Below are 143,193 nucleotides of genomic sequence, written 5' to 3' on the forward strand. Positions count from 1 at the left end.
TGTCTTGTCTGCCCCAAATTCACAACAAAAGTCTCATCCAGAGGCACTTGCTGAATCATGCGTCAAATGCAGTGCATTTCAATGATATGTTCATCAAGTATCTTTTACTTACATACTTGTGTTTTTGCATGTCTAAGGGCATATTGTAACCAGTGTTATACTGGGTTGCACTCCTTCGAGGTCTGTGGATAAGTTTTAGCACAGAAAGCAAGTTTCTTTCAAGAGATCCCTACTTGTAGCAGTCAGTGGAGTGTTTCACTTTTTGAAGTATACATAACTGTTTAAAGTAAGGTAAAATTCATTTGTATATACTGTATAGGATGTTAAGTAAATATTTGTCTCTCATGTACTGTATGATTTTTAAGACAAATTACTCTCGCTTTTTAGAAAAGATCATCTGCAGATGCAGTCTGCCCTGCAGAAATGGAGGCCATTTTCACTGTCCATTTTGTGGAACTGCAATGATCTGGAAAGACACCATTATGCCCCATCTTATACAGTGCAACAATAAATGTGATATGGCCCAACTCACCTCGGCTCTATCCTCTCAACCGCCCTCACCAGAGACCCACCCCATACTGTTTTATCATCAATGAGTGTGGAACATTCATACACAATCCCACCTTCTGTGTCAGTCGTCAAAATTGACATTCCTACACACAAACAGCATCCCCGAAGACCCCAGATCTATCGCAATCAACCCCAGCTCCAACCTCAGAGGATCCCATTGCTCCTAAGGAAGAAGTAACTGGGGATGTGACACCAACTCATGTGAGGGGCCAGCACTGCCCAGTGGTTTTGTAAAAGAGGAATTTGTTTTTACATAGCCAAAGAAAACATGGCCAAGTAAAGGACACAACATCACAATCTCACTTACAAAGTACATCCGTTGACCAAAGTAATGGCCTCTATGCCGCAAGAAAAACTTCCAGAGGATTGAGTGTTCCAGTGCATGTGCAATGCAAGACATGGGGACAGCAACATGTGATGAGATGTGAGATGGATGTTTGTTTTTCTACTTTGGAATATTTGGCGATGGAACACAATAAAATGTTTGTCACAAAAAAGTCCAAGTCCAGTTATTAATGTTGCCATTATGATAGTGTAATGTTGTGTTTAACGGTATTCCAGAAATAAAATAGATTTAATAGAATACTGACAATCTGACAATAGGAAAGTCTAATTATTACAGTCATTTAATAGTTATACATGAAATGGCACGGAACAAGACATATTCCAGGTCCCGCATGGGCCTTCTACAGCCGCTCCCGATCCCCTCCAGACCGTGGTCCGAAATATCCATCGACATCGTCACAGGGCTCCCGGCCTCTCAAGGTAATACCGCTGTCTTCACAGTTGTCGACAGATTCTCCAAGATGGCTCGATTCATCACATTGCCTAAGTTACCCTCTGCCAAAGAGACGGCGGAGGTCATGATGACTCAGGTTTTCCAAGTCCACGGGTTCCCTAAGGTCATCGTTTCGGACCGGGGGCCCCAGTTTGTGTCCCAGTTCTGGAGGGAGTTCTGCAGACTCATCGGGGTCAAAGCCAGCCTGACTTCGGGATATCACCCAGAAGCCAATGGCCAGACCGAACGCCTCAACCAACAGCTGGAAACCGGCCTCCGGTGCGTGGTTTCTCAGAACCCCTCTACATGGAGCAAACACCTGGTCTTGGTAGAGTATGCTCATAATTCATTGCCCACATCAGCCACCGGTCTTTCGCCATTTCACCGTGCTCTCGGCTATCAGCCCCCGCATTTTCAAGATAATGAGCTGGAACTGTCCGTCCCCTCCGCCCATGCCATGGTCCGACATTGCCGCCGCATCTGGGCAGCTGCCTGCCAGGTACTAATCAGACAGGGGGACCGAGTGAAGAAGGCGCAGACCGCAAGCGACGGCCTGCTCCCGACTACCGGCCAAAGGGTGTGGCTGTCCACTAAGGACTTGTACCTCAAGGTCCTCTCCAAAAAACTGGCACCGCGGTTTGTTGGCCCGTTCCCAGTCACCAGACATGTCGGTCCAGCAGTGGTCCAGCTTCATCTGCCCCGGTCTCTCCGCGTTCATCCCACCTTCCACGTCAGCCAGGTGAACCCAGCCAAGGAGAGTTCCTTGGTCCCAGCCGCCGCTCCTCCACCACCGCCGGAGGTGATCGACGGAGGCCCGGTGTACAAGATCAAGCAGCTGTTGGCAGTATGCAACCGGGGCCGGGGCAGACCGTTCCTGGTAGACTGGGAGGGCTACGGGCCGGAGGAAAGACAATGGGTCCCGTCGCGCCACATCCTAGATCACACCCTCATCGATGACTTTTACAGGAACCATCCTGAACAGGCTGGGCCGTCAGGTGCCAGCCCTAGAGAGAGGGGTACTGTCACACCGCGGTGAGGGGTGTCCTGTTTTGGGTTTTTTGTCTTGTGAAATTCATGTTTTATTTTGAAAAGTAACTCTCCTCTCGTTTCAGGTCACTTGCCCTTCCTCCTGTGTCACCGGTCTGGTCTCTCCCCTGATCCCTGATTGTTTCCACCTGTGTCATCCCTCCTCATGTGTATATAGTCTTTGTCTTCCCCGTCCTCGTTGCCAGAGTATTTCGTTAGTCCTGTCAAGTACCTCCAGCCCTGATCCATAGCCTTGCCACAATGTCTTCGTCACGTTTGTATTCTGCTTTCTTTTGTACCTCTGAAGACAAGTGATCTTATTTTGATCAAGTTTTTTGGTCAGCGTGTTTTTGTTTGAGTGCAGTTAATCTCATAGCCTTGTTGTTTTTCCTCCCTGTGGAGCGATCTTTTGTTTGTACCTTTTGTAATTTAGTTTAGTGTAGTATAAGTTTGTAGCCTTTTGCCATTGTTCCTCTTTAAGAGTGATTGTCATTTTGTAACTTTCATAGTGTGGATTGAACGGGCAGGAGACAGGCAGGAGAGTAATGGTGAACCGCTCCTCAAGCGTGCCTGTCAGGTCGCACTCAGGGATCGACACTTTTTGCCTGCCATGACGGCGACGCACAGGAGATGCAGCAGTTAACGTGAGTAGTTCAAAAACCTTCTTTTTCATGAACTCTGTGTACACAAACCATGTTCTCAATGCTCTTGTTCACGAGTAGAGACCCTGGTGATGCTACGAGCAAAGTTTCATGTTGTGTCGAGCCTTCTTATTGTTCTAAAAATAGCAATTTTGATGCTAGTGTATCATGCCCCTAGCTCTCCCGTTCAAAATTAACGTGCCCAAAACCCGAAACTACGGTAAATCTTAAAAGTGCCTCTTTCGTCATAATTATGCTTTTACACGAAGGTTTGACTCATATTCAATCCCAAATAAAGCCTTGGTTGATTTTTGGCGAGAGTTTCGCTTTAACTTGCATGTCGTCTCATCTGTACTTCTGATTATAATGTTGATTCCAGTAACATTTATATGGACACACATGACAGTATCCACCTGGTCCCAATGCACAACAGAGTTTTTTGTTATTTTCATCATTTGTATAGCAACAATTCTCGTGTATAAGTATAATTACATAGTGAACATATGATCAACTCTTGATATTTACAGTCATTTCATGAATTGTATTATATCATAACTTATCCACTGCTTAGTCTAACACTCTGATGATGATTGATTCATGTAGATGATTTGGTTCTTTGTCAAAGTAAAGACTGCTTTGAAAGGTTATTTTCTTTCATTTAATTGGTGTGCTGATGATATAACTGAGATATACACGTTGTTACGGCACCCGCCATCATTTTCTGTAGTGTGTGTTTTTCTTTCATCCAGAGTGAGTGCTCCTGTCCTCTCCGAAGATCGTGTTGCTCCCGCACTCCCATTGGCTCCACATTCCTGGTGTGGCAGTGAGGAATTGGCACATACAGGGTGCGGGTACTACAAAAGCCGATGCTGCCCGACGATGCAGGTGGATCGTGCTTGCGAACGCATCTATCTAGCTGAGAGAACCTGTGAAATTGTAGTACTGTGGAAAATTAGTGATCAGTGTGCGACTGACTTAGAGTGTGTTTGTTCATCTGAGTACAAGACTGTTTGTGAGTGTGCGTGTGCTCTTGGTAAAACCAGAGCAAGTGTGTTTGTGCTTAGGGAAGCAGTCGGGGTGAGCTGCCTTTTTCTTTGATTCTGTTTTATCCTGTTTTGTTATTAGTCTTGTAGTTAGGTTCCGCACTTGTCTTTTTGTTTTTGTTTTCTGTAGGGATTAGTAAATTTCGTGCTCCAGATTTTAGATCGGTGTTTTGTTTGTTATTTTAGGCCAGGGCTCACCCTGAAGCCACGCTTCATCACTTGTATATATGTTGGGCTCGGCTCCCTAGACCGAGCGTAATACGCGTGTATATGACAGACACATATACGTATCACAAAAAACTGTATTAAACATGCCAATTAAATCAGTTCCATAAAATTGTAACACCAATTGAGGTAAAAAATCTTGAATAAGTAGTTTAAATTTGTTTAAATTTGTTTAGTTTTTCACAAGGTGTTTAAAGGGCTCGTTACCTGGAGAGGTGATCAGATGACCTCAGAGAAAAATGAGCAAAGTCCAAAACTTTGGTTGGAATGTACAAAATACACTCCAGTTTTATTCAAGTTTTTACATTTTCTTTTTCGAATGATCACAAAATTACAAGCAAAAAGCAGCAATATACAAAATAAGATGAAAAGATAATCAAGAAAACTAGGACAACACGAATGACACAACTCCTTCTTCTTGTCACAAAATACAGTTCTTAGTGAACTATGAATTAACTTCTCTGAATTGTAAAGCTCAGCATCAGCTGTGACCTCCTCTGTTTTCTATTTAGAAGGGTGAAATGTCAGCAAGGTGAAAAAACCAAAGATGCTTTCAGTTCGAGCAAACAGGCCACAGTTTCTCTTCTCAGCATGGGCTGTAAAATGGACCTCTGGTCATATTCATCATTCAGCAGAAGCCTCCTTATTACTACAGGACAAGAACACGTCATTCATCAACATCAAACAGAAACATTATTCACATCAAATATGTTTTTAAATCTCAAAGAAAATCAAACTTAGCAAGAAGCAGATATAACTGGGTAACACTTTATAAGAAGGTACTTGGAATAATCATCAACTGATGAGTCCTTAATAGATGCTTATGAACATGAGAGTATATGAGTGTTGATAAGAGCATCTTTAACATGATTATAGTTAGAAGATAAAACAGTCATAAGACAATACAAACTCAAATGAAGAAAAATATACTTTGACAAGATTTCTATCTCATGACTAAATTTTCTTTTTCATATTTCTCTTGAGATTTCAGGTCTCAGTCTTATTTCGGCTGTAGCTATTAAACAGGATTTGTCTTGCTGTGATCAATATGACTAACAATTCTATATCACTCTCATTTTTATATACATCTCAGAATGGGTCTTCGTCCCAATGACATTCTCATGGTTGACATCGGATATTGATTTTGTCCTGGACTTCAGATTCATTCGTCATTGTCAAGCTTTTGTTTTCTATCTTATTCAAAGCAACAAAGAACTTGTTCATGCGTCTTGTTCCCATGTTCCAAAACATCTGACCAAAGTCTTCATCTTCATCCTCCTCCCTCATGCTGCCTCCTTCAGATGATTTATTGTCTGCAAACAATGCTGAATTAAATTAAATTATTGAATTTAATGTGAAGTGGCAGCCCATCTTCTGATTTAAGACATGGAACAACTGGAGCTTTGATCATCTCTGGAACCGTCTGCGAATGGTTAACATTGGGTATTGATTTTCGTCCTGGACTTCAGATTCTTCACAGTCAAGGAGTTTCTCTCCTCTGCCTATTTTAGCCAATGTCTCTGCTCTGTCTCTGATAGTCATCAGACTCTGAACTCGTTGCTTCCAGCCTGGTTTGCCCTCAGATTTCTCTCCCTCAATAAGCATGTCGATGTACTCTGGAGTGGAGAGTGGATCTGGCTTCAGTGCGATCTCTTTAAGTCTGTTTAAACACTCAGTAGAGCTCTCCACCAGTTTCTCCACCTCAGCCTGCACACGATCATATTCAGCCTTCAGTGTTACAATCATTGCTTCAACAGGTTTCTTGGCGTCTTTGGCTTGTTTGTACATTTCTTGGAGCTCTTTGATTGTTCGTTTTTCTTTAACCCCTGTATAATCCCATTTGTACTTCTGATTGAAATGTACACCCAAAATAAATTTGCTTGCACACTGATTACAGTTTCCATCTGATCCCATTGCAGCACAGCATGCTGTATCAGCATCATTGGGTATTCCACAGGGAAAGTGGCAGGTGTAATGACCCTGCTGACAGTTGGTGATGTAAAATCCAGGATGTGAAATATTTACTTTAACAGGCTTTTTGACAGTGACCTCAAACTCAAAGTTCTCATTCCTGCTGATCTCTGCCTCGTGCTTCTTCAGTTTCTCACTTGACTCTTTTATCTCCACAAGCTTGGCTAATCCAAATTTAACCTTCTCAACTGAATTTTCTAGCCTCTCTCTTTCTCTGAGGACCTCTTTAGTTAATGTCAAACTTCTGGTTTCAATCACATTCAAAGCAACAAAGAACTTGTTCATGCTTCTTGTTCCCATGTTCCAAACCATCTGATCAAAGCCTCCATCTTCATCCCTCATGCTGCCTCCTTCAGATGACTTGTTGTCTGTAAAAAATGCTGAATTATTGAATTTAAAGTGAACTGGCAGCCCGTCTTCTGTTGTAGGACATGGAACACCTGAAGCTTTGATCGCCTCTAGAACTGGCGGATGCTGGCCATCTGCAAATGTCACCAGAACTCTGATGTTTTCTGCCACATCTTTGCCAAAGATTGAGAGCACAGAGTCAAACACATATTTCTGTGATGGTGTGAGTCGAGCTAAAGAAGCCTGAGCTACAAAACACACAGCATCAATTTCACTGACACCTCGTTTAGAAGAGAAGAGATTATGCAGCTGTTCTGTGATCTCCTTGTCTCTCTCTATGCCTCTTGTATCTCCAAATCCTGGAGTGTCAATAATGGTCAGTGAATAGTCTATTTTAAACCCCTGCTGATAGTTGATTTTGTACACAGTGACGTCAGAAGTCTGGCTTTCAGCTTGTGATTTTGATGGATCCTCATCAACTAGCTTAAACCGATATGAATCCTCCCATTCAACACCTAGAATGTAATTGATCATCCCATTGATGAGATTTGATTTTCCAGCACCAGTTGCCCCGGGAACCATGATGGTGCGATTGTGTTTAGTGGACTCATTCCCAAAACTGAAACACCTGCCCCCCGTGACACTCATCATTTCTTCTACCAGTGGAACTTTATAAACAGGGAGTGGACCTGATTGATTTTCTAGCAGTTTGCTGTTTCCTTTAACAACATCTGCAAGTCGTTTTCCAGCTGAAGTTTTAATGGAACCACTGACTTCATAGGCTGGTCCAACACCTACTGAGGTCACTGCTCTGCATCTGAACTTGTACTCTGTGTTTGGACTCAGATCGCTCACTGTGACTTCTTCAGCTTCTGCTGCCGTCTTTTCTATCCATCCATCCTGTCCACTGACACAGTACTCAACAGAGTAGGAGGTGATGTTCTCTGCTCCAAACTTTGCTGGAGAAATCTTCAGTGTCACACTGTTGTGGTTTATGTCTGTGACTGTTAATGTTTCAGGCCTTGACGGAGGCTCAAAGTTCTTAGTGACAGAGAAGCCGTCTTTATAAAGGTAGATGCTTGAACCTTTCTGTGTCTCATCTGTTAAACCAACTGCCAAGAACTTAATGTTCTTGTTCTCCTTGTTGGCCTCTGCGAAGTCACTGAAGAGTTTTGCTTTACTCCTCATTTTATCTGCTACTTCTTTTGAGCCGAACCATTGTTCCTTCACTACATCATGAGTACAAGACCCTTGAGCTTCGTCTGTTTTGGGTGTTTGTTTTAAGTAGTTTGATAAAGTGGAGCGGTACGGTTCATCACTACCCAGTGAGGTGAAAACAAAACACACAGTATGATCTGCACTGAGACTTTCATTGTACAGGTCTGTTTCAGATGAGACAATCTTAGTATTCTTCATCATGTTGGTGAAAAACTTTAAGGTGTGAATTTCTCTCTCTTTACAGTCCATCCACTTGTTCAGGTCTTTGCTGTTGAAAGGAGAAGAATGTCTCTTCATTAGGATCTCTGCGAGCACAGCCTCTTCTTCTCCTCCTCCTCGGATTGATGGAAATTTTGTTGCCAAGGTTTGTTGGAATTCCAGCTTGAACTCAGAGCACATCTCTTTAAAGGTTTTAATCTTTGTGCCAATCTGTGGGAACTGCTGTGCAGTGGCAGTTTTCAGTGCATCATTGTACCTCATCTCTAGCTCACTCAAGTCCTCCAGGACTCTCTGTGATTTTTGCTGGAATTTCTCCCAGCTAACTGATATCTTCCTTGACTTTGGTTCAACTTGAGGTTTCCCAGGAGGGCTGCAAGGTAAAGTTTTAATGGAACCTCTGACTTCATAAGCTGGTCCAACACCTACTGAGGTCACTGCTCTGCATTTGAACTTGTACTCTGTGTTTGGACTCAGATCGCTCACTGTGACTTCTTCAGCTCCTGCTGCCGTCTTTTCTTTCCATCCATCCTGTCCACTGACACAGTACTCAACAGAGTAGGAGGTGATGTTCTCTGCTCCAAACTTTACCGGAGAAATCTTCAGCGTCACACTGTTGTGGTTTGTGTCTCTGACTGTAAATGTTTCAGGCTTTGAAGGAGGCTCAAAGTTCTCAGTGACAGAGAAGCCGTCTTCATAGAGTACGATGCTTGAACCTTCCTGTGTCTCATCTGTTGAACCAACTGCCAAGAACTTAATGTTCTTGTTCTCCTTGTTGGCCTCTGCAAAGTCACTGAAGCGTTTAGCTTTTCTTCTCATTTTATCTGTTGCTTCTTTTGAGGTGTACCATTGTTCCTTCAATACATCATGAGTAAGAGACCCCTCAGGATCATCTGTTTTGGGTGTTTTTTTAAAGTAGTTTGAAAAAGTTGAGAGGTACTTTTCAACACTTCCTGGTAAGGGGAAAACAAAACACACAGCATGATCTGCACTGAGAATTTCCTTATGAAGGTCTGTTGGAGATGAGACAATCTTAGTGTTTTTCATGTTGCTGGTCAGAGAGTTTAAGATGCATGTTTCTGTGTCTATAGAGTCCAACCACTGCTTCAGGTTTTTACTGTTGAAAGGAGAAGAATGTATCTTCATCAGGATCTCTTTGAGCACAGCTTCCTCTTCTTCTTCTCCTCTCCGGATCACTAGAAGTTTCTTGGCCAAGTTTTGTTGGAATTCCTTCTCGAACTTAGAGCACATGTCTTTAAATGTTTGAATGTTTTTGCCAATTCCTGGACCCTGCTGTGCAGCGGTTCTCAGTGCATCATTACACCTCATTTGCGCCTCCCTCAGGTCCTCCAGGACAGCCTGCATTTCTTCTACGAACACAGGACTTTCCTGTGCAAGTTTTGCAGCAGAAGAATCTAAACTTGTCAGTGGCATCAGCCAGACCTTCACCGGTACGGCGTTTTCTCCGTAGGCTCCCAGCAATTTTGGCAGACTTTGGTAGACTTGTATTGCATCCTGAAAGGACACAGGAGTTTTATCAAGTAAGAAGTCTCCGTGGAAGTTGCAGGAGAATTCATCAGCTCTTTGTTTGTCTTTATCCTCTATATTCAGGGAACCTTCACCAGCAAAAAAGGGAATCGTTTTGAGGATCCCCGTCAGTTTGCCCTCATATTGTTGTTGACTTTCATCATTGGACACCTCACGATCAAAGACTAAGAAGGCTTTAGCTCCATAAAGGATACCTGTGACTACATGGGTTGCTAAACCTTTTTCAAATACATCACGATGCTTTATGTTGCATTTTCCAAGATGATCCATCGACAGTTCCTGGAACTTTGTGTAAGCTTCATATTCCAGTGTAACTCTGGCCTGGTTTTTGTAAGTCTTATAATCATGCAGGTATTTAGCAGATCCTCCAACAGATATGAGTCCACAGAATAAACTCGCCTTCACAGATCCTTCGATATTTAGAGCTGAACATTTCTCCTGAATTGATTCAGATGCATCTATTTTAACACCATTGTAGTTTTGTGGTTTTTCTCCAACATGTTTTACCAGATCATTATGGTCCCATAATGTCATGCCTGCAGACAAAAAGGGAAAAAAAGCATTTTCTTAAGAATCCCCCTTCACCAACACAACCAAATTAAAACATGCTCTGTTTGTTTAATATAGCCGAGTGTATAAGTTCTTTTATGAAAATTAATTAGATAACGCGCCACGTTACAACAAAAAAGTAATGTGAGTACTTTAACAGATTACTTTGTAACAAGCTACCTTCAACACTGAACATAGCCGCTAACTGTTGCTAACTGTAGCTGTTATTAGCTAGTAAGCTCAGGTAACCAAACAATCCTATAGATTTTGCTCCAACTGGGGGCTTGGGACATTGGAGGCTAGCTGGTTAGCATGCTAACTTAAAAAGATATCACTGCAACCTCATACAGAGATTAAAATTATCACTAATTCTCATCCTGTTGAAAATTGTAGTTTCTTCATATTGTTTTATAAGCCAGTTCTGACACATCCAACACACCTTTTAACTTATTGATACACATTGAAATGACATAACTTTTATAATTCCAGAATTGCTAGCTAGTCGATGTACCCAGACAGACTTAAAACTGTCCTGATGACTGATATAAAAAGACTCTGGCAGCTTAAAGTGGTCACGATGAAGTTAGTTCGCTGTTATCAGAGGATATTAAGATGAACAGGGCGGACAATATCCAATGTTGAGCTAATGAGTACATTCATATTGCCAAAACCTTCATGTTTTTCTGCTCACATATCATTTAGTCATTAATGTTAAGCTCACTAATTTATAATCATTCATAATTTGGATTCATTACTCTCTGATGTTTAAGTTTGTTGTTAAAAGTTACTGTGTAGATTTGGGGAGGAAACTCTAATCAGAAGAGAAAAATCGATATTGTAGCTGTCGCAGCAAAATGTGCTCTCGACAGATCTAAATGTCTTTATTGCCTTTGTTTTTGTTTCCCTTTTTATATTGTGAATGGTATTTTTGAAAATCTATATTGATTCCTTTATTTGTGGTGACACCTACTGGCCAAGCCTGTGAATAGGACAGGGGTATGCTGTGTTTCACGCTCAATTACCAATTAGAGAGAAAGATGGTGTGTTCTGTTGGAAGCTACATGCAGTAAAGAGTTGGTACTGAAGAGTAGCAGTGCAACATTAATTTAAATTTAATTAAAGGATGGTAACCACTTCTAAGTTTTTGGTCAGAAGGCGCACACAGTATGTGGTTGTATTTTATTCTATTTTAATAATATTTTGTATTTGTAATATTCATTTTATTTCAGATTTTCGCGGCGTTTGCCAATTAAAGGGAGAAAATAAATACTGCTCAAACTTTAGTCGGAGCTATCTGTACCAAAAAGAAAAACTTTGGGAGCATTTATAGATACTATTTGTTTTCATGACTGAACAAACTGAATAACCAAACTGTTGTCAAAGGACAAAAGGGTTTCACATGGTTTTTACTGGACTCTTCCAAGTTGCTGCCTACCTCCAGACAGAAACACAACAAATGTCCTCGTTAATCGGGAGCAAAGTTCACTGTGCAGCCACAGTTGATGCAACATTTCTGACTGTGTTGATTGCTGATGAATTCATTAGTGAAACGTTTGCTTCCTTACCAGGGATGAATTTGTCATAGCGACAGTCATACAGCATCCCGAGGCTGAAGGGCCGACCAAGCGCCGGCATCTCTATCGTCCCGCTGGCTTCGGAGTCCATCGCTCAGTCTGAACTAAGAGAACAGACGACAGCATTAGTTTAATAAATTATTACACCCACTCGCTTTAAATCATGCTTTATACTTAAATGTTTAACCTAATTCATACTTTTAAATCAAACTAATGCTTTTAACACATTTTAACTACTTTAAAGATTGAAATATGTTACAAAATTGATATTTATATTTGGTCTAGACTCAAATCAAATCATCTTTTTCTAAATCAGATGATCTATATGAGTTTAAACAATGAAAGGGAATAAAAGATAAATCCTAAGATGTGTCAGACCTCAAAAGACCAGTACCACTATATGAATATTGAAAACACAATCATTTAAGCCTTGTGCATTTAAATAGTAAATAAACACAAACATTTTAAGCTCTCATTTTACTAAATTAAAGTTATTTTATTTGTTAATGTGATTAAATTAAAGTTTTCTCACCACTGGCGTCTCTGAGGTCTCCATGCGGTGATGCCACCAAACACTGTCTGAGTGACAAGTGTGACACACCTATCTGATCAGTAGTTTTTGTGTAATCCTGCTGACAAACCAACAAACCAAGAAACAGTCACAGTAGAAACAGAACCTCTCTGGCAAAGTTAAAGCATCGACTCACAACATGTTTCTGTGCAACAGGATGTTTAAAATAAGAAAACACACGTTTTAACTGTGTTAATCAGACTGTGTTCTGAACTGATCAGAGTTCAGTTAAAGTTAAACTTGTCTGAGATCGACCACAAACACACGAAGAGTCAAACTGAGCTGCAGTTAAAATGTTCAGCAGCACATCGACAGAGAGAAAACACAGAAGAGATCAGTGTGTTCAGCAACTTACCGCTCAGACGGTCTGTGATCAAGACGGGAGGGCGAGCTGCTCTGCTTCCTCTGGAGCTGCTTTATAAGTACAATGTACACACACACACACACACACACACACACACACACACACACACAGACAGACTGGGCATGGCTTCAGTCCGTCACTGTGTTCACCGTCTCTCCTCAGTGAGAGAGTAAATATCAGGAACCTTCAGATGGAGTCGATCAGCTTCTTGTGGTTTAAAGCTCTGATGTTTCAGCTCAACACAACATGTTGCATCTTCTCACTTTTCACCCGATGTCTCTGAACTCTGACGCTTTTTAAATGTTTTTATTCTTTTATTAAAAGGCAGAGAACATGAGAGGCATACTGTTGTTAATGACTCTCTAATATTTTATATATCACATATATAAGGCTTTACAATGTCTACCATATCAACACAATAAGCAATTATATATAATTAAAATGGCAAATGTATATTTAATTACACTTTAGTTAGTAGTTATTTCACTGTTAACAAGCAATGAGATACTTAAAATACTATAAACTATTTATTAGTGACTGTTGGAAAGTTGCAGTTAATGTTCATAATACTTCAATGTAAATGTTAATAACTACTGTGTAGTTCATTTATGAACATTATTTGATACTGTCAGAGAGTTTGAACTGAGGTTGTTTACCTTTAGGATTGTTTGATAGTTATCATAAAGTGTTTATAAGACTAGTGCTAGAAATGTGAACCAAATATGTATTTCCAAGCTTCTGGGCATGAAGAACTCATATATGCGACTGATAGCACTCTAAGGGGTCAACATCATTGAGTGCAGTGAAGGTTACTGGGAATGTGAGTTTCTTAAGGCGAGACACTATGGGTGAATAGGTTAAAAAAATTAAATAATAGATATCAACATGAAACTTTCTCAGCTGATTACTCATGTTAAGCCAAGAAAAAAATGTGTATTGCAAGGTTTTTGTATTTTAATGTTTAAATATGCAAATGAGGCCTTATCTCATTAAAAATGCGCCAATTTGCATACATTTAAAAAAAACAAAATCAGATTGTGTAATAATGCCAGGCTCAAAATATTTTTTTCATTTTGTTGTCATATTAGATGGGAAAATAATTACATAGGGGTTTATGGACATCTACTTCTGTTATCCTGTAAATCAGAATATACAGTCAATAGCCCTAGTTCCGTTACGTTACGTTTTCTTTTCCGCTTTTTCCGTGAGGGTCGCGATTAGGAATAATCGTTTTCCGTGATAAAATCAGGGTTTTCGTATAAATGAGAGACCAAACCACGAGGAAATATCTGTGTTTTCCCTTTGTGTAAACAGGATCTTATTTTCCCACAGTTCTGCGGTACAGGGTGGGGCATGGTGTGGTTTCAGAAGTTCCGGCACTTGGGAACCTAAAAGGTTGTGTGCTGATCTCTCTCTCTATCACACTTTCTCCTTTGACTGTCCAACAGTACAGAGCGATAAACAGCAGACTAGTAGTACATCATTGGTGTCCAACTGACACAAAGGACAAAGATGCCAATTCCTTTGTGATTTAGGGTTTCTTGGGCATAGGACATTTGTCTAAATCTACTAGCACATGGCGTGTAGCCATGATTACTACCTCAACACTACAGGCTACAACACACACCTCACACTCTAGCTAACCGTAACACACAACCTGTCACACCTGTAACACACACGTAACACAGCTGGCACACAGCTAACACTCCAAGAAAGAAAGGGTAGCAGATGATTTTTAGTTGAGGTTGGCAAATGTATTTTAAATGGGCTTCAAGAAAAGATTCAATGGCACAATTGTACTACTAAGTCTGCTGTTTACAGGCTACAACACATAACTCACACTCTAGCCCTAACACACACATAACATACATACTGTGGGAAAATAACATCCTGTTTACACGAAGGGAAAATGCAGATATTTCTACGTGTTTTGGCCTCTCCTTTACACGAAAACCCTGATTTTATCACGGAAAATGATTATTTCCAAGAACTATGGCTATTGGCAGTATTTACAGGATAACAAAGTGGATGTCCATAAACCCCTATGTAATTATTTTTCCATCTAATATGACAACGAAATGTAAAAAGTATTTTTTGCCAAGCTTTATCACACAATCTGATTTCGTTTTTTTAAAATGTATGCAAATTAGCGCATTTTTAACTAGATAAGGTCTCATTTGCATATTTAAACATTAAAATCAAAAAACTTGCAATACATGTTTTTTCTAAGCTTAACATGAGTAATCAACTGAGAAAGTTTCATGGTGATATCTATTTTTTTTTTTAACCTATTCACCTGTAGTGTCTCACCTTAAGAAACTCACATTCTTAGTAACCCTCACTGCACTTAATGATGTTGACCTCTTAGAGTCCTATCAATGGCATAAATGAGTTCCTCATGCCCAGAAGCTTGGAAATACATATTTGGTTTACATTTCTATCACATTTAGATCCTAAGATACACACATTTACAATTTTGTGCATGAAAATGACATATTACAGAGGTCAATGACCTCTAGCTGACCTCAGGGGTCATATTGAGAATGCCTCCACATCTTAAATTAAACCTTAGGTCATCAAGAACAAACCCTGAAAGTTTCATGCTTCTTTCACAAAAAGCAAGATTGTCCATATTTTAAGAGCTTAACAGCCCCACTAAGACGGCTGAATTAGAAGAAGCACAAAGATCTGATAAACAGGGTTGTGAGTTAGAGTCTCTCTAACTCAGCGGGGCGCCTGCTGTCTGCTTCCTTAGTTAGAAACTCCAACAAAAAAGTTGATTTCTTCTTTACATCAAAACTGTTGTGTCTTTCATCAGCAGCTGCTTTGATTGGCCCTCACCGAGCATTCTCAAGTTACTTGTGGAGGCGTGCGTGTGTGTGTGTGTGTGTGTGTGTGTGTGTGTCTGTGTGTGTGTGTGTGTATGTACATTGTACTTATAAAGCAGCTCCAGAGGAAGCAGAGCAGCTCGCCCTCCCGTCGCGATCACAGGCCGTCTGAGCGGTAAGTTGCTGAACACACTGATCTCTTCTGTGTTTTCTCTCTGTCGATGTGCTGCTGAACATTTTAACTGCAGCTCAGTTTGACTCTTTGTGTGTTCGTGTTTAACTTTAACTGAACTCTGATCAGTTCAGAACACAGTATGATTAACAGTTAAAAATGTGTGTTTTTCTTATTTTAAACATCCTGTTGCACAGAAACATCATGTGAGTCGATTCTTTAACTTTGTCAGAGAGGTTCTGTTTCTACTCTGACTGTTTGTTGGTTTGTCAGCAGGATTATACAAAAACTACTGAGCAGATATGTGTTAAATCTCAGATGGAGGACGAGTCTCAGTCCAGACTAGACTTCATTAACTTCTGCTGCAGATCAGATAAAGGAACGATCCAGGAGCTTTATTTCTCACTTCCTTTAACATTGTGATATTGGCAGTTTTTCAACATATCTGTTAATTTCTCAGGGAACAATGCGTGATTCTGGATAAAACACTTTATGAAAAAATAAAAAAATAAATCACGGCTATTTAGGTGGCTGGTATCAATGACAGAAATCAATCTGATGCAGATAGAAGGGATTCTTGCGGTGGTATGCACTCTACTCTGTATCATTCTAGTTGTGGCTTTTAGACGTGATTTGAAAACCAGCCTTAATTTTTAATTACATTATTTCTTCTGATTTGTTTGTGGTTCAGGTGGTTGATGACCGGCAGTGCTTGTCTTTGTGCTGAAACAGTGACATTCATTTACACTTCTTCTTTCTGCACTTCAAGACCTTCAGACCCGCCAACACGACCAGCTGTAAGTAAGAAAATAAAAGTTACACATCATGAACAGAGTTGAGTTTATTTTAACAGCAGAACAGAATATTCACAGTAGGTAAATGTTGTCACGATACAGGAATTTCTATATTTGGTACAATACCTTGAAATTAGAGATATTAGATTAGATTAATTTTTATGATACAAAAAAAAAAGTATTTTTGTTGCCTCAACTGGCTCATATTTCATTCAATCATCAGATTTTGTCCATGCCATATTTAGATGAGCCCAAATAAACTCATGTGGTCGTGTTTTCAATATCAATCACTGTTATCCGTAATTGGTGGCCTGACGCACTTCCTGAGTCTGACTTGAAACTCTTTGTTTGACTGAATAAACTGAATAAACAAACTGACCTTAAAGGACAACACACTTTATACTGTTTGTCAGGCCTGGGCAAAAAGGAGGACTCAGATGCAGACAGCAAATGGTTTAGGCAGGCTTTTATTCTGCAATTCAGTTGTTTCTTCTTAGAAAGAGTGACAACAAAACAGGCTATGAAAACTGACCTCGTCTGCTCAGATGGGGAACAAACAACATGAACAAACAAACAGAAGACACTCCTGAAGGAGGAAAAACAAAAGGCAAAATCTACACTGACCTGAAAATATCTAATATCTATAAAACGTTAACCAAAGGAAGATCACTCACAGGGAGGAAAAAGCAAACGGCTATACACTTAAACTATGCTGCACAGAGCTATGAAAAACTACAAATCAAAGCGCTCCAAAAGGGAGGAAACAAGAAAACTATGAAACAGGAACTAGCAAGCAATAAAACAGTAAGCTGACCAAAAACTTTACAAATGAGAATCACTTTTCTTCAGAGGTATACAAACAAAACAGAAATCAAGCGTGGCAATACTTATCAACGACTTGGCAAGGCTATGGAAAACAAGGCTGGAGGTATACGACGAGCCAAAATACTCTGGCGATGAGACAAGGGAAGACACAGACTATATATACACCAGGGAAGGGAGCACAGGTGGAAACAATCAGGGATTAGGGGAGACGTCAGACCGGTGACACAAGAGGAAGGGCAAGTGACCTGAAACGAGAGGAGAGTTACTTTTTAAAATGAAACATGAAATTCACAAGACAAAAAACCCAAGACAGGACACCCCTCATCGCGGTGTGACCCTGCCACCTTGAAAACAGCTTGTTTATTCAGTTAGGGAAAAAGTTTGTGTTATAACCTTAATAAATCTGAGTTTGAATTTCCTCTAAAAACTACATCGTGCAACTTTAAATTGCTTCTATATAAGGTAGGGTAACGGTCGACTTGCTGTTGTCGTTTCAAATTTTCAAAATCAATTTGTTTTGATATTTCAATATTTTGGACACCATCAGTGTGAAACCATGCAGGTGAGTTTGAGGACGTGGCAGGATTATGAGGACAGCGTAGTACATCTAATTATACCATCAGATATCATCTCTTTTTGATTTTGCTTACAGTCACAATATTATGATAATAATTCAGAGTACAATCAGTTCCATGTTAACTAAAACATGTAAATCATATCTGATTCTTGTTGTGAATCAATTTAGTAAGGCTTATCATTTTTGGACTATTATTGTAAATGCATGTCGATCGGCCAGCTCCCTCTTAAAGGACCTTTGTGCCATGCAGCAGAGACATGTAATGGAATTTAACTGAGAATACAAACTGTACAGAAAAGGGGAATAAAGGGACAGGAAAAATAATTATAGTAGGTTTTACCTCACTAGCAAGGCAACACAGCCTTTCTATTATTATTATTATTATTATTAGGCCCCAAGCAGGTCAACGACCAGCAAGGACCTATTGAAATCGTAAGGATTATTATCATACTTATTCTTATTTGTCTTTGTCTGAAACAATCGCATTTTTGGAGGTCTGACCATAGCACAAAACACGTACAAATTGGTGAACCTGTCAGAAGTGGTGAAAAATTTCAAATTCTAAGGGCCAACTAAACTTCTGTCACACAGCCTTCGGTAGGTGGCACTTCAAAAAATGTACATGTTTTTTGGCCCTAAGTCTCATATATTTTGTTGCACATTCATAAAACTTACATACACGCATTCCCTGAATTGAGTCGGATTATATAGGCCACGCCCATTTCCGCCTGTAATTTTTTGGGGGGGCAAAATCGTGTAATATGCAAAACCTACTTTTGCAACCTTCTCAAAGTCTGTTTGACCGACGAGCTCAAAAATTTGCACGTAACATCTCTGGACTGTCCCTGACAGAACGGTGTGCAAAGACAGTCCTGAATAATTTGACGAAAATTGTAAAAACTGACAATGCTAAATATCTCCACATTGCTGAGTCCAATTATCATGACACTTAGGTTGGTACTTTAACACATTACCTTTAGGCTCTGTGCAATTTTTTTTTTTCAAAAATGACATATAATATAATGGCTATAATCAGGGCAAATGTGTTTTAGCCGATAACTCCCAAAAACTATCTTGCATATTCGAAAAATTAATACCCACACTTTCCCTGAATTGAGCTGAGTCGGCTGATATAGGCCACGCCCATTTCCATTGATATTTTTTCCTGCAAAATCGCGAAATCACCTGTTTTGAGGGTGAATCATTATTTTGAGTCTATAATTGGCACAAGTGTTTTGAATTCTCTGTTTTACCAGGATTGGGTGGGTCTGGCCCCCCCTGTTCCCCGCAGTGATTTATGTGTATGCCTTATTGCTGCCAAACACTAGTCCTGTTTATTCATCTATTTGTTTATTTATTTTTATTTGTTTATTTATGTATTTATTTTTTCATTAGTATCACAATTATTATTTATTTATTTTATCTATTATTTTATACATTTATTTACTTGTTTATTTATTTATTCTCTTTCTCTCATCTTTTACCAACTCATTTTTTTTTTTTTTTGCTTTTCTTTGCCTTGTAAATCGTATCCATCTGTGGGGGCTAGGTGCCGGAAGGGTGGGGATGAGGGGGGGAACCGGTTCTGTGGTACATTTCTATCTGTAATTACCATTGTATGGAAAACTATTGGGTTTTTTTATTACGTAAAACTCAATAAACAGATTGTTAAAAACAAAAAAACAAAAAAACAAAAAAAAAACAGAAGGAGAAACATGAACTAACATGCCTTCATCTGTTTATTTCAGGCCAGGCTGAGTTATGGGCTCCGCAGACAGCTACACGATAGAGGTGGCGGCACTCGGCCGACCTTTCAGCCTCGGGATGCTGTACAACTGCCGCAGGGATCTACTCATTCCTGGTAAGGAGGCAGCTGTCGAATACTGAATTAATCAGAACTGGAAAACAACTAAATCTTTCGTGGCTAGATCTTCAGCAAAAATGGTTCAGCACAAATTTGCATCGTAGTTTTCATTGACTTTGTGTAGCTGAGGCGGTCTGCAAATCCAGACTACACTGCATTGTGTTCTGGTCTGCAATGAGACGCTGGACACTGAACTCACATATAATCCTGTTTGAATCCAGAGACAGCTCTACATTGCATCCTATCATGTAAGGGCTGAAATGCCCAAAATTCAACAATAATCTCATTTCAATGCAACATTCTGCTGGGAAATCTTTGGCCCTGACGTTCATATGGATGACACTGGACGTGGACCACCCACTCAGACAATGTTGTAGACTAAGAACACCCCACAATGGGACCAGCACATTACTGTAGAAACTGTTCAGGAATGGCCAGAGTAATGTGATGATTAACTCAGGCCATTGTTTCACCTCCAAAGTGTCCAGCTTTCAATACAGTGTTCTATTCATGGGACATCACTCAACAAGTCTGATCCATGGAGGCCCCACCTCGAAGCCTACAGACCTGCCACCTACGCCCCTGGTGCCAGAAACGTTAGGAGATGCCCCAGAGGTTCTGTGCCCATGCCTTGACGGGTCAGAGCCAAGTCTTATCCACAGTCAGACTTGGCTCGCTCATTTAGATTGGGATCTGGGGAGTTTGGAGGTCAATGAAGGAGGTCGATGAAGGGTTCGCTCTATGTCATGTTCCTTGGGCAAGTCCTGCTGGGTGTACACTGCTATCAGGGAGTGCTGGTGCCTTGAGGGGGATACTTGACCTGCAACTTTGTTTGGATCTGTGGTGTGTGTTAAGTATCATCCACATGAATGCCAGGACCACAGTTTCTCCAGAAGAAAATTGCATTGTAAAGAGAAGCTCATTATAATTCACTCTCAGTGGTTTTATTGTTAGGGCTGTGAAACAAAGTAGTTGATGACATGGTCTGTGGATATGAAGTACTACAGTCACTTTTACGAGTCAAGTATTCAGTAGCAGGTTTCAGGATTGAGACTGAGATAAGTGCTCATGCTTTTAAATTAGACGTGGGATTTAAAGAGTTGTTTTGTTTTTCATGGTATTCAATAAAACAATTTAATTGCTCTTATTCACTATTAAAGAAGCTGAGAGTTTGTTCCTCTCCTCTTTTTTGCAGGTATGACTTTGTGGGATCATGATGATCTGGTACGGTATATAAGAGAAAGGCGACAGCACTACAGCGCTTTCGAGATTGTTGCATCTGAATCTATTGATGACAAAACCTCGGCACTAGATGTAAGTGCATCCCTCAAGGCAAGTTTCCTTGCTGGAACTGTTGAAGTTGGAGGAGCGGCCAAATATCTAAATCATGATAAGAAATCTAAAAAAGAGGCCACAGTAACACTGAAGTATGAAGCAACCACAAAGTTCGAGCAACTATCAATGGATCACCTGGGGGCAAAAAATGTGAAGTATCTGGATGATTTCAAGGAATGGAAAGCAACACACGTAGTCACAGGTATCCTTTATGGAGCAAAAGCCTTCTTTGTCTTTAACAGCGATGTGTCTAGTGATGAAAATTGTCAAAAAGTTGAGGGCATGTTGAAAGTGATGGTCAAGAAAATTCCCAGCATTAGTATAGGTGGTGAGGGCTCCCTGAAAATGAAGACGGAAGAAAAAGAATCAGTTGAGAAATTCTCCTGCAATTTCCATGGAGATTTTTTACTTGATAAAACTCCCTCATCCTTTCAGGATGCAGTAAAAGTCTACCAAAGTCTGACAAAATTGCTGGGAGCCAACGGAGAAAACGCCGTACCAGTGAAGGTTTGGCTGCTGCCACTGATTCAGTTGCATACTTCTGCACCAACAGTTGTGCGTGAAGTAAGTCCTATGTTCATAGAAGAAATGCAGGCTGTCCTGGAAAACCTGAAGGAGGTGGAAATGAGGTGCAATGATGCACTGAAAACCGCTGCACAGCAGTTCTCAGAAATTGGCAGAAAGATTAAAACCTTTAAAGACATGTGCTCTGGGTTCAAGCTGGAATTCCAACAAAAATTGGCAAAGAAACTTCCAGCGATCCGAGGAGGAGGAGAAGAAGAGAACAATGTGTTCAAAGAGATCCTTAAGAAGATACATTCTTCTCCTTTCAACAGCAAAGACCTGAACGAGTGGATGGAGTGTAAAGAGAGAGAAATTTACACCTTGAACTCTTTCACAAGTGTGATGAAAAACACAAAGATCATCCCATCTCAATCAGATGTGAACAAGGAAATTCTCAGTGCTGATCATGCTGTGTGTTTTTTTTTCACATCACTGGGAAGTCATGAACCGTACCTCTCAGCTTTATCAAAGCACTTAGGACAAACACCTAAACCAGAAGAAACTCGAGAGTCTGGTACTCATGATGTAGAGAAGGAACAATGGAATGCCTCAAAAGAAGTAACAGATGAAATGATGAGTAAAGCAAAAGTCTCCAGTGATTTTGCAGAGACCAGCAATGAGAACAACCCACACAAACCAGACAATCCTAAAGTGTTTCGTACTGGTGATGTAGAGAGGGAAAAATGGTATGCCTCAAAAAAAGTCACAGATGCAATGAGACACAAAGCAAAGCTCTTTGGTGACTTTGCAGAGGCCAACAAGGAGAACAAACACATTAAGTTCTTGGCAGCTGGTTCAACAGACGAGACACAGGAAGGTTCAAGCATCGTACTCTATGAAAACGGCTTTCCTGTCACTGAGAACTTTGAGCCTCCTTCAAAGCCTGAAACATTAACAGTCGGAGACATAAACCACAACAGTGTGACGCTGAAGATTTCTCCAGCAAAGTTTGGCGCAGAGAACATCACCTCCTACTCTGTTGAGTACTGTGTCAGTGGACAGGATGGATGGATAGAAAAAACGATAGCAGAAGATGAAGAAGTCACAGTGAGCGATCTGAGTCCAAACACAGAGTACAAGTTCAGATGCAGAGCAGTGACCTCAGTAGGTGTTGGACCAACCAATGAAGTCAGTGGTTCCATTAAAACTTCACCGTGCAGCAGTCCTGGAGAACCTCAAGATGAACCAGACGTAAGTGAGAGACCAGAACCTGATATACCCGAAGAAAAAGCGTTGACAATGACTGGCAGTGGTTCCGATAAAACTTCTCCATGCAGCACTCCTGGAGAACCTCAAGATGAACCAGACGTAAGTGAGAGACCAGAACCTGATATACCTGAAGAAGAAGTGTTGCCGAAGACTGCCGATGGGTCCGGCGTTCAAGACAATGCGTCAGATAAGGAAGAGTTCAGCGAGGAAGAGTCAGGAGACTGAAGAGACGATCATTTCAGGACTTCCATCACACTCAGAATATGTTGTCATGGAGATCATTATAACTGTCTGGTGTTGGTCCAGCCAATGAAGTCAGGGTTTGCCTCCCTCCTCTTGGATTTAGAGCTTAATATATTAAATGCATCACAACAAAAAACAAAAAAAACAACAAAAAAAAGATCATGGAAGGGAATAATGTGGTTACCAACAAATTTTAACCAGTACCTCCAAAATCCATTTGATTCTTGGATGTATTGGTGGTTTATTAGCCACCATGATCTAACAGTGGAAGAAGAAAAGTTATTCGAGGGTGATTTTGTCTAATTTGGTGGCAGTATACCGGTTTTCAGTCTTTGTATTAAGCCAGGTGAAAAAGGAATTCAGAAATGTAATTAAAACCCATATATTTTATTCAGTAATTATGTGTGGTTAGCGAATTTGCTTACAATATGTACTTTATTATCATTTCACTAGCAAGGACCACACCGTCAACGAGATGCGTTTAAGGATTTATTAGTGACAAAGGAAAACGAAGTGTCGAAGATCTTGGTTCTTTTGTGTTCTTCGAGTGCGTTGTGGGGATTCTTGTAGAGAATCCGCCGCCGCTCCCGGGCAGCGACGGACCCCCTCATGGACCTACGAAGGAGAGGAGAGAAAGAAGAAACAGACAGAGAGAAATGGGGTGGGGGGGGAGGGGTGCAGAATACGAGAGCGAAGCAGATGAGAGGGTCAGGTGGTTATTTATAGAAATGCTGAAGTTGGCGCTGTTGAGGTGTGGTCCTGCTCCTGAAACTTCGCCAATTAAGCTTCAATTCACTAGCAAGGACCACACCGTCAACGAGATGCGTTTAAGGATTTATTAGTGACAAAGGAAAACGAAGTGTCGAAGATCTTGGTTCTTTTGTGTTCTTCGAGTGCGTTGTGGGGATTCTTGTAGAGAATCCGCCGCCGCTCCCGGGCAGCGACGGACCCCCAAAAACCTCCAATTACTTGAGAAGAGATTGAGCGGATCTGAGATCTTTGAGATCTGAACAGATGTAACGGTGGTACGTTTGGGAGGACCAGCGGCCTATGAGATGTATGAAGTGTTCTGGGAAGCCATTACGGGAGGCTGAAGTGGCAGCTCCGATTCTGAAGGAGTGCCCAGAGTAGTTGTCGGGCAAAATACCAGACAATGAGAGCATCCGGCGAAAGTGATGGTGGAACCAGAATCGAGTAGCCACTTGGCTGGATTCGGAGATGAAAAGAGGATCTGTCGTTGTTGTGATATTTACGGAATTGCAAGAAATTTGCGAGGGTTTCGAAGGGATTCAGTGGTGATTGGACCTTGAAGAAGAAGACGGGTGTAGGCGGACCAAATTGATTGGTTTTGGTTTGCTTTAAGTGGAACACCATAGTGTCGTCTGAAAAGCGAGACAAGTCAGAAATGCAAGCATGACGGCTTGAGTCGAAGTGAATGGTTGAGGAGGTGAATTCGGAGCATCTGAGGAAGCCAAAAGGCAAGCAAGAACATGGCTTCCGGGGTTTGGGCGACTTGAGGAGTGCCGTACCCGGAACGGATTGTGTGGAGGCAGATTAACGGCAAGTTGGCATTAAGAGGAAGACGGCGAGGGCGAGGGCTTAACGAACTGTTAACGAACAGCCGGTTATTGTCTTGGAAAGAAGCTGATACCGCTAAGGTAAGCTTGGTGGTGCGTGATTTGTCATGAGGAATGGGCGTAAGTACTGAAAGAAGTCGTGGTGATGAGATCGAATGACGGAAAGGTTGTGTTGTATTGGTCGTGAAAGTAATGGAAGCTTTCCAAGCTGTCCAGTAGGAAGAGAGGGTCGAGGGTGATAGGCTGTTGATGGTGGAGCTCTGGTAGTCGCTTATCAGGGGTATAAGCGCAGGATTTACGAGTTGAATGTCGACGCCCAACTGGCGTAGGGAAGGTATCTGCGTGAGGTGCCAAGCTTCTGAACTTCTGGCATTCATTAGCGAGCTTCGGGGGCGATTCTGCCACAAGCCATCTTCCTTTGTAGAAACCCCCAAAACCGACCTAAGGAGCAGCATCGCTGTACAGATGGATGTCATGTGGGTTAGTTGGTTGGTCATCGTAAAAGAAAGTGATTCCGTTCCAATTGGTGATAGGTTTGAGTCACGGACAGATTTCAGCAAGGCTCGAGCTATCCAGGGAGATGGAGGTCAAGAGTGATGGGACGGAAGGGACAGAAGTTGACGTTTGGTGCGGCGCTGGGCGCAGAAGAAGGTTCGGCTGAGCTTTACGACCGGGAATGAAGTCTAAAACTTGTTAGTGTCAAGAATGATTCCGAGAAACTCAAGGGATGTGGAGGGGCCCTCTGTTTTCTCTGCGACGATGGGACCCCGAGGTTGGAGAAGACTGAAGTCAGGGTAAGCAGGCCGGAAGCGGGTGGCGATGTGGTGGGGGGAAATTGTTAGACTGGATCCAGCTGAGGGCTTCAGGTGGGGTGTCGAAGAGTTAAGGCTGCTTTGCGACCAAAGGTGAGCCTAACGGCGAAGTAATATATACCACGCCAATGGATGCTGAAGAAACGGCAGAAGTCGGGGTGAATAGGGAGGACTTTAAGAGCACTGGTCTGTTCCTGGACCTTCCTTAACTTCCTTAGCGAGCGTGCGGTCAACTGAATCTGGCTCGGTTATGGTCGACTGAAGATTTTCGATTTCAAAAGAGATAGATGATTGTGTGGAGTCCGGGGTGAAGACCTTCTTCAAGTCCTTTATGAGAAACTAGCTTTGGCGAGGTAGGTTGAACGGGCATTCGGGGTGGGCGTGGCCCCCGCTGCAGAAGGAGTAAACGTGGAGGAAGCGGCACTGGGACACGGTGCATCCGGTACTGTTGAAGCCGTTGCAAATCGAACAACCTCCTAGGTGCATGACGGGCCTGCCTTTCTTATATACGCCGTTGATTATGGGAAGATGACAGAAGGGGTAGATGACATCTGTTCTGGAGGTATGGGTGCTGGTGGAGCTGCCTGACAACAGGCGAGAGAAGGCTGAAGCTCTCGTTTGGTTTTTTGTGCGGCCCAGTGTGGGTAGCTGTGTATAAAGTGAAATTAGTGGTTGCCTGTTGAGGGGGAAGAACGGGTGCCGGCATCCCGGTGCTGACGACCCCAGCCGACATGAGCTGCTGGGACTGATGGAGCTGGGAGATGGAAGCTCCCTGCATCCCGGCATAGGGTGCTGGCACCTGGTGCCAGGAGTTGAAGCGAGGTGCTGTGGTTGCTGGAATTAGACGGCAGAGGGCACTGGCATCTTGGTGCCAGGAGACTTGGTTGAAGCGAGGTGCTGTTGTTGATGGAAACAGGAAGCAGAGGGCGCTGGCATCCTGGTGCCAGGAGCCCTGGTTGAAGCAATCTGCTGTGGTTGCTGGAAATAGGCACCAGAGGGCGCTGGCATCTCGGTGCCAGGAGCCCCGGTTGAAGCGAGCTGCTGTGGTTGCTGGAAATAGGCACCAGAGGGCACTGGCATCTCGGTGCCAGGAGCCCCAGTTGAAGCGAGCTGCTGTGGTTGCTTGAAACGGGAAGCAGGGGGTTCTGACATCTCGGTGCCGGGAGCCCCGGTTGATCAAGCTGCTGTGGTTGCTTGAAACGGGAAGCAGGGGGTGCTGTCATCTCGGTGCCGGGAGCCCCGGTTGATCAAGCTGCTGTGGTTGCTTGAAACAAGAAGCAGGGGGCGCTGGCATCTCGGTGCCAGGAGCCCCGGTTGAAGCGAGCTGCTGTGGTTGCTGGAAACAGGAAGCAGAGGGCTCTGGCATCTCGGTGCCAGGATGAGAATCAGAATCAGAATCCTTTAATGTTCCGCAGACGGGGGAATTTGTTTCTCGCAGCAGCAGAATATTACGAGAACAGAGCAATAGCAAAATAGATAATAGAATAGACACTATAATTAAAAAGGGAAAGAAAATGGAATCGAATCGACGTATATACATATTTACATGATGTAGTGTAAGAATGGACAGTAATTTTTAATATACAGACCGGAGCGGTTGAAGCGAGCTGCTGTGGTTGCTGGAAACGGGAAGCAGACGGCGCTGACATCTCGGTGCCAGGAGCTCAAGTTGAAGCGAGCTGCTGTGGTTGCTAGCAGTGGGCGGTAGGGGGCACTGGCATCTCGGTGCCAGGAGCCCCGGTTGAAGCGCGCTGCTGTGGTTGTTGGAAAAAAGCAGCGGGGGGCGCTGGCATCCCAGTGCCAGGAGCCCCCCCAAAGGTTAGCTGCGGTGATGGCTGGAACTGGATGGCGGTGGGCACTGTGGAGTTTGCCCTTGAGGTTGTAGGTTGCTGTAGCTGATGATGATAATCCTGATAGAAGTTGGAGGGTCCTAGAATGCATCTGGGCGCTCCCTCTGGAGTGTAGTGATGCGAGAAGTGGTGGCGGAAACTCTGGAGTTGTTTGATCTGGCAGAGGATCTCTGTCTCTGCTTTTGCTGCTGCTCTTTGTTTTCTTTGGGCTGTGTTATTTGATTGTACTGTCCCTTTAACAAGAGCGTAGACGTCACTGTCTGTAGGGCTGTGCGTGATGACGTCACCTGGAAGCGATCTGGTGTCGATGATGAAAATCCTGATGGGGATTGGAAGGTCCTGAAATCCATCTGGGCACTCCCTTTGGAGTGGAGTGATGACGAGAAGTGGTAGCAGAAACTCTAGAGTCATTTGATCTGGCTGAGGATCTCTGTCTCCACTTTTGCTGCTGCACTTTCTGTTGTCTATGAGCTTTCTGCTGTCTTTGGGCTGTAGTATTTAATTGTACTGTCCCTTTTAACAGGAGCGTCGACGTCGCGGTGTGTTGCGTGCGCGTGATGACGTCACCCGGAAGAGAGCTGGTGTTGACGGAAGAAGCACACATGCGTGTGGAGAAAGTTTGGCTTTATAGTCCATTCGGTGAAACAGAATTCATTTGTCGTTTAAAGTTTTCTGGGGAGTGGCTACTGTCCAATCGGTGACTGTAGAAGATGAAAGCCGGTCGGGGGAACTCACCAGAGCGTGGAGACGTTGAGACCGGCGAGTTGTTCGGCCGGTGTTGGCGGAACGATGGCGGGAGGCTTCGCTTCTTGGAGGTGAAGGAGTCGGCGAACCATGGCGAACTGCAGCGACGGTGACTTTCTGTTCCGGAATTTCCTCGTCCTCTCTTTGCTGCGGAAGGAGGTGGGCTGGGAGACACGGGAGAGTCGTTGGACGTGCTATGATAATCTTGGATGTTGAGGAGAGATGAACCAGGCGGGATGCGAACCATGGATGAGACGAAGTTAGTGCTCTTCGGACTCGCTCGCGCCCTAGCCGGCTGTAGGGCCACTGGAATCAGGGTCTCGGGAACGGAGGTGACGGGAAAGTTGTCGGCTTCAGATGAATGGTGATCCTGATCTCGTCTGAAAGATCATCCCACGGGGATAGTGATACGAAGTCCATGATGAGGTGAGTAGAGCCTGATGTTGCTCGTACAAAAGTTTGGATGTGCTCGGGCGAGGCGATGTCGCGTGATCTCGTTTCTGGGTGCGAGAGCGCAGAATACGAGAGCGAAGCAGATGAGAGGGTCAGGTGGTTATTTATAGAAATGCTGAAGTTGGCGCTGTTGAGGTGTGGTCCTGCTCCTGAAACTTCGCCAATTAAGCTTCAATTAATTATGTGATTGCTACAGTAAAGCTGCTTGGAGTAAAAAAAAAGGATTATTGTGCAGTGGGTTCCATGGAAAAAGCTAAGTTAATTGATATAGACCACTGTCATTAGATTTTTTGCCAAACACCTTTCTTGCGTCAGTTTGCACTTATTTCATCCATCTTCACCAGATTTGGCAAATGCCATATTTAGATGAGCCAAAACAAAACTTGCATATTTAGTTTTTGTCTGTAATAGGCCGTCAAACTTTGAGGATATGGCCTGGTGCACTTTCTGAATCTGGCTGAAACAAAATTTGGGAATCTTGCACGTGCAGCAAGTCCAACCGCACTGTGTGGAAAATTTCATATAATTCTATAACCAGGAACAATATAATATAAATCTTCAATTCTGTTGCTTTTAAAGGAGCACGATGTAGTTTCGTGCACAAATGTTAATGAGAGGAGAAAGATCTTTATTGACTGATCGGTCCTTATTTTCCTCTGAGAACAGCTTGTTTAATGAGGAATATACACATTTCTGAGTTTGTGTTTTTACCTTATATATTATATATCGTTTCTCCACAACTACATTGTGAAACTTGGTACACGAGTTATCCATGAATGTATGTGCATGATATTAAAACATGTTACCAATGGCACCACCTTGTGGCCATTGATTAAAAAAAAAAAAAAAAAAACAAACAAAAAAAAAACACCATCTCTGTAAAACATGATTTGATTGACACCAACTTTGGGTGGTACCATCAGTCATTCACCTCTCAGTGGCGCTAGATCACAAATCCAATTCGATCGACGCTCTCTTAATGCAGAATTTTAAAAAACATTTTTGTAAGCCTTGATCACTGCAAGCGACGCCAGCAAATGTAGCAATCACACACATTTTCTTCAAAAAATGCAAGGATTCAAAGGATGAAGGTTTTTTATGTTTTCCTTCACAAATGCTGTGACTACATGTCTGTTCAGAGATAGACACTTTATTTGTGGAAAACACTTCATATTATTTTTGGGTAGCAATCGGACCCTCACCTGGTAGTGTACCCACCATATTGGGACCCACTGACACTGTGGGGACATAATAGATTTTATAGTCAATTTTTCTTTTTGAGATGTGGTTTTATGGTTTAGATTAGAGCTTTGAGTACAAATCTTTATTTTGGAAGAAAAAAACTGAACTGATTCATGTAGCCGACTACTACACTGGTTTATGTTTGTTTGAAACTTGCAATAAATGATTATTCAGTTTTTGTATTTGTTCTCATGCAATCATTTACTCTGAATGCATGTTTAATTATATGTGCACTGTGTTATAACTTTCTGAGTGTTGAAATGTATAATCGGACAAATGTAATGATTTCAGATACTTATATAAAAATGTCTCACTGATTTTCTCGTATTGCATTTCATTTATTTGAGTACTTGTTCAACAATGTAATGAACTTTAAATGATAAGGTTATTATTCATTTAAATTGTGAAAGAGATGAAGAGAATGTATAACTCTTGTTTGACCAGTCACATCAAAACAAATTGCATTTATGAGTCTTCATCATCACTGGTTTTAATATGTTTATAAGTCATATTCAGTTCAAAGTTTGTGTTCTAATTTTTTCTTAACTAAATAAATGTGATGAAAATGAATTCCATTTTCTTAACTGACTGTCATTTTATATCCTTGGTTTGATAAATTACAACACTTTCACAAAAGTGTTCCCTCTCACATTAATAAAACATTTGTTGGCTGCGTTTTACCAAATCATTCTGGATCCAGGTATCTGATGTCAGTTTCTTAATTTGATCATTTGGTAACATGATACTTGCAGGAAATGTTTTATTTATGCTTGTTTATTTATATTCTCAACCTCTATATTTCAGCTTCATCGAATTATCGCCAAATGTTTAAAAATTGTGTTTAATTTACAATTATATGTGTGTATATGTTCCTTCTATCGCTCAACAATTAGTGACGAGACAGACAGAAAATAACCTGCTTTAATAATGACATGATAAAAGTGAAGTCCATGGGGTTTTGAGAAGAAAATGAGCAAAACAAGTGGCTCCTTAGCATTGTTTAAATATCTAAAAGATATTTGTTATTATATTCAAATATAATATAGAACCGTTTATTCGTAAACAGTATGATTTAGGGGATGAATTTCATTCTTAAACTTGCTTATCTGGGATTTTTGGTGTTTAAACTTGTACATTAGTATGAAATATCACCTTCGTACCATGTTCGTTGAAAAGAGTTTCCTCAACTTAAATCCAAATTAAGATGCTTGATCGAGCATTAATAAGAGTTGTTGTGTTGGCTCTTAACCAACATAAAAGTCAGAAGTTGGAGGGTTTTCTTTTTGCACATTGAGAGGGAAAAAGCCAGAATAAGCGGTTCTTCAGCAGTTTAAAAATATTTATATATAAAAGCATATTAGTTATCATATCATGTCGAACTGTTTTTAGTCAAACAGTCTTTGATTTAGGGGATGAAGTTCACTTGTTTATCTCGGTTTTCATAAAACCATAAGAAGTTTTGGTATTTAAACATTTTACATTTAATTACACTAAATATTAATGTTAGAAAATCCCCGTCATGTGTTTTAGCTACAACTAACACCAACACTCATTTTCAGTTAACTTCAGGAGGAAAATATGAATACAATAAAACACCATAACAATAAAAATATGCAGCACTACATGGCAGCAACCTGAATAAAATTTTATCAAGTTAACATCTTTTATTATTTACACAGAATATTCAACTCAGGGGACTTTGAACATAAAGTTTTCTGAAGATAATTTTCACTTGAATATGTGTTTTAAAGGTAACCATACATTACCATTAATTAATCAACTCATGTTCTTGTTGAAAAAAGGTCTCTTGAGATTATGTGTTGCGGTTTCTCACATACAGATTATCCATCCATTTGACACATATAACTTAATAAAGTATCAATGAATGAACAATTGCAATTCCATAACATTTTTTTTTTTTCGTTTCGTTTTCTTCTGCTTTATCCATGCGGGTCGCGGGTTGTTACCGCTTTTATACCACCTTTTTTTTTTTTCAAGGTGGAGCGGGGGTACTGGGGCCAAATCCAGTGACTCTATGGGCGAAGGCCAGGGTACTCCCTGGATGAGTCGCCAGCGATGAGCAATTCCATAACATGGAAAAGGGAAAAAACTGTGTCCACTTTGCCACTCGTCGATACAAGCACCCAAAAGAACCAGATGTTTAAAACTAAATCTGTTGATAATATAACAACACTATGGTTAAGGTCTAGTGAGGTTTTGGTTGAAATGAATGCAAGTTCATAGTTTTGTGATGTTTGGGATTGATTGAAGCCACAGTAAAAGAAACAATAACTATCCAGCAGTCTACTCTGTTAACGTCCAACATTTTGTTGATCCATCTACTCCAACCTGCTCGGATTGTGGACTCAGCGGCTGCATGAAGCATCATCTGACTTCCTTCTTTGTTCCTGGTGATTAAGAGTCATAATGCCCTCTACTGTAGAGGCTTTGTCACATGAATGTAAACGTGAAACATCTCCTGAAACATCTGATGCTGCTGTTTGACCGACTTGAACAGTCTTCAAGTTTCCAAAGATCACCAGAGGCTTGCTGTCCATCCAGCTTAGGCCACAGACCTGGACTGGTCAACTGTTTCATGTGGTCTGGTTTATAAAGCAGCTCAGTTGTCTCTCTGCGTTTTGATGCTGTTTCCGTTTGTTGCTCCAACAAGATTTGAATGCACCACAAACAAAATGTATGTTCCTCCGTAAAATCCCTGATGAGCAGAACTTCAGGGCTCCAGCTCTCCAGATGTGTCGTGACCTTTTAATGTTTGAGATCCTCGGCTCGTCAGTCGGAAGAGTCGGCGCTCGGCACCATGTGGATCGGCTCACAGAGCTCCACCTCCTCACGGCTGATGTGGATTTGAATGTCCCAATCAGATTTCTGCAACAGGAGATGAATTTTCTTTAGAGGTTTCATCACACATTTAAACAACCTCATTTTTCAGATTCTCATTTGATCTATTGTTTTTATATCTATTGATGTCTTAGACTGACCAGTGGGTGGGGCAGTGGCTCCTTATGAAAATATGTTTGACAGGCATCTGGACGACAGTGAACGATGGACCAGAACACAGCAAACAAGAGGCCCGCCATGGTGATGACAGTCAGAGTCACAGTGGTCGGCTTCTTCCAGGCAGCGTCCGGAACTGCAGCACAATCATGAGTCATTTCTTTCTACTACTCCCTAACATAGGGCACGGTTTGTTATTACAGAGGCCTCCCCAAAACTCAGATTATAACTCAAAGCCTGACTGTGAGGATTTTTTCGTGATGTGACAAAAACCAAAAATGTGAGGTGACAACATTTCTAAAAGGTGACAAAAAACTTCTGGAAAGTTTGGGCAATTATTGAAATAGGGAATATTTTGGAAAGAGTAACGACCAAGAGGGGTTGTTTTTTTTGTTTTTTTTTGGAAGTTACAACATTTTCGAATCAGAATTCTTTTTATTGCTAAGTAAGTTTTCACAAAGGAGGAATTTGCTGTGGTCTGTAGGTACAAAACAACAAACAATACAGACAAAACTATTGAAAGCTATAATAATAACAATATACATAAAAGTAGAGATGAAAAATATAGAATAGACAAAAACACACAAATAAAGAGAACTGGATTCCTTTTATGAAGACAGGACACTATTATAAAGTAAAAAAGAAAAACAAAAGTGATTAAAAGTCATTTTGGAAGCTGGAATTATGTAGTAGAGAATATTCTGAAAAGCAGAAAGAACAAAATTCAACTTTTTGAGAGCTGGTATTCTTGGGGGTGAGAACAATTTTGTCAGGACATATTTTATGTCAATAGAAGTTCTTACAAATACAAAAATAAGGTGTATAAGTGTGTGTGTGTGAGTGTGTGTGTGTGTGTTTGCTGTACCTGTGATGGACACACACTGGATGGCAGTGCTGCTGCTGTGGAGCTGTGAGTTCAGGACCGTCTGAGCTCTGACGCAGTACTCTGCTCCTTCCTGCAGGGCGGCAACGGGAAGCATCGTCTGCTCAGCTGGCAACATGTAGATAGAGGGCTGAAGGAGTCAGACAGAAGGAGGGAGGGGATACACAGGTGTGACAACATGTTTTCCTACATTTGTGTGCAGGAAGGAGGGATGATTGGAATTACAGTACATGTGTGGAGGGGAGAACTGGAAAAAGACAACAAGTTAAGAATAAAGGAAAGAAAGAGAAGGAAGAAGCTAGACAATAAGTAAGGAGGGCAGCAGCAGGATAATGAAAAGAGAGTTAGAAACCTGGATGAACAGAACAAAAGAAGGAAATAAAGATGTGAAGTAAATTCTGACCTGCTGCTCGTCACCTTTCCTCCACACCGTCACGCTGATGACAGCAGGATGAGGAAGCTTGTTGAACGACACCTGGAGGACGTCGCCCACCGCCGTCACCAACATCTCTGGCACTGTCAGCACCGCTGCAAGCACAAGAGTCAGAAAGTCAGTCATTCATTCACCTGTAAAGATGCATTAAAGCGCAAATTCTGAGTCATTTACCGACGGGAGGAGAGCTCAGAGATTACTCAGTAACTTCTGGAATTAAAAAGTGGATTTATCTTCACTCCTGTGCAGTGATCCGGAGGTGACCTCCATTGCTGGTTGTTTATTTTCTGTAATGTTGACTGTTGGCTGGGGCTGGAGGGCAAATTTACTTTATTTCATGAACATAATGTTACAGAGAGGAGACAGAGAACCAGAGTCTCTGCTGAGTGCTGACTGTAGTCAGTTGTTGACCTGAATTCAAACACATCCCTCGGCTTGTAAAGTGAAGTAATGTAAATAACCGAAAACAATCCTGTTAGTGTCTTACTGTCTCTGCGGTTGAAAGGTGGGCTGAGGTCAGTCCAGGGTGACAGCGTGGAGCCACACTGCGCTCTGACGTGGACGTTGTAGTCAGAGTCGGAGCCCAGGTCCAAGGTCAGGTCACAGCGAGTGTGACGAGTCTGCTGGCACTCAGGAGCGTCCACCCAGCTGCCATGCAAGACCGACAGCTCAAACTCCCTGAAGGAGAAAAAACACACAAGCCGTGTTTCAGTCAACATATTTTTATGCATATTTTGAAGCATGGCGGTGTAAAAGATTGATGTAAATAACAACAAAAAACAACTTCAGTTTTGTAGAAATACATTTTTTACGAGAGCTTGCGTTGTTTTTTTTCCTATTTGAGGCAAATAGTTGATGCACTCTTGTGAGATTAAAGGCAAATATCCAGCACAGAGTGTGAGTTGATAAATGATATAAATGGAAAGTGGTGAAGCAGCTGATCGACTGAACTGCCTTCGACAGTGAACGCTGCTCAAACCAGACAATACAAGTGTTAGTAAGACTTCAAAACAGCCGCAGGAATATTACTGAGAACTAATTAGAGCTTGTTCTGTGTGACTGACAGCTGATGTGATGCAGACTGAATGTTAAGACAAAGAACTGGAGCAGCTCTGACGTTCATCATCACAGACACACCTGCTCATTAGTCAGACAGGTGTGCCTTTAATTACTTTGTTATTAGCCAGTCAGATGAGTCAGTCCCACAATAACCTGCAGGCAGCTGCATGTTTCATATGTTTCACCTGTCAGACAGCTGCTCTGACATAACGCGGCTGAGCAAACCTTTTATTATTGTCAACAAAGTTTATTGTTTTACTTTCACTATAAATATTGTGATTAAAGCTGGCACGATAAACAGGAAAACACAATTCATAATGTCTTTGGTGAGCATCATTAGAGACTGTTTCTCTAAGAAGTTCCTCGTAGTCACTTTGATATTAAACTAATTATATTTAGATTTACAGCTGTCAACTAAAGCTCAAGATTTCACTTTATAAACTTGGACTCTGTGAGAAAACACTTATAGACTTAGACACAGATATCGTTGGACTCTGAAAGTCTGTCTGCACTGACAGATTTTACAGATTTGCAACCTAAAAACCAACAACATGTTGTTCTGTCTCTCAACACTGTCCAACTGTCTGTTGACCTCTCAGGTATCAGTTTATAAAAAGAAAGGTTCAGTCATTCCGTGTAAAAGTGAAAGGTGACTCACCCCTGGAACTGAACGGAGTAAAGGACTGTAGTGTTGCAGGGCGCCTGCAGTGGGCGCCACTTCAGCACATGTCTCATGTCAACAGACTCCATGGAGACTCCGCTGGGAGCCGACAGCATCCGAACATCTGGAGACACAATGTTTGAAATCAGATCTATAGATACGTAGACACAGCGGGGAGGATGAGGAGGCAGCAGGGATTATCCTGACGGGTTAAATCAGTTTTCTCATCAGAACAAAACAGGAATTAAAGTTCTGTGATTGAATGCTTCCTGCTGAGATGCACTATGGGAGTTGTAGTTACTTGCAGACATGAGGCTGGGATTTTTAGGATTCTTTTTAGGGCCAGTTGTCTGCTCTGTTGTCAGCAACATGTGCACCCTAACATTTGTACTAATCAATGTTAATGAGGAGAGAAAGATCTTTAACCATCTTAACAAACTGAAAAAACAAACTCTCTTTGTTTTCAGGACTGAATAAACAAACTGACCTTAAAATAAAACACAATTCCTTGTTGTGCTTTGTTTATATGTGGCGGACCCTGCCACCTTTCTAGCGTCAGACCTTATTTTCCTCTGAGAGCAGCTAGTTTATTAAGTTATGAAAAAAAAGTTTGTACTGTCACCTAATTAATATTCTAAAGTATGAAAAAAATCTGAGTTTGATTATGAAATGACCTGATCACAGGTCACACCCGAAGGTATTCTAACTCCCCATCATTACAGGATAATAATCTTTATTCACACAAAGGTCATTCTCACGATAATTATCACAATTAACACTGACATGAACAACTCCATTATCACTGTGTAATTATAGCGAAGGTTGATTTAAACTAAAAATGTTACCCGAACACAATTTCGTGAAAACAAAACAGCTCTAAATGAAAATCATCCCAAATTTACACTTTCTTATCCTGTATTTCTGCAGATGAATCAGATTAATTCATCGGACTGAAAAGATTCATGTTCAGGTGGCGTAAGTGCACTTATGCAGGTCTGCCCACGTAAAGTCTATGTGTGGGAAACACTGGACATTTTAAACATGAATCCTTTAACCCGACATGATAACAAGATGTTACCTCATCTGAAGTTATATCTCTGCAGACCAGGATGAATCGTCTGCATAGTCGCCCTCAACAACCCTGATCGTTGGATCGGACCGGTCCAATACAAAACCTGTATCTGTATCAGCTGGGAGTGAAAGAGAACTCACAGTTTGGGAAGTCCAGCAGAACCATCATCGTCGTCACCAACAGATTCACTGTGCTTCTCAGCCTCATGACAAGAGTGTTCCTCTCCAGGACAAAAGGACAAAGAGACCCGGTCACATCAGGTCCACCATGTCCACATCCGGCCACCGACCTGCATGTAAACTGAACCGGACTACAACATATAATCCAGAGTAGCGTCCAGAAATCCCTTTAAAAAAAAAACTGAGATTCTCCTTTTTGTTTCTCATGCAGCGCTCATCTCTCGATCCTTTAGCTCATCCAAGAGGAGAATCGAAGCTTTAAATCTGCTGTGAACGTCACATTAAAGCCCCGTTTAATCCAGAGCTTGAAACTTCTCTTAGAGTTTATTCCGCCCTCTAAACTTTGGCGTGTGAGAAAGCAGAAGCCATGTGAGTTCTGCTGCAGTCAGAGAAAAGCTGGTGTGTCCGGATGCTGCGGTTGGATTCTGGGCCGCAGAGCTGGTTTGACTTGTTTGTCGGCTTGATCGCTGACAGCTGAAATTTACAGCTGAAAGTGAACTCACCAGATGAGCTGCGAGGACAGTGACGGGATTGTAGAGCTGCTGTTGGTATGTGAGGCTGGTTCTTCTTCACAGCCTGATACAAATCAAGTCATTACTGTTCCTGCTACATTGTCTCAAATACAGTATGAACATAGATCCATCTATCTATATATCAGCAGCATGTTGTTTCTGCGTTTGAGAAATTGTGCATCATGTGGCACCATCAGCGACATCAAACATAAAACACGACGGAGAAGGAATCAGAAACACGTCCATCTACATGTTGAAAGAGTTTTACACAAATTTGCCTCGTTGGATAAACAGATACAGCATGAAATTTCAACGGAAGTCGTCACAATAACACATTTATTTAAACAGAATGAGAGATGAATAGAGACAATTACCTGAATTAATAAAAAGTGACATTTTAACAAAACAAATTCTGGTTTATTTTCACGTTCTGCATAATGTAGTGGAGGTGTGTGAGCTGAGGTGTGAAGGTTTACCTCCTTCCATCAAGGCAACTAATAACATTCATACAACTATAACAACTGATAACATTGGGACAAATCACAATGCAGAGATGAAATGGAGCCTGCGATTGCTGCAACACTATTTTCCACCACAGGGCGGCCGCGCTGCTGCAGCAACTGTCCATCTTACGTCACATTAACATTTTATGATACTATTATGTTAATTTTAATCCTCATGCAACTTGTTAAAAAAAAAGAATAAAAATGACTCAGACCACATTTAGTACACAAAATGTTCCAGGTGAAAAACTGACGTGAAAATACAAAACATTACTATTATTATTATTTTTATAATTATCATATTATTTATATTCATTCATTTTCAGAATTTTAACCCTTTAAATACAGTTTGTTTACATGATGCAACTGTTTTCTATTAATAAAAACGCAAAAAATGTTATTTTCTTTATACTTGATATACAGTTTTTGTGTTGTTTGTATGAAATGTGTCTTTCATCAGTTGCATGAGGAGTTTAGATTCAGTATTATGAGGCAGAGCCGCCTATAGGCCACAAAGAGAACAGCATGTATTTGGCTTCTACTCCCACAAACTCCACCTCTCTTCAGTTATGGAGAAAATAAATATTTCTAAATATCAAAACTCTGAGTTTTAATTTCTTCTCTGAAACTTTTTTTCTTTTAAATATGACCTGTATGCCTCATTACTGTTCAACCCTGATGGGTGGATTTCTCCTTAAACTACTTAAACATCCACATGTGTTGTGAAAAGTGAGATATTTGACTGATGAAAGCATTTTGACCTGTTGTGCTTCATCTCTTTTATTTCTTTCCTGATCTTCATGTTGTGCTCTTGTCTCACAGTGTTTCTGCTTCAGGACAGAAAGTGTGTGAAGCGTTGGACTTTGGACTTTCATGGCGATCAAACATTAACGGTCTCTGACCATAAAGCTATAAAACACTGACCCACTCTCACAACCTGCTACCTGCCTCGTCTCTGTAGCTGCTTGTTTCTGAGCCTGAAACCAGCAGACACAGAAAACATCTGCCAAAAAAAACATCTGCCACAGCGAACGTCGTGGAGCATTTATTTATTTTGAATGAAACATTTGAAACATTTTAAAACATTCTTGAGCGACCGACATGAATTTTACAGGATGAAACCAACACACATCAACAGATCTGAACTGATAAAAGAGACGACGTCATCGCTCTCCTCGCTCATTTGACTCTGACTTCCTTATTTGGACAAGAAAATGTTTAGTGTCCCTGTACTTCCTGCGGTGGAGTCTGATTTCCTCTTTCTCCATGTTTGTACACATCTATCTGTTTCACCAGAGGAAACATGTGAGAGGTGATCAGACGAAGAGAAAGGACGGCGGTGACGCTGCTGAGGTTTCAGTTCCCTCCATAAGATGATTTTTAATGTGGAGCAGCAGAATAAAAGATGTCGAGGCTTCACTGCAATAAATGTTTATCTCAGTATCGGAGTAATAACCACTGCTGCTTATTTAAGTTTCTAATTTAGCTCCGATCCATTTAATTCTGTTCAGTTCTGACTTATGTCAGTGTGATCATGTGACAAACAAATCTTACAATCAATCAGCTTACTACTAAATTTATCGACAACTGGATCGATCATCGATTAATTGTTTTTTTAAAGGGGCACTACGTAGTTTTGTAGAAGAAATTCAAACTCTGAATTTTAATATTTATAATATCAATATTAAGTAGTAACACAAAGGTTTTGTTTCCATAACTAAATATACAATCTGTTCTCAGAGGAAAATAAGGTCCCAGAACACTGTTTGAAGCTATAAAGATGGCAGGGTCCGCCACATATAAGCACACTATGAAAATAGTAAAAAACAGTATGAAATTGTGTTGTCCTTTTTATTCTTTTAAGCCTCTTCTATTTTAGCATATTGTCCTTTTTCTTAACCCTGTTTCAATGTTTTGTTTCTTGATGTCTTCCAACTTGTCTTTAATGTATTTAAATGTAACTTTGAATGTATTTTAATGTTATTCTGTGCCGTTGTACTTTAGTTGCCTCGTGTCTGAACTGTGCTGTCAAATAAACTTGACTTAAAGGTCAGTTTGTTCATTCAGTCATGAAAATCAGTCTGATTCTTGATTATTTTCCCTAAAACTACAAATTGTTCCTTTCAGTAACTTTTAAAGAAAAAGGAAAACATGTTTCTAATTCTCTGACATAAGTATCAAACACACACTACAGAGTATCAATAATCAGAGTCACATCAGCGTTATCTAATATCACCATGACAACAAAAACCGCCTGAGTCACCCGACAACACTGTGCATCAACAATCCCTCTGAATTAAAAGACAAAACACGTCCTCTGTCCTTTTATTGATCTGTTTCTGTTGCAAAGTTAATCAGTTTTAAGATGCAACAACAAGCTTTGGTGATGAAAATATCGTGGTTTCAGTTAAAATAAGTTCTTTGGCCCAGTCAGCAGGAGAAAATGTCAACAGTCGGCGCTCGTCTGATATCATCATTTCAGGAACGATACTGACACGATTATTGGAAATCAAGGAGACTGAAACAAAAAGAATGAAAATCGTTGAGTCAATATATCACCATAAACCACCGTAAAGTCCAATTTACTCAAGTTCTGTACTTCAGTTCAATGTTCAGGTACTTTACTCGAGTATTTCTGTTCTCTGTTACTTTTAACTTCCTCTCCACCACATTTATTAATAACTTAAGTTACTTTGAAGATTCAGATTACTTAGCGTTTAGAGGATATTAATTGTGACGTGTGACCAATCAGATAGCGTTGTGGGCGGGACTTTGTATGAGAGGAAGCTGCATCAGAGCCAAAGCAGCACATTTTCAAATGTATTTATTTTATTGGCAGTCTGACAGAAAAATCACAGACGCTGATAATCAGAAAAACGCTGAATAGAAGCAAGTTGATTGTTGAGAACCAATGATTGGTCATTTAGAACATTTCCATGTTTATACGTGCTTTAACTTTGTTGAATTAAACATTACAATGCAGCTGCTACCTGACTTTATCTAGAAGTGTATTTTCATTTAAAATGATTAATAATAATTTGTTACCGCACAGATTTTGCTGTTAAATTCACACTTTTCATGCGGTGGGAGATGCTTCTTGGGTGCTTGACATCTTTCATTGTCTATCGTCAGAAAACTTACATTTTAATCTTAGATGGATGATCTGGATGTAAAATCATCCTAAAACAGAATAATGATACATAATGAAAAAGATAATACAGTTGATGGAGAGGCAGGTAACCTAGTGGGCTTCTCTGGAGCCTCCAAGTAAATAATGTTATCATTTTACAAAACACGACATACAGAAAATGATATGATGGCACATTCTGCACATGGAGGATTTTAGTGTAAACAAACGCTTCACTCTCTGTGTTGTGTATTTATCATGAGAGGTCACAGAGTTTAGAATCCAGACGTAAAATGAAGACTCACAGCTGGTCCAGTGTCCAAACCACAGATACGTGGATGTTTGTACTTGTTTATGTGAAGTCATGTTCACATTACAGTTTATTTACTGGCGGTCACATCAGGAGGTGGAGGGTCGATACAGACCAGAAGGCACCGGATCCCTTAAAGGAGACGTGGGGGACATTTTTTTAGCCGTGTTTGTGGCGACCAAAGCCGGATATTTTAATCCAAACCATGATGTTTACCTAATCCTAACCTGAACCTGATCAGAGAATAAGCACAGTGTTGTGATAAGAGAGAGATATAAAACTCAACCTAAACGGACGTAAAGTTGAACATCCAGCGTGAACTTATCTGTACTTCTGCAGACTTAGCTAACATGTATTCTGGCTGTGTGGACGGTTCAAGGTTATTTGAGGTGTGGCTGGACACTCACTGTCATCATCATCATCATCATCATCATCATCATCAATACTGAGTAGGAGGCGGTGGGGAACTACAGGGAGCGGCTCCCAGTAGTTTATGGCCCCTGTCAGAGTGTAAAGTCCTCCTGTTCGAGCCACAGACATCAGATTAACAAGAATAACTGAAGGAGAGACACCAGAGCCTCCGACTGACTGACTGCACCCACTGAGGCTTCACCGACGACGACCCGGCCTTGTGACCCTGCGCTTCTTACGCTGGTTGGATTTCTTTGTGTCACTTTAAGAGTTCTCTGTAAACGCTGCCATCATGTCGACGGCTTTGGAAACGACGGGGTTCATCATGAGCCTGATCAGCTGGCTGGTCACCGGAGCGTCGCTGGTTAACGACTACTGGAAGATTTCCACCATCTCCGGCAGCGTCATCGTCTCCCTGAGGCAGTTTGAGAACCTGTGGCACTCCTGCGCTGAAAACAGCGCCGGCATCGCCGAGTGTAGGGACTTTGAATCGATGCTCGCCCTCCCAGGTAAGACGAGAACACTGAACCTGAGTTTTAAAACCTAATGTACAATGTCAAAGTGAGAAAGTTGATTGTTGCGTCTGGTGACGGGAATGAGACTCAAAGATCAACTTTCATACAAGATTTATAAGACGTTTAGATTTCTTGAGGAAACAAACATTTCATAATTTTTAAATAAAGCAAACATAATCAAGTCGTAAATAATCTCAGATTGAATAAAAAATAGATTTGATCACGTTTCTAGACTTCGACAAGTGCCAATTCAATGATCAGGCAAGAAACATGAAATAAGAGAAGAATCATCCAATCGTGCTCCTTAAACTGTCAAATCAAACGACCTTTTATTAGATTATAAAACGTATGTTACTTATTCAGAAGCGTTTTCATTGATCGTAGGTAAAACAGAATCTTAGGAGAAGAAAGATTGAGGTCAAGTTCGTCATATAATCATATAATGAGGTCATAAATCTGAAGGACGTTAACGATCTACCAGGTTTCGGCTTCTGAGCGCAAAAATACAATTTAAAAAAAGAAAATTAGGTTGTTTTTTTTAACCTCACTGGTTGTTCAGTGGAGCTTCTAATTCTCATAAAACTTCAGTCTCATATAAAAGATTAAAAACATTTTATGCTCATCAGATCGTTTGCAGAGGAAACAGCCCAGCGTGCCGTGTGGCAGCGTTTCACATCCACTCGACCAAAGGTTGTTGACTCCAACAGACAAGAAGTTTCCCGCCTAAAATTTGAAAATCCGTCTCTGTTAACCTCCGACAAAGACAACACAACTATATCACCATGTTTAACTGTGATTTAAATAGTGAAGTTTGGTAAATTCAACGTTTTTCTTCTCACATGATGCGTCACACTGTCAGATTATCTTTTGGGCGCCATTTTGAGTCTGTTCCTGTCTGATCACTGACAATAAAATGGAGGGAAACGCCTGCAGAGACCAAACAGAGGAAGTGTCGCCTCGTCGCTTCAGTTTGGCTTTAATCAGGTTTTACTGTGATAAGATGTAAATAAATATGTTAGAAGTTATCTTTGGTTGTTTCTTGTTCTCACATTTGAGTTTAGGGATTTAATTTGAAGACTAAGATTTACTGATGCTGATGGCAGGAAGAGATGAAAAAGTGCAGAAAAGTCAAGTTACACTTTTCAAATAATACTTATGATAAAGAATAACACATATGAGAGGTAGAGGAAATATCTGACATTTTGAATTAGCAGGATTTTAAATCTGATCACTGATAAGAAATGAATCAGTGAGTAGAATGTACAATGCCTGCAAAATGTAGTTTAGTGGAAGTATATCAAAATACTCGAGTACTTGAGGTGAAGTTTCGTAGCTAGCATTCTGCTAAACAACTGAAGTAGATGGAGACTTGATTTAAAATGTTAAAAACAACAATAAAAACAACATGAAATGTCTCCGTGCAGCTCGTCTGCTGTGATCCAGGTCTGCAGGAGCCCCGAGGTCACAAACTCATCTGAGAAAACGTTATTTAAACTCTTTTTAAGACGCAATCTTCACTAAAGCAACGAAGATACAGCAAAGATTTCAGCATCACGTCTAAATAATGTATGTATGTAAGTCTTCTTACGTTTTAAAACAAGTTCAGCTACAGAGATGTTTTGTGACTCTCCATCACAGCGGAGGAGGAGGAGGAGGTGACTGGATTTACAGTTTTGGGCGAACTGTTCCTTTAAGTCAAATCACAAATCAAATACAATCAATCAAAAACAACTTGTCGATCATTTAACTAAATCCTAGCAGACAGATTTTGGGAGCTTTTGTGGATATTTTTGAGTTTGCAAAGATTGAACGTCTGAAGCTTTTTGGGTTTTGAAACTAAAGGAGTGTTTAACCTGATGCACTCGAACGGAGACGTGTAAATTAATTTAAATAAGTTTTATGTAACGAAGCCGATCAGGCGGTTTGAGCCTCGACTGATTCATCGTTCTGCTCCCGGCTGAAACTCTGTGAGGCTCGTAAACAGGCGTGGCAGGTTTTTATGATCATTACAGGTCATCTTAGTCAATAAGTGACTGTAGAAGTACAGCTGGGTAATGTAACACACACACACACACACACACACACGCACACACACACACACACACGCACGCACACACACACACGCACGCACGCACGCACGCACGCACACACACACACACACACACACACACACACACTACTTACTTCCTGTTCCTCCCTTTTATTTTTCTGTTTTCAACATATTCCACATCACAGCAGCTGCAAGACGAGTGAGATGGATTTTATAGGATTAGATTAGATAATAAAAGGTATAAAAATGGATGTTTGATACATTTAATTGATTCTGTAGCAAAATCCAGCGTCTTTGGAAACTTACGTGAGATACTGATTATATGTGGCTCAACTTTGACCTTAATTTAGCTTGTAAAGGACATTTTTTATTTAACTTTTTTGGTGTTCTTCCATCGTTTTCACTTCCATATCTTCAGGATAGAAAAAGCAAATAAAACAGTCACATCACAATTGTTTTGACAGATTTTTACATGTGATTGGATGTAAAATGTTAAGTTTTGCGTCACAATTTTCACTTTCACTGAAAACTAAACTGTGTTTGTGTTTCGAACATTGCACTTTGGTTAATTTGCACTCCTGCTCATATTTCTATTAATCATGCAGTCCTACAAACAACTGGTGCACGTTGTGATCATCAGTCTCGTCTCTAACCGTCCTGCAGAAGATCAACATGCAGAGACTCTGACGTCTCTGTAACGAGGAGAAGCTTCTCTCTGATGTTCACTGACGTTGTGGTGAATCCGTCTCTTCCTCTGTGCAGGTCACGTGCAGGCGTGTCGCGCCCTGATGATCATCTCTCTGCTGCTCGGCCTCGGCTCCATCATCGTGGCTATGCTCGGACTCAAGTGCATCAAGATCGGCTCAGCCACCGAACAGTCCAAGGCCAAGATCGCCGTCACCGGAGGAATCCTCAGCGTCCTCGCTGGTCAGTCAACAAAACATGTGTAGAACATTCTAAAACATATTTTCTCTTCAGAGTAGTAAATCGAAATAGTGAAAAAAAAAGAAGTTAATCAACATCAACGTAGTGCGTAAACTTTCAGCTTTGTAGAGTCGTGTTGTACTTCTATAAGCTTCATGTTGCTGCACTTACGTCATCGTCTTTTATATCGTATACTATATAAATTAAACATAGATCATATTTGTGTATTTGGCCAGAAACTGACTGGACTGAATGATAAAGACATTAGATTTCATATTGTCCAGTCGTTACAGGCGTGTGTGAAAGTATAAGACTACGAGGTCTTTGATAGAAATCACGCTCGTTGTCCTGAAAGTGTTATTTGACGCTGACTCTGGTCGTGTTGTGTTCACCTTTAACAGAACATTAATAATGTAACAGAGGTTTTTGCAGAAAGTATCTTTAAGTTGTAGAAATTAAACTGTGTGACTCATTCAACCTTTACTGACACGAGATGATCCTCCTGTGGTGCTGCTGTTCTGTTTGGACGAGCTGATTTTGAGTCCTGTGTGAAGCGTTTTGGTGTTTTGTATGAGAGATTAATTATAATTAACCTGTAATATGTGTGTGTGTGTGTGCTGCAGGTCTGTGCTGCATGGTCGCAGTTTCCTGGTACGCCTACAGAGTCGTGCAGGACTTCTACGACCCGTTCTACGGAGGCATGAAGTGAGTTGACGCTTCATTACACTTCATGAAAGGACCGACAGCGTAAACAGAGATGGAGCTTTGAGAAAGGAGAAGAAGAGTAAACAGAATAAACACGGGAGATATTTCACAAACATGACTTTTCTCAGACGAGAATTGATCTCTTTGTGTGTTATTGATTAATCTACTGAATATAAAATATGTTTATTTTACTTAAACTATTACTAAAAGGTATTTGTTGTATCAGGGACAGTATGAGGACAGTTTTACCCAGAAAGACCTGATTATCTTTATGTCTCTCGGTTCTTCTCCTCCTTCAGTTCTTCAGAGAGAACTTTAAAATCTACAATCAATGACTCTTTTATTGTGTGTGTGTTGTTTTTGTTGTCTGACTGTGTGTTGTGTGTCTGCAGGTTTGAGCTGGGCACCGGTCTGTTCTTGGGATGGGGAGCAGCCAGTCTGAACATCCTGGGTGGAGCTTTACTCTGCTCCGCCTGTAAAAAAGTGTCACCTGGAGCCAAGAGAGGGTACAAGCGACACGCCTCACCTGAGATTTCACAACCGATACATCACGTAGTTCAAAGCTCAAATGTTTCACGTATTGTTCATCGATAACTGCGGGTGATTCTCTCTTAAAGTCCGAGTCTGACTTCTTCTTCTTCTCTCTTGTCTTGCAGTTACCCACAGGGGAAGGTCTACACGGCTACAGCCAAGTCAGATCCAGACGCCCGAGCTTACGTCTAAACGCGCGTGTCGTCACGTCCGAACACTCTGAAGGACATTCTTAAGGCTCGCTGTCATTTACCAGACCGGACCTCAACCCGGTCCTGAATGTAAATGCATGTAAACTACTTTAACAAAACTATAACCCCAAAAATAAGTTTTTTTTGTTTTGAGGGGACCAGATGTTTGTTCCAGATGTGACTGTGATGATATCAAACACACACACACACACACACACACACACACACACACACACACACACACGTACTGTAAACACCGTGTCCACGTCTGAAGACCTGCAGACGCTTTTTTTTTCTGTCCTTTTGAAATATTTGCTTATTTTTTTAGAGCTTTTGAGTGAAATCTTAATTCTGAATCTTGTGAATCTCTAAAGATGATTTGTAGGTGATTGTTGATGATTGTGTAATTCTGTCAGCAGTTTATAAGAATCTGAATAAAGTTTGTTTTACACGACAGACGACTTTTCTGATTGTTTTCTGTTTCGGACTGGTTGACTGTCAGCTCCTGGTTTTCACGTGTATATTTGAGGGAACTGCGACTGAACACAAACATGGACGACACTGTAACCTTTCTGTACAGCTCGTACACACAGTTAGTCAGACAGTACATGTAGAGATGTGTTTGTTAATGTATCTGTCAACAACAACAACTCAACCTGTGAAGCCTCTCAAACTGGTGCAGCTGCTGTTTATCCCAGTAGAACCATCATGATGGATCACAGACCCACATCCTTCTAACATAAACTGCAAATCAGATCTCTTGAAAGTCCTTTTGTGTCTCTTTGTATTCATTGTGAGTCTAATCGTGCACGTTGTTCATCTCTTTGTAGTTCTATTGTGTCTCTCTGTAGTTGTCTGGTGCTGACCCGTGAGGCCCGTGGGTCTCTTTCTGACATGTCTTTATGAATTGCGGCCATATATAATAATAAACACTTTGAAATGTATTTATGTCTGGTTTCAAATCAATATTAGTGTTAATTTCAGTAACATGAAGCAGATTAAAATGAAGGTTCTGTGTAAACTCTGCCTAAAATTAGGAGATGTCATAAGTTCACTCCTGCACGTGCATGTTGTATGTTGTGTGTGTGTGTGTGTGTATTTGTGTGTGTGTGCATGTGTGTGTGTGTGTGTGTGTGTGTGTGTGTGTGTGTGTGTAATCCCCTGTGTAATAATGATGATTAATGCGCTGCAGGGCAGTAATCCACCTCTGTCTGTTTACCTGCTGACAGGCAGAACTGTGGATTAAAGCTCCACAGCATCACTCTGTCTATGTATAGACACACACACACACACACACACACACACACACACACACACACACACACTGTAGACTGGATCAAACCTGCTGCTCAACCTTCAGGCTCCCTCTGGACGAACTCTGGATGTCAAAAGTCTGAAAACATCTTCGCTGTTTCTCCTGGTGACACGTTCCTGCAAACCAAAATGTAAATGTGGGGGTTAAACTGAAACCCAGAGGTCGATAATAACAAAGACTGCAGTGGTACTTTACTGTTCAAATTGTTGTGAGGAGGTAAACATGCTTCTTTTACATCCTCTGGTGGAAGAACTGACACCAGACCAGTGGAGGCATCAGGTTAAACACTCTGAAGTTACTCTAACATGACTTTATTCATACTCCATGTTGCATCAAACTGATAAAATCAGCTGAAAGTCTTTTAATCCTTTATTTCTTCTAAAATAAATGTTTAAAACTTCTAATTAATATTATTTTCAGAGATCTACAGACAAACAAAACAAGTGATGAGAGAGAAGAAAAGAGAAATGACCTCACATGTCCACATGTTCTTTGAACTGTTGGTTGTTTACATCAGAAACGACCAATCAGAGAAGCTTTGAAACAACATCGTTCAGATTAAAATATGCGTAAAGGTGTTGGATTAATCTGTGTGTACGTAGAGAATCAGTGCAGAATATTTAATATTCTTATTTATTGATGAATGTGGTGGTTTATTCCCCTCACTGCACCGTCTCCATCCTCCATGTCTCCCTCTCTCTCTATAATCTGGCCTGTTGTGCTGACGGAGGGGGAACCAGCTTCAATCCTCTCAGTCGGCTCATTCACAGGAAGTCTGCGTCCGTCCGTCCGTCCGTTTGTCTGGACGTTGCGGTCCAGCTCTCAGTACTGAGGGTTGGTCAAAGTTCACAGCCGGGTCAGCTGATTGGCCGAGGGGGGCGAGGGAGGCTGTGACGGACAGCAGGTGTTTACTTATAGAGCCTCGTCCGTCTCCTCCTCCAATCCAACCTCACACCTCCACCTCTACTGCTGCAACACAGGTGAGTCCGGTTCTGACAGAACATCTCCTCTCTCACATATTTTACATGTTTGTTTCAGTTCTGTGATTTGTTTAATTAAATGTCATCCACACTGACATGTTTAATCACTTAAAAATTCAATACATCACTAAAAATGTGTTTAACTGGGACATCTCCCGTGCTGATTGATTTGTGATATTCAGGAGGTTGTGAGGAAGATGTTTCTCATGAAGGAGAGTTGTGCTGTTGTGTTGGACCATCAGCTGTGACCGGCAGGTTCAGAGTCAGTTCAGAGGAGGCAGACTTTGTTTATTGTGTGACTGAAGTTCATCTCTTGTTTTAATGTCCCGTCTATGAGGATTTAAGGGACGTGCTTTTTATTCAGATCTCCTCTGTTCAGGCTGATTCCTTTTGGTTGGACTTTTTTATGTTGTTGCAGATTTTCTCTGGAGCGGAAAAAGAATATTTTCTGCAAAATAATTTGTAATTTTGTAATTAAATGAACTGTTTGGCGGCTGCAACTGTCCTGTTAGTGTCTTGTAATCACAGGAAGGTTGGACACTGTATGTGCATGACATGGACATAATAATTGATCAAATCAATCAGTGAAATCAGGATTTCTGGAGCTCAATAACAAACAGAACGACTCATCCAAATGTCTTTTCATATGTTCTTCATACTGTAAAGCTGCTGATAAATCTGATACTGAGCTGAGAATCAAATTGATTAGACCATAAAATAAATAAGATATGTAGAGATGTACGGTAAAGATATGTAAGATCTGTTGATATGAAGGCAGAAGTGAAACATGAACAACTTTAATGACTTTTTACAGCAAGACTTTTGTTTTTTTTAGTGCAAACCTTCCAACTTTACTTGTTGTGAGAGTTATAGCCAAATCTTTAGAGTCCTGAAGGATCTCAGGAAGTTAGTTTGAACAGTTCTCAGCTGCCGAGGTGTGAAACTCGTCTGAGAGGCTTTTAAAAGGATTAAGGAGCTTCAGTGTGTAACAGTGCAATTTGTATTTGTGCCAGTAGAGGCGCCAAAACTCCACCAAAGTACAGGTGTCGTCATCTTCTTCTGTAATAATTCTGCTTCCGCTCCAGTTCACCTGCAAAGAAAGCTGGTTTGGATTTTTGGTGCTCACAGAAGGAAAATAACAAAAATCAAATGGCAGCAAATATTTCCAAAATCAGCTGCTTTCAGTGCTTTTTCTTGTTAAAATGTGCAAAATGTCTGTTTTCTGCTGGTTTTGGGCTGATTTAAAAAGCATCAGACAGGATGTAAAGTTTGAATGTGTATCTTTTAATTTTAGTTAAAGTATTTAATAACCACACCATAGAGCTACATGAAGAAACTAATGAGTAAATTCAGTTTGAAAATACAATAAAAAACATTAATTTTCAGTCTGAGAGCTTGTGTGATGCTGTTGTGTGATGATGTTAATGTGTGAGGACGTCACTCTGTGGTGAAAAAGACAAAAACGCTCAGATGATTTTAGATTCTGTTTAAGATCCCTTTAGACAAAGTAATGAGGGGATTGTATGAGGTCTGTTGGTCTTACGAGCAAGCTATTTTTAAATCCATTTTGAATCAATTATGTTTTTAAAAGGTGTTTCAGACATCATTAGGCATCTCACAAACTGGTATTGACATGATTTCCCAGCATCCTCGGTGAAGATGACAGCCATCCTCTCCTGTCTCTGTTTCCCTCCCAGGTGCTGCTGACTCGTCACCCTCAATCTGCTTCAACATGAGTCCAAAAAATGTCGTTTTCAAGAAGATTTGCAAGGACAAGTCGGTAAGTGAAGAGTCTCAGATGATACAACATCACCCACACACCTTCCTACTTTTAATAACTGCAGGAGTCCACAGCAGAACCAGATTACCTTACGTAACATAAAAAATACAAAAAAATCAAGAACACATATTATCCTCTCACCTGTCGTGCTGTTCGTACATGTAGACAGTAGAGATGTCAGCCTCCTCTCAGTATAATAGAAGCTGATGGCACTCGGCCAATGGGTCTAAAAGCGATGACATCAGCGATGACAGGAGGAGTCGGACTGTCAAAGATTTCTACTGAGCACAGATCAGCTGAACAAAAGAGAATTTACTTTGGACGGTTGTCAACAAAGAGATACAAAGATCCCTTTGAATCATGTCATGAATCACACACACGATGTTTGTCAGTTTAAAGGTTAATAAGCTGCTGATACACAGGAGCAGCTCTACAATGTTTATGTAAGCAGATGACATCACTAACGACGCTGTCAGCTGTGACGTCACTAACGACACTGTCTCCTGGGATATTTTCATAATGACATATTTTCAGTCTGATGTTTCCTTACTTTGATGACAAAATCAAAAAATTATCTTAATTTAAAATAATAATTAAAATATAAACTTTCAAACATCGGTTGTGTGATTCATTAAATCACACTTAAGACGGTATCGATACTCTTCATTCAATACCAGACAAACATTTTACCAAATAAGGTCACGTGATGTAAACAAGAAGGGGCGGGGCTTCCGCTCCGTCACATTGACCTTTGACCCCGTCCACCCGTCAGTAAACGTTACTGTTGCTTTGCTACAAAAATGGAGGAAGATATCGAGCAGAGAACAAACACAGACCGAACAAAACATCCGAGGAGCAGTTTGTGGAAGTATTTTGTGCTCGACGGAGATTAAATGGCGGCTGTCTTTACTCCTCACCTACAACAAACCCGCGGAGTCACCTGCTAGCTCACCTGCTAGCTAAACGGCTATTTTAACAGTTAGCTTAACGGCTATTTTAACAGTTAGCTTAACGGCTATTTTAACAGTTAGCTTAACGGCCGCTTTAACGGCTAACCGAGGGGAGGAACCGCGTACGAGCGGAGCACCGCCTGGTGCATAACAACGTCTGACTGCATATTATTTGGACCCTTCAGCTTCAGGCAGAAGCTCATCCGTGATAAAAGGTATGATACAGCTGTAAAAATCTATCATACATTGCAGTAAGAATGGGACCAGTGTGGTGTAAGACCGGCTGTAAAGTTTAAAAAGTAGTGAAAGTGAAAATAATAATAAACTAAAAACCGAGTTTACTAGGTGCTTTGATTAATAAGCAAAGGCAGGAAACTCAGGAAGATAATATTACAGAATATACAGTTGTACCAAACACAAGAAGCCGAGTAAGAGTTAAAACAAGAAGGCACAACAGAACATTTGAGAACACAAAAAGTCAACATGATTAGCTACAAGTAAAAGGAATAAAGGTGATAAAACGGGTAAAATCATAGAAAAAGTAAGAGGAATGTAGATATAATGATGCAATATTAATGTTCCAGTTCAAGAGGTTCTAATCAAGTCAGCCAGTTTAGCCACCAGACCATTTTAGCCATAGACCAGCAACAAAACACAACATAAGCCGGTCCAGCATATGTTGTGTTTTGTCGCTGGTCTATGCTGGCTTTTCCAGCAGGGCATCATCAGCAATACCAGCTGATAAAAACACACATGGAGGTATTTCTCATGCAAACACTGAATCCTGCCTACAGAAGTCACACAGTACAGTGTGTCTCACTGATTCAATGCAAGTGCTGAGAAACAGTATAATCTACAACTGATGACATCACGAGGAAGCCATCTTTTTTTCAGGTTTTGTAGAAAGAATGCCGGTTCTGAAGTGTCTCAAGTTCTGATGGTGAGAGGAAACACACTTGGAGCAGAGTTAAACACAACACCGGAGAATTCTCCATCGAGTGAATGCTCGTCCACTCACTCTAGTTTTAGCTCGTTGTCTAATAACTTTCCCTCTTCACCTTCTTTGCCTCCTCCATTTGTGAGGTTTTTTACTTTTCTTTTTATATTTTTGAAAATCTCTCAACTTTTCACAAAGGCTATAATGAAGAAGAAGATCGTAAGCTATGTGCTGCTTAAACAACGTGTCATTTATTGTTGCTCGAGATACATCAGTTATTAGAAGTTTGATGCCGAGAACTTTTCTCCACTGTAAAGAAAACAGACTTCTTCTCTTAAAATACTGACTGAAGAAAAGCAGATATGATCAGGTATATGTCCCTCAGTTGTCTGCAGGTCTTCCCTCAGACATGTCAGTGTGTTGATGAATACTGAAGCAGGTAACAACTTCAGACACAGCGGATCAGTAAATGTTTGTCCTTTAGTGTTATGATTTTTCCGTCTCACTGCGTTTAATTCTGTAGAACAGTTCAGCCTCTCAGCTGACTGATCCTCACCAGGTCGCCACGGCAACGTGAGCTGAACAGAGCCACGTGCATGACGGACAGCTTCATGTCAGATTATAGTGTTCAAGTTTAATAACCAGACGTCTCACCACAGAAGAGGGTTTTACATCTCTGTCAAAGACTGATGTTCTGTGACATGACTCAACAACACCTGAAAGATTCTGGTGAACAGACGAGCAATACATTTGTTTCAGATATATTATATAATACGTTTTTATTATGATGAGTCGTGGATGTTTTTGTCAGTGATTTGCTGATTTTGTTGTGCTGCTTGATAGTCTGAAGATTTGATGGATGCTGTACTGGTTTTTCTGTTTTAATCCGGTGTTTGGAGATGTGAACAGCGCCCCCTGCTGGTCCTGGCCTGTATGAATTTATGGATTTGTGTGATATGTATGAGACGGTCATCATCATACAATCAAAATATCATTAGTCTCTGTCGAAGATGAGTGCTGACACTAAAACAAAGCATTTCAGTTTTCAAAGTGAAAAACGATTAGAGATGCAAGATACATATTTATCTGGCTAATAAATATTATTTGTAGTATCAGCAGTGTATTGATTATGTAATGATGTTTGGAATTATAGCTGCTGATTATACAAACCCAAGAACAACATCTGCACACTCTGATACAGTAGTTGGCGGTATGCACCTTTCATTAAAGTCGTTGTCTGATCCACCAATAAACAAAGAGTTGAAGAAGAAGAGAGAAGAAGTTTTAACACTCACTACACCTGAGCCTTTCTTCTGTTCAAGTTATAAACTTATTCTTCAGATACAATCATGTAAAATTATCGGTATTTTTGCCATCAGCAAATAGTTTGTTTGTTTTTAAAGGTTTTATATGCAGCGACAGAATTCACTGAGTGCTTCAATCACTTTGAATACAACAATGCAGAGAGGCCCTGTGTTAAAGTGGTTTTAATGTAGATTTGATGGATTCGATGGCTCCATGACTCAGATGTTTGTAGTGTTTGTGTCAGAATCTGGTTCTCCTGGTGGAAAATTAATATATATTAACATTTTAACAATTTACTATTACATGATCCTACTTCACTTTTTCAAATGTTTTAAATACCAACAAGTCTTTTAAAATTTCTTTAAACAAATCAAAATGACGGCTCTGTGTGCCGTCAGAGATCCTGATACAACTGCTCATCAGTGAATCTGTTCTCCTGCTGCAGGTTGGAGTGTACATGGGGAAAAGAGACTTTGTCGACCGCGTTGACTCCGTGGACCCAGTGGGTGAGTCCTCCACCAGATTATATCCAGAGTCAGAACTGTTTATCATCTCCCTGAAGCATCAATCCATTTTGGAATATTGGAATTGCCTCTGGTCTCCTCCTGTTGTTTGGTTAAAAGAATGAATGGTCTTTTTATTCTGTAGAACATCTGCAGAAAGCTGTTGGACTCATTTTAATGATTGTGGTTAGAAAGAGGGTTGAAGTTTATTTGATCACCTGAAGAGCTTTTACTTTTTGTCACCACTAGATGGCGTCGTCATCATCGATCCTGAGGCTCTGCAGGGGAGGAAAGGTCAGCGCCCACACACACTTTACATTTACAGGATGTAGATCAAGAATTAAGGAAATGTATGGAAATTGTATTTTTGATACTTGCAAACATTTAATTTCAGATACTTTTAAGACTATTCCTCAGGTGCTATTTGTATAGGTGACTTTCACTTTTAACAAACGAATATTTCAACAAAATCTCTTTAACTTTTGGCCATTTCACAACACTGATGCCAACAAAATAATATTGATGAAGTGTGCAGAATGAGTAAAATAATGTGCAAAACACAAAAATCAAAGAAATAAGTGACTAACAGTCGCCTGAACATATAAGTGGTCTGAACCTCCTGATCATTCATCACTGTGTCCTTCCAGTTTTCGTCACTCTGTCCTGCACCTTCCGGTACGGCAGAGACGACATGGATGTGATGGGAATCGCCTTCCGCAGGGAACTGTACCTGTCGACCCGTCAGGTGTACCCACCTCTGCAGGACCGCGAGAAGGGAGTCCACACCAGGGTACAGGCCAAACTGCTGCGCAAGCTGGGAGACAACGCCTACCCCTTCTTCTTTGAGGTGAGACGAGACCGACAGAGGTAACAGAGTACAAATACCTTGTTAAGCGAGCTGCTGTCTGTCAGTGAGCCGTCACTGTCCTCTTTTAATGCCATTCTCTGTCATAAAGTTGCGTTACGCCATGAAAAAATGTTTTAATCGTATAGGATTAACACTACAAGGTGAAAAATATAATATTCAGTGTGCTCCATTGTCTTGAACAGCATTTTAATTTTAGGAGATCACAGGGAGACAGGGACGTTTACCTGTAGCTGAAATTACAAAAACTCATTTGTACTCAGTTTTACTGGGTTGTTGCTCTCCTGATGGTTTTCAGTTTGATTTCTGTCATCAGATTGGTTAGTTGCAGTGGGAACGGGGAAGTATTTGGAGAAGGATTTCTTTTGTTGCCAGAGATAAAAGTTCTAAATTTACTGTGAAAAAAACCTAAATTTTCTGAGATTAAAGTGCTGAACTTTGTAAAGAATCAGAAATTTACAAGAACAATTTAGAGATTCTGTAACTATGTTATCGTAAGCATCCAGACTGTCAAGAGACCTTGAATCTGGCCTATTCAGCACACTGACAGGCCTTTTGATGATGATGTGGCTAAAATCACAAGTATTTCCAATTTAGAGTACAGTTTGATCAGGATGTTAACTGCAGGCATGCTACATGTAAGAGGCGATAAAGAAAAGTTGAACCATGAGAAGCTTGATGACTTTGTTTCAGATGCTATTTAAATAACAGGAGCAGCAGCTAGTTCACAGTATTTCATAGTTCAACTGTTTCTATGTAAATGAAAGAATAACCCAATAAAGCGGTCTGTAACAAAGACTGATTCATTGACTGCAGTGTTGATTTGTTGTTACAGTTCCCTGACAACCTGCCTTGCTCAGTGGCCCTTCAGCCAGCGGCCCATGATGTCGGCAAGGTAAGAACCTGACGGAGGAATCAAAGTGATGAAGTGAACAGTCACAGGATGGTGACACCTCTTCTCTCTTCTTCTTCTGCAGCAATGTGCCGTGGAGTTTGAGATCCAAGCGTTCAGCGCTGAGAGCCAGGATGCTAAAATACGCAAACGGTGAGTCTCAGCGTGAAGCTTGAGGTGTTCACCGTCAACTACATTTACCTTTAAACAGACGCAGAACTGTAGCTGAGTGGAAGAAAATAAGTCTTTTGAGATTTCAGTTCTTTATTTGATTATTTGCTCTGTCCAGGAGCATGGTGAAGCTGATGCTCAGGAAGGTCCAGTACGCTCCAGAAGGCGAGGGAGTGGCGCCCTCTGTTGAAACCACCAGGGACTTCGTCATGTCGGACAAACCGCTTCATGTCAAGGCCAGTCTGGACAAAGAGGTGAGATGCTGCACAAACACTCAAAACACAACATGATTTTGACATTTTCTTCCAGCGCACACAAAAACATTCAGCAGCTGTAGGAAGGAGAGGACGAGTTTTCAATATCAGCATCCAAAGTCTAAAAACTCACCGGATCAGAAAACTCATCACACACCTGCATCTCAGATGAAGAAATTAATCTATGAGTTCTGAATTATGATAATGAAACATGCTGCATTTTATATTCCTTTGATAAGCACGTTAAAGCGGAAACTTTTTTTTATCTCCCACCTTCTTGTGTTTACCTGCGTATCACTGCTGGGCAGCAGGAGCAACATGGCTACTGGTTGTATTAATAAGTCGAAATCCTTTATTTTTGTGGTTGAATGGAGCCTGCTGTCAGACTGAATATCACAGTGATTGTGAGCTTTATAGGGAACCAATCAATATGTGGATGGTGCCATTTTTCTACAGACTTTACTCTGATGAGTGGAACAGAAACGTCTGTTTAAGTTGATATTTATAAAAAGATGACATGTTTTCTCTGACTTTCTCCAGATTTACTACCACGGTGAGACCATCAAAGTGCACGTCAACGTCAAAAACGACTCCAACAAAAACATCAAGAACATCATCCTCTCCGGTAAGCACGATACTTCCTGACGGAGGAGGAAGACTGAGGAGTATCTCAATGTTTGTTGCATGTCAAATGAAATGTTTCTCCGTGTCTCCTCAGTGGATCAGGTCTCCACAGTGGTGCTGTACTCCAATGACGCCTACGTCAAAGCTGTGGCCATTGAGGAACAAGGGTGTGTGATTTCTTCTGATTTGCTGAATCACAGAACTCACTTTTCACTGTAGCCTGATTCACAGGATGCAGACAGTTTGTATCCGTCTACCACTGGCCGATGATTCCACATTCTCCTCTCTTGTGAGATTTCCCTGTTACTGATTTGAAAATCCTCGTAGCTAGAAGAAGAAACCAGTGTCGGACCAGCAACCTTATCAGAAATTAATTCAATTAGAAATCCAAAAACATGGACAGGAGAGTGTTTGAATTGAAGATGCAGGGACACAAACTTTCCTCAGGTATAATACCTGAACAGAAGCTCCCCCTGCTGGAGCCTGCTGGTAACTACGACTGATGGTGCCGTTCTGGCACTTTGAACAGAAAAACATGAGAAAACACTAAAGTACTGTGAACTGCTGTAACTGGCAACTACGATGTAGCATAAAGGGCTCATATATCAGAACGAGGCCATTGGATGTGACTCCATCCGTGACACAAAGGGCAGATTAATGCAGACTATAACACACTACTCGCCAAAACAAAGACGCTACAGTCACGTTACAAAACCTGCTGACACACAGTAGATGTGTCTTGTGTTCAGTGTGCGCTGAGAGATTAAAACTGCAAGAAATCCTTTGACGAAGTTAACAATGTTGATTTAACTGTGGAGTTTTTCTGTAATAGAATCATTGATACTATTGATTTTATTGTTAATTCGACTGATGTTTGGTGTGTGTGTGTGTGTGTGTGTGTGTCTGTGTGTGTGTCTGATGTCTCAGGGACTCGGTGGCTCCTGGAGGGACCCTGGACAAGGTCTACAAGCTGCTGCCTCTGCTGGCCAACAACAGGGAGAGGCGAGGCATCGCTCTGGACGGCAAACTGAAGCACGAAGACACCAATCTGGCCTCATCAAGCATGTGAGCAGACAGTAGGACACTAAGACAGCTCGCTCAGATTAAAGAGGATCTCTTAGAACATCTCTTTCTTTTCTTTCAGTATCAAGGAGGGTGTGCTGAAGGAAGTGATGGGGATCATGGTTTCATACAGGGTCATGGTGAAGCTGATCGTTGGAGGGTCAGTCACATGTCTGTCTGTCTGTGGTGACGAGGTTACAGTGATTTATCAGCTGACTCCGCATCAGCATTACGGAGGTTTACACTGAGTTTCTAAATTCGTTTTTATCTGCCTGCACACAAAATTACTGTTTGTCTTCTGTCTCGGTACCGTTGTAGTGTCATATTCAGAGAAAAATCTCTTTAAATCCTCTGAACACTACCTGCTGAGCAGCAAACAGCAGACACACAGCTGGAGACGAGCTGGTGAACATTGTTATTTAGTAGCTAAAGAGAAAGATACGTACCTCAGGGCCACACTGCTGCATGTGGTTATATTAACTAAAAATGTCTTCTGTTCATAAATGGCAAAGAAACTGGTAATTACAGGAACTTTAACCCAATCTCCAGAGTAAATGTTTGCTATGAACATTTCTGCAAAACCACAGATAAGTTAAAACTGAACATTTATTTTCTTTGAATGTTTCAACTTTAGGATGTTTTTTTATCTCTGTGTTGTCACCACGCTGTGCTTGTGGTCTGATCTGGGTTAGGCACAAAGAACAGTTGGTTTGGCTCAGAATACCTGTGTTGGCCATCATGATTACAGATGGAGATGGTTTAGTTTCATGTTTGAGTCAGTTTGAGTCGCCACAAAAAAAGGCTGAATGCCACCACTTTCCTATCCAACATCTAAAGGAGGCGTACCTGTAGTTTTTGGAGCTGCTAAAATGATGATCCTGGTGTTCAGGCTGCTGACCTGCGCAGGAAAACGAGACCATCAGCGAGAAGATTGGCTGTTCTTAGATATAATATTCTTAAAGCCCGTCACCGGTTTACAACTTATAAAAGAAAACTATTTAGAACTATTTTAACCATTTTGTCAGAAACATATTTTTAAAAGTACGTTGCGACAGGCAGAAGCGGTGGTACGACAGAATCAACAAGCACAACCTCCCTGCAGCTGCTTTAACTCAGATCTTTTTTATAATTTATTCATCTTATTATGTAAACAATTGCTGTCGTTTTATTTTGAGCCCCGATTTTGTTTGACTTGTCCTAATTTTCATCTTTGTCTTTGTCTGCCACGCTGTCAGGATGATGGGATCAAGGTGGGTTCTACTTTTTATCACTTTACCATCATTACTCTGTTCAGTTTGACTGTACACAGTGTGTCTTTATAATATATTTAAGTGTCATTCCATTATATTTGTGAAGAAATGATGACAGAATATTTCTTTCAGCAGCCGGTATTAAAATGTTTGAATAGTCGTTTATACTGAAGTGACTGAATAGAAAACCAACATGGCTGCCACAGCTCTGCTTTTGCAATTTATCCCTAATTTAATGCTTTTCTTGAATAGAAACTTAGTGATTTTTACTTTCACACTGACTAATCCATCAGATAATGAAGTATAATAATTTTAAACCTTTAAAAAGCTTTTAGTATTCTGTCCTTTTCTGTTCAGGATGATGCGTAGTTGATCACATGTAGTTGACGTGACTGCAGCCGTGTGTTTTGTGAATTCATCCGTTCAACACGGCTGCAGTGAGAAACGTTGGATTCTGTTTGTGTTGCAGTGAGGTCGGCCTGGAGGTTCCCTTCAAACTGATGCATCCTAAACCTGACGCAGGTGAGGCGACACGTCACTCTGTTTGTGTTAATGCAGACCAACATGGTTTTCTCTAAAATAAGTATATAATGATGCTTTTGTTCAAATATGGGTCATTTCATACCAACGCATCGCCGCCATTCCAGTTCGTGTGGTGGATTTTATGTAAGCTCCTGCAGCTGTACTACAGATACTTGAAACAAAATAAAACCATTACAAGCTAAAGTGCTAATTTCCTGAACCCAATGAAAAACAGGCTCAGTGGGTATCAAACAGATAGAAAACCTTAAAGGCAACACAGAACAAATATCTTTTTTTTCTATTTTGAAAGTATTATTTATTGCTGTTGGCGTAACAATGTCTTTTTTGTTTTGTCGTATATGTAAAATAAATGTTGAAGGTCCAGTTGGCAGCAAAGTAGATTTTTGAGTCCCTTTCACGAAACGTCAAATACTGAAGCTTTGCGATGGCAGCAGATCCGACCTACAACCCCAAAAAAGTGTCATGAAAACAAATCTTTTTCTCCTTCAGTATCACGGAGGGTGATATTACTTTGCTTCAATGAATCAGTCTGATCAAGAAACATGAATCTACCTGAGTTGTCGTTTAGTGTCTTTAAAAAGTGCTCTAACGATTTATTTAATGAGCTGTGTCGCACCGTCTTTTCTGCAGGGCTCCAAAATAACTTGTCGATGTGACAGACTGACATTAACACTACACAGATTCAACATTTGGTTCAACAAAGTGAAAACTAGAGGAGACATTAATGTTTTAAAACTATTTATTGTTGACTGTAAACATTCACCAACAACTCTATAATGAGTACATGTTGTAAATGATCCTTACATGTTCAAATTTCCACCCAGTCAGGTGTAAAATGAGACGTATGTGAGGGTGAGAATAAACAGACAGTCACTAACCTGATCAAACAATTCACGAGTGAAAAAAGGGACAGCTCTGATTTCTGGGTGAGCTGGCGTGGAATGACCCACATATAAACAAAAGGTGAATGAAAGTTGATCGACTGAATCTAAACTTTCTGGTTCTTCCTGTCTTTTCTTTGTTGCTGCCAACAGTGAAGGAGGGGTAAGATGGTTTCTCAATCACAATATAAAATAGTTTGAATGTTTACTGACAGTTTTTTATTGTCAAAGAAGCATCTGGAGTTTAGAATGAATGAGTGAACAGTGAGCAGAGATCAGTGAGCTTCACGACGAGCCTCACAGTGTTCTCTGTCCGGTGTTGCTTTTGTTTCGATGATTCAGGAACAAGCTCCTGTTCCAGGATCTTTTATCACCTCATCAGCTCTTTTATAGGCTGTCATTCCTCTATTAGCTCCTGTTTATATCCTGTGTGTCCACCGGCAGTGTCACCTAACCCCCGTCGTCTTTTCTGTTTCTTCATGTCGTCCTATCCTGTTCATTATATGTGTCTGTTTACATAAAAAGTCCTGTTTTCAGTTGAATCTTGAATCTGTAAGCTGGCAGTTCTGCTTCAACGTTGCTGTTGTGTGTGTGTGTGTGTGTGTGTGTGTGTGTGTGTTGTCTGTAGTGAGGTGGAGGAGGAGATGGAGTTCCAGGAGTTCAAGCGCTCTTACCTGAAAGGGATGAACGACGACGAGGAAGAAGAAGGAAACGTGTCGGGTGGTGAAGACATGGCGCCCAAAGAGAAATAGGCGAGAGAGTCGGTGGCTGGGAGCAAAGACAGCCGGGAGTTTGAGTCGCCTCAGAGTTTGTGCTTGAAAAAGTTGAGACTTAAAGGACCATGTCTCTGATTTTCTATGTTTTGGTACCATTTAGATGTTCTTCAGTTAAGTAAAAACTAAAGGACAGTAACAGCTCTCATATTCCCTCAGACTAATGTTTTTATCTCCAACTCCTCCTGTCCTTGTTTTTTTAATTTCTTGTGTGATAAAACTTACCAGACTGACTCCTGACTCCAGGATGTAATGTTAGCTGTTAACGCTTCTGCAAACCACAGACACACCGGATGTTGTCATGCCAGTGGATGTTTTTAAGGACAGCCAGAGACATTTCCAGCCATTTTGGTGGCGGCGCGTCGTTTTTTTTTACAGGAGACAATCTCCATCTGCAGTCGTGGCAAAATGGTGGTATGGATGGTATTTTAAGCCAAACCACGATGTTTTCCTAATTCTAACCAAGTCTCCTTTGTGCCTGAACCTGACCAGATCATAAGTTTAGAGTTGTGACAAGACATAAATAGAAATTTCAACCTAAGCAAACACAGAGTTTGCAACCTAAAGAAGCGTCCGGGTTCAACTTATCTGTGGTTTTGCAGAAATGTAGATGGATAACATTTCCTCGGGTGATTGGGTTGAGACTTCCAGCAGGGTTGGTGACAGTGTGGATGAAGCTGTCGAACCAAAACTGAGCTGAAAGCAACCAAGCAGCACTGCACAGCTGAGGGCTTGCATGACTAAACTTCTGTCAACTAAGCGCCTTGGTAGTAGTTTGTTCACAGCGTTTGGCCACAGCCAGTCGCAGTCATCGTTGGTTTGATTGAGCGATATCTGTTACACATCAAAACCCTTTTTCTCCACTTCACGTTGGCCTCTTCACTGTTTGCTCGTGTCCGCGTGGTCGTCTGTTCGCATCCCAACATTTATGATGATGTCACAGGTATTTTCCCATATTTAATACTGCAGCTGCATCTGATTCATTCAGATGATTTATTTAACTAACATGCAAAACCACTGATATGGTCCTTCAGTAGAGTAAGTGATGAATCCTTGTAAAGCAATATGTAAGAATATATTTTTGTGCTTTTTCAGTAATGCAGCTGTTAGCTGACTCTTAACTGCATCATAGATGTGACTTTTCTACAAGCAGAGCAAGTGGATCGGAGCTGGAAGATTTATTGTATTGTGCCGAAAACGATTGAATAAACTGCTGCTGATGAGTTCAGATTTCATGTAGAGAGCTAAACTTAATTTGGCTTGTAAAGAAGATGTGCTGCTCTGTGCGACTGCAGTTTGAACTGTGTGACAATAAACGCTGATTGATTAATTAATTCTTGAATGCTCTTTCTTGGTGTCAGGTTGTTTCTGAGGCTCGAGGTCCTGGCTCCGTTTTGGGGGAAAGTTAAAGATATCTTAAACCAAAAACAAAACTAGGAGTGAAAAACCTCTCAGAGAACTACAATAAAAACTAAACTCATGACATTCCTTGAGCTTCACAGCAAAACAGTGTTGTTCTCCTGAACAACTGAAGTAGCTGGAGATTTGTTTTAAAACATGAAATACAACCAAAATACATCACATGGCTCCGTACAGCTCATTGATCCCAAGTGTATTCATAAGAAATGTATAAACTCCCTTGAAGCTTATTTTTTAGCTTCACCGCTACAGTAAAAGATTTCGGCTTATAAAGGTGCAGCCAACAACAGTTTTTTGATTAAACACCAAAATTATTAAATGTTTGATTTGGTATAATTGATGGAAAATATGGAGGTGACTGACGGAGAATCTAACCTACGGCAATCGTGAACTTTGACTTTTATTGCTGCTGAACTAACAAGGAACTTCATTGCTGTCCCTGTTTGAGCAAAGGCATCCAAACATATTGAATCTCTAATGCAGAATGTGTTATTCTTCTTGATCTTGAATTATTGATTATGATTTATGAAAAAACACAAGCCTCAGGAGATAAGTTTTAATTTCAGACAAGGCCTGCAGACAGATGTGACTCATGAAAAACACCTGAGTGAGAGCTGAAGATGTTTTATTCTTCTTTTGTTCAGCGTCTGATCACCATCTCTCCAGACACTGTTGATTGATTGATTTCCGTGCAAATTCACGCATTTTTATTGATTTTATGTTTTCAGATATTTTGTCATATGATGCAACAACCTCAAATCTTAACAAATCATGTTGAATTACATAAGTGCAGTCTTGTTTGTGACTTTCAAAGACACGTTAACTCCTTTTAAGGAGAATTTCACTGTTAGCTTAACCTCATCAAACCATCACATTCTTGGCTTTCTAACCAGTCCAGGATCAACTCCTCATCTTCAGCCCTCCTGGTTCCTCCTTCTTGGTTCCTCCGTCGTGGTTCCTCTTGGTTCCTTCCTTATGTTCACCTGCTCCTTCACTGTTTTAAACATCGTCTACTGATTGCTCGTCCATCTCGACAAGCTTGTTCTGATTGTAATGTAATGCACAGTGTTGACTTAACATATTTACATTTTCTAGCAAAAATAGAATTACTGCCGGGGTAGTTGGTGGTAGTTTGGCGTGCAATTTGGGAACATAGTCAACTGCTTATTTTTAGTGGGTTAAATCCTGGATATACATGCTTATTTTTGTGTAGAAATGGTTTACAAGGGATCGTGGCGATACAGGACAGGAGCAGGTTCGACTATCTTTGGGCTGTAAAGCTGTTTCATAAGAGTGAACTAAATTAATATTTATATATTGCCTGAACTTCTTTCCATCCACACAAGAATCAACTGAAGTGTTTCTGTGTGAGAAATTATCCAACGAGAAGACAGTAGCTTCTCTGAATCTGCAGTAAAGTTAGTCAAACCTCAGGCATCGTCACTTTTATCAGAAATAAAATGACTGAAATAAAATATTGGAGGCCTTGTGATCAAAGCAGCCACTTTGACTGCAGTTTAATATAATTATTTTTTCTCTTAGACATCATCAACATCTGCAAATACAAAATGATAAAAGCTCTAAAACTAAGCAGCAGCAAGCTGATCTCCAGGATTAAAAATAAATGGACTCTGAGGATGCAAAGTGCTTTTTTAACATTCACTGTGAGAGCAAAATCTGAAGTCTACATACGGCGGAAAAGTCTGCGGCCAAATCTGACTGCTGCAATCTACACATTTATTCAGTGTATCAAGTGCATGATCATGCATTTGTCAAGCTGGCTCGTAGAAGCCTACATGCGTTTTTTATATTTCAGTGAATTGAATCATAACAGTGAATTTATCTCTGCATTTAAAGGGGGGGTATCGTAATCTTTTTTCATTATAGTTTCTCCAAGTTGATTTGGTTTGACAGTATCAGTAGAGCATCTCACAGACGTTACTACACAAGACCAGCCGCGCTCTGCCTGTAAAACTGTTACCTCACACAGTAGTGGTGTCTGCCGTCTTTCTGTCTTTCTGATCAGCGGCCTACGAGTCGCAGCCATGCCGGCAAACACATCTACCCCTTTGGCCTTTGTCCTGGTCTTCTGCTGCTCCTCTCATTGCCACTCATCCTCCAGAGCTGCTCTTTACTGCCAGAGTGTCTCTGGGTTCGTAAGGTAGAGCGGACAGGCCGGCTCTACCCACCGCTGCTCCACCACCGAGCCTGTTTGCTCTGCAGACGAGCCCAGAAACACTGCAGCTGCAATAAAGCAGTCGGCGTGACCATCGGGGGAACTACAGCTCACAAGTGTTTTACCTACTAACCACGAGAATCACACAAGCACAACCCATTAACACCAGAGTGTGATAATGAGCGCTGATGGAAGGGAAGCTCAACAAGAAAGAGCTTCTGCCAGTATGGCAGGATTAATGTTTGTGTGACTGTATTTGTGAGTTTTTCATAGGTATGTTAACATAAATAATCTGTGCCTTGATTAAGTGGTTAAATTCAAATTAAAGAGGTTAAATTCGACCCTTTGACAGGTCAGTAATTATTAATATCAACTCTGCCCATTACTTTCTGCCAGACTCGACCACCATGTTTAGAAAGACCCAAATTCAAATCGATGGAGATTGAATACTGAATATGATCACTTGCTTCCCATCAGGGGAGTCCTGATTGCTTGTTAAAAAAGATAAAAGTAGGGCGAGTGATGTTTTTAATCAGATACCAACAGCTGCTACGTGACTTGCTAAGTACCATAGTAACGTCTGTGGGAAAACTTTTACCTCAAAAATGGACAATTCTGCTTTTCTAGAATACCCCTCCTTTAAAGCCTACAGTTATAAATACACAGAGTGTTTGATTGGGTGTGTGTGAATGCTTTGTCTATAGCAGTGCGACTGGCTGACTGAAGCGTACTATGGTGAGGGGGTGGGCTCATCCCAGGTATAGTCTCCTGTATAATCTGGCTCTGATAGAGGGCCATTTCGGATGAATGGGAGCATGTCACAGGAGTCCGGCGTCAGAAGATACCCAGAGAATGAGCTGGTGCTCTCACGGCTGGTGAACATGCCGTTGGTGTAGGTGTCCTTCACCTGCAGCCACACCCGGTCTCCCATCGTCAGATGCAGGGCGACAGTCTGACTGGTGGTGGAGTGCGAGGTCGCTTCTGTAACTTTCACAACCGGGCGGAAGTTGGCGAAAAGACCAACCTTAAGAACTTTCTCAGCGACTGCCAGGTTAAAGGAGAAGACGTAGGTGCCGTTGACGGGGGCTGTGTAGATGCCTCTGAATGGGTTAAAGTGCCCCTGCATGTTGTTCAGGACATGACTGAAAGGTACAGGGTACATGGGATTTGGAAATGACTCGTTGATGCATGCAGAGAATGACGACTGTATGGCCGAGGAGCAGGGCCCGCGCTGCCCCATCATACCCATATCACCCTTGTCACCTTTTGGCCCCATGGACCCTATATCACCCTTGGCACCAGTGTCACCTTTCTCCCCCATAGTCCCCATTTCTCCTTTTGCTCCATCCATTCCATCTGCGCCATCTGTGCACTCACACACTCCCTCGTCACCTTTATCACCCTTTATGCCGCTCATCCCGGGGTCGCCGGGTCTACCCATGACACCTAGATCACCCTTAACACCTTTGGATCCCATGACTCCCATGACCCCAGGCAGGCCCCGGGCTCCGGCTGGTCCAGGGGGGCCTTGTATACCTGGTGGACCCTGCACACTCTCGCAGGAGGCAGGACATATGCCAGTTTCTCCTTGGGGACCCTGTGGGCCCAAGGGGCCGTCCATTCCTCGGTCCCCCTTCTCTCCTGGAAAAACACACAAGGAATATTTGCTTTACATTTTGATACCAAGTCAAGTCTAAAAGCACGAAACCCTCAAACATCTTAACCTCTGGATTGTCTTTTGAATGACCTCACTTGCAAATATTACAAAATAAAGAGTGTGTAGCCTTATTTCTCTGCAGTGATCCCCACATTTTTCTTGATTTTGGAGAATTCTGAAGCTGCAGAAACTGAATCTGTGTCTCCAAAACCAACAGCAAATACACCAACAACAGAGCAAGATGTTGTATCGTCTCCACAGTGTGGACTCACCATACTGGCTTTCCATCCTTTTTGTTTAATAGCTTGATATAAATTGTATCAGTGCATGAATGAGCAGAGTGATGGTAAGTTACTTGCAACAGTTTTGTTGCTACAAGGTGCTGATTCGCTGTTTAAACAGGTGACATGCATGACTTTCTACAAACAGGCAAATCTTGTGATCTCAGCAGACCTTTGAAACCTCGCTCGCCCTTCATCCCTGTGAAACCAAGAGCTCCAGGCTGCCCTTTGGCCCCGTCGTCTCCCTTCTGACCTGCAACACACAGAGACAGGTATTACTACAAAATAAAACAATAAGAAGCAGATGCACCGAGTCAGAAGAACCAAAATAAGAGACGTATTTAAAAACATTCGACTCGATTGTTCAACATAAACACATGAACAATGCACAGCTGACATTTACACATTTATACATTTTTCTGTCTTTGGCGCCATCTGGTGGCGGAATATCTTTCTACGCCCCCAAAATTTTGCTGAGGTGAGAACAAGCAGCTTGAAGAAGATCTACCTGTAGGTGTTCAGGCCAAGCTGAAACAACAACACTGAGGTTTTGTAAGGTTTGTCATCACCAGCGCAGCGACAGAGTTCCTGATGCCTTACTCACCCTTCATCCCCACACGGCCTGTGAATCCTAAACGACCTTTCATCCCCGTCATCCCTCTGATCCCAGGACTTCCAGGTACACCTGAGCAAAGATCAGAGTCAGGTCAGTGTACACAAACATTTATCATAAATCATCTCTTTTTTATTCCCCATGTGACCCGATTTAACTCTGTTACAGTCAGATACAGTACAGGTACAAAAAAGAATCCTGCAACTCATGCAAGAGATTTGGATTGTACTTTGTAGGTGAACTGTTCCTTTAATAATCTATGGCAAACTGTGCCTGACATGAAAGGAAGCTTTTGTTTAAGGAATAAACAAGATGTATTCTTTTCCAAAAAAGGAAAAAATAAAGATTTGGCCTCTTTAAAGTGCAGTTGTTTACCTCCCACATCAGACGAAACCAACAGAAGCTGGTTTCTGGCTCTGAGTCAGATCCAAACAGGTCATTTAAAGTGATCTACCTACCTGGAGGGCCCATGTCTCCACGGTCTCCTTTAGGACCCATGGTGCCCTTGCAGTGCGTACAGAGGCAGAAAAAAGGGATCTGGTCTAGAGGCATCCCAGAGGTCAACATCCTGTCACAGAATTCTGGGTCAGGCATGGGGGGCATCCCTGGACCGCTGGCCCCAAGAATCCGCATCTTGTGGTCAGTCATGTTGTCACTGGGAGGAGGCCACATGGGCATACCGCTGCCCTCGGCCATCTGCATCCTGTAGTCAGTCATGTTGTCACTGGGAGGAGGCCACATGGGCAGACCGCTGCGGGTCCTCGGTGACATCTCCGCTGACTCGTCTGAGTCAGGGGATTCCTTTGAGTTTGAGTTAGAGGTAGAATGAAAGTCGCCTCCAAAGAAATCATATGGCAGCCTGGCTGAGCAGAGGGAGGAGAGGACGAAGAGTCCCAGCAGCCTCGATAACATCTGGAGGAAGAGGAGGATGATGGGAGCCGAAAGGAGGCAGGTAAGATAATTACAGCGAGAAAAATCAGCATCTTTACTTGTATCAAGTTGACATTACATAAATATGAGCTTTCATGTCAGGAGGTCGAGGCGAAGGTGTCTGCGTCACAAGAGAAGGCGTCCTAACGTTTGTAAGTGTTGCAAGCACTGGATATTTTTAATGATTCAATGTTTTGTAAACAAGGTATTTTTACCCAATACTTGATGTTTTCGTAATCCAACAAACAAGATTGTTTTTGCCAAAACGTAACAGAGCAGAAGCACAGCGTGGTCACTTTATAAATCTGAGAAACACTTCAACACTTGTCACTGTGTCATAATCAGATAACATTCAGGCGAGATTTGAGATACTTTGATTCACATTTACAACTTGACTGAATGTTTTTTCTCCTGTGTTTATGACTCGTGATCGAGTGGTGGAGAATGTCTGAAAATTCCTCTTGAATCTTTTCTCCTGTTGGTTCCAAAAAAAAACGTATTTCTACGTCTGATCTAAATAATCTTCTCCTGTGTTTATGTTTTGTGATCTGGTGATTATTTTTTTGTAATCTTTCAAAGTTCTGTATATTTTTGCCATCTATGAAAAAAACAAATACTTTTTGTGAACCTGAGTACAACATTCTTTGAAAAATTTAACTTGGTTTCACAGATAAAACATTTTTAATTCATTAGTGAACAAAGAAAATCATGATTAAAAAAAAATAATTACTTAGGAACCACCTGGAAAAATATTCAGTAGGATTCTTATTTTCCTCACATGAAAAAAAAAACGTTTTGAAACAGATGGAAAAAAGAAATATTATTCTGCATAAGTTCTTTCTTCCCACTTGATCACAATTCATAAACACATTTTCTCACTAAAGAATTTAACATGTTCATTTTTATTTGTGAAACCGAGTAAAAACCAAAACACAAAAAAATTTTTTTTACTTTGTTCCTCCAAAATATCTGTGAAACTGATAGCTGGGAAAAATGTACAGAACTTAAAACAATTATCCTGACAAATTCTTTTTTTTTTTTAAATTGCCTTTTACTTTTTATTTTATTTTCATTCTTCAAATATCAGCAAAATGAAGGAAACACAAGTATTAAATTTAAAGATATTTCAGGAGGACAGCGAGTGGTTAATAAAGATGTCTGACACTTCAACAGCTCGTCTTGTTCTTCCTGCTGTGGCGACGTCAGACCTCACACACACACACACACACACGGACGGACGGACGCGTTACAGCTTTTCAACATCTGGTTGAAATCTAGTCGAGCCATCAGACTTCAGTCCTGAATGTTTCTTGGATCGATTCGTTGTTGGGAAGCCATCTGAGCTGCATTAGATGCATTGAGTGACTCAGTGAAATCAAAGATGTATTAAAGCTATAATTTGATCGAAACCCAAACATCAAAATAAGTGACTGAAAGCTGCACCAACATTCATGAACAGTTTTCGCAACACGAGCACATCACGCCTCGAGACCCTGAGCTCCAAAACCTTCAGCCTGAAGAAAAAACAACCCCAAACCTCTGTGCTGTGCAACAAAACAAAAGGATTCGGGCTTTTAAAAGCAGATAAAAAACGCTTTTCTCTAATTGTACCTCATCTAATCACAGATGAGCTCATGAGTAACATTTCAAAACTGAAAAACAAATTATGAGATTTTTGTTTAAGTGAAACATTTTGTGAATTTGTTTTCTGCCTCTTTGCAGAAATTGTTCAAACAACCACAAATTCAAACATGTTTTTAAAAAAAAACAACTGAAATATATTCCAGCCTGAGCGGCTCCCAGATTTAAAGAATAAAATCCTGTGAGGTGTTTGACTCACCGCTCCGTCTGAGATGTGCAGCATCGTCTTGAGGAAGAACTTGTGGGTCGATGAGCAGGATGGAGGAGGCTTTGATCCATTTATAAACCTCGCCCGAAACAAAACTTCTTTCAGCCTCCGTCTCACCTGCCGGACCCGCAGACAAAGGCTGAGGATGGAGGGGGAGGCGGGGAGGGGAGGGGAGGGAGGCCCGTCTTCATTGTCCTGCCGAGGAGGAACTGGGCCTTCTGCCTGCGCCGTGACCTGCTTCACCATGAAACAGCAAAAACATATTGAGAGCAGAAAGAAGAGACGCCTCTCTGTTTATCTCTCCATCGTTCTCCACCCTCCTCTTTCTCCTGTCATCCTTTCAGAGAGAAGCTTTCCACCTTTATCTTCTCACTTCTTTATCCGTCGTCCGTCTGTAAACCTCTGGAATATTCTGCGCGACCCAGAATAAACGTTGATGATGTACATTTGTTCAAACACTGGTTCAGTTTTATGTTCTGGTCCAGGTTAGGAAGAGATCATGGGTTGGACTGAAACACCGGCTCTGTCTCTAAATGTCCCGATGAATAAGATCACCAGACGTTCTGTCCTTTATCCAGAGTGTTCAGTGTTCAGCAGCTCTGAAGCAGCAACACTTCAGACTTCAGCCTCTGAAGAGGAATTTAGAGAATTCTGTTGTAGGAAAACTTTTATCTTCTTCAGTTTATCTTCGTCTACATGACATCGAGCCTTTTTATCGAGCTCTCTCAGACTCTTTCTTGTCTTTCTTCCTTTCCGTCTCTTCTTTCCTTATTTCTTTGTAGAATATTATTTAATAGCTGCGTTTACATGGACCCTAATGTTCCACTAATAACAGGAAAAATCTGAATGAAAATGCCTCGTTAACGAAGCGAGAGGCTTCAGGGCAGACGGACCCACTTCTGATGAAACACTTGTGGGGATGTAAACACATCTGATCACTTTAAAGACTTTTAAGTGTCTCCTGTCAGAATGATTTGGATCTGATCGAAGAATAAGAATGAGGGATGGACCGGTTAGCGGGTTCTGTTGGACTGTTGATAAAATAAAGTAATTTAGAAATGTGCTGCTTTGGCTCTGATGCAGCTTCATGTCACAATGAACATCCTCTAAACAATATGAAAAGGAACTAAAGTTGTCTAATAAATGTAGTGGAGAGGAAGTCGAAAGTATCAGAAAATGGAAATACTGAAGAACAGAACGTGAGTAAATTGTACTTTGGTTTATTTCTTTACTGATTGTTTGATTAATATCCGTCCTAAATATAGTTTCAGTCTCCTTGATTTCTAATAATCTGTGTCAGTATCGGCCCTGAATAAGCCACATTGGTCAGCCCCTGATAGAAAATATAAACAGGTGGTATTTAGGAAGAATCCTTGATAACTGAGCAGCAACCAGCCTCGTTCTGTCTCGTCAGTGACTTGTTCTGTGAAGCTGAAGTGATGTGAAGTCTGTCAGGCACTGAGTTCACGTTTCTTCATCTTTAAACAAACAGCTCGTTTGGCACGAGAAGCTGCTCGACAGTACAGTAACTCAACACTGGACGCTCCGCACAATGAGCAGCCTACTTTAACAGCAGAGGACAATGACTCAGTTCTGTAACCACCTCGTGAGATTATCTGGATATTAATCAGACTAATTACAGACACGAGAAGAAACAAATGGAGACAAGTGAAGACTTCAACATCCGCTCGTCCTCGTGTACTCTTTACATCAGTGTGAAGTATTTTTCGTTGGGGAATTTGAGGACTTTCTTCACCTCTGTCTCTCCTCCGTCTCGCTCTTTTCTTTCACTGCTTCCATCTTTTTGTTTGTCACTTTCGGTGTTGATGAGCGATGAGATAAGAAGCTGAGGCGGTAAACAGATCTCCATCAGAGGACCTGCTGCAGACACCAGGTGGGAACAATTCAACTGAAACTAAAAGTGGACTCAAAGACAACAACAGCTCGTCAGGTCGTCTAATTAATAGAAGAGACAACATCTGGTTGTCGGTCATGAGAAAAAGTTCCAGGAAGGAACTAAAAACACACATCGGAGGTTTTTCTGGTCTTCTGGTGGTCACATTTATGTTTCCATACAGATTCCATTTGGTTGATTAATTAAGAAGCAGCTTCTCTAATTACTGCGTTTTATATCAACTCAGCTCAAAGCTTTAAGTTCTGATCTGATTATCTCACATTTTATAGAGTAATTCACATTTTGATTAAGACAATAACACTCAGATTATAAGAGAATGATCGTAAGTTGCAGCCCTGAAGTGAATCTTCATGTTTTATTTTCATGCTTTTGAAGATAAAATGTTCGAGCTGCAGCGTCACGTGTCTCCTTTAATCCATTACATGTTCTTCAGGCTAAAGATTGAGAGAATGTGTTGTTTTAAGAACAGGTAGGACTAATTTTGATGTAACCTTTAAATCTTGATCTTTAAATCTTAGCAGGTAAATTCTGCCTGATGATGCCTGAAAATGTGTTTTGATCAGAATATTTATTTTTCAGTTTGTCATCATCAAAAATGTTCTGCACCTTCCAGAAACATCGACTGTGCATCAAAACCTGCATCGGACAAACTCAACAAAGACCAACGATCCTGTTTGTGACAAACTGTTCCTGGGAAGTTCTCGGACCACCGCCACAAGAGAGACCCGCTAGGGAGCGCCGCGCCCTCCATGGGCACTTCTCCAGAACACCTCGTAGCTGAATCGCCCCTGGAATCAGAGACGGCTGCTTTATGCTCCGGCTTTTATTCTGAAAAATCAAAACAGCTGAAAACACAAAGGAAAACCGAGCCAAGGGAACCAGGCTGCGGCACAAGAGAAGACAAAGAGATGAAAAGTTAACCTTGATAAGTGTCCTGGTTTCCACAGCCGGCGGCGCTCAGCGACACCCCGGAGGCCGTCCCAGGTTTCACACCTGTACCTGTCGACTGTAAACAACCTGTTTGAAGGCTCTGACTGTGTTTACAGAGGAGCTGACGGGCCGGCTGAGGTCAGCTGCTCACTGCAGAGATACAACACACTGTCCCGTATGTTGCCCTGAGGAGAGAGGATCATGTGACCGCTGTGACACACATATGATATATAAACAGTCAGTGTGTCGATGTGTTCACAGCTCAGCCACACGTGTCTGGTTCTGTATCTCACCTGTGCTGATGGCTGCTGAGAACGCCGATCAATACGTCTGCTGTCTGTTTTTACAGTAAATATGCTGAAGCACAAAACTCCACACCAGCTGTTTCATGGCCGCTTTAAAGGACCAGAACTAGATAACTTCACCGCTCCACTCAGACCTGATGACAACAATCCGTAGGAGTTTGAACACTGAATTATTTACTTATTTTTCTTGCCTACTGCCTACTTTTATGGAAAAATAAACCCCTGGATGTCTGTATCTTCCCTTATTACCTGGAACACACAACAAGTCCTCATCATCACTCTTAAACGGTCCAAGTTCATGTTTAATAACAATTGTCTCGCTCATATTTGCACCTGGCCGAGGGGTTTTAGAGTCCCGTCATCTTGTGACAGCGGTGAAGCTCGGTGAAGGCAGCTCATCAGTGAGATGCAGACATGGAGGTCGTCGTCGCTGAAGGCGCTTCACAGAGCTTCTGTCTGTAGGACGAGCTCAGACTTTGGTGGAACGGGCCTTGGATCTGTGGTGGAGGTGAGTGGGTGGAGGTTAAAGGGGAGGTGTTTTCTGTGTGTGTGTGTGTGTGTGTGTGTGTGTTGACAGTGCTGGCAGACGGTGTTCAGCTGCAGACTGTGGACTCTCAGTAAACACTTGCAGTTAGTTATTAACACACCAGAAACAGATCAAACCATCGTCTCTGTCCGCAGCTTCCATTCTTCACACGTAAGTACAAAAACTCTCCGTCTCTGAAATCCAACCGTTCTTTGGTTTCTCGGTTTCGGCGATGACGTGATGGTTTTGATGGCGGTGGTCTCGGCTTCTCTGTGGGCTCTGCAGCCCCTGTTGGTGGGGTCAAAGGTCACGGGGGTTCAAACAGGGATCGTCTCCTGCTGTGTGTGTGTGTGTGTGTGTGGAGGCGTGTGTGTTTTCAGCTGCAGAGGATCAATACGGTCGAAATGTTTCACAGAAGCTGCAGAGTGATTATTTCAAACGTTGACTGAGAACAGATTTGACACGTTTTGTCTTCGGTCTCGTCTCCAGCTGCTCCAGAGTTCATCTTCTGATCCCGCGCTCGTTCGGTGAGTCACATTCAGCGTCATTTCGATGTGGATTATGAATATTAATGTTTGTGTCAGCGTCTCTGAAACACCGTGTGTCTGCTCACGTCTCATTGGCTGCAGGTTTGACCGAGGTCATGTCCCGCCTCGTCCTCTGTGTGTCCGTCATCGTCACTCTGTGGTCGGTGTCGGTGCTCAGTCTGTCCGGTGGGTGTGCTGAACACACAAACTTATTGGGCTGTGACTGTGTTTTTCCCTCAGCTGGTTTGTAGAAGAAGCAGCCATCGGCGGAGATGATGGAGCAGATTGTGAGCTCTAGTTTCCCCGGTAAACACCACGACCACGGTCATGCCCAGAGACCCTCTCACAGCTCTGGAGGATCAGGACAGAGGGTGAATAGGTCGGCGTGTTTCCTGGGGAGACTACAGCTCATAAACTGCTGTTACAGAACCACAAGAACAGAAACAACCAGAGCTACTGTGGTTCCATCATTACGCCTGACGGTTTTGCTGCATCAGGTTTTATTTTGTGTCTACTGTGGCTCTAAAACGACAGCGTGTTTTGTGTTTGAGATCTGCAGGACTCGACATCAGAATGGAAAAGTAAAAACGTTCAAGTTACAAATGAATCGCAGAACAATAAGCTCTAAAAACCAACAGACAGTCTGCTGCATCAAAAGTCTCTCAGCTGCTGAATTCTTCTTCTTCGTCTTCTCTTGTGGTCGCTCAGTGTTCTCGGACCCTCCGGAGGCTCACATGCTGCTGCGCTCTCGCCGGGCCAACTCGTTCCTGGAGGAGCTGAAACCGGCTTCAAAGGAGCGCGAATGTATAGAGGAGAGATGTGACTTTGAAGAAGCCAGAGAGATTTTCCAAACCAGGGAAGCTACAGTAAGATGTTTTCTAACAGACAGAACTGCTTTACTGCATGTTGAGTTTCTCTGTTTAAACGTTCACAAGCTTTGATTAGATGATTATTCTTTTCTCTTTCTAATTGCTTCATTTAAAGGAGCAGTCTGTAGTTCTGCCTAAACAAACTAAATAATCAACTTCTCTTTGCTGAATAAACAAACTGACTTTAAAGATCAACACACTTTCATACTGTTTCACTTTGTTTGTATGTGGCGGACCCTGCCACCTTTCCAGCTTCCATCTGGGACCATATTCTCCTCTGAGAACAGCTTGTTTATTCACTCCTGGACAAAGTTTGTACAATTACCTCATTAATATTGTAAATATTGAAAAATAAGTTTTCGCCAAAACTACATAATGTCCCTTTAAAGATGTGTCAACACAGCAGAGCGGAGAGCTGATGACCTGTGTCGTCATAAAATCTCAGTTGGAAGACGAACAAACATCAAACATGAACGTTGTGAGCAAAATAATGTGACTCTGATCGATTCTCTTATTCAAAAGTTTCCTCGAATGCATCAAAAAAGCTGTTTTAATGGTCTCTCCTCACAGCGGCTGTCTGATTTTGATCACACACGGGTGAAAATATACAACAGTCCTCTGATCCTCCTGCTGCAGTTATAGTTAAAGTTGAATCCTCGTTGTTCTCGTGATGTTTCATCACTGACTTTGTGTTTTTGTGTGTTTGCAGCTGGAGTTCTGGACGGTGTACACAGGTATGAAACTCTGAACCAGTAAACTTCTGCTCTCCTGCCTCTACATGTTTAAAACAAAGTATAAAAGACATGACTGAAATATAAAATCTCTAAATGTTTATTATTTTGACGTTGTTGGACCTGCATGTTCAGTTTCAGCAGAGCAGAATCAGCGTCTGTGCTTCTTCTCAGTTACCTGAAGGACCGATAATTAAATGTGTGGACACAAGAGAAACATTTAAAGGTTCAGTTCACCCAAAAAGTAAAATCCTGCCGTTATCTCCTCCTCCTGATGATATAAAGTCAGGTGAAGTGTCGTCGTCCATAGAGCAGTTCTGCAGCTTCACAGTAAAACTCCAGTTCTGCTGAACAACTGAAGCAGCTGGACATTTAGGAACCCAAAGAAAAAAATCCAAAACATCAAACTGTCTCCAAACAGCTCGTCCTGTGTAATTCTCGAGACGTCATTTACATCTCAGTGGCTGAGCTCATGTACTGTATAGCGATATTCTGTACCAGTTGTGAAACCGTGGAGAAACACAGACATGAACATTAACGACATAATGTTTTTGCTAAAGGTTTTTTTTAATTTAAAGTGGCTAAAATGTGACCGTGAGATTCAACTTCTCTTTTCTTGGCTCGTGCCAGAGAACAGCAGAATCACCGTAATGATCACAAGATATCACTTTTTTTTTTTAGAAAATAAATATTTTGTGTCATTATAAAAGAAAGAAGAGTGTTGAATCTGTTTCAGGTTTGAGAATTGATGTGCATCGATAGTCTCATGACACGTCTGACGTCTGACGTCGGTCTCCACCCTGCGACTCTACAGAACACTGTGTGAAATGTACTGATGTGCAGCGACTGTGTTTCAGATGGAAACCAGTGTCAGTCCAACATGTGTGTTCACGGCGCCTGTGTGGATCAGTACCAAAGCTACGTCTGCCGCTGTAACCACGGATACGAGGGCAGATATTGCGATCAACGTGAGTCTGACACCGACGACTGTGATCGTCATCTTCACTGCAAACAAACTGTTAAAGAGCCAGAACACATTTACCTCTGAATAGTTAATGAGCTGATTCAATTTCTGCCATAAAGTCTTTAATATGTGACTGTTCACATGTGAAGTAATCGTCCGTGTCGTGTGTCGTCCAGTTCAAACAGCCACTAACTGCTCCGAGGATAACGGCGGCTGCGACCACGACTGTACGGAGAGCGAGGACGGCCTGACGAGGAGCTGCAGCTGTGTGAGCGGATACAAACTGCACGACGACGGCAGGAAGTGTGAGGCGATCGGTGAGGAGATCGATGATGGTTAAATGGCTCTGCAGGGTTCCGGTCAGGTTAACTGCCGGCTGGAAGGATTTCTCTCTTTGTGTCATCGTCAAAACTTTAAATCTACTTGACTGAAAGTTCAAAACCATCGTTCAGTTTCATCTCCACCTGAGTCGCCTGTCTGATCATCATTTCCGTTAAATTTCAATTTAAGTCATGATCTCATTAAATTAGAGCCTGATGCTGATAATGGGGTCAATAACTCTTAAATACACAGAATATAAACAAACGTTTATCATCAATAATCCCTCAGATGTGGTTATCTAACACTTGTGCTGAAGATGAGTACACAGGCAGGATATTTTACAGTTTAACAATAAACTTTATTGACATCATTGCATTCAAACATTAAACTTTTTCTTAAATGATTATTAAAAATAATGTAGCGTTTAAATGTGACTGCTGTTTGCAGAGAGAAAGTGTTTTATAATTAGTACATTTCCAGTTAAGTTTATCACTTTTAGGATGAACTGTTCCTTTAGGTTGAGTTTCAGTCTTCATGTCTCTCCTGCCAGCTGTAATAAAGGTAGAACAAATTATCCAGATAATATTCATTAATATCCGGTTCTGATGGGCAAGAAACTAAATACTACCTCTTTGTTTCCCGGCAGGTCCCTCGTCCTGCGGTCAGCTGCTGATCGCCAGGTCTTCTTACACCAAACAGGTGGAAGGTCCGATGCCCTGGACGGTGGGAGGGGAGGTGGGAAAGAAAGGAGAGAGTCCCTGGCAGGTAACTTCTAATGTTGCTGCTTCTCTGAACTGCTGACACACTGTGGAACACAACCGCGATCACGATAACTGGAGGATTTATATTATTGGTTATCGACAGATAATTATTACTTTATTTATTTATACAGCACATTTCCAAAACAGGTTAATGAGTGCATCACTATAAAAACAGGGTAGAGGCAGGAGCCCGACAGCTGAAGGCTTAAAAAGCAGCTTAACAAGCAGTAAGATCTTCAGATCTGCTCTAAACCTCACAGACAGCCAGTGGTGGTTTAACCTCGACAGGTAGGAGATGAATAAATCCATCATGACTTTCTAGCTGGTGGCGATATGCACCTTTAAACTTGGTTTGCCAGCAGCCAATAAACAGAATAAGAACAACGCTGCTGTCGTGCTCATGAAGCAGAACAGCTGCAGCTGTGTAGAGACACACAGGTCGTCGCTAGTGTGGATGTTTTTCAACAAAGGGAGACGACAAGATTATAGCTGGCATCGTTCTACACAATTACTATACAGCCTTTCTACAAACTGAAGTTGTAAAGTTAGAGTTGGAATAGTTTGTGACTACAGTCGGCCTGTATAGACGGACCAGTGAGTAGACGAGTCGCCCCAGATGTGCAAACATGCCAACTAATTTCTGGGTTTTAGGACTGCAGACTATCAAACTCTATAGTTGCCGTTGAACACCTGTAGCATTTTTGGCTCATGTTGGTTTTCTTCTATCATTTCAAATCACAGCAGAGCTGTCCGTATGTTAATAATGAAGGGAAATTACCCTGGATTGTTTCAGAGGTAGTCGGTAGGTAACGGTTTCTTTCACAGCGTGTTTCTGTCTGAGCTCTTCTCACCGGTGTAAAACAGGTGATGTCATGTACTGTAACTGTGTGCACCAATCAGCTGCAACCCTTTACTAAATATCTGTCGTACCTATTTTGTGGGCAGGTGCTGCTGCTGAACTCCAGAGGGACATTTCACTGCGGAGGCGTCCTCATCGACGAGAGCTGGGTCCTGACCGCCGCTCACTGCCTCGAGGGCAACCTGAGATTCAGCGTACGACTCGGTGAGCTTCCACTCTGCTGACAACAAACACTGAACAAAGGTCACCACAGCCACAGATCTTTGGAGCGATGGGTCTCATGCAAGCGACGCCACAAACAAGTTCATTCTTTAACTGAAAATGTTTAGAGTATTTTAACAGAACCACACATTGGAGAAAATAAACTGACAGGAAGCAGTAAAGTAGCTACTTACCGTCTCTGCTAACTGATCTGCTGGGGAAACTTTGTGTCTTCAGGTGACTACGAGCGTATCAGAATTGAAGACACCGAGGTCACCCTGAGGGTCGTCGAAACCTTCCGACACCCAAACTACTACAACCGCAGGGCGGTGGTGGACAACGACATCGCCCTGCTGCGCCTAGAGCACCCCGCCCCCTTCTCCAACTACATCCTCCCCGTTTGTCTGCCGGGACACGAGATGGCCGAGCGGGTGCTCCACCTCAACGGCACCCGCACCGTGGTGACCGGCTGGGGCAAAGAAGACCCGAACAAAAACCGGTACAGCTCGGCGCTCAACGTCATCAAAATCCCGCTGGTGAACCATGACGTCTGCTCCCGCCAGATGTCCAACAACGTCTCTAACAATTTCCTCTGCGCCGGGATCCTCGGACAGAGAATGGACGCCTGCGAGGGGGACAGCGGCGGACCCATGGTCACTCTGTACCGAGACACCTGGTTCCTGCTCGGCCTGGTGTCCTGGGGCGAGGGCTGCGGCCGGGTGGACAAGCTGGGCATCTACACCAAGGTGTCCAACTATTATGAGTGGATCAACAAAGTGCGTGAAGAATGGGACAGAAGTCATCATCCAGCAGAACCCCAACATGTCTGAACCACCTCGACCCAAAACAGTTGGTCCAGTCTTTAACTCACATAGATCCCCTCAGTCCAGTAGAGCTGTAAAACACTTTATAAATAAACTGATTCTGTCTCAAGACGCTTCGGGGTCCTTTTTCACCAAGACTCTACTTTTAGCCACGCTAGCTTCATATCTAAAGACAATGAGAAACTATAAACCTGAGCGAATCACTAGATTACTTCAGTAATCACCCGAGAACAAAATGTCAACTACAGGTCAAAATTACACAAATAAGGGTAATAATAACAAGACTCTCGGTCCAACTAGGGTTGTCATGATACCAAAATGTTCAGCTCGATACCGATAGTCAGGAAAATATTCGATACCATTTTCGATACCGCAAAGATAAAGAAAAGACCCCCAAATTTAAAAAAAGTATTTTGATTAACAAGAAAAATGCAAAAAAAACCTCTCTTACAACATGTAACAATTAACAGATCCACACGTTAAATATTTATAATAAAAAACAGTTATGCAAAAAGAATCTGCAACTATGATAACAAGTTTCAGGTCTGAGGTAGTGCAAAAGTATTGGTATCGATACTTTTAAAAATGAGTATCGTATCTGGATACAACATTTTAGTATCGATACTTTTTTGAGTTTCGATACTTTTGACAACCATAGGTCCAAGTGCATTTGCCCTCTGAGCTTTGGGGTAACAAATATAACTAAGCTCTGGCAGAAAGTAATTATTTCACATAAAGTAACAACTGTGAGGTGGAAAAAATCTTGATTGTGAGACCAAAAGTGACAATTTTGAGACGATAAGTCGTAATTGTGAGGTGAAACGTAACAATTTTGAGACGAACGGTCATGAGACGAAAACAGTTGAGACAAAAAGAAACGAAAAATCTTAATTGTGTGACCAAAAGTAACGACTGCGATAAAAGAAATAATTTTGAAACTTTGAGCTTCTTCAGAAGTGCATCTAAAAGTGATCCCACACACAGCAGCATTCACTGAATAACGAACACTTTATTAAGATTTAAAACTGACACCAGAGCAGCAGCAGCAGCAGCAGCAGCAGTCTGGTGTTACACGAAGACAGAACAGCTGCTCAGACTCACTGAGACTTTTACATTGAGGTCTGATGTGTTTCACAATGACATCTACTTCAAATTGTTGCTTGTAATTCTAAATGGCAGCACCGCAAAAAACAGAAGTCACACCTGAGATCCACAAACACACACTTCAACAAAACACACGCAGTCCTCAAGTGCATGTGCATCAACGTCCAATCAGTGGACAGAATAACATCATCTGTTCTGATCCAGATCGACAGTTTTCACAATATCAACAGAAAACACTGAATATTCAACCAGCAGCAGATTTATTTCCTACAGTGACGATCTAACGCTAAAGTCTCATGTTTACTGCATATACACTGTAGAATAATGTGTTTCTTATTATTTTAAACCTGAGATTAAGTCTAAGTTGAGTAGAGTTTAAGACATTAGATGGCTCGTTCGAGTATTAATCTTAACATACGCTGAATTTAAAACTTCTATAACTACATACTCTACAACATTCAGAAGAACCTTTGACTGAACACCTGTTCAATCAGATGCTCTCTGCTCTTTTAAGCAACCTGAAGGCTCAGCAGTCGACGCAGGCGATACAGTACAGAGGTGATTTACAGCGGCTCGGACCAGGACCAGGACCAGGACCAGAACCAGGACCATGACGGAGAGGACGGAGAGTCGGACCTCATCAGCGTCTAGAGCCGATGAGATATTCACATCTTACCGATTGTGGAAAGATGAACCAACACTGTTCTGGTGTCCTCAACGTCACAGAAAACATCAGTTTGAATGAAGCGTGTTTTACATTAATGAGGCGATTTAGTTTAATTCAGACGGTGTACGGTTGTAGTTTTATGTTCAGTAAGTAAAATGTGTGTCATATTATTTCCTTTGTTGACATTTTGTGAGTTTGTTTTGTTGAACTCACATTTAACAAACTTCCATTCTGTGCACTCCTACACATTTTCTGTTAATCACTGTTGCAGGAAACAAACATGAAATCTATTTTTGTGCTTTTCATAAGAATAGTAATAAAAAGTGAAGTAAAGCACACAAAAAATCCTGATGGGCTTCATTTTGTAAATGGACACCTTTAAATAAATTAAATAAAAGAATCTTACAGCTGTTTCTGAAGTCAACATTGAACCCTCAACTTGCATTAACTGTTTGACGTTTCAACACCTTTTAAGTTGATCCGGTGAATTTGTGAGTCGAGCTCGAACGATTAATCAATAAGGTGTCGACTAGTAAACTAACCAACTATTTTGATCATCGATTAATCAGTTTGAGTACCTTTTTTTTCCATGAAAATGGAAGTTAAATCTTTGAACTTTACAAGTTTTAACTTTTTGTTTCATTTCCATCCTGAGAGTCACTTTGTGGAGACTTTTCATGCTTCAGATCAGATCAATGTTCAGACTCATCAAACCTGCACTGGGTTTAATAAACTCTGATATCTTTATGGAAATGCTTCCATCTAGAGGTAGAAGGTGGAAGGAGGACAAAATAACATGGACACCTGAGGACATAATGCACACATATTCAGTAATGTTGCAGTTCGTGATTGTTTCCATTTCAGATCTGACAAAGTTGATTAAATATCTTGAAGCTTTGAGTTATTTCAGCCTCTCGTCACCTGTGAATGTTGAATAACAAACTAATAATTGATTAAAACTCTGTTTCTCTATGATGAGTTCAACATATTTTCTTTGAGTTACATTTCTGACCTACAAAGCTCCGAGAGCAAGAGCAAAAGGTTGTTGTCACAGTTTTTAAGCCTACAGCACCTCATCTGTACAATAAACGACTGTTTACATTGTTTTCTTCTAGACATCAGATAAAAACACCAACTCACTGAATATCTCACAGAACACTTTTGTTTTTGTTTGTTTGTTTAAGCACTTTGTACATTAAACAAAGTTATTATGAGTATTATTGTCCTGCATTAATTAATAAACACATCTGTACAAATTACATTTACCACTAAAGTTTCTATTCTCTGGATTTTATTGCTATATTTCATTACGTCTACTGTTGTTACTTCACTAACTTCTACTTTTTATTTGTGCCTGCTTTCTATTTGTTCTGTTTTATGTGAAGCAGCTGCTGCAACACTAGAAACTCCCTCTGGGATTAATAAAGTACTCGATTACATGACGTTTCATTTTGTCAATCTTCTCAAAAGAAGTGAAATGAAGCACTCGGACCTCCACGTCTGCTGAGGGCGACTCCGGCATTTAAGACCCAAATTCAGCGTTAATTCAGAAACAGTCAGAAAAGAAATGAAAGACAATTAAAGATCAGAGAACAGAGTGCAGATCCAGCAGAGTGTCACAGGAACAGAGTGAAGGTGTGAAGGTGGACAGAGACGAGGTCGTTCACCTGCTGCCTGCTTTCACACCAACATGTTCAGGACAGACGATCAGACAGACGTCCTGCTGCCTGTCTGTCTGTCTGTCTGTCAGTCTGTCAGTCTGTCTCTCTTCGCCTCTTCTTCAGCTCCTGTTCGTACCTCTGCAGCTGAGACATGAAGCCGGGGTTCGGATCGATCACATGACGAGCCGTCTTCACTTTCTGGGATCAGAAACAAGAGTTAAGTTACTAAATGTGTCTCTGGATGTCAAGAAAAACATGCAACTTATTGGAGAAGAAATATCCACGATTCAATCTGACTTCAGATCTTAAGGTCACAGTACTTGTTATTGGCATCACATCTGGATCAGTAAAGACCAACAGATCTTTGGTTTGACAACAAACTCTTCTTTAATGATCAGAGTATTTAGTTCAAATAATAATCACCAAAAAGAAAACAGCAAACATCGGCCGCAAGTGATTCAGAAAGAAACAACAAAAAACAGAAATTCAGTTTGTTTCAAAGTCCAGTTTCTACAATCTGTCCAGAGTGAAACCTCTTCACAAACAAATCAATAAAGGATCTCTGAAAAACACAATAACGCAACATCTCTGAGGCTGTCAGAGTTTCCTCTCCTGCTGATCGTCTTCATCACACAGGAGACGAGTCTGAAGGTGACGCTGCAGGCTAATGCTAAGCTAGCTTTGTCATCTTACTTCGGGTTTGGAAATTAACAAAAACAATCGCAGGTCGCGCTCATTTCAGACAATTTTAAATGTAGAATTTCAAATGGTGACACCTTCAGTCACTTTGTAGGAGTTCTGAATTCACAGTATCGACCTCCACTTTACTGCCATGCAGCAAAAAATATCAAAGCTTGCAACACTGGAAAACATAAATGGCTGACTCAATGACAGGACACCGTGTCGCTCACTGAGCTGCTCGAGGGCACCTTGGAAACAGATACAGACTTTAATACCAGCTTGAGTTTCAGCTGCAGCCTGAACAGTCGGTGATGTTTCTGACCTTTCAACAGCAGCACAGAACAGCCAGACACTGATGAACGGGTGGAGGCAGGACGCTGTGCAAAGAAACACTAAGATGATGGGATCCTGCAGCTTCATGATGGAGGATGAATCTCAACACCAGCAGCTCCAGACGCACATTACAGGCGATCACATCAGTGTTGTGTGTTTCTAACAGGCTCAGGATGACTGAACATCTCAAGTCACCATTATACCGTCCAGCATCACTGCCATTCACAATACTGTCCCCAGAATCATCAGAAAAGGTTCTTCAAGTTGCTCTAAAACATTCTGGAATTTCTTTAAACAAAAAATCACCAGGATCAACTCAGTTCAACTTTAATCGTTCCCTCTCTAATATTTAGGATCTTCAGGTGGTTGAAATTATTCAGTATTTTATAAGAAAAATAACAAAGTCTAAATAAAAGTGTGAAAAAGCGAAAATAATATGAGAGAAACATGATCAGATGAAACCAGGTGCAGGTCACTCACCTGTAGTGCGTCCGTCAGCGTCAGTTTGCGGTGTTTCATCAGGTAGGCGATGCAGACGGTGGCGGAGCGGCTGCGTCCGTTCTTGCAGTAGACGACGCTGCGCCCTCCGCGGTTCTCCTCCTTCTGGATGGCGTCGGCGCAGCGGTCGAAGTGGCTGTAGAGGTCCTCGACGGGGTCGTCGTAGACGGGGATCTGCAGCTTCTTGATGCCGGCGGAGGGAAACGGCTGCTGCTTGGACACGTTGATGCAGAGCGTCACCGCCTCCTGCTGGATGAGCTCGTCGCTGCAGGCTGAACGGGCGTTGCTGATGAAAAGCGACCTGGTGACTTTACACAGCTGCAGCATGCTGGAGAAATGACCCTCACAGGCTTCCTTACTCAGGCCCTCAGAGGTAACTGCCACCTGGTCAGAGAGAGAAGCGTGCAAGCGTGTCAGATAAAGAGTGAACTTCTTCTTTCCTCTGAGCGTTCGTTTATCTACTGCTGAGAAAACAGTTGGCTGAATCACTCTCACACGCTGTGTCTCAGTTCAGGGTCTGCATCCTCTGAAGGACTCGACCTTTGTGGTCTCTGAAGGCGAGTCCTTCAGAGAGACCTTGTTAGTGACGATCTACGCCACGCAATGTTGCCTTTTTCTCTGTTTCTGTCTTCTTTTTCAGGCACGCAAAGACTCTTGGGATATGTGAGGCCACGAAGGATCGTAGCTGTGCATCTTCCAAAAACAGGGAGAAGAAGGAGCATCTGGTGGAGCCTTCGCACGGTGTTGTGATGTAATCTGCCTTCAAACGCTCCTCTGAAGGATGCAGACCTGAACTGAGACACAGCAGCGGACCAACACAGCCAGCGGCGGCTGAAAACACGTATCATTCTAAAATGTTTCAGAACCTTCGAACCTCTAATCCTTCAGCCGCCATAAATCAAAATCAAAGTATCGCACTCAATGCATCCTGCTTGATGAAGTCTGATAAACTAAATAAACACAGTGAGAAAACCTGAGTTTTAAATGTTGCTGCACGTCACATGTTTGAACAAAATGAGTGTTTTGGATGAAAGAAGCTTCTGAATGTCTCTGTTGTGTTTTTCCTCCGAGCCTTTCTGAACTCACAGTTAATGATTTAAAAGATAAACATGTGATTTTAAATGTATTCTATTTTATTCTATGGCTGTTAGATTTAGTTATTCATCGCATACTCTTTACTACTTACTTTACCGTTTCTCTCATTGTAGTCTGTATTTACGCTGTTGTCTGGATGGTTCTGCAAATAAATGAAAACTAGAATGTCACTCAGAAGAGCGTATACCTCCACCAGGACAAACACTCCCACATAAACATATTTAAATCTGCTAGATCCAGATCTTTATTTGGACTGACATCAATTGTACTCACTCAAAGACACCAGCCAACTAAATACACCTGACTGTTTATCCAGATTTATGCATTACACACTGAGAAATTAACAAATCTGTGGGAATTACATCCCATCTCACAATGTTAAAGAAAGAGAGAAATAAATGCCAGGATCTGTCCTTTTATACAGATCAGCACTGACAGTTATTGGGGTCTATTCTGGGCAGAGACACGTCCTCCATCCAAGTTTGGTGGAAATCTGTTCAGCGTTTTTTAGTGTTTACTGCTGACAAACCAACAAACTAACAGACGCAGGTGAAACAGAGGTGACCTGCTTAATTTAACTCTCTGAATTTCCCTCAACAAACAAACGCAGAATAAACCATATGACTAAATAAAAAGTACACATCATGATCATTGTGAATAAAGAGAGGTGTCTCAGCGCTGTAAAGATCGACTCTACAGTGACCTACAGCGGTCAGTGAACGCCTCACAAGGACAGAGTGACTCACATGCAGCCGTCTGTCAGCTGATCTTCAGCCTCCTGCTCGTCACAGAAACTCTTTCTCTCGGTGGCTTCTGACAGAAAAGAGTTTCCTGCTCGCTCCTGCAGACGGACCGCAGACGGTTCTGGTTGATCCGGTCTGTTCAGGTCTCCTCATGACCCCGAGCTGCTCCGATCAACACACACACACACACACACACGCAGCCGCTATAATTACTGCATGGACTGTGACAGCTGCTCCGCTCTGGGTCCTAATGCTCATCTGCTTCATGACAGACAGATTAACAACACCATCAGTGGAAACTGGAGAGCAAGACGCGACTATTTTACATGATACATGTGTAACAGAGTTAAAAGCATTTGAGAACTGTTATATTTCATTCAAATTATTATGCTGAGAATTTGTGAATTTTACCTCAAAGACTTGTTTTTATTGACATGAATGTTTCCTGTTGAAACGACTTGTTGTCTGTTGTGTCCGTCCTGTCTGCTGCTCACAGTGCCGTCTTGCATCACTGAGGAGAAGCTGTGTGTTTATTATTTACCATGAAAGTTGAAACCTTTGGTGCATGTTGCTGCAATGTTACCCATCTTGTTTCTATTGTTTATAACAATGGATTAATGTAACTGTTTGGTAATAAAACCTATAACACAATATTTGACTTGAATAATGTCACACTGCAGAGATTTTCCATCTTATACTTGCTGTTAAATCTGCTTGTTTGGAAGCTGCGAGTTGGTACATGAACAGGTGTTGAGTAAATGTGCTGGTTACAAAAAGATGAAATCCACTCAGCCTGTTCTGAGTGAACAGCTCAGCATCAGGAGCTGCAGAGTGTGACAGCGCCCTCCAGTGGAAGACAACTGCAGCACATACAGCTGAGAATAATCTGGTGATATTCTTGATCATAGTGTCAATAAGTTCCATGTGTACTGTGTCTGTCTGAGACTCTTCCTCTTCCTCTACCACGCTGTTTTGGTGGAAAAACCTTTTCATGCAGAAACGTATTATTTCATTATATCAGGTACTAGGGATGCAAATTATAGAACATTTCTTTAGCTGCCTTGACAATTGATTATCGATTTATCACTAACATCTGTGTTTGACTTTAAGCCAGCATCTGTTCCATCAGGAGACAAATGAACAGATACAGTGAAGGTAAAGTTACCTGAGTGATGAAACAAGTCACACAGAATACTGACTTCCAAACAACACTGAGGTGACAAAATGTGATAGTATCAGTTAATGTAAAACCTTTTTAAAAAAATTAAATAATAATAATAATAATAATAATAATAATGATAATAATAATAATACAAATTACTGCCATTTGCATTAACTACATTTTCTCACAGCAGCATTTTGTGTTTTGAGTTATATCTGAAAAGCGAGTATGAGTACTCTGTCAATGTAAAACACTTTGGTTGTATCTGTGCTCAGTTCCAGTGGTCAGTTAAGACATTTATAATAGTTGAATTGTTGGATTCCTCACAGTGATCGATCAGTTAATGATTATAATGATGCTGCAGGTGGATGGCGGCTCATAAAGTTTAAAAAACAAACAGTTCAGTGACCAGAGAAAAGCAGAACATCCTCACACTGGAGCTGATAACTGATGTTTGTTAGGTTAACCAAGTGTTTAAAAAGTTGTTGAGTGATCAATAACTGTTTCAGCACTAATGTGAAATAAAAATAATACCTGTGAACGATCAGTCGGGTCGAACGGATGGATTAGCATCGTTAGCATCGTTAGCCGCAGCAGGTGTAGTCTCATGTTTTCTCCTCCGCAGGTTGTTGTTGTTTAATCAGTCGTATTTCTTTACGTCTCTGAAGAGTTTTGTCAGAATTAAAGCAGAAATGTTATAAAATGTTTCGGTTTATTTGTTACTTTGGATTTGAGGGTCGGACGAGCGTTGAAAACCTCCCGGCCGATACTTCCGGCCGCCATATTTATCTTCTTCTTCTTCTTCTGTAATTTAATTGCAGGTCGCACATCAACGTGTAAAGTCGCACACCGCCACCTAGTGTACTGAAGATGCTACAGCAGGGTTTCATATACATAAAGGGGAAATAAAACATATCTTATGATACAATCCTGTATTTCTAAGGATTGATTAGCATTTCCTACATGTTGAGTAATTTAAAAATAAATTGTACTTGTCTTCTTCTTTCAGTTTTAAGTGCAATATGTAAGAATTTACTTGAAAACATCCAACAATGAACTAAAATGATCAACAGTACATGAAGAATGAACGTTTTTGATGTTGTAATGTCCCTGTATTGAAGTTAGCATGCTAACTGGCTAGCCCTGGCCGGTAACAGTCCAAAGCTCCTGAGCTAACAGCGCTAACACAAACACTCCCCCACTGCTTCTCACTACTAGTTTGGACCCTTAGCTGCATGGCTAACTGAGCTAACAAGCGAATGGCAGCTACACATAGCAGTTAGTGGTTACTCTGGTGATACGCTGCCCCCTGTTGGTCTGGAGTTTGAATTCAACAGGTGGGCGTTAACATAACGAGCCAAACTCTACCAGACACGTGGATTCAAGTCACAAACAGTGTTCATAAAATGGATGACACTGATATACAGCACAAACATGAACACATTGTTTTTTATAAGAGACAAACAGAGAAATCTGTCAGTGACGACACAAAACAGAAACAAGTGAAGGAAGTGATTTTATTGTTGGGGTTGAAAAGTCATCACACATGCAAACAGCGATGTTGAAGCCGTGTATCATCAATATTTTATTAGCAAACCAGAGAGAAGTTAACAGAAAAAAAGAGAGAACTGAAGGAACTGAACAATCTGTGTTTCTGTAGTTTCTGTACAGGTCCAAATATACTACAATATATACTATTATACAACTGGATTACAATTCATGTCATTAGTACAGCAGTCACAAAGAAAAACTTCAAGTCTGTTACAGCAGTGTCGTCTGAGCAAACTTTTCTTCTTTTTGATTCGTCCGAGCGGCCGACCCCGCCTCCTCTCACTGATGCAGCTAATATGAGCATGCTACGCTAATGTTCCCTCTTTTTATCAAACAAAGTGCTGAGTCTTACATTTGTTCACCGCAACGGCAAAATACACCTCAGAGAGCCCAAAAACAAAAAAAAACTGTGATTCACATTTTCAGATTTGTTTCCGCCAAAACCACAAAACAAAAAAAGGGTCAAACTGAGAGACTTTTAACGTCGAACACGAGGATTTAAGGTAAAACAAAGAAAAGGAGTTTGAGGTAAAAGCAGCACAGGTTAAAGTAAAAACAGAAAGAACCTCGATGTAAAATAAACGGATTTTAAGGCCTCCAGCAGCACCGGGTCATTCCTAAAGAGACATTGTTGGCAACAAAAAATGACTTTCAGTCATTTCAAAGGAATAATTCAACAATTTGGAAAATTATTATTTTCAAAAATATGACCCAGGTGCTAGCATATATATATATATATTTAACTTGGCATAAAGTCCACCGTCCAACACACTGCAACACTTCAGTTTAAAACGAGATATAATGTGTTTAAGAGGCGCTGGTTGGTTGATCTTTATGCTAAGCTATGCTAACCTTAGAGTAACAAATCTGAACATCTAACTCTCAGTAAGACAGACAGAGAAGCAAAATATACATTAAACTGTTGGATTGTTTCTTTAATTAGTTGAATAGTTCAGGCGTCTGACGCTGAACGACAAACTCTGAAACTCTGCTGTTAAAAGGAACAGTTCACCCAAAAATGAACATTCAGTTTGTGCTCTCGGGCTTCTGGAGACGAGCTGTAAGGAGCCATTTTATGTTTGTTTGGTAGTTTCTTCTGTTTTAAAACAAATCCCCAGAAACTTCAGGTATTCAGCAGAACACTGCGACACTGTTCATCGCTCTGAAGCATCTCACCTGACTTTCCTTCAGCACGGGGAGAGGAGAGGATGACTGAATTTTACTTTCTGGGTGAACTGTTCCTTTAAAGGGATCGTTGAAATGAGAAAAGCCACAAAGGATGCTGGGAAGACGGCTTCCGAGGTCTCTATAAGCATCTAATTCTGCATCAATCATCCAGCGGCTGAAGCTGAAACTGTTCAGCCTCTTACGTCGTCATCGTTTAGATATTTGAAACTTTTACTTTAATGAATTTCATCTCAAAAAACAAAATCAGTAAACAAAACATGAGCAGATTTTCAAATCGTTTAACACCTTCTGTGATTTCTGCAGCTCACAACATTTCTGTCCTAACATCAGGAAAACTCAAATCAATTTTTTAAAGGGAGTGTTCAACAGTGTCGATAGTTCTTGGCACATAGAAGTCAAGAATAAATTCAACATGAAACTCAAGAGATGAGCAGCAGGATGTTCAACAAAACCTACAGTAGAGCATCAACAGAAACAAACTATTTCCTCTGAAACACTACAGACACAAACTAGAAGTTTCTAAACGGCGCAGATCAAAAGTATGTGAGAAGCCCAAAAACCACCAGAACCTGCTTCTGCAAGAAGTCGAGCGAGAGGCCGAAAACCAGGAAACACTGAACAGAAGTTTTGTGGAGTGTTTTGCAGATCTATGAGTAAATTAAAAGTACTCTAAATCAAGAGGATAGGACTGATAAAAAGTCCGTTCATGGTTCTGTTAAACGACCTGCTGTGTGTCCCTGCACTCACTCACACGAAGACAACGATCTCCACTGAGTCTGAATGTCTCCTCCAGAACTACGTAATGCCCCTTTAACAGTGACAACTGGTGATGAGAAGAGGCACAAACTGAGGAGACGCTGCAGCGGCTCGTCGGCTCGCCTCGACGCTCTTCTTCACACAGTGTCGCACGTTTGGCTGCACAACAAAAAGCAGAGAAGATAAAATACAGTAAAATAAAAAGTCAAACTTTGCATCTGTTGTCTATTTTACGTGGCGTCTCGTGACACTAAAGGAGCATTTAACTGATTATTTGACCTCCGTCACCGAGAAGAACGGCTTTACTTTAGTTTGAGTTATGATAGTTCTGCTTCATAACGACGCCTGCTTGGATTCAGACTCATCTTATTCGGACAATTATAAAGTTAAAGCTATTTTTTTATGTCGGGGTTCTGTGTTTGTCCATCGTCAACAGAAATAACACTTTGTGTCACATTATATAAAGAAATGCCTACATTTATTATTCTTTTTTAATATCTCTGTTGCTGCATTTAATGGCATGTAACTTGTTCACTGAGCCATTTATAAGACAAATTATTAACTGGCTGAATAAATAAACAACGTGCTGTTAAACGCACCATTAATGACACGAATGTGGTCATTTATTCACTTAAGTTGTTATTTCTGTTTTCATTCCTTCACGTTTGTTTTGATTTGCTTCTGCATTTGTTTTATTTGGCTACGTTTCCATCCAGTTCTCCGTTTTGTTTATTAATATATTCATTTGTACTTTTGGATTCCCTTTGCATTTGGCAGGATTTTACATAACGGCAGATAGAAAGTTCACTGCGTCTCTCCGTCGTCCTCTTTAGTCCACAGGGGGCGCCAGAATCAACAGAAGGTTAAAGTTGATGGTTCTCCTGTGTTTGTACATATTTACTTGTTCTAAGTTCAGTGAAGACTTTTTGCATAGAACAGCAGCTGGCGGGCCTTTTTACCACATATCAGATCCACATAGTGCTAAAAAACTTGGTTTTATCTTTGGCTGTATTCTTATCTTAAATGGGGGGATTTCCAAACATGAAGCCGGTGAACCAGTGACAGTGAAGGAACAGCCACAATACTAATTTTAAATAAAGAGCTGCGTGGAGGACGTATTCTTGAAGTCCCGGTTCCCTCCACAAAAAGCAGATGAGCTCTTTAAATGTTGGATAATTAGAGAAAAAACGCACATTTTGTTCAACAAGATAAACTGTTCAAAGATAATCTTTTATGTTGCTTTGCTCGTAAATAAAATCATCAGAAGTAAAAAGCAAACGTTCGGATATAAACAAACTCCATCGCTTGAAACTTGGCTGACCAAAACAACGTGGAGTCTCTTTGGCAAGTGTTCACACAACTGCAGCCTCAGCAGCGAAGCCTCTTGGCAAATTAAAAACCTAATAAAGAAGACGCGGTTAGAGATTTCATCTTAACGAATGCCACTGTGGTGAAGAGAGCTGCTCCCTCATGAAGTCAGGGTCCATTTATCTGCCCCGAGTTCACAAGCATGAATTCCAACTTTAAGAATCGTTCCATTGTACTTTACTGGCAGGAGGTTGTGAGCTGTGTTAGAGTTAGAACTGAGTTTGTAAAGACGGACGAGTGAGTAGATGATTCTCTGTTCGCTGTGGTGACATTAATGTCCCCGACAACCTCTGTAGTCTCACTGAGACACTCGTTAGAGACACGTAGGCGCTTTATAATTCCAACCAGGAGAATAACCAACATATTTTATGTCAGAGAACAAAATCTTCAGCCTGCGTAAACCACAGTCCTTAACTGAGACGCTAAACCAAAAACCCACCGACTTCATCACGAGGGAAGTGTGAGAGATAAAACTTCCCCCGCGGACAAATACATGTGTTTTGAATTGAACAGAAGAATGCCGACATATTTCCAGGTTTAAGGACTTAAAAACCTGTAATGAAGTTAATATACGAGCATGTTTCATCACGTTTGTGTCCTTTCCCGGTGTGTGTGTGTGTGTGTGTCTTTAACAGATGTTTCAGCAGAGAGATCACACCTCATTCATCCTTCACCTGGACAACTTTGACTGCTCTTCAGTGATAAACATTAAAGTTACTTTGGAAGAAAAAACAGGAAAATAAACGGTGTGTTTTCCTCTTCAGCGTCTTGATCTTCAAGCTGTTATAAAGCGCCCGACACACTCAGGTTAATTTGTTTCTACATGTGAAGCACCTCGTTCAACTGGCTCCAGAGATTCTCCCTCGCAGCAGTTAAACACACCTGCACCACCAACCACAACCCTCAGCTCCCACTGCCGTTTCCTGTCAGTTTTAAGTAAATGCCTCCAGTTATGTCCCTCAGTGTTGCATTGTGGGTAATGTAGGTGCCAGTTGAACGCATCAAGAGCAGTTTAGACACAAATGAATTAGAGATATCACCTTCTCCATCACGTCTTTTTCCTTTTAAAACCTGCTGCCTACATTACCCACAATGCAGCTCAGCCACTGAGTAGTGGCATCACGAGAGACAATTTAGCAGATTACATGCAGCTTCAACTGGAGGCTGAGCAGGATTTATTCTACGTTTTCACATATGCAGTAACTCTCCTCAATATAGAAGACTGAAACTGCCAAAATGAAAAATAAAGACGCACGATAAATGACTAGATAAATAAATAATGTCATTAAAATACACCAAAAAAGATTCTAAAAATAAATGTAGGCATTAACTAATTCATAAAATGTGACAAAAAGTTATTTCTGTTTTAATTCACTGTAAATCTTTTGGATTCGCTTCTGTATTTATTGTCCTTTGTATCAGTTCCCCTGTGGATTTACTTTGTTTTACTGTTAGACATTTAAAAATGAATGAGTGAATAAAAAAATGTATTAAATCAAATAAAAATATAAATCTATGTCACACTTTATAAATTAATTGATGCCTACATGTGTCTTCAGTGTTATTTTTGGTCCATTTATAATCTACTGAGCCGGTTCTTTCTTTGTTTTTGATTCTGGCAGCTTCGGTAGACTTTTTAACGTGTATATTTGGAGGAGTTGCCCTTTACATGTCCAAAAATCAAACCTCAAAACAGTAACACTCCTCTACCTGCTGATGGCACACAAAGACATCAACTGTTGGTCTCCTCACCTGCACAGGTTGGTCTGCAGCTGTATTCAGGTGCTTCACGTCAGGTCAGGCAATCAAGCAAACACTGGTCAGAGTTTCCCGTCCTCAGACAGACGGACGGTGGACAAGCAGAATTCAGTGAGGAAGGCGTTGATGCGTAGAGAGGCCGGTGCACGTTTCAGAGCGTGCACTCTGACGGAAGCATGTTTGCAGGACATGAAGCTGCCGGCGAGCAGCAGCTCTGCTCCTGGTGGCAGATTAAGACTCAGAGGATTCTTCTATCTACAGGAATGCGTCTCACACGTGACCCCGAGCGGTTAGTCGCCCTCAGGCGTCGCTGCGTTTATAGTGAGAGGATCAGACGTCTGCAGGTGGGAGTCACAGGGGCGGAGATACAATCCTGTCACCACGCAGCCAATCTGCGATATATTGCAAAACAGTCGTTGGCGATACATTATCAACCGAGGAGAAAAAAACGCATCCTAAAACTGCAAAATAATTTCTCTCAAAAGCAGAAATCAGTCACATGTTGTGTTTATTATTTACTGCATTGTGAAGTTTTAGAGTGGAGTGGACAGCTGTGTATAGAGTTTAAACACACACACACACACACAGCAGAAGCCTCAGAACAGAAGTGTGATGTCGGTGTGAGAATATGACGATGTATCGCAGCAAGCGTGTCACAACATATCGCTTTAACGGATTTATCGTCCCACGGCGGTGAGGACGTCGGCCCGCTCGTTAGTCATGCAGTAAAGACAACGAAACACGATGAAGACCAAAGCTTTAGGATCCGACCTGAGGCGTTATGACCCAAAGGTGCCGGCGAGGCGGGGCGGGGGCGGTGCTGGGGGTCAGGAGCGATCAGGAGTGATCCATGGGTTCGGTGGCGCTGCTCTGCTCGGCGTCCTGACTCTCCATCTCCTCCTGTTCCTCCGCCTTTCCGTCCGGTTTGCCGGCCGCCGTTGCGCCTGTTGCAGGTGGAGGCTCGTGGTCGAGCCCGGACGCTGGCTGGCCCGCGCCCGTCTTAGTACTGCCTGTCCGCTCCTGGCTGGCCCCGCCCTCAGCAGCGGCAGCACTCTGCTGCTCCCGGAGGTGGCGCTCCATGGATGCCTGGATGGAGGACACCATCTCCTGCAGCTTCCTCCGCTGCTGCTCCATCAGGCTGGGGTCCAGACCACGACCGTCCTTCATGGTGACGAAGCCCGGGGCCATACGGACCAGCTCCCTGGTGGCGTCCTCTGGGATGTCCGACAGGTCCGGGGGGCCTCGGGACACACTGGCGCTCAGGTCCACACCGCTGCTGTGCTGGCGTGTGATAGGCCGGTGTTCCGGAGGGGAGGAACCCCCGGCGCTGCCCAGAGAGTGGCCTTTACCCTGGAAGGCGGTGACGCTCTGCAGCTGCTCTTTCTTCCGGACGACGCCGCCGCTCCCCAGGCGCAGAACGCCGTGGGACGGGCTGCCCTCTCTGCTGCCCCTGGTGGCCGCCTCCGAGCGCAGCTGGACCAGAGCCTCCTTCACCAGCTCCTCCACATCGGGCCCGACGGGGAAGTGACCTGCAGCGTCCACACAGAGCTCCAGACGCTCCTCTGCTGCGTTATAGACAAACGTTTTCCCCGTCAGGTGAGGCAGCGTGCAGTGTTTCCCGTCCATCAGGCCTGAGAGAGAGGATGATCACAGCCTGTGTCAAATGTATCATCTGTACTGGAAGTCTTCATGAGGATAAATCAGTGATGGTATATTATAAAAGATCATACGAAATCTCCCTCATATTATTGGAATTACATCAACACTAATTAAATAAGAGAAAGACAATTTAATATCAGTGCATGTTTGGGGTTCACAATAAAGGGTCATGATCAGCTACCTGTCAATCAGCTGCACTTTCGCAGGTTTAGGTTTAAACAGTTTACATAAAAAAAATAATATAAAGTTCTGTCATCTCAGTTCACATAACAAGCCTCCAGCTGCTTCAGTTGTTTAGCAGAATGCTGTAACGCTGTCAGAAATGTTTTGTGGACTACAGAACTTCACCTGACTCTCCATCAGTGTGGAGGGAGGAGATGATGACTGAATTTGAAACTGTAACCCCGGTTACTTCACTGGAGGTAGACGCAGTAAACCAAGTGACAACAAACGTACCCATGTCTTTCTTGACGATGTTGTAGAAGACGCCGCCCTGCTGGAATAAGTGCGGCAGCTTCTTCGCGTACGACCAAACGTCCTCACCTGGAACAGACGGAGAGAAACTGATTACATGAAAGACCAAACAAACCAGCTGACACTCCAAACACACCGCAGGGTTCACATCCGTCCTGACTGCTGCAAAAACCAAAGTGATTTTAAAGCATATTCAACAGCAGATGCTTGTTTTTGTCGTCTGGTCAGTCAGAGAATATTTTACTCCTCAGTGTCGTCTTGGATGAACAGCACATCAGCTTGTTTCATAGAAATCATCATGTCACATCAAGCTTTTACTCAAGATACTGCACAACGTCCATATGACATGATGTGCATCATCAACCATTCACGTTTACAGGTTGCAAATATTTATTTATTTATTTATTTTGAATTGACTCCAGTGATTATTATGCGGTTATGGTATACTTTGTAAATTGTCCAGAAGAAGTGTGTAAAACTCTGATCACATCTTCCCAGAGACCCAGGTGACATCTTTAAACCAGCAGTCTGAAGCCCAGAGACTCTGGATTATTCATTGAAAAATGTGTTTTACATACGTCTACTTTTTCATTTCCTCATCAGTTGCTTAGCCATGTCAGAGGTTTGTCTGCGTGTTAATTATGTTACTGACGACCGTAAACAGGAAGCTGGACAGAAAATATTCTTCTGACTGACGACCTACAAAAACAGTATCTGTGCAGATATTTCTCCTTGAAAAACTTCTAAAATGAATGTATGATAAACAAATCGGATGGATTAATTGAGTCACTGTTGCAGCTCGAGTAAGGACATGTTTTGTGTTTTGTGTTTAAAGTAAAACACGAGGGTAGTTTTTTTACAAAACAGTAAAGTTAAACATGGGAGGTAATAAAAAGGAATCGTTTGTGTACAAGCAGGCAGGATATCTTGACATGAGCTGAATGAACTGTCAGTGTGAAGACACAGAGGCAGACGGCTGAGCGCAGGTTTTGTTTGAAGCAGACAGGAGGATTATTGAATATGAGCTCTTGCTAACAGGAAGTGCAGCGTCAGGCCTGCCCAGCGTTCAGAGTGCAGATGAAACCTTCCTGAATATCGACAGAGGCCGACTGTTGGCCCGCCGATCTGTTTATCTGGAGGCAGCCGCGACCTCTGACCCTGTTGGCAGGTGAGACGGGGAGGGGTTGAGCTGCCTGAGTCAGCACACTGAGAGCGCGCACACACACACACACACACACACACACAGACAGACACACACACAGACAGACACACACACACACACAGACACACAGACTTTCTGGTAGCATTCAGAAACAGACGCTGCGACAGGCGTCACCTGCTACCTGTGAGCTCCATCAGCCACTCAGCCGATACCTGCAGTTTGTTTTTCACCTGCCTGCTGTGACCAATCAGGAAGCCTCCTGCATGATGTGTGCCGTACACCTGAACAAGCGTGTGTGAGCTGAGTGAAACGGCCACGGTGTCTTGCTGCCTGCTCACACTGAGAAGTAATGCTCCGTCGGTCACTGAATGTGAGGTGACGTTCAGAGGCAGCGTGAACACAATCACCAGCCCCATTCACACTTCAAGGTGTGAATCTTGTGCGCCTCACCGTCTGTGTGAAAGTTGCAGAGACGGTGTGGGGGGACAGCTTCGTTCCCACCTCTGATCCTCCAGTGGAGGTAGTAACAGAGCTACAATAGAGGTGAGATGATGTGTGTGTGTAAAGGCACGCCAGCAGTGTGGGTAGAGGTGTGTGTCGGTCTGATGCCGCTCACATTCTGACAGCTACACAAATCCTTCACTCAAACTTCCCACACTTCAACCCACAAAGACCAAACAACAGTAATGTGGAAGCAGGTTGTGTCTTCAGCAACTTATGTGAGGAAAAAAAAGCCAAATAAATGAACAGAAAAGTGGCTGTCATACTAACTCTTTGTCACATTGAGTTTAAAATGAATCTCTAAAACTACAAAGTGCCTCTTTAAACCTTAAGCAAAGATATTTAAGTGTTTAGGAATAGGAATGACCTTAAGTGGAGCTTAGAATAAAGTGTGTGAGGTAAAAATTCATGTTAAATTAATGCATTAAGCAGTTACAGGTGACATCATGAATATGACGTGGTGCAAAATTATATGATTACAATTTGATGAGCAGTTGGTGATTTATTTTTTTTACATTTTCAGCTTTTTCTGTTTCATCTCAACTGACTGAATCATTGATTACTCTAAAGGTTTCACTGATTAGTTAAAACTAATAATAGAAAAATCAATAATGAGAGTGATCATCAGTGCAGCTGATAAAGTGGCATGCCAAACTTTACTTGGATATTGTGACTCATTTTTTGCTTTGCCTTAAAATTTGATCTCAGAACTAAACTAAGTTTTCTGCAGAGGAAGTTTCATGTGGGGGGGGGGGACCTTGGGGAGACCTCGGGGGAGACGGCCTACATGTCACACTCACCCATCAAGGTTGCTAGGAGACAGAGGGAGGACATCTCAAGGTCGATGCTGTCCTGGAGTTCCCGGCTGCTCATCCTGCCCGACGTCACGGCGTCCTCGCTCTTCACTGAGTGCAGGGCGGAGTGCGAGCTGGAGGCTCGGGGTATGGAGGCGGCGGGGCTCTTCTCCTCGGGGCCCCTCAGTATCTCCACTGTCACCCTGTCTCCGTGCTGCAGCGCCACCGGCTCGTTCTCCTCGCCGTCCTTAGGTGGAACCAGCTCTTTGGGCGGAAAGCCGTAGCGGATGCACTGCTGCACCGGCGGCAACGGCAAACTGGTTGGTGATGCTCCTCTGCAGCTCTGAGAAGGTGGTGTGTGCCTGCAGGGTCAGCATGGCCTGCCTGCCGTCACTGGTGGTCACACGGATCTTCTTCTCCTTACTGGACGAGGAGGGGGAGGAGGATTTGGTCGGCGTGACGGGAAGCTGAAGAAGAGGAGGTTTCTGGCGACCCAGTGGGGGAAGGAGTCCGGCCGTGGCCCTTCTGCTCCTGCTTCAGCTTGTCAGTCCGTCGCTTCTGAGTGACGAAGGCCTGCTCGCTGATGCTCTGCTGGATGCTGCGCTCCGCTCGGCTCATCGTCAGCTCCTCTTTGTGGAGCGTCTTTGCTTTCTGACCAGTCAGGATGATCTTAGTAGGCGGCTGGGGATCTACCTGCCGGCTGAGGGTCTGTGGTGTCGGTGAGACGCTGGGCGTGAGCGCCGTCGATGGACACTGGGTTGTATTCATCCGGATTCTTCTTGGCGGTGTGATGAAGGATGGTGTTAACTACTTTCTGCACCAAGATCTCACTGCCGAACTCCCCTGGAAAGTGCTTTGTGACCAGCTTCATGGCCACGTCATACACATTGCTGTTCAAAGTCTGGTCAGTCTCATACTGGAACCAGTACACTGTCTCTCTAACCACCCGACCCCCCCATTCCAGCGTGATGGGGAAGGCCTCGGGGAGGTTGTCATACTCCTTTCCCTCCCAGAAATGCTTGAAGCCACAACCACACTTCCCACCCTGGGAGCGGGTGGTTGGTTCTGTCCCCGTCCAGGTAAACCACAGACCCGTTCCCGTGGATGTGGCGGACAGAGGTGCCGTGACACCAGTTGCAGGTGTTGAGGGAGCTGAGTTTGTAATCTGGGATGAGGACGTCTCTCTGGGGGTCATAAGAGCAGACAACGTTGTTGAGGGGGAAGCTGTAGTTCTTGTCCGGCCGCAGCTGGCCGTGGGTGGATTTGGCCAAGTTGTAGAGCTTTCCACCAGGAACCAGCCACTCTGGTGGGACGTGGAGCTCAGAGAGGGCGCTGCAGATCAGGCAGCGGTGCAGCCGGTTCTCCATCACTGACTTCTTAGCGGCCTCCGTCACCTCCTCGGGCTGGATGCCGATCACACCGGTCCGTCTGTAGACATACTGGTGCACATCAGCCACCAGCGACGGGTGGATGTTGTGCTTCTCCATGAACACCTCCTCCATGGCGTTGACCAGCCGCATCAGATATTTATCCTGCAAGCTGCGGTCGCCGCCGATGACGCAGCTCCCGTCCGTTTCCAGCTTGATGTACTTCCTGATGAGCTCCTGAGGGACGCCCCAGGCCTTCGGCAGCAGGCGGGCCGGCAACTTGGGCAGCACAGTGTTCTTGATTCCCACCAGCGGGATGTAGTGGTTCCTGCCAGAGCTGCTCCAGGCGATGCAGATGGGCTTGTTGAGCTTCCCGTCTTTGCCCCTGCACTGCTCCTCCGCCACCAGCCCGGGCAGGAAGGTGGCAGAATAATCCCCAGAGCTCCTCATTCCACTCAGGGAGTCCAGCAGGATTATGGGCCGGTGCAGGACGTTGGCTAAGCCAAAAATGTGAATGTTGCGTAGTCCGAGCGGCACGCCTTCAGGCGGGATGAACAGGGGGGTCACACTCATTAATGATGTCCTCCCACTCTGCAGCATCAATAAATCCTGAAAGAGGGCCTTATAGCGGTCCAAGTTCTGCTTGAAGTTCTGTTTGAGGTTTTCTCTCAGGGCGTGCCAGAACAGTTCTCTGCCCACCAGCGCTCTGGACACAGCGTGGACCAGGCAGTGCCCGTCTCCGTCCACATGGACCGGGATGAGACATTCCCTGTTGCCGTTGGCTTTCTTGACCTCCTCCAGGGTGTCATGGAGGTAGATGAGGCTTCCTGACCTGTCCTTGCCGTAGCCCATGGTGGACACATTGGTCCGGCTCGATCAGAAAAGCTCTGTCCCCCAGGAGTGAGCAGTCAAACATCTCACCTTGGTTCATGTCCCTCAGCAGCTTGGCTTTGCCGGTTTGTTTGTCCATGCCGTACCTGGTGAGGACCGGGGACAGAAGCTTGCAGTGGTAATTAGAAAGCCCCATTACTTCACCAGCTCCGTCCCTTTCTTCGGGGCCCCGGTGACGCCGAGCAGGGCGTTTCTGAGCAGATTGTGAAGCACAACATCTGGATCAGTCACTTCTTCGACATTTAACAGGTTCTTCTGTTCGTGGCGTTGACCACACTCCGTGCACTCGATGCTAATGGAGCCGTAAAGCAGGGAAGAATAGCCTCGCCTGACATTTCGGGTCCGGGCAGGTACCAGACAAAATACGCTTGTCTTTTTCTTTGAGCTCTGCAGCAGCGACATTTCGGGTGAACAAAGCTGAGACGGGCCTGTCAGCTTCACAAAATCATGATAGTCACACTCCGGCGAGGCTGTCAGACGAGCTTCCACTCTGCTAACGATAGTTATTTGCCAGAATAACACAAGAAACAACACGGAAGCGGCTGTTTTTTTCTTTAGCACTGACCGTTGCTAAACGTAACTACGTAATGACGTCAGGTTGTGGGAGTTGTAGTTGTACTGCGTAATAACTCATAAATAATAAAACGTAAGAATCAAACTGACGATCTTTTCAATGTTCTCTATTCCAGTATGATGCAGAGACGAACACATAACGTATTAATATATAAGTAAACAATGGTGAAACGGAGGAAATCAGCAACGCTAAATTCAGTCAACTTCATTTACCAGAATGCAACGGGCGGCAGCGGCGTTTTGTTGTGTCAGGAAGTCAATAAGGCAGAATCATGGCAGTTGGGCAGAATGGATGGGGTATTTCCGAAAGCATCTTAATGAATTTACCCCCATGAATGTATTAAAGGCGTTTTTTGGCTCCAGGTACAGCTACAGTGTTGATGTGTCGTGTGGTTTGTATGGTTCGGGGCATAAAACGAGCTCAGTTTGATGGCAACGGCGCTTACAACTGGAGTTAGCTTAGCTAGCAGCCTGTTGGGCAGCTATCTGTAACACAGTGCGGGTAACCTAAATATAGGGGATTCGTATTGTGTGTGAATTTATTACAGTAAAAGCGCTTGCAAGCCATTTCTACCTAACCGCTGAACATCCGATCACTTTAAAAACAAACGCTAGCTACTTAGCGGTGCCGCTAACGTGCTATTCTGTCCTGTTAGCCCTGAGCTAATTGGTTTTAGACAATCAATCACGGCTGTGAATCTAAGAAAACTCAAAGTGCAGGCTGACTCACTGCGGCTACATGGATGTAAACATGTAGTGCAGATTGAGTTTTGGACTAATAGAGTAACAACGCCCCTGACTGAACCTGAAACCTGGAGATAAAGACGTTGTCACCAAACTCCATTTAAAAATATGTCAATTGAATGCATCGTAGCTTACCGACAATTACAGCCAACTCAAAGAAGCGACAAAATGCATCATGTTAACGTTGAGAGAGTTCTGATGAATACGTCGTAATTGATCCACCAATTGCATTTATTTCATGTAGTGTGATGTGGTGACAGATGATCGAGGGAATGGTGAGGTTCGGGATCCACGGTCAATGACATGTTCTTGAAACGACAGATTTTTGAACAGAGTCTGGTTTGTTAATATAGGTCATACAAGACGAGTTACCCTTACTCGGTGTTGTAGACCATGTTAAATGTTAACAGAAACAGTGACCAAATAGAAATAATTATAACAGCAAGTACAAAGATATATTATATGTATACATATAAAAGATCTGGAATACATCAGTATATACCTATTTTAATTGCTATTATTATATTATTAGCAGTAGTATCATTATCATCATCATCATCATGAGTATTATTTAGAAAAAAAGGCCATGCAACCACTCCTGGCATGTTCATTCAGTCATTTATATATTGGCCTGATGTACGGTGTACATTTTAGGACATCCTCAGGATCAGGCTTCAGCATCAGACCTCAGATGAAAAGGTATAAGGTCTCAGGAAAAGCTCTGTCACACTCGCACCAAACAGCCACATGAAAAATAGTCATTGGACCAAAAGGCCTAAGAAAAAAAACTTGTCACACTGAAGTATCTCAGGATAAAAATTGTCACACTGAAAGCATTAGTAACTAAGTTGTCACACTGCAAGGTATCAGGAAAAAAATTTTCACACTGAAAGGTATCAGAAACTAAGTTGTCACACTGTAAGGTATCGGGGAAAAAATTATCACATTGAACGGCATCAGGAAAAACATTATCACACTAAAAGGTATCAGGAAAAAAAATATCACATTTAACGGCATCAGGAAAAAAATGATCACACTGAAAGGTATCAGGACAAAAGTTGTCACTCTGAACGTCATCACACTGAAAGGTATCAGGACAAGAGTTGTCACTCTGAACGTCATCACACTGAAAGGTATCAGGACAAAAGTTGTCACACTGAACGTCATCACACTGAAAGGTATCAGGACAAAAGTTGTCACATTGAACGTCATCATACTGAAAGGTATCAGGACAAAAGTTGTCACTCTGAACGTCATCACACTGAAAGGTATCAGGACAAAAGTTGTCACTCTGAACGTCATCACACTGAAAGGTATCAGGACAAAAGTTGTCACATTGAACGTCATCATACTGAAAGGTATCAGGACAAAAGTTGTCACACTGAATGGTATCGGGAAAATCAGTTTCCTACAGAGGTCGCATAAGTACGGTGGCCGACAAGGGTAAACGCGCAGTAATGGCCAAACGTTGCAAATACATAAACGGTGCAGAATCAAAGACACGCAAAACACATGCAACAACAAAATGCTGCAAACAACAAAATGCTGCAAACAAAGAAACGATGCAGAACCATTTTTTTTCTTTTGGTCCAATGACTATTTTTCATGTGGCTGTTTGGTGCGAGTGTGACAGAGCTTTTCCTGAGACCTTATACCTTTTCATCTGAGGTCTGATGCTGAAGCCTGATCCTGAGGATGTCCTAAAATGTACACCGTACTGATGACTTGTTGTAAGAATAAAGGACTGGTGGGAACGACGTGTATTTGTAGTATTCGTCAAATTAGTTTTACACAGTTTACAATCCTTTAAACTTCACAAAAACATGTAAATTGCTTAAAGAACCAGATGAAGTACATGAATCCGAACAGTAATATCAGATGTAGTCCCATATTCACACACAGAGTTAAAACAGGAACTGAGGGATGAAAGGGTGAGAGAGTCAATGGCTTAAAGGTCTTGTATTCAAGAACAGACAAAAGGCTGCTTTTCCAAGAATACTAGTGACTAGTGAAAGTAGATTTATTCATGTAGAATTTCCCTTATAAGATCAATTGCAGTAGAAACTGAACTATTTTTAGAAGTAGTACCAACAATAATGCCAGTAATACTCCTCATTTACTGCGGTTTGTTTTTTATCCACTAGATGTCACTGTGGGTTTGTCGGCAGTAAAATAAGAGGGCGGAGCGTCATGGTGTCGTCATGGCGACCGTCATCAGCATCACGTGGATGTCCCTGCACTTCCCGTGACTGACCACAGGGTGGTGGTGTTTCTCTGTGATGTTTAATGTCAGCACCAGCAGCAAACACAGAAATCCAGCATGTGATCAGCTTTAGTTTGAAATGTGTCACACAGCCGTGGTGGAAGAGCTGATTTATTGGTGTGACAGCGATCTAACAGCGTAAAGACACATGTAATGTCACACATGTGTTGTCTGCTGAGACAGCTGCAACATGTTGTCATTCTTCCAACAGTGTTTCATGGTGAAAATGATCCAAGTGTTCAGAGTTAGAACACACAGAACAGAACAAACATCCCTTCAGATAATATGAAATGTATCATAACTGTTCCTTCAGCTTCTTAAAGGAACACACTGACATTTGTCTGCTTTGGTTTGACGCTGTTATTCCATTTAAAGCAGATTTCAATCAGGAGAGACGAGTGAATGAAGTAAAGATCATGTTTATGACAGCAGATGATATGTGATCAGTGAGTCTGCTCACAAAGTCTTTGTCACTTTGACTCTACAGGGAGATTTTGTGATGGAGGGGCGTCTGAACAGCAGCAAGAAAAATCCACCAAATACATAAAAAACAGCCCAAAGTTTCCCCCAAAGAATGCTGACTGACTTAGCAGGAATGAAATGGACACAATTAAACAAAGATGGTTTAATTTGTGAGGAGATGAAACATAAAGGAAAACATTTTGCTTGACTGATAAGATAAGAGTCAACTATGAACGGCGACAGGAACAGAGTTTTTTTTTGTTGATTTGCGATGAGCTTCACTGAACTTTCACTGGAGCTTCATCTGAAAAAAATATTTACAGGAAACATTAAATAAAGACGCAGCTGTTTGTCTGATATTCTGAATGAATAGAGCTGAAGGAAAATAAATACTAATACAGGTAGAACTTCATTATATTCATGGATGTGAGCTCCAGGTGGGGGGTCACTGTTGGTCTCTGGGCTCAGTTCAACTTTGTGTGGGTGGAGGGCTCAGTGGAAAAAAGGCTTCCAGACAACAAGAGAAAAGACAAAGCAGTCCAGAGAGGGAGAGGAGTTGATGAGTGTGTACAGCAGCAGATATGAATCTGTTCTCAGTGGTTATTAGGACTCATAAAAAACTGTTGAGAGCCAACCAGCACTTCCTTTCCTGCAGCAGACGGGCTGTGTGGGTTTCTGCTCTGCAGCCTCCTCACCGTTAGCTGCACTTTTTCACATGAACAACACAATGACAGTTACAACAGTTACAGCGCTCAGTACTCACTGTCTCAGCTTCCATCTGTCTTATTCACCTGGGAGACAAACCTGGGAGCTGAGAAGCTGAAATAAAAGATGTGTTGATACTGTTTGATTGATTCTGTAAAGGTGACAGTTTACTGACAGTTTCTGCAGCCTGACAGCAACTTGGAAGGCGACTGATGAAGCTGCTGTGTGATCATTTTATAGCAGTTGTAGCTTGAAAGCAGCTCGCTCTGCTGTTTGTTCATGTGTGTAAACAACAGTGTCATCAGCGTAGAGTTTGACATCCACACTGACACAATTATAAAAGGGGCTCAGCACTGAACCTGGTGGCACAGCCACACCTACTGACTTGTATATAATAGCTATATGTTTCTGTTTGCTTCTCTTTCTTTAGCTTTGTTGTCCTTGTTAAGCTGTATGCTAATATTCACGTCTTCCTCTACATTTGTTCTTGCTGCTGTGTGAAAGTATATTGAGAGCTAATTACAACCAGAGTCAAATGACTTGTAGGCGTCAACATACATGGTCCATGAAGTTGATTCTGTTTCTGATGATTTGCTCTGAAGACAAACTGAAATCCATAAAAACAAGACTGTTTCTAAAACACACACTGTGATTTTTCACTTTATTGAGAATGTTACACTGAAAGAATTGAACAAAGCTGCCACACTCTGCATGATGTATTAAAAAGAAAGACAAGAAGAGAAAAATACTAAAACAATCAAATATCTAGCAGACAGCTAATGATTCAGCTTCATGTTCTATTATTATACAAGTCACAATTCAAAGTGGAAATAAACTAGAGGATGAAAATAACACTATAGCACAGAATTTATACTCACTGCAGATATATATGTGTATATACGTATTTATATATGTAGGATGACTGAATCTAACCTGTGCATCAAAAGATAATTTTTTTACATCAACCACAAAACATGAACATTGACATTTGTGAGTGCTGATCAAAGTGATCAATGAGATGAACTGATGAGATTTGATGGTGAGAAAAGGCGAGCAGAAAACAGTCAGTCAGCATGTGAGCAGTTGGTGGACGGTCCCTTGTTTCAGAGGATCCTCAGCAGAGAGAGTCCACAGCAGTACACCAGACTCTTCACTATCAGCACTGTGTAGAGCACACAGAGCAGCTTCACCTGGTACTGAGACGGAACCTGTGGTGGAATTGATGGTGGAAGAGCTGCTGGAACCTCTGAAACAGAAAAGAGGCCAAAAGTAATGTCAGTCCTCTGCTCCTCTGCTCTCTTTGACAGCGTCTCCACATGAAGCTGAATCACTGCTGAACACAGTCACCAAGCCTTCATTACCTTGTTCTGTTTGGGCCTCCACTGTGCCCCCCTCGTGTTGGACGGAGCAGCGGTATTTATACGTGAAGGTAGAGTCCTGATCAACCAGCAAGATGCCGGATATGTGTCCCGACTCTCTGAGCTCCAGCTGCTCTCCCTCAGCAGGGAGCCACTTCTCCTGATCCTCCTTTCGTCTTTCCCAGGAGAAGCGGACCAGAGGAGGAAACATGGCTGAGGCCACGCACAGCAGGGAGCTCCTCCCCTCCAGGTGGGCTCTGGATGCTGCTGGGTACACGCTCACCACGGGCTTCACTACCTGCTCATCTGAAGCTTGACAGCAGCAACAAGCAGCACAGACACACATTGACACAGTCAACAGCAGCTTCCAGCACTGCACTGCATTCAGTGTGATCCTGGAAACTACATGGACTCTGATCACTAAACTACTCATCAATACAGCACAAAGTTCAACACATAGACTGGATTCACCTGCACATCAAACACACTCATCATGTCATGTCATCATATGTTATATGGGGACAAACAACATTATGTGTTCAGCACTTCTTTGTTTCAATGTGCACATTCATCATTATCATGACTTTTACTAATAATAATATAACATCATATTTTCATACAATGGAAAATCTTCATCTGTATCATGATAAAAGACAGATTATAATAAAGGACATATTTACCCTTAAGTTTAATACACGCTGACATTTTCATGTTTACATTATCCACAACATATCATAAATACTTAAACAAAATGCATCTTGAATTTCATGTTGTTAATAATTTATATAATTACAAATACAAGTTTTCATATGACTATTGTGAATAAAGACGTAATTCAATATAAAGAAGGTAAAACTTTGTTGATTTGATGATAAAAAATATAGTATAGTTATGATCATGATCGTTGTAAAATTTAAAACCTTCTCTAAATATTATGTTAATATATATTTTATGATAAAATGTGTTTAACATATTACAGATTTACCACTGTGTACTTTAGTCCAGCTACTAAAGAAAAATTAATCAGTTCATTAATAATATCAATATTTTTTTTTTTCTGTATTTCAACATTTTTACACAATTACAATGAAATGTTTAGATATGATAAATTTGAATTATAACTTCTTTGTAACTGAGGTGTCTGCACACTTACACATTGAGAAACCCGGCTGACATTGAGATCTGTTTTCAATAAAGATTGCTCTGACATTCCACCAGCCTGGCCTCCGCAGAATCATTTATCAACATACTACATACTGACGCCTTTGTTGAAGAAAGCCCAGAAACTACATAACATAACATGAAGAAAGGTGAGAATGAATTGATCCTTTACAGGAACTTAACATTTGATTAATTTAAATGTGATAATGTTTTGTAATACATTAGAATATGATATGAAATAATACAACATAATATAACTTTTTTTAATAACAGTATATCGTACACAATATGCTGCTTATACATTTACTTCTAAGTATTTGAAATTAGTTTTGGAATTATTATTTTTCATTGTTTAAAATATATGTTAAATTATTAGTGAATATATTTGTTTTTATATATAAATTATTTTAAAGTCAAATCAACATATAAAATACATAGTTTCATGCGCCATTGTAAATCATACAATTTTTTCGAAATATAATCTTTTCATATATTGTAGTATAATTTCTATATTATATATTTATTGTGATGTTATATTCAGTGTATGTTTGTTTTCATGTATGAATATATTTTACATTTAAAGACATTTGTACCATCATATAAAATACAATATCCTGATGCAGACCATTTACAATCAGAAATGTAATTTAAAATGCAATTATTGTAACATAATATAATATATAATATAATATAAAACAAATCAATATGTGCAGTATCATATGCACAATATTTACCATCATACGTTTACAAAATATATTTACTTTTAAATGTATTAAATCATGTTAGGCTTCATTTACTATTAATTGTTATATTTACATTTAAAGCAGATTAACATGCAGACATGCAATTTATATATTTCACATGTTGAAAAATATAAATTTATGTGCACATATTATATTTATTGTAATATCACATTCAGTGTGTGTTTGTCCTCATGTATACAATATCTCACACAAAAAGACATAGGAACCATCATATAAAATACAATTGTCATGAGGTCATTTAATGCTGTATTATTAATGATCCTATACAACATAGTTAAAGTTAAATGTTTATCAAATACATTTACTGACATATATTAAATGATGTTTAATATCATATATGATGTTGTTTTATAAAACAAGAGATGGTGCTGAATTACTGAGAGGATCAAATACTGTATATTTGTAACATTGTCAATATCAAACTTTTTCTATATGAATCAGTTTGATCTCCTGCAGAAATAAAGAAGAACTTCAGCTGTGCAGTGAGATTTAAACATCTTTTCAGGAGTTATGAAGCTTTTTATGGAACAATAGCTGCACGGCTGCAAGAATTCTCTACTAAAAAAACTAAGCCTGAAGCAGCAGAAACTCATTAAAAACACATTTTACACTTGTTCAATAAAACAAATGAAGGAAAAGCTATATTCTTACCTGTTACAACCAGTTTAGTTCCAGAGCTATACATCCATCGTTCCTCCCACAGTGAGACAGAGTAATACAAAAACCTGTGTGCTGTTGAAAGTTTCGGCTGAGGTGAACGAATCCAAATGATGAAGCAGGATCATGTTTCAGCTCCATGATGTGTTTCTCTAATGTTCATATCAACATGACTGTCTCTTCTTTTATTGTCTTTTTAGACACACTAGCAGTGTTGCTCTGTGGATGCTAATGTCTGTCGCTCCACTACTTTAGTCCACATGGATTGGACCTGGACCAAAGGATGGATGGATGGACTGACATGACATTTTCTACAGACATTCTTGGTCCCCAGAGGATGAACTTCATTCATTGACTTTGTTGATTCTGACTTGTTATCTAGCTCCACCAGCAGGTCCACCAGTTCCTGGTTCTCAGTCGGTGGCCCTGTTGACACCTGCTTCCTTGTCGGCGGGTCAGCAGACTCGCTCCAGAGCCGGACCGGCGGTCTTTCCTGATCCCCGTCCAGACCTCCAGCTGCCGGCCTCCTGCTCTGCCTTGCAGCAGTTCTCTGTTCCTGTTCTGCAGCAACCTGTCTGAGCTGAACTGCAGCTGTCTCCAGTTCCTGTGCTGAATCAGTCTCCTGTGGCTGTGGTTCTGTAACCTCTTGTTTTCCTGACTCTGACAGCTCCACCAGCTCCAGTGGCAGCTCCTGCCAAATTATTATTATCTTTATTGACAGACTTGAGGTTCAGATATAAAAGACACAATATACAGACAAACATAAGATTACACATAGATAGACATATGTCCACAATGTTTTTTTTCAGAAACCCTTTCCCTGCGTGTGTGGTGTCGTCCTCCTCCCAGATTATTTTCCCCCGCCCGGATTACTTTCACCAGTTTACCCTGTGTGTATTTATAGTCCCTGTGTTTCCCCTGTCCGATGCCGAACCTGTTTCCACTGTTATCTGTTACCTTTGCCTACTCTGTGTCACTCGTGCTTTTCAGTCCTCATCAACATGCATTCCCAGTCATGATGGCACAAACTGGACAAAAACATGAACTCAGCTGACGCTGACATTGTGTGCGCTGCGCTCCAGCTCAAGGTGGTTACATTCATGGCAATGAGGAGCGACTTACCTCACTCGTACTGGATATCCATGGGATGGCCAATCAGCAACAGAGCTTCCAGGGTCTGCATCCCGGGTGATCAATGTCAGCAATTGTCTAGACAAGCTCCACCATCCGCTCCGGCTCTCTCACATGCTCTGGTGCTTCTCCTATCCAACCCGGCATGGTTCTCCAGAGACTCTGACAACTGTCTCTCTTTCCTGGTCCAGTGTGGACTGCATTTTCTGACAGACAGCGTCATGGTAGCGTTTATAATCTCTCTGGCAGAGCTGAGGCATGGGCCTCAGCTGAGTCTACCGGAGATTCTCTGTTATGCAATTTTGGACAATTTAAAACGGGTTGCAGATTATGCCACTAAATTTCATACTCTTGCAGTGGTCAGTGGCTGGAACTCCTTCTCCCTGTGTGACTTTTTTTATCCATGGTCTGGCAGATCGACTTAAAGACCAGATGACACCACTAGAACTCCCCAAGGATCCTAAATTATTAATCTCTCTTTCTGATGAAAATGTCTTCGAGAGGAAAAGGGAAAAATCGAAATCCTTGGTTTTCTCCTTCACCCAGAGGGGGCAGTGTGTGTTGACTTCTTCTTTATGGGTTTACCTCCTTGTTTCCTCCAGGGAGCCTTATCATCAGCACCCCCTGCTGCTCAGGATGGGCCATTCCATTGCCTTTTGTCTGGTAAAAGACCGGGCTCATCTGTGATTAAGAGGGCACTGGTGAGCCATACCATTTCCTCTACTGTTCCGCCCACATCACCTCCTCTGGCTTCGAGGGACACTGATTTCCCGGACCTCTCGGGTGTTCCTGCCTGCTACCGGGATCTGAAGGAGGTGTTCAATAAGGCCAGAGCCACTTCATTGTCTCCCCACCACTTGAACAACTGCTGCATCACTCTGCTTCCTGGTTCTTCTCCCCCCAGAGGCTTGCTCTACTCTACGCATATTCAGCATGTGCGCCAGGTACTGCAATGCCTCCTTGACCACCAGCTCTTTGTAAAAGCAGAAAATTGTGAATTTCATTTTCCCACTGTCTCATGTTTGGGGTTTGTGGTGTTGGGTGACACTGTCCAGATGAACCCTGCAGTCATTGGGGTGGTGGATTGGCCCACTCCCACTAGCCGCAAGCTTGTGTAACGGTTCCTGGGGTTGGCAAATTTTCACAGATTAATTATTTGCAACTTCAGTGCCATTGCTGCTCCCCTGCATGCCTTAACTCTCCCCAGGTCAAGTTCCAGTGGAATTCCTAGGCGGAGCTACCCCTCCAGAGACTGAGAGAGAGCCTCACATCAGCATCCATCCTCACACTAGTGGAAGTGGATGCATCGGATCTTGGCGATCTGGTGGTTCTCTCTCAGTGATCTCACGCTGAAAACAAGCTCCATCCCTGCGCCTTCCTTTCCAGGAAACTGTCCAGCAGAAAAGACCTACGATGTGGGGAATAAGGAGCTCCTAGCTGTGAAGGTGGCCCTGAGGAATGGCGCCACTGTCTGGAAGGAGCGAAGCAACCATTTCTAGTATGGACGGACCACAAGAACCTGGAGTATATCAGGTCAGCAAAACGACTTATCTCTAGGCAAGCCAGGTGGGCCCTTTTCTTTAACCGCTTTGACTTATCCCTGTCTTACCGTCCTGGTTCCAAGAATGTTAAACAGGATACCCTGTCTCGCCTGTTTCACCTGGACTCTATTCCCAAATCTCCTAGCTTTATCTGTCCTCCTTCCTGCACGGTTGGGGCAGTCACTTACGAGATTGAAGAGAAAGTCAGACAGGCCACCACTAACACTGTAATACCCAATGTGTGCCCCCTGAACCAGTCGTTTGTCCCTGTCGCTCTCCGCTCGCAGGTAATCCACCAGGCTCACACCTCCCTCCTGTACTGCTATCCGGGAATCAGAAGAACGTGTTTTGTTATTAATCCACAATTCTGGTGGCCCACTATAAAGAAAGAGGTGGGCGAGTACATAGCCACCTGTCAGGTATGTGCTAGGGATAAAGGCCCCCACACACCGGCCCAACCGTTGGACGTCTGAAGCATTTGGAGAGACTCGGACAAGGTCGGGAACAAATATGTTTGGTGTGTTCAGCTGCATCGGAAGCTTTGGGAGCCGCACGGACGTTGTCGGATCCGACTGAGCATGTGAAGTCTGAGGAGGTGGGCCGCCATTGGATTCTCTGATTGGTGGTGTGCTAGCGAATCAGCGAGGGGTGTGGTAGGGGCGGAATACTTTGTGTGCATTAGTTTTCTACGCACTCCGTTCCGTCATTTCTTGTTTTCATGTTTTGGAGTACTGGCACGAGACTAGCTGTTATTATGTCCATTCAGGATGAATTAATCTGTGTTCATTTACTAATGCCTCGCTGCATGTTTAGTATGCAGCTGTTTTTGTCTGAAATAGTTTTGTTTTGATCGAAAGTAAAGAGAGTTGCGTGCATACACTTCTAGTCCAGCGTCTTTAGCCACCCGCTTATTGCATCTTGCGCAAGCGCAGAATGTACATGCTACTGTGGAGCTGGCAGAACATCTAAGCGGTGTGCTCAGTGCAACTTTTGTGCCGAACGGGTCAGACGAGAAGCAACAGAGTGGTCGGAAAGTAGTCGGATAAGGCAGTTGGACGTCTGGGTGGTGTGTGGGGGGCTTAAGACCTCTTGACACTCCCTGGCAAGGCTCCTATGCTCCCTTCTAGTGCCCCATCGTCCCTGGTCTGACATCTTTTGGACTTCAACTATCTTGACTGTAGTGGACAGATTTTCAAAGATGGTTTATTTTGTTCCTCGTCCTAAGTTGCCCTCTGCCAAGGAAACGGTGGACGTAATGTTGCGGTATGTATTCTGCCTACATGGGTTCCCGAAGGACGTGGTGTTGGACCAGGGTAACCCGGTATCTGGGCCTGAGCTCGTCTGGTGCTGCTTCTGAGCGCTGCCAGGTCCAAGAGAGCAGCTGATCGCCAAGGGATTCCGGCTCCTAAATACAGACCTGGACAGATGGTGTGGTTGTCCTCAAAAGACCTCCCCTTGCGAGTTGAGTCTCGGGCTCCACGCTTAGTGGGTCCCATCTCCAAGGTGGTTAATCCGGCAGGTGTGTGGCTCAAGCTTCACAGGTCCTTGAGGGGTGCATCCTACATTTCATGTGGCCCAGATCAAGCCAGTGAAGGAGAGTCCTCTGAGACACTGTTCTATGTTATATTTTTCTCGCTGTCTTTTATTGTGTATTCACCTCTCCTCTCATTTCAGATCCCCTCTCCCTGCTTGTATGGTTTCGTCCTCCTCCCTGATTGTCTTCCCCTGCCCTGATGACTTTCACCTGTTTACTCTGTGTGTATTTATAGTCTCTATGTTTCCCCTGTTCATTGCCAGTTCATTTTTGTCTTTGTACATAGCGTCCCAGCCTTTTTTTTTCCTAGCGATTTCTAGCATTCCCTGGTTTTGACTACAGCTCGTTAGTTTCCTTGTCTTTGTCTCTGGCTCACCCCTGCCTGATTTGTTTGCTCCTGCTGATTGACTACTCGTGTACTGAACCTCCTCGTCTCTGCCTGATTTGTTTGCTCCACTGCCTGATCACCAGTGTACCGAACCTGTTTTCAGTAAAGACTGTTACCTTGCCTACTCTGTGTCAGTTGTATTTTGAGTCCTAATCATCATGTAAACCCAGTCGTGTTAACTCCTGTGCCTAAAAGCTTTAGAATGGAAGTTGATCAGAGTGTCTGGATCATTTTCAACAAGACTGAAATCTCCCTAAAGCGAGTGTTTGTGTTTGTCTCCTATTTTCTCTCTGTGTGAAACAACAATAAACCTGCTGGAATATCTGATCAAAATATAAATAAATATAATATGAAATAAATCCCTCAGTTCAGTGTGTTTGTGACTGTGGCTGAGATGGAGGTGAAACATGTGAACCTGGGCTGTGGTTTACTGCTCTCTTCCTGTCACAAACACTGTTTGACGTCTGTTCATCTGTTGGTTTTTGTTCAGGCTGCTCGGATCATTTCTCACTGTGGGTATCATTCCTATAACAGGCGCAGTAGTAGGTGGCTGAATGAAGGAGTTTTACTTTCTGGATCTTCAACTCACAGCCGTTCTGTTTATTCACAGCTAAGAAATCATCTTTCTGAGGATGATTGTAACTGTTATCTATGCCACTATTATCCCTGGCGATATCAAGAATCATTGTGAATGTTTCTGTGTCTTTCTTCTGGTACCAGTATACCCAGCGGCTGGTACACTGGTCAGTTTGACAGTTGAAGGAGACGTCTCCATCAATTCCTCTGGTCAATGTTAAATCCTGCTGAATCAGCTGGGTTTCCATGGCAACCAGCGCTGTAGAGAAGCAGACAGATAGATGAAGTTCAATGTGACAGTGTTTGTTCCAGGTGGACTTTGTTGGCTCCTGATTGGCTGGAAACACTCACCTGAACACAGACAGCACAGAGCAGCAGCTGGGAGGAAAAGCATTTTGTGCAGTGGTGTTTCCTCTGGTGAACCTGGGGAGAAGTGGCGCTCTGACGCAGCTGAGGCCAAACCAGGACGAGCTGCCAGATCAGACGAGGGCCACGTGGTTTCTCACAGGTCCTCAGAGCTCCCATCAGCCCCTGTGGCTCACAGATAAGGCCACCGCTGCCGATCGACGGCTCGGCTGAAGCTGCCGTGTGATAGAAATAGAAACCCACATTCATGTGAGCAACAACACATTCAGGTTGGCGGTGAATTTAGTAGCACAGACTGTTATCTGTTGTTGAACAGCTGTGATGAAAAGACAAAAGGACAAATCCACAAAACTCCTCCACTGTGATTTGAAGCCTTAAACGTCCCCTTACATTTCTGTCATTTCACTGAATCATTTCATTTCTATGACACATCAAACCTTTTCCACACACAGTGTCACATCTTTATTGTGTCTCCTGTTGTTCAGTCTCTTCATTAAAGCTACAGGATGTTTCACTGAGGGAAAGATTCAAAGCCAAGACTCCATCAAATTGAACATTTCAACATGTCTGCTGCCTGTAATAACCGTCCCGTTTCCTGTGAAACAGGTGGTATTCAGGCTGTAGTGTCTGTGTCTTGCTTACACATCCTGAGCTATGATTCAATTGTGACAGGACAGGATGCTTCCCTTTAGGCAGGTGTGGGAATGTGACAATGTACAGGTTCACATGTCCAGGAGCCCCGCAAGCCATTAATCAGCTCTGTGGTGAGATTAGAGATTAGATACAGGAAGAGTCCCACAACCAGGTCTGAACTGAGGTCAGCTCTCATGCCAGAGGTTTGGAGCTGACTTAATGTATACATTTTCATCTAAGTATAGAAACACCATCCGGTCCACTTTAGGTGACATCAGTAGAGTTCAGCAACACACAGAAGATGAGTTATTTTATAGGGACTGTGAGGTAGATCAACCCTTCATCCCTCCCATCGGAGAGATGGACCCTTACTCCAACAAAGTGACCAATTAGAAGAAGTAGGTAGGTGTGGGCGAATGGACGCACAGGCAGAGAAAGTTAGGAGGAGGTAATTTGTGGATTTCCTAAGATCGAAGGCTCAAGAGAATTTCTGATAGAGCACAGGGCAAAGCATTGGGCATGACATTGCCATAGATTTGAGAATACTAGAATGCGGCTGCACTGGTTTGGACGCAGGCTTGAGATCTGTTTCAATAAAGATTACTCTATCATTCCACCCAGCCTTGCCTCCGCAGAATTCTTTCATCATCAAAGTATACACCGACACCTTTGATGAAGACAACACAGAAACTACAAGGCAGAGGTTGGGTCCAAAAAGTGGTCCGAATGAAAAGAGACAATGTGTGGTTTGTAAGTGAGCTTTAAAACGACACATAGAAGTGTTTTCTGATGTGATGAAACTATCAGCAGGACCTCATCACTTGTCTCTGTCTGTCAAAAGTGTCCAATAAGAAGACAAATCAAAATAGAAACTATAGAAGAGCAATTCAACTCCAACTTACAAGGCAAGCAGTACAAATACACACAGTACCCACCAGCAGAGATGTACTTCAACTAATACTGCAGTACTGTCTGAAGTGAAGTGACACAGTGCTGTGATTAGTTAGACTTCTATAGTTATAGTTAGTATAGTACATGTCAGAGTAACATGACACCATCTACTGTAACAGGCAGCAGCAGAATAATATAGTAATAATATAGTTCATAATATAGTTGCAGTAGAAAAAGTATTTGAAGTATTTTTAGAAGTAGTACCAACAATAATGCCAGTTATACTCCTCATTTACTGCTGTGTGGTTTTTTATCCACTAGATGTCACTGTGGGTTTGTCGCCAGTAAAAAAAGGGGGCGGAGCGTCATGGTGTCGTCATGGCGACCGTCATCAGCATCACGTGGATGTCCCTGCACTTCCCGTGACTGACCACAGGGTGGTGGTGTTTCTCTGTGATGTTTAATGTCAGCACCAGCAGCAAACACAGAAATCCAGCATGTGATCAGCTTTAGTTTGAAATGTGTCACACAGCCGTGGTGGAAGAGCTGATTTATTGGTGTGACAGCGATCTAACAGCGTAAAGACACATGTAATGTCACACATGTGTTGTCTGCTGAGACAGCTGCAACATGTTGTCATTCTTCCAACAGTGTTTCATGGTGAAAATGATCCAAGTGTTCAGAGTTAGAACACACAGAACAGAACAAACATCCCTTCAGATAATATGAAATGTATCATAACTGTTCCTTCAGCTTCTTAAAGGAACACACTGACATTTGTCTGCTTTGGTTTGACGCTGTTATTCCATTTAAAGCAGATTTCAATCAGGAGAGACGAGTGAATGAAGTAAAGATCATGTTTATGACAGCAGATGATATGTGATCAGTGAGTCTGCTCACAAAGTCTTTGTCACTTTGACTCTACAGGGAGATTTTGTGATGGAGGGGCGTCTGAACAGCAGCAAGAAAAATCCACCAAATAAATAAAAAACAGCCCAAAGTTTCCCCCAAAGAATGCTGACTGACTGAGCAGGAATGAAATGGACACAATTAAACAAAGATGGTTTAATCTGTGAGGACATGAAACATAAAGCCTGACATGGAAAAACAGTTAGCTTATTTGATAAAATGACATTAAACTATGAACGGAGACAGGAACAAATATAATTTTTTCGTTAGTCTATGATGAGCTTCACTGAACTTTCACTGGAGATTCATCTGAAAAAAAAACATTAAATAAAGACCCAGCTGTTTGTCTGATATTCTGAATGAATAGAGCTAAAGGAAAATAAATACTAATACAGGTAGTACTTCATTATATTCATGGACGTGAGCTCCAGGTGGGGGGTCACTGTTGGTCTCTGGGCTCAGTTCAACTTTGTGTGGGTGGAGGGCTCAGTGGAAAAAAGGCTTCCAGACAACAAGAGAAAAGACAAAGCAGTCCAGAGAGGGAGAGGAGTTGATGAGTGTGTACAGCAGCAGATATGAATCTGTTCTCAGTGGTAAACTGTTGAGAGCCAACCAGCACTTCCTTTCCTGCAGCAGACGGGCTGTGTGGGTTTCTGCTCTGCAGCCTCCTCACCGTTAGCTGCACTTTTTCACATGAACAACACAATGACAGTTACAACAGTTACAGCGCTCAGTACTCACTGTCTCAGCTTCCATCTGTCTTATTCACCTGGGAGACAAACCTGGGAGCTGAGAAGCTGAAATAAAAGATGTGTTGATACTGTTTGATTGATTCTGTAAAGGTGACAGTTTACTGACAGTTTCTGCAGCCTGACACCAACTTGGAAGGCGACTGATGAAGCTGCTGTGTGATCATTTTATAGCAGTTGTAGCTTGAAAGCAGCTCGCTCTGCTGTTTGTTCATGTGTGTAAACAACAGTGTCATCAGCGTAGAGTTTGACATCCACACTGACACAATTATAAAAGGGGCTCAGCACTGAACCTGGTGGCACAGCCACACCTACTGACTTGTATATAATAGCTATATGTTTCTGTTTGCTTCTCTTTCTTTAGCTTTGTTGTCCTTGTTTAGCTGTATGCTAATATTCACGTCTTCCTCTACATTTGTTCTTGCTGCTGTGTGAAAGTATATTGAGAGCTAATTACAACCAGAGTCAAATGACTTGTAGGCGTCAACATACATGGTCCATGAAGTTGATTCTGTTTCTGATGATTTGCTATGAAGACAAACTGAAATCCATAAAAACAAGACTGTTTCTAAAACACACACTGTGATTTTTCACTTTATTGAGAATGTCACACTGAAAGAATTGAACAAAGCTGCCACACTCTGCATAATGTATTAAAAAGAAAGACAAGAAGAGAAAAATACTAAAACAATCAAATATCTAGCAGACAGCTAATGATTCAGCTTCATGTTCTATTATTATACAAGTCACAATTCAAAGTGGAAATAAACTAGAGGATGAAAATAACACTATAGCACAGAATTTATACTCAGTCACTGCAGATATATATGTGTATATATGTATTTATATATGTAGGATGACTGAATCTAACCTGTGCATCAAAAGATACATTTTACAACCAACCACAAATCATGAACATTGACATTTGTGAGTGCTGATCAAAGTGATCAATGAGACGAACTGATGAGATTTGATGGTGAGAAAAGGCGAGCAGAAAACAGTCAGTCAGCATGTGAGCAGTTGGTGGACGGTCCCTTGTTTCAGAGGATCCTCAGCAGAGAGAGTCCACAGCAGTACACCAGACTCTTCACTATCAGCACTGTGTAGAGCACACAGAGCAGCTTCACCCTGCACTGAGACTGGAAGGACACTGACACACACACACACACACACACACACACACATACACAGACTGTGTTAATTTCACCTTTCACTGCACACACAGTCATTAGATTCATCCTTCATATAGAAATATTCATAGTGGAGCTTTAAGATAAAATCCCCAAAATTTTTACAGCAGCCTCAAAATCCAAAATGTAGTGTAGTGTCCCTAAAACGTGTTATTTGTCAGAGTGTGGAGTGAAAGCTCTCTCATTGGGATTAGTTGTGCTGTTGGACACTCTAACAGAATCAGGGAGTGTCTGTTTAAATCCTTCAATGATGAGCAGAAAGTGAACAGACTGATCTGCAGCCCTAACTGCAGCAGAACATTGGAGCTGTCCATGCAGAGAGGCAGCAGGTGATCTTACAGTCAGCTTGCTGCAGAGCTGGCAGGTCTGCTGGCTCTCTCTCTGGAGGACAGGAGGCTGCTGCAGCTGCTGGAACCTCTGAAACAGAAAAGAGGCCAAAAGAAATGTCAGTCCTCTGCTCCTCTGCTCTCTTTGACAGCGTCTCCACATGAAGCTGAATCACTGCTGAACACAGTCACCAAGCCTTCATTACCTTGTTCTGTTTGGGCCTCCACTGTGCCCCCCTCGTGCTGGACGGAGCAGCGGTATTTATATGTGAAGGTAGCGTTCCTGTCAACCAGCAAGATGGCGGCGGTGCGTCCCGACTCTCTGAGCTCCAGCTGCTCTTCCTTAACATGGCTCCACTTCTCCTGATCCCCCTCCTGTCTTTTCCAGGAGACCCGGACCAGAGGAGGAAACATGGCTGAGGCCACACACAGCAGGGAGCTCCTCCCCTCCAGGTGGGCTCTGGATGCTGCTGGGTACACGCTCACCACGGGCTTCACTACCTGCTCATGTGAAGCTTGACAGCAGCAACAAGCAGCACAGACACACATTGACACAGTCAACAGCAGCTTCCAGCACTGCACTGCATTCAGTGTGATCCTGTAAACTACATGGACTCTGATCACTAAACTACTCATCAATACAGCACAAAGTTCAACACATAGACTGGATTCACCTGCACATCAAACACACTCATCATGTCATGTCATCATATGTTATATGGGGACAAACAACATTATGTGTTCAGCACTTCTTTCTTTCAATGTGCACATTCATCATTATTATGACTCTTACTAATAATAATATAACATCATATTTTCATACAATGGAAAATCTTCATCTGTATCATGATAAAAGACAGATTATAATAAAGGACATATTTACCCTCAAGTTTAATATGAGCTGACATTTTAATGTTTACATCATCCACCACATATCATAAATATTTAAAAGAAAATTCATCTTGAATTGAATTGAATTTCATATTTTTCAGAAATATTTACATTTAATACACAATTACAAATACATGTTTTCATACGACTAATGTGAAATAAGATGTCATTTAACATAAAAGAAGGTAAAACTTTGATGGTTTAATGACATAAAATATGATATAATTATCAAAATATTCTTTTACAAAATTTAGAAGCTGCTTTAAATATATGTTGATATATATTTTATAATAAAACATATATATTCACATTCACATGAAATACTTTTTAAAGTTATTACAACATGTCTGACATATTACAGATTTACCAGCGTGTACTTTAGTTCAGCTGCTAAAGAAAAACAAATCAGTTGATCAGTAATATAATTATTTTTATTTTTACATTTATAGAATGAAATTATTGGATATGTTAGACATGAATAATAACTGCTTTGTAATATAATATGAAGAAAGGTGAGAAAATTTTGATCCTTTACAGGAACTTCACGTGTGGTTAAATGTGATAATATAACACAACATAATACAATATAATATGATATAATTTAATTCAATTTAATTTAATATAATTTAATATGATATAATATAATGTGTCTTAATGAAAACAGTATGTCGTACACAATATTTACATCATGCGCTGCTAATTAATTTACTTTTATGTATTTTAAATTAGGTTTTTTTTTTTTGTTTAAATTAAATGTGAAATTATTAATGAATATATTTATCATTTTATGGAAATCATTTAAAAGTTAAACATAAAAAAGACACATATTAATGTGCCATTGTCAGTCATACTATATATTTTTTCCTTGAATATAATAATTTTTTTATATTTAAGTATAATGATTATATTTTATATTTATTGTAACATCATATTCAGTACATGTTTTTCTACATGTACAAATTTATCTCACACTACCATCAACCATCATATAAAATACATTTCACCATTTAACAATGAATTATTAATGATTCTATAAAACATATTTAGAATTATATGTTCATCAAATACATTCACTGACAAATATTAAATGATGTTTGATATCATATATGATGTTGTTTTATAAAAACAAGAGATAGTGCTGAATTACTGAGAGGATCAAATACTGTATATTTGTAACATTGTCAATATCAAACTTTTTCTCTATGAATCAGTTTGATCTCCTGCAGAAATAAAGAAGAACTTCAGCTGTGCAGTGAGATTTAAACATCTTTTCAGGAGTTATGAACCTTTTTATGGAACAATAGCTGCACGGCTGCAAGAATTCTCTACTAATTATGAACAAACTCACATGTAAAGCCTGAAGCAGCAGAAACTCATTAAAAACACATTTTACACTTGTTCAATAAAACAACTGAAGGAAAATGAAGCTTTATTCTTACCTGTTACAAACAGTTTAGTTCCAGAGCCAAAGATCCAGTAGTATTTACCAGCCTCCCACAGCGAGAAAGAGTAATACAAAAACCTGTGTGCTGTTGAACGTGTCGGCTGAGGTGAACGAGTCCAAATGATGAAGCAGGATCATGTTTCAGCTCCATGATGTGTTTCTCTAATGTTCATATCAACATGACTGTCTCTTCTTTTATTGTCTTTTTAGACACACTAGCAGTGTTGCTCTGTGGATGCTAATGTCTGTCGCTCCACTACTTTAGTCCACATGGATTGGACCTGGACCAAAGGATGGAAGGATGGACTGACATGACATTTTCTACACACATTCTTGGTCCCCAGAGGATGAACTTCATTCATTGACTTTGTTGATTCTGACTTGTTATCTAGCTCCACCAGCAGGTCCACCAGTTTCTGGTCCTCAGTCGGCGGCCCAGTCGACACCTGTTCCTGCTTCCTTGTCTGCAGGTCAGCAGACTGGCTCCAGAGCCGGACCGGTGGTCTTTCCTGATCCCCGTCCAGACCTCCAGCTGCCGGCCTCCTGCTCTGCCTTGCAGCAGTCCTCTGTTCCTGTTCTGCAGCAACCTGTCTGAGCTGAGCTGCAGCTGTCTCCAGTTCCTGTGCTGAATCAGTCTCCTGTGGCTGTGGTTCTGTAACCTCTTGTTTTCCTGACTCTGACAGCTCCACCAGCTGCAGCTCATGTTAGAGCTAATAAAGGACAGTGGCACTGGGCCTGCTAATGTGCAATTAATACAACTATTGTGTTGGGAATGTTCAGTTTAAATTCAGCTGACTCACTTTAGAAGAATAGATATTTTTCAAGGTGTTTCCTCTGTGTCCCCCTGTCAATGTAATCTCGCGGATAGTTTATAATCATATGGATGCCGTTATAATGTGCAGTGATTGAGATCCTGACCCACCAAACATCCTGGAAAGTGACAAAGTTACGTTTTTCACTCTAAAACGTAACAGGTAATGTCCGGGGTTAGTGGGTCCTAAACAATACAGCTGAGCCTCTTTTGAGGTCGGCCAGTGTAAATGTCTCTGAGAGGGGGTGGTGTCCTCCCGATGACATGCTCCCCGTGTTGTGTAGCTGGAGAAACACTGTGCAGCAGCAGGTCAGGAGGATTTCTATCACTGACTGATAGAAGTTGGTCAGCAGGTGTTGAGGGAGGTGAGCGTGCTTTAGCTTCCAGAGGAAGTAAAGTTTCTGTCGGGCCTTCACCACCTGATGAGAGACGTGACTTCTCCAGGTGAGGTCGGCCGAGATGTGAACCCCAATGAACCCCAAGGAACGTAAAGCTCTCTACCTCCTCTCCATGTATGTAGAGGGCAGAGAGCTCTGTGTGTTTGGATTTAGAGAAATTCACAATCAGTTCCTTGGATTTTGGGGTGTTTAAACCCAGGTTATTGTTTGAACACCACTCTGTTAGATGTTGAATCTCCTCCCTGTAGACTGACTCCTTGTTATTTGCTATCAGTCCTACGATGGTCGTGTCATCAGCAAATCTGATGATGGTGCTGGTGGGGTGGATGGAGGAGCAGTCATGGGTGAAGAGGGAGTAGAGGAGGAGGATGAGGACACATCACTGTGGTGTGCCAGTGTTCAGGATGAGAGTGGATGATGTTCGGCCTCCCATCCTGATGTTTTGTGATCTGCTGCTAAAAAAGTCCAGTATCCATGTGCACAGTGAACTGTCTAAGCCCAGGTTGCTCAGTTTGAGGGGGATGACCGTGTTGAATGCTGAGCTGAAGTCCACAAACAGTGTTCTTACATACGTGTTGGGCTGATCCAGGTATGTAAGAGCTGTGCTGACAGCATCCTCTGTCCACCTGTTACTGGAATATTTCCATTTGATGCTGCTCTCACTGTGAAAATGATGTCATGGGCGGGGCCACGTTCCTATTGGCCAGTCGGGTGAGAATCATCTTCGGAGGTGTGGTTTGAGAATCCCGTCTGGAGAGGGGTCCTCGGCCGTGTCTGCTAACCAGGAAAAACATTCCGATCACCCTGCTCATCGATCCATGTCATGTATATGTATGTTCATTTTGACGTTGTTTGAACTCTACTATTCCACATGGAGCAGCCGGGGCTTGCATTGCATCTTGAATGTAATATTGTCCACCATGTTGACATGTGTTGGATTTGTTTTCTGCTGTAACACACGCTTGGTGTGTTGCCCATGGGTTGATTTGGTGGCTGTAAATGATGACAAGTGGGGAACACAGCCAAAATTCTAAAACGTCAAACCTTGAGAAGAGTGAGATGCATGTCTGGGCTTTCTATGAAACCATGGTCGATGGTCGATACAGGTGTTTGTATCACAGGTTGATCTGGGCACCTCACGCTTTGACCCACAGCTGACTGACCTCACGCTGAGTTCGGGCTGGATGTCAACATACTCTGCAGACTGTTTGACGAGCAGGCTGTATGACTGTGAACAGTTTTCACATCGACTTGGCTTCAGCTTAATAATGATGTATGCGGCTGGCACTGCATGAAAAGTGGGATTTTCGTCCCCGTAAATGCCTAGAAATCTCCATAATTTTCGTCAGTTAATGACAATTTACAGCCTGTGAACGTCGCGTTCCTCTGCGCCACATACTGATGGAAACGAACCATGACGTATGTGGAGCTCGCGGAGGAATATATATATATATATATATATATATATATATATATATATATATATATATATATGTGCAGATAGTGATGGGTTAAATGCAGAGGACAAATTTCAGGTGTGTTTCATGTCTGACAAATAAAGATTCCTCTTCTTCTTTATATATATATATATATATATATATATATATATATATATATATATTTATATATATATATATATGATATCATCAAAGACATGAATTAATTTATTGAGGAAAGGAAAGTGCCAGGAAGGTGCTGTTTATTCAAAGAAAAAGCTTTATTAGCACAAACACAAACACACCACAACTATGTACAAAACATAATCTGCCCACACAACAAACAGGAAGCTCACGAGAAGCCAAAAATCCTGCAGCACCATAAAGTGTCTGTCTGCCGCCTCGGAGATGTAACGTTAGGTAACTCGCTCTGTACGTCGGAATCGCCTCAAATCTCGACTGCAGCGTGGCACAAAGCTCGTGAGCTCCTGGCTCCATCCAGACACCCCGCCATCTTCCTCCTCAGACATCAGGTATATAGCGGCGCACTTCCAAAGGTCCACCTCATCCTCAGCTAGCACTCTGTGTCGCTTCCACTGTAAAAACAATCAAAGACGATCAGCACTGCGCGATGCACTGCGTATTGACACAACACATTTATTAATGCACCTGAAAAATAGTCACATTGACCAAAATCTTACCCTCCAGGGCTCCAGACTAACTTTTTTTACTAGGAGCACAGTAGCCCCTAACTGAAAATTTTAGGAGCGCAATCACAAAATTTAGGGGCGCACACCGTAAAGCAATTATATTGATTGTGTGTGTATATATATATATATATATATATACACACATTATATATATACTCGGAGTGCTGTGGTCGGAATACGCTCTGACATCTCAACAATCCGCGACTTCGTGATACAGATGCGAGTTGATGTAGCCACCAATCGGGAGGACATGGCGAAGCTAGCAGCCATAAAAGCTGCAGAGGAGACTGATGAATAACATGAAAATGCATTAAAGGGCTCTTACACCATCCCAACACCATCTCAACAAATAATAAATACACTGGACTTTTGCTGTCTCTCAATTGGATATTCTGACTTTGTGGCAAGCCTGGCTATAAGATGAGGCCATAAGATGAGACTGTTGTTCACTCATGATGGACTAATATGGACACATGTGCAGACACACATGTAATCTGTATGTACTGTCTAGAGCTTGAATTCAGCTCTATATGCTACTGCTGTAATATGTTTTGTCAAAGGTCATAACAAAAGAAAAAAAGAGAAGAAAAGAAAAAAAAGTAATTTGCAAAAGACAAGAAAAGATCAGAATGAAGATTTTATCCTGTGGGTAATGGGGGCGGGACTTGATAAGCTTTGGCTTCTCCCGCTTTTCCCTTTCGGCCATGTGTGTTGTATTATTTGAACAATGATGAAATGTGATGCTTATGAATTGACATGTCCGAAACAAACAACATAAATAAATAAAAAAAAAATATATATATATATATACATATATACTCTTGGACTCATCCTCTGAGTTAGGATTTGACTCTGGCACACTTCTAGGCTTATCATGGAGAAAATAACCCAGAGATTCCACCAGATACGTGTATGGTGCCTTACTGCTCCGATCCGGTATGACAGTGCCGCAGTTATAGGTCTGTGTTATAAAAACAACAACACGAAGTATTCCTGACCGAAGGATTAGTAGAAGAGCTTGTGTTTGTCTCTTTTTGAGATTTGTGTGCTGGTGTCAACACAGAGTGTTTTATTTTGAAAAGTAAGCGGATGTCATATTGTTGTTTCTGTGTGTGTTCCTGTGTGCTCGGTGCTAAATTCAGCTGATTTGCTGCGTCCTGCTCCGCCATCCGCCGAAATAGAAATCCTGCGTATCTGCTCCGGACTGCCGTTGCAGATACGCAGCGCAGCGGAGCTGGTGGAAGTTAAGACATTATCTAAAGTGAAAAACCGTACACGTATCTGGTAGAATCGCGGAGTTCGTCTCGACATTGTTCGCTGAAAGTGAAACCTTCTCCCTCTGCGCTCGGAACAACTTTCGGACCCTCCCCCTCCACACATTAGTCAATTACCAGTGCCAGTCCCTGCCCATCTAACACACATTGGCCTGCCACCTGTCAGTCCAGATTCCAGATTTTTTGATTCGCTTTGGTTCCCACTACCGGTGTTAAAAAAACAAAAAAACAAAAAAAAAACACCGGCAAATTCACTGGTCGCACATGTGCGACTAAATGTAGAATTTGGTCGCACTGTCTCAAATTTTGGTCGCAAAATGCACCGATTTGGTCGCACTCTGGAGCCCTGCCCTCTTTGTTCTCGATCGACTCCGAGCTGAACTCCTCACAGCTTCAGCCTGTGATGGAAGTTCTGTTTTTTTGTACCTGAGGCTCCTGCATACTGTCTCGTAATGTCTCACAGGCAGCTGGAAAACAATTAAAAGAGAGTGGTATGATTAAAAAAACGTAAGTCGCAGCGAAGCTCCGTCCGCCGGCGACTCTCTCCGTGGCGACCTGGCAAAGCTTCTCCTGTCAGCGCAGGCCTCCTCTCAACAATGGCCTGCCGCTAGCTTAGCTCCTGCTAGCTAGCTAAGCTGAACTTGCTTCGTGTCCAATAAAACACTTCAACTGCGACGGAGAGTCCAACTCACACACTCACAGCACGTCGTCCGACAACAGTTCACAGTCCGTTAGTGATAATACACGACACATACGACACACACAGTCCACCGTCAGCTGCCGCTCCTTCTTCCTCGTCACTGACGCAACGGTCAACCCGGAAGTGTAAAAACTCTTAAAGGTCATGAACTCTCACACATAAAAAGAACTTCTTTTAAACATTTAGAACCCATGAAATTAGATTTTAAAGTCACAAATTTTAAACAGAATTCATTTTTACATTTCAGTATCTTATTTATCTCAAAATATTTCATGCACATTTTAACTTCTTAACAACTGGTGTTTTATCTTTAACTTGTTCAGAGGAGAGAAAAGAAAAAAAAAAGAATAATCTTTTTTACATAACATTGGCCATTGCTAATGACATACACAGTAATTAATGTAGCATACTTTCATTTAATAAATCAATTCAAGCTAAAATTTAGTCTATAATTAGGCTATACTGAGCCTCATCTATTTATACCAGAGATGTCATGATTCGTATCATGGCAGCCCTTCATGCTCCTTCTTGTTTGTTGTCTGTTTCCCGTGTCTGTCTGATCCTCTTGTCTCCCCCTCCCCTGTCTGTGTTCCGGTGCATGGGTGTGGCCTCTCTCTCTCTGGCAGGTAGCGTCAGGTGAACCTCGTCCACTAATCAACCTTCTCCATAAAGTCTCCGGATCTCCAGCCACTCGTCACCAGATCATACTCTCTGCCTGAGCAGCCTGAACTCGATCCTGGCTCCCTGTGAAAGCGTTCATCTCAGTATTGTTTAAAGCTTGTGAAGCTTTTCTGACTTGCTGTTTCTTCTACCCTAGTTGATTCACCGTTGTCACCAGCCTCCCTGCCTGCCTTCCTTCCTGCCTAACTCCTTGTTTGCCTGCTACCGGCTTTCCTGCCTGCTTGCCTGCTACGGCCACTGCCAACCAACCGCCACCTTGGGAGCTCTCGGCTAGAGGGACGCTGGCTACGAGCACGCGGCTCCGCCATTACAGGAGAAGACACCGAACTAAGAGTTACTCACCTGCCACCACCAGCACTCCTCACGAGACCCCGGGGCCCCCCCCGCATGTCACCTCTTCCCCTCCTGCACCCTGGTATTCCACTGTGTCACCAATAAATAGTGACTTTTGAACTGACTTATTCGAGTTTGAGTCGTGCGTTTGGGTTCGGTCTCTGTTCTCTGCCATGACAAGAGATTTTCTTAAAATGAAGTTAACACCTTTTAGAAAAAGGTCACCTGGGGTAAAACTCGCCCTGCTACCCTGATTTGCATTTGTATAGCTCACAGCATTTTCATTTACATGTTAAAGCCTCCCCTAGAATCAGGGGGAGGAGGGTCATGGGGAGACAACTGCCAAGCAAGGCCCACGTCAATTTCCGACAATTCACGGCAGTTTTCGGTGTTGCCTGCAAATTGCCACTTGAAGCCGTTAACCTGAACTTCCACGACAATCGACAGTGCTGCTTAAAGAAGGAAATCCCACTTTTCATGCATTGAGGGCTTACCAGACAACAAAGAATAACACAACGACCATGTGGTACAAAACGGTCATCTCTCCCTCAACCAGTGGCGAATCGAGGTTTGTTTATCGTCCGTTGGTTGAGCCAGAATACGACGTCCCGGTATCACAAACGGCGGCAAAACTACACAAGCTATCCACTGAGTGGATCAGAATAAATGAACTCCTAGAGAGTGTTATACCATAATTAGCATACAGTACAATAAACCATAAGTAGGACTCGGCGGTCCTTTCACCACAAATATAAGCAAAAAAAAAACCACGCTATATACTATCTGTCTCTGCCAAAACAGAAGCCTCTTACTTGGGTCACTCGTTGCGATGAGTGCGTGTCCCGTCTGACTCGAAACTCCAACTCATTTTGGATGCGAGCGCAGGATCAGCTGCAGCGTCCTGACAGCTGATGAGAGCAAAACAGCAGGATCCCAATCCAGTCCCAGGAGGTGTACAGGGAGGCAGTGGATGCAGAAGGAGTGGGTTACACAATCATTTTAATGTTGCCATGATTTGTAACAGAGTGGTATAAAACAGAAAAACTGCACATGAATCATTTTCCGGTTTTCCTTTTTCAACTTAAAAATGGAAATCTTATGGCCACAAAGGACACGGACCGACATGTGTCCAAGATTTGTATTTTAAAATGTCCTAAAGTGAAATGATGTGGTGAAATGTGCTGAAAGGTGTTAAACAACAAGTGCTGCTGGAAGTGTTTTCATTCAGAGCACATTAGTGTTGTGAGGGACGGATGGACTTTATTCAGCAGCAGGACGTTGGGCTGCAAATATTTGATGATGTTTGTGTCATTTTATTGAAATATTCTGAAGTATGTTTGTTGTTTTACTGATTCATCTGGATTATGTTTGAGTTTGTCATTGAATTATTTTCCTCTTTATTTTCTCATTGTGTTTGTGTTTGTCTCCTTTTTCCTCTCTGTGTGAAACAACAATAAACCTGCTGGAATATCTGATGAAAATATAAATAAATAGAATATGAAATAAATCCCTCAGTTCAGTGTGTTTGTGACTGTGGCTGAGATGGAGGTGAAACATGTGAACCTGGGCTGTGGTTTACTGCTCTCTTCCTGTCACAAACACTGTTTGACGTCTGTTCATCTGTTGGTTTTTGTTCAGGCTGCTCGCATCATTTCTCACTGTGGGGATCTCTCTCCCAACAGGAGCAGTAGTAGGTGGCTGAATGAAGGAGTTTAACTTTCTGGATCTTCAAATCACAGCCGTTCTGAATATTCACAACTGAGAAATCATTTTTCTGAGGATGATCGAACCTGCCACCTATTCTACAACTGGTCTTGTCATGATACAGAATCCTTGTGAATGTTTCTGTGTCTTTCTTCTGGTACCAGTATACATCGCTGTAGTCACACTGGTCAGTTCCTCGACAGCTGAAGGAGACATGTTTACCAACTCTCCTGGTCAATGTTAAATCGTCCTGAATCAGCTGTGCTGCCATGGCAACCAGCGCTGTAGAGAAGCAGACAGATAGATGAAGGTCAGTGTGACAGTGTTTGTTCCAGGTGGACTTTGTTGGCTCCTGATTGGCTGGAAACACTCACCTGAACACAGACAGCACAGAGCAGCAGCTGGGAGGAAAAGCATTTTGTGCAGTGGTGTTTCCTCTGGTGAACCTGGGGAGAAGTGGCGCTCTGACGCAGCTGAGGCCAAACCAGGACGAGCTGCCAGATCAGACGAGGGCCACGTGGTTTCTAACAGGTCCTCAGAGCTCCCATCAGCCCCTGCGGCTCACAGATAAGGCCGCCGCTGCCGATCGACGGCTCGGCTGAAGCTGCCGTGTGATAGAAATAGAAACCCACATTCATGTGAGCAGCAACACATTCAGGTTGGTGGTGAATTTAGTAGCACAGACTGTTATCTGTTGTTGAACAGCTGTGATGAAAAGACAAAAGGACAAATCCACAAAACTCCTCCACTGTGATTTGAAGCCTTAAACGTCCCCTTACATTTCTGTCATTTCACTGAATCATTTCATTTCTATGACACATCAAACCTTTTCCACACACAGTGTCACATCTTTATTGTGTCTCCTGTTGTTCAGTCTCTTCATTAAAGCTACAGGATGTTTCACTGAGGGAAAGATTCAAAGCCAAGACTCCATCAAATGGAACATTTCAACATGTCTGCTGCATCATTTTACACACATTTCACCAAAATCCAGCCTGACACATTTGGTGTTGTTGTAAACTTTGGGATCTCCAGCAGAACGTCAGATAAAGTTCAGAGGGTCAGTTTGTAAAGACGAAGCCAGCGGAGGCTTCAGAAGAGTTGAAATCCAGCTGTGCTCCTCATATGTGAAGCAGTGGTTCTGGTTCTGTTCCCTGGAAGGAGCTCAGGGCTCTGCTCTCTACTTCCTCCATGTAGAGGTCAGCCACAATGGGAGACACTGGTGAAGCCACCACAGCTGTGCTTCTGCCTGTAAAAACCCTCCTGGGATGTGAAACAGGTGGTATTCAGGCAGAGGTCGGGTCCAAAAAGTGGTCCCAATGAAAAGAGACAATGTGTGGTTTGTAAGTGAGCTTTAAAACAACACATAGAAGTGTTTTCTGATGTGATGAAACTATCAGCAGGACCACATCATTTGTCTCTGTCTGTCAAAAGTGTCCAATAAGAAGACAAATCAAAATAGAAACTATAGAAGAGCAATTCAACTCCAACTTACAAGGCAAGCAGTACAAATACACACAGTACCCACCAGCAGAGATGTACTTCAACTAATACTGCAGTACTGTCTCAAGTGAAGTGACACAGTGCTGTGATTAGTTAGACTTCTATAGTTATAGTTAGTATAGTACATGTCAGAGTAATATGACACCATCTACTGTAACAGGCAGCAGCAGAATAATATAGTAATAATATAGTTCATAATATAGTTGCAGTAGAAAAAGTATTTGAAGTATTTTTAGAAGTAGTAGCAACAATAATGCCAGTAATACTCCTCATTTACTGCTGTGTGTTTTTTATCCACTAGATGTCACTGTGGGTTTGTCGCCAGTAAAATAAGAGGGCGGAGCGTCATCAGCATCACGTGGATGTCCCTGCACTTCCCGTGACTGACCACAGGGTGGTGGTGTTTCTCTGTGATGTTTAATGTCAGCACCAGCAGCAAACACAGAAATCCAGCATGTGATCAGCTTTAGTCTGAAATGTGTCACACAGCCGTGGTGGAAGAGCTGATTTATTGGTGTGACAGCGATCTAACAGCGTAAAGACACATGTAATGTCACACATGTGTTGTCTGCTGAGACAGCTGCAACATGTTGTCATTCTTCCAACAGTGTTTCATGGTGAAAATGATCCAAGTGTTCAGAGTTAGAACACACAGAACAGAACAAACATCCCTTCAGATAATATGAAATGTATCATAACTGTTCCTTCAGCTTCTTAAAGGAACACACTGACATTTGTCTGCTTTGGTTTGACGCTGTTATTCCATTTAAAGCAGATTTCAATCAGGAGCGACGAGTGAATGCAGTAAAGATCATGTTTATGACAGCAGATGACATGTGATCAGTAAGTCTGCTCACAAAGTCTTTGTCACTTTGACTCTACAGGGAGATTTTGGGATCGAGGGACGTCTGAACAGCAGCTAGAAAATATATTTTAAATAATATGATATCGTGGTAAATATATATTTGTGTCATATATTAAAATAGTAGTTTGTATGCAAATTTGACAAGGGCCAGATTGTGATGGCTAGACAACTGGGTCAGAGCTTCTCTAAAACTGCAGCTCTTGTAGGGTCTTCCCATGCTGCAGTTGTCCAAGGAAGGCACAGTGGTGAACCGGCGACAGGGTCGTGGACTGCCAAGTCTCATTGATGCACATGGGGAGCGAAGGATTTGCCCATGTTGTCTTATCCAACAGACGAGCTGCTGTTGCTATAATTACTGAAGAAGATAATGTTGGTTCTGATAGAAAGGTGTCAGGATACACAGTGCATTACAGTTTGTTGCGTATGGGGCTGCATAGCCACAGACCAGTCACGGTGCCCATGCTGACCCCTGTCCACCGCCGAATGGGCCAACAATGGGCACGTGAGAATCAGAACTGGACCACCGAGCAATGGAAGAAGGTGGCCTGGTCTAATGAATCACATCTCTTTTACATCACGTGGATGGCTGGGTGCATTTGCATTGCTTACCTGGGGAACACATGGCACCAGGATGCACTATGGGAAGGAGGCAAGCCAGCAGAGGCAGTGTGATGCTTTGGGCAATGTTCTGCTGGGAAACCTTGGGTCCTGCCAACCATGTGGATTTTACTTTAACACGTACCACCTGCCTAAGCATTGTTGCAGACCATGTACACCCTTTCATGGAAACAATATTCCCTGATGGTTGTGGCCTCTTTCTGTCATGATTCCGGATTTTGCCTTGTGTTTTTTGTGATTTTTCATGCCTTGTCCCTTTAAGTTTTTCCTGTGGTCTGCCCTCTGTCTCCCTCTGTCTGTCTGCCTTGTTCCCTCCTGGTCTGCTCCTCTGTGCTCCTCCCCTTTGTTAACCCACCTGGCTTCCTCCCTCCTCTCTCCTCACCTGTTCCTCATCTGGTAATCAGTGTCTGTGTATTTAGTCTGTGTGTTTCCCTTCACTCCCTGTCCGGTCATTGTATGTCTTCCGTTTGGTTCGTCTGTCCCTGCTCCCGTCGGCACCCTATTCCTTCTGGTATGTGTTTTTGGATTTCGAGTTTTGCATTTTGCATTTTGATTTGAACTTTGGTTTTGGTTTGTACTTTGCCTTTTTCCTTTGCACTTTGTTGTTTCGCTGTTCAGTTGCTACTTTGTTCTTTTGTCCCTGTTTTGGTTTTGCATTCAGCTTTAAAATAAAGCTCGCCTTTTGTTCATTATTGCTCTTCCCTCTTGTCTGATTTATTGCGTTTGGGTCTAACCCCTTTCCCCTGAGTATCCCCGTTTACCCCAGAACCTGACACTTTCAGCAGGACAATGCGCCATGACACAAAGCAAACATGGCTCAGGATGGTTTGAGGAGCACAACAACAAGTTAGAGGTGTTGACCACCATCTGTGAGATGTGCTGGATAAAAAATAAAGTCCAAACCTTGGAAGTTCTCACAATTCCTAAAGAGGACTTCAACTTTAATCAATAGCAGAAATAGAAATTGGCTCAAAGTGGCAGTTGATTACCTCAAATATTTTGGATATTCAAATGGGTTATAAATTTGATAAATCCAACAGTACACTTCCTCACATGGGGCACCAATATCGTGGTGCATTGCGTAAATGTCTCACACGGGGCACCAAAATACTATGCACTGCATCAGGCAAGGCACAATTATTTAGTACTCATGGAGCATTAAAAGGATTATTATTTACAATGACCACCCTTGAAGATGGGAAAAGATAAACAATTCAATAATTCAGTGTCATAAAACGTTACTAAACTATTTGTAAATCTGATTAATAATTGACTTAGTAATCACAGCCAAAACAGCTATAATGGTTGAAGGATGTCGGAGTTCTTGACAGTAGAGGTTGGCAACATTCACTCTTGTACAATATTAAATGGACAGCAAGAAGGTTCAACAGAGCAGAGGTTCTGACTGACAGTGTGTTTGGATCAGGTCTGCAGTGAGTCCAGGACAGAATCAGAAGGAGGATAGGACCGGTCTCAGTTGTTATTCCCCACCTCCCCTAAGCCTTCACAAAAGGGCAACGTCTCACCCTGATTGGCTGTTAGGGGAATGACTCAAGCTGCTCCCACTTGTTAATTAGGAGCCAGTCTCCACACCTGCAGCAGGTGATCTGAATACACTGCAATCAGTCCAGAGGGAGTGAGAGGTTCAGCCCAAATAAAAGAGAAGTACTACACACACACACACACACACACACACACACACACACACAGACACTTCCCTCTCCTGAGCCTCCACCTCAGCTCCTTCAAGTTACACTCATGAACCACCCATAGATCCCAACCTGTGTCCTTCAGGACAGTTCTGTAATTCACTGGATCGACCCACTGAACAATGTGATACAGAACGATCCACTGTGGGCCAAGCTTAGCCGTAGTATTTGACTTGACAGCAGCTGTACATTTTTCAGATCAGGTTTGACATGAGACGAGACTCCACAGCTCTCATTAAAGGTCCCTTCAAATTTGATGAAAAAAGAAAATTGAGTCGCTGAAAATGAACAAGAATCATTTTTCATGATTGAGCTCCTCCAACCAGTCAGTGTAACAGACACATCCTCAGCAGTCATGAACCACTGAGACGTCAGAACAGGAAACACTCACATGGGTTGTTGCGGAGGCCGCTGACAAAGAAGCCTTTTGTCAGTTTTCTATTAAGACTTGTTGGCTCTCTTCAACACCAAATGTGAACTGTAAAGTGAAACTCTGATGGCTGAAATCACATCACCATTATAAAGTCCATGGACGTGAGCTCCAGGTGGGGGGTCACTGTTGGAAAAAAGGCTTCCAGACAACAAGAGAAAAGACAAAGCAGTCCAGAGAGGGAGAAGAGTTGATGAGTGTGTACAGCAGCAGATATGAATCTGTTCTCAGTGGTTATTAGGACTCATAAAAAACTGTTGAGAGCCAACCAGCACTTCCTTTCCTGCAGCAGACGGGCTGTGTGGGTTTCTGCTCTGCAGCCTCCTCACCGTTAGCTGCACTTTTTCACATGAACAACACAATGACAGTTACAACAGTTACAGCGCTCAGTACTCACTGTCTCAGCTTCCATCTGTCTTATTCACCATCATATAAATAATACTGATAATAGATTAATCATGATGCAATGTTTTTAAATATTTAGTGAATGTAACAGCTGACACATAAAAACATGTGATATACACACAAAACTACAGAAACATCCAGTGAAAATGAAATATACTTCAGTTTATTTTGAGGAACGGGGCAAAGAAATGTTTAATTTTCAGCCAGAAGAAGAAAAATAATATACTGTATATTACTCAGTGTTAATAAGGGTTCATTTTCTCATATTTTACTTGATTAATTTATTTAAACCACTAAAACACAATTTAATAAAACTGTGTGTATATATATATATATATATATATATATATATATATATATATATATAATAACGTGCAGTAAATTATCATATTTTTATGATGATAATACATGATTTGTACATCTTGATTGATAATAAGAGATCTTCTCACATTAAAGAGTTTTTGCAGCGAAAGAACATTTTTAAATGTTGGTGTTTCTGAAATCTTCCATACTCTCATAAACTGTCCCTGTAAAAAATACAATTTCAGATAAATTCAAACTTTTCTCCCTCAAAGTGTTTAACTGACAACGAGAGGATTTGCAGCAGCGACTCCTCGACTGTAACATTTACAGGAACATGTGGTTCATCTGTTCTCATCGATCAGGGCAACAGAACACAAACCACTCAGACAGAAACACAAACCACAGAGACAAACAAGTCGTCTTGTTGTTTAGTGAAGCTGAAGTGGAGCGTCCATGTTGGTTCACCTCAGGTCTCATAATGAGGTTCCAGCTGATCAGAGAGCTGCTGTCAGAGCCATCAGAGTCGTGTGTCCGTCTCAATCAGTGGTCAGTTTCCAACAGTTCACCTGGTTAACCCCACTGAGCCACTGATCTCCTGTCAGTCAGCTTCTAGCTTCAGTTTGCATCAGTGCAGCTGTCTGTGCTTCACTCACACAGCTCCAAATGTGACATGTTATTGTGGCATGAAGCCTGTTTTTAAGTTTCACGGCTGTTTTTGTCTGACTTACAAACTCAAAAACACTCATGTGAAGATTTGTAACTGCTGTCAAAACACACTGAATGATTCTGGTGTAAAAGCTGAGAGAGTTAAATTATATTTTATCAGTTGATAAAAAAATAAACACAGCCATCATTCAAACTGAGGGCGACTGATGAAGCTGCTGGGTGATCATTTTATAGCAGTTGTAGCTTGAAAGCAGCTCGCTCTGCTGCTTGTTCATGTGTGTAAACAACAGTGTCATCAGCGTAGAGTTTGACATCCACACTGACACAATTATAAAAGGGGCTCAGCACTGAACCTGGTGGCACAGCCACACCTACTGACTTGTATATAATAGCTATATGTTTCTGTTTGCTTCTCTTTCTTTAGCTTTGTTGTCCTTGTTTAGCTGTATGCTAATATTCACATCTTCCTCTACATTTGTTCTTGCTGCTGTGTGAAAGTATATTGAGAGCTAATTACAACCAGAGTCAAATGACTTGTAGGCATCAACATACATGGTCCATGAAGTTGATTCTGTTTCTGATGATTTGCTCTGAAGACAAACTGAAATCCATAAAAACAAGACTGTTTCTAAAACACACACTGTGATTTTTCACTTTATTGAGAATGTTACACTGAAAGAATTGAACAAAGCTGCCACACTCTGCATAATGTATTAAAAAGAAAGACAAGAAGAGAAAAATACTAAAACAATCAAATATCTAGCAGACAGCTAATGATTCAGCTTCATGTTCTATTATTATACAAGTCACAATTCAAAGTGGAAATAAACTAGAGGATGAAAATAACACTATAGCACAGAATTTATACTCAGTCACTGCAGATATATATGTGTATATATGTATTTATATATGTAGGATGACTGAATCTAACCTGTGCATCAAAAGATACATTTTACAACCAACCACAAAACATGAACGCTGACATTTGTGAGTGCTGATCAAAGTGATCAATGAGACGAACTGATGAGATTTGATGGTGAGAAAAGGCGAGCAGAAAACAGTCAGTCAGCATGTGAGCAGTTGGTGGACGGTCCCTTGTTTCAGAGGATCCTCAGCAGAGAGAGTCCACAGCAGTACACCAGACTCTTCACTATCAGCACTGTGTAGAGCACACAGAGCAGCTTCACCCTGCACTGAGACTGGAAGGACACTGACACACACACACACACACACACACACACACACACACACACACACACACACACAGACAAACAGTGTTAATTTCACCTTTCACTGCACACACAGTCATTAGATTCATTCTTCATACAGAAATATTTATAGTGGAGCTTTAAGAGAAAATCCCCAAAGTTTTTATAGCAGCCTCAAAGGTCAAAATGTAGTATAGTGTCCCTAAAACGTGTTATTTGTCAGAGTGTGGAGTGAAAGCTCTCTCATTGGGATTAGTTGTGCTGTTGGACACTCTAACAGAATCAGGGAGTGTCTGTTTAAATCCTTCAATGATGAGCAGAAAGTGAACAGACTGATCTGCAGCCCTAACTGCAGCAGAACATTGGAGCTGTCCATGCAGAGAGGCAGCAGGTGATCTTACAGTCAGCTTGCTGCAGAGCTGGCAGGTCTGCTGGCTCTCTCTCTGGAGGACAGGAGGCTGCTGCAGCTGCTGGAACCTCTGAAACAGAAAAGAGGCCAAAAGAAATGTCAGTCCTCTGCTCCTCTGCTCTCTTTGACAGCGTCTCCACATGAAGCTGAATCACTGCTGAACACAGTCACCAAGCCTTCATTACCTTGTTCTGTTTGGGCCTCCACTGTGCCCCCCTCGTGCTGGACGGAGCAGCGGTATTTATACGTGAAGTTAGCGTTCCCGTCAACCAGCAAGATGGCGGCGGTGCGTCCCGACTCTCTGAGCTCCAGCTGCTCTTCTTCACCAAGGAGCGACTCCACCTGATCCTCCTTTCGTCTTTTCCAAGAGAACTTGACCAGAGGAGGAAACATGGCTGAGGCCACACACAGCAGGGAGCTCCTCCCCTCCAGGTGGGCTCTGGATGCTGCTGGGTAAACGCTCACCACGGGCTTCACTATCTGCTCATCTGAAGCTTGACAGCAGCAACAAGCAGCACAGACACACATTGACACAGTCAACAGCAGCTTCCAGCACTGCACTGCATTCAGTGTGATCCTGGAAACTACATGGACTCTGATCACTAAACTACTCATCAATACAGCACAAAGTTCAACACATAGACTGGATTCACCTGCACATCAAACACACTCATCATGTCATGTCATCATATGTTATATGGGGACAAACAACATTATGTGTTCAGCACTTCTTTCTTTCAATGTGCACATTCATCATTATTATGACTCTCACTAATAATAATATAACATCATATTTTCACACAATGGAAAATCTTCATCTGTATCATGATAAAAGACAGATTATAATAAAGGACATATTTACCCTCAAGTTTAATACGCGCTGACATTTTAATGTTTACATCATCCACCACATATTATAAATATTTAAGAGAAAATTCATCTTGAATTTCATGTTGTTCAGAAATATTCACATTTAATACACAATTACAAATACATGTTTTCATACGAATAACATGAAACAAGATGTCATTTAATTTAAAAGAAGGTAAACTTTTGTTGGTTTAATGACATAAAATACTATAAAATTATCAAAATGTTCTTTTACGAAATTTAGAAGCTGCTTTAAATATATTTTGATATATATTTTATGATAAAAATAGATATTCACATTCACATGAAATACTTTTTTAAAGTTATTACAACATGTCTGACATATTAAAGATTTACCAGCGTGTACTTAAGTTCAGCTGCTAAAGAAAAACAAATCAGTTAATAAATAATATCATAATTATTTTTACAAATGTTTTTACATTTATAGACATTTACAATGAAATGATTGGATATGTTAGATATGAATAATAACTGCTTTGTAATATAATATGAAGAAAGGTGAGAATTTATTGATCCTTTACAGGAACTTCACATGTGGTTAAATTAAATGTGATAATATAACACAACATAATATAATATAATATAAGATAATATGATATAATATAATATAATATAAGATAATATGATATAATATAATATAATTTAATATAACATAATATAATGTGTCTTAATGAAAAATGTATATCGTACACAATATTTACAATCACGCGCTGCTAATTAATTTACTTTCATGTATTTTAAATGAGGTTTGGATATTTTTGTTTAAATATATGTGAAATTATTAATGAATATATTTTATCATCATATGGAAATTATTTAAAAGTTAAACGTAAAAAAGACACATTTTAATGTGCCATTGTCAGTCATACTATATATTTTTTCCTTGAATATGATATTTTTTTATATTTTAGTATAATGATTATATTTTATATTTATTGTAACATCATATTCAGTACATGTTTTTCTACATCTACACATTTGTCTCACACTACCATCAACCATCATATAAAATACATTTCACCATTTAACAATTAATTATTAATGATCCTATAAAACATATTTAAAGTTATATGTTTTTCAAATACATTTACTGACACATTAAATGATGTTTAATATCATATATAATGTTGTTTTATAAAACAAGAGATGGTGCTGAATTATTGAGCGGGTCAAATACTGTATATTTGTAACATTGTCAATATCAAACTTTTTCTCTATGAATCAGTTTGATCTCCTGCAGAAATAAAGAAGAACTTCAGCTGTGCAGTGAGATTTAAACATCTTTCAGGAGTTATGAACCTTTTTATGGAACAATAGCTGCACGGCTGCAAGAATTCTCTACTAATTATGAACAAACTAACATGTAAAGCCTGAAGCAGCAGAAACTCATTAAAAACACATTTTACACTTGTTCAATAAAACAACTGAAGGAAAATGAAGCTTTATTCTTACCTGTTACAAACAGTTTAGTTCCAGAGCCAAAGATGTAGTATTCACCTCCTCCCACAGCGAGAAAGAGTAATACAAAAACCTGTGTGCTGTTGAACGTGTCGGCTGAGGTGAACGAGTCCAAATGATGAAGCAGGATCATGTTTCAGCTCCATGATGTGTTTCTCTAATGTTCATATCAACATGACTGTCTCTTCTTTTATTGTCTTTTTAGACACACTAGCAGTGTTGCTCTGTGGATGCTAATGTCTGTCGCTCCACTACTTTAGTCCACATGGATTGGACCTGGACCAAAGGATGGATGGATGAACTGACATGACATTTTCTACAGACATTCTTGGTCCCCAGAGGATGAACTTCATTTATTGACTTTGTTGATTCTGACTTGTTATCTAGCTCCACCAGCAGGTCCACCAGTTCCTGGTCCTCAGTCGGCGGCCCAGTCGACACCTGTTCCTGCTTCCTTGTCTGCAGGTCAGCAGACTCCCTCCAGAGCCGGACCGGCGGTCTTTCCTGATCCCCGTCCAGACCTCCAGCTGCCGGCCTCCTGCTCTTCCTTGCAGCAGTCCTCTGTTCCTGTTCTGCAGCAACCTGTCTGAGCTGAGCTGCAGCTGTCTCCAGTTCCTGTGCTGAATCAGTCTCCTGTGGCTGTGGTTCTGTAACCTCTTGTTTTCCTGACTCTGACAGCTCCACCAGCTCCAGTGGCAGCTCCTGACAAATCTCTCTATTTGTACAGTTAGGATGAACATTACACAGTGATCATCAACAGATGGGTCGACATTCATGAGTTCACCCTCAAGACACCTTTAGATGTAAAGGTAACTACATGTTAGAGCTAATAAAGGACAGTGGCACTGGGCCTGATAATGTGCAATTAATAAAACTATTTACAATTCAACTTTTGAGGAGATATAAATGCAGTGTTGGGAATGTTCAATTTCACTAGCAAAGACCACACCGCCAAAAGTTGCGTTTAAATGATTTATCATGAAAGATCTTGGTTCTTTGAGTTCTTTGAGCACGTTCCGGGGAAGCTTGGTAGAGAATCCACCGCCACACCCGGGCAGCGACGGACCCCTCATGGACCTACAAAGGAGAGAAAAGCAAAGAAAAAACATGGAGAGAGAAATGGGGTGGGGGGAGGGGCGCAGAATACGAGAGCGAAGAAGAGGAGAGGGTCAGGTGTTTTTTTATAGGAATACAGGAAGTTGTCGTTGTTGAGGTGTGGTCCTACTCCTGAAACTTCACCAGATAAGCTTCAGTTAAAGCGAAACTCTCGCTAAAAAGCAACCAAGGCATTATTTGGGATTGAATATGAGTCAAACCTTCGTGTGAAAGCATAATTACGACGAAAGGGGCACTTTTAAGATTTACCAGCGTTTTGGTTTTGGGCACGTTCATTTTGAACGGGAGTGCATGGGGCAAGACATGCTAGCATCAAAATCGCTATTTTTAGAACACTAAGA

General features: G+C 41.9%; 9 protein-coding genes and 2 pseudogenes across 16 annotated transcripts in view; 4 read left to right on the forward strand and 7 right to left on the reverse strand.

Annotated features, from left to right (window-relative positions):
* Nucleotides 1-4,540: 4,540 nt before the first annotated feature.
* On the reverse strand, nt 4,541-12,321 carry LOC115572086 (uncharacterized). The gene is made up of 3 exons (XM_030401899.1): nt 12,240-12,321; nt 11,699-11,811; nt 4,541-10,120 (listed from the first exon to the last, which is right to left on the reverse strand). Exons 2-3 carry the CDS (start codon nt 11,796-11,798, stop codon nt 5,691-5,693), a joined length of 4,530 nt encoding a protein of 1,509 aa, XP_030257759.1. The 5' UTR covers nt 11,799-11,811; nt 12,240-12,321; the 3' UTR covers nt 4,541-5,690.
* Nucleotides 12,322-16,338: 4,017 nt separating this feature from the next.
* On the forward strand, nt 16,339-23,497 carry LOC115572121 (verrucotoxin subunit beta-like). The gene is made up of 3 exons (XM_030401939.1): nt 16,339-16,439; nt 19,587-19,699; nt 20,898-23,497. The coding sequence occupies exons 2-3, from the start codon at nt 19,600-19,602 to the stop codon at nt 23,033-23,035; spliced, it is 2,238 nt and encodes a 745-aa protein (XP_030257799.1). The 5' UTR covers nt 16,339-16,439; nt 19,587-19,599; the 3' UTR covers nt 23,036-23,497.
* Nucleotides 23,498-31,851: 8,354 nt separating this feature from the next.
* Nucleotides 31,852-37,382, reverse strand: crfb16 (cytokine receptor family member B16). The gene is made up of 7 exons (XM_030403641.1): nt 36,995-37,382; nt 35,780-35,906; nt 34,550-34,740; nt 34,033-34,157; nt 33,612-33,759; nt 32,731-32,882; nt 31,852-32,617 (listed from the first exon to the last, which is right to left on the reverse strand). Exons 1-7 carry the CDS (start codon nt 37,059-37,061, stop codon nt 32,522-32,524), a joined length of 906 nt encoding a protein of 301 aa, XP_030259501.1. The 5' UTR covers nt 37,062-37,382; the 3' UTR covers nt 31,852-32,521.
* A 4,620-nt stretch (nt 37,383-42,002) lies between these two features.
* Nucleotides 42,003-47,756, forward strand: cldn15la (claudin 15-like a). The gene is made up of 5 exons (XM_030401871.1): nt 42,003-42,405; nt 45,224-45,388; nt 46,009-46,090; nt 46,483-46,596; nt 46,747-47,756. The coding sequence occupies exons 1-5, from the start codon at nt 42,189-42,191 to the stop codon at nt 46,811-46,813; spliced, it is 645 nt and encodes a 214-aa protein (XP_030257731.1). The 5' UTR covers nt 42,003-42,188; the 3' UTR covers nt 46,814-47,756.
* Nucleotides 47,757-49,002: 1,246 nt separating this feature from the next.
* saga (S-antigen; retina and pineal gland (arrestin) a) lies at nt 49,003-63,231 on the forward strand. Of its 6 annotated transcripts, none has more exons than XM_030404222.1 (16): nt 49,003-49,107; nt 50,805-50,887; nt 54,525-54,585; nt 54,832-54,876; nt 55,230-55,429; nt 56,283-56,342; nt 56,425-56,492; nt 56,629-56,764; nt 57,305-57,389; nt 57,483-57,555; nt 58,316-58,453; nt 58,533-58,610; nt 59,686-59,700; nt 60,170-60,222; nt 61,278-61,287; nt 61,753-61,876. In XM_030404222.1, exons 2-16 carry the CDS (start codon nt 50,840-50,842, stop codon nt 61,874-61,876), a joined length of 1,194 nt encoding a protein of 397 aa, XP_030260082.1. In that variant the 5' UTR covers nt 49,003-49,107; nt 50,805-50,839. The 6 variants fall into 6 exon arrangements, with proteins under 6 accessions (XP_030260082.1, XP_030260086.1, XP_030260083.1 ...); XM_030404224.1 differs by lacking the exons at nt 49,003-49,107; nt 50,805-50,887 and adding exons at nt 51,625-52,052; nt 52,732-52,777 and having other exon boundaries at nt 61,753-63,231; XM_030404226.1 differs by lacking the exon at nt 61,278-61,287 and having other exon boundaries at nt 49,056-49,107; nt 61,753-63,231.
* Nucleotides 63,232-63,924: 693 nt separating this feature from the next.
* LOC115572041 (otolin-1-like) lies at nt 63,925-70,872 on the reverse strand. Its single transcript, XM_030401804.1, has 5 exons — nt 70,814-70,872; nt 68,502-68,955; nt 68,035-68,115; nt 67,603-67,683; nt 63,925-67,133 (listed from the first exon to the last, which is right to left on the reverse strand). The coding sequence occupies exons 1-5, from the start codon at nt 70,835-70,837 to the stop codon at nt 66,223-66,225; spliced, it is 1,551 nt and encodes a 516-aa protein (XP_030257664.1). The 5' UTR covers nt 70,838-70,872; the 3' UTR covers nt 63,925-66,222.
* A 3,659-nt stretch (nt 70,873-74,531) lies between these two features.
* On the forward strand, nt 74,532-80,664 carry proca (protein C (inactivator of coagulation factors Va and VIIIa), a). The gene is made up of 10 exons (XM_030402645.1): nt 74,532-74,669; nt 74,988-75,025; nt 75,128-75,211; nt 75,734-75,891; nt 76,604-76,628; nt 77,483-77,593; nt 77,766-77,906; nt 78,557-78,675; nt 79,617-79,734; nt 79,969-80,664. Exons 3-10 carry the CDS (start codon nt 75,142-75,144, stop codon nt 80,559-80,561), a joined length of 1,335 nt encoding a protein of 444 aa, XP_030258505.1. The 5' UTR covers nt 74,532-74,669; nt 74,988-75,025; nt 75,128-75,141; the 3' UTR covers nt 80,562-80,664.
* Nucleotides 80,665-81,544: 880 nt separating this feature from the next.
* On the reverse strand, nt 81,545-89,266 carry dusp28 (dual specificity phosphatase 28). Of its 3 annotated transcripts, none has more exons than XM_030402664.1 (5): nt 89,034-89,266; nt 87,749-87,848; nt 87,341-87,499; nt 85,482-85,883; nt 81,545-84,185 (listed from the first exon to the last, which is right to left on the reverse strand). In XM_030402664.1, exons 4-5 carry the CDS (start codon nt 85,824-85,826, stop codon nt 84,081-84,083), a joined length of 450 nt encoding a protein of 149 aa, XP_030258524.1. In that variant the 5' UTR covers nt 85,827-85,883; nt 87,341-87,499; nt 87,749-87,848; nt 89,034-89,266; the 3' UTR covers nt 81,545-84,080. The 3 variants fall into 3 exon arrangements, with proteins under 3 accessions (XP_030258524.1, XP_030258525.1, XP_030258526.1); XM_030402665.1 differs by having other exon boundaries at nt 87,341-87,595; XM_030402666.1 differs by lacking the exon at nt 87,749-87,848.
* Nucleotides 89,267-90,002: 736 nt separating this feature from the next.
* On the reverse strand, nt 90,003-102,370 carry LOC115572500 (deubiquitinating protein VCIP135-like; annotated as a pseudogene).
* A 17,681-nt stretch (nt 102,371-120,051) lies between these two features.
* On the reverse strand, nt 120,052-121,628 carry LOC115572511 (uncharacterized; annotated as a pseudogene).
* A 16,782-nt stretch (nt 121,629-138,410) lies between these two features.
* The window catches only part of LOC115572512 (uncharacterized), a 23,746-nt gene continuing 18,963 nt past the window's right edge, over nt 138,411-143,193 (reverse strand). Inside the window, exons 2-4 of the mRNA XM_030402659.1 lie at nt 139,573-139,881; nt 139,380-139,457; nt 138,411-138,980 (exon numbers count right to left, since the gene is read on the reverse strand). Coding sequence (XP_030258519.1) covers nt 138,871-138,980; nt 139,380-139,457; nt 139,573-139,881 — 497 coding nt within the window. The 3' untranslated portion in view covers nt 138,411-138,870. The remainder of the gene's footprint in view (nt 138,981-139,379; nt 139,458-139,572; nt 139,882-143,193) is intronic.

The sequence above is a fragment of the Sparus aurata genome, chromosome 21, assembly GCF_900880675.1.
Source record: "Sparus aurata chromosome 21, fSpaAur1.1, whole genome shotgun sequence".
NCBI lineage: Eukaryota > Metazoa > Chordata > Actinopteri > Spariformes > Sparidae > Sparus > Sparus aurata.

Coding starts and splice junctions, on each gene's coding strand:
- LOC115572121 (XM_030401939.1), top strand. CDS start 19,600: ATGGGCTCCGCAGACAGCTACACGATAGAGGTGGCGGCACTCGGCCGA. Junction 19,700..20,897: donor CAGGGATCTACTCATTCCTG/GTAAGGAGGCAG, acceptor TCTTTTTTGCAG/GTATGACTTTGTGGGATCAT.
- crfb16 (XM_030403641.1), bottom strand. CDS start 37,061: ATGAGGCTGAGAAGCACAGTGAATCTGTTGGTGACGACGATGATGGTT. Junction 32,883..33,611: donor CCAGTGTGTGTCCATCACAG/GTACAGCAAACA, acceptor ATTGTGCTGCAG/TTCCGGACGCTGCCTGGAAG. Junction 32,618..32,730: donor AGCCACTGCCCCACCCACTG/GTCAGTCTAAGA, acceptor CTCCTGTTGCAG/AAATCTGATTGGGACATTCA.
- LOC115572086 (XM_030401899.1), bottom strand. CDS start 11,798: ATGGACTCCGAAGCCAGCGGGACGATAGAGATGCCGGCGCTTGGTCGG. Junction 10,121..11,698: donor CTATGACAAATTCATCCCTG/GTAAGGAAGCAA, acceptor TTTTGTCTGCAG/GCATGACATTATGGGACCAT.
- saga (XM_030404222.1), top strand. CDS start 50,840: ATGAGTCCAAAAAATGTCGTTTTCAAGAAGATTTGCAAGGACAAGTCG. Junction 56,343..56,424: donor CGGCCCATGATGTCGGCAAG/GTAAGAACCTGA, acceptor CTTCTTCTGCAG/CAATGTGCCGTGGAGTTTGA. Junction 57,556..58,315: donor GTGGCCATTGAGGAACAAGG/GTGTGTGATTTC, acceptor CTGATGTCTCAG/GGACTCGGTGGCTCCTGGAG.
- cldn15la (XM_030401871.1), top strand. CDS start 42,189: ATGTCGACGGCTTTGGAAACGACGGGGTTCATCATGAGCCTGATCAGC. Junction 42,406..45,223: donor ATCGATGCTCGCCCTCCCAG/GTAAGACGAGAA, acceptor TCCTCTGTGCAG/GTCACGTGCAGGCGTGTCGC. Junction 46,597..46,746: donor TCACCTGGAGCCAAGAGAGG/GTACAAGCGACA, acceptor CTTGTCTTGCAG/TTACCCACAGGGGAAGGTCT.
- proca (XM_030402645.1), top strand. CDS start 75,142: ATGTCCCGCCTCGTCCTCTGTGTGTCCGTCATCGTCACTCTGTGGTCG. Junction 77,907..78,556: donor CAGGAAGTGTGAGGCGATCG/GTGAGGAGATCG, acceptor GTTTCCCGGCAG/GTCCCTCGTCCTGCGGTCAG. Junction 78,676..79,616: donor AAGGAGAGAGTCCCTGGCAG/GTAACTTCTAAT, acceptor TTTTGTGGGCAG/GTGCTGCTGCTGAACTCCAG.
- dusp28 (XM_030402666.1), bottom strand. CDS start 85,826: ATGCTGCAGCTGTGTAAAGTCACCAGGTCGCTTTTCATCAGCAACGCC. Junction 84,186..85,481: donor CGCTGACGGACGCACTACAG/GTGAGTGACCTG, acceptor TTCTGATCCCAG/AAAGTGAAGACGGCTCGTCA.
- LOC115572041 (XM_030401804.1), bottom strand. CDS start 70,837: ATGCTGCACATCTCAGACGGAGCG. Junction 68,956..70,813: donor TGCACATCTCAGACGGAGCG/GTGAGTCAAACA, acceptor CTCTTCCTCCAG/ATGTTATCGAGGCTGCTGGG. Junction 67,684..68,034: donor AGGCCGTGTGGGGATGAAGG/GTGAGTAAGGCA, acceptor TGTGTGTTGCAG/GTCAGAAGGGAGACGACGGG.